The sequence below is a fragment of the Pseudoliparis swirei genome, chromosome 3, assembly GCF_029220125.1.
Source record: "Pseudoliparis swirei isolate HS2019 ecotype Mariana Trench chromosome 3, NWPU_hadal_v1, whole genome shotgun sequence".
Lineage (NCBI taxonomy): Eukaryota > Metazoa > Chordata > Actinopteri > Perciformes > Liparidae > Pseudoliparis > Pseudoliparis swirei.
Genome location: NC_079390.1, coordinates 20,832,403 through 20,976,581, shown reverse-complemented (window position 1 = coordinate 20,976,581; position 144,179 = coordinate 20,832,403). Strand labels below are relative to the sequence as shown.

General features: G+C 41.5%; 5 protein-coding genes across 12 annotated transcripts in view; 1 reads left to right on the top strand and 4 right to left on the bottom strand.

Annotated features, from left to right (window-relative positions):
• Window positions 1–30,980, bottom strand: part of dbn1 (drebrin 1) — a 96,486-nt gene extending 65,506 nt beyond the window's left edge. For 2 of the 4 annotated variants that reach the window (XM_056440175.1, XM_056440182.1), the window contains exon 1: window positions 30,867–30,980. In XM_056440175.1, the coding sequence (XP_056296150.1) occupies window positions 30,867–30,949 (83 nt within the window). In that variant the 5' untranslated portion in view covers window positions 30,950–30,980. The remainder of the gene's footprint in view (window positions 1–30,866) is intronic. The other 2 variants (XM_056440191.1, XM_056440200.1) reach the window with 2 other exon arrangements.
• A 7,082-nt stretch (window positions 30,981–38,062) lies between these two features.
• On the bottom strand, window positions 38,063–73,148 carry zgc:77151 (uncharacterized protein LOC337153 homolog). The gene is made up of 12 exons (XM_056440162.1): window positions 72,914–73,148; window positions 61,664–61,816; window positions 58,782–58,889; window positions 52,789–53,035; window positions 52,113–52,340; window positions 49,715–49,821; window positions 48,869–49,016; window positions 47,641–47,693; window positions 46,476–46,573; window positions 46,078–46,339; window positions 44,871–45,077; window positions 38,063–43,846 (listed from the first exon to the last, which is right to left on the bottom strand). Exons 1-12 carry the CDS (start codon window positions 72,932–72,934, stop codon window positions 42,647–42,649), a joined length of 2,832 nt encoding a protein of 943 aa, XP_056296137.1. The 5' UTR covers window positions 72,935–73,148; the 3' UTR covers window positions 38,063–42,646.
• A 6,990-nt stretch (window positions 73,149–80,138) lies between these two features.
• On the bottom strand, window positions 80,139–107,961 carry LOC130191876 (hexokinase-2-like). Its single transcript, XM_056411602.1, has 11 exons — window positions 107,894–107,961; window positions 104,684–104,800; window positions 94,996–95,158; window positions 94,657–94,805; window positions 93,531–93,650; window positions 93,293–93,388; window positions 92,224–92,323; window positions 90,630–90,813; window positions 82,526–82,681; window positions 82,071–82,304; window positions 80,139–81,537 (listed from the first exon to the last, which is right to left on the bottom strand). Exons 2-11 carry the CDS (start codon window positions 104,798–104,800, stop codon window positions 81,345–81,347), a joined length of 1,512 nt encoding a protein of 503 aa, XP_056267577.1. The 5' UTR covers window positions 107,894–107,961; the 3' UTR covers window positions 80,139–81,344.
• A 2,310-nt stretch (window positions 107,962–110,271) lies between these two features.
• On the bottom strand, window positions 110,272–127,280 carry uimc1 (ubiquitin interaction motif containing 1). Of its 4 annotated transcripts, none has more exons than XM_056411329.1 (24): window positions 127,210–127,280; window positions 126,765–126,882; window positions 126,255–126,325; window positions 126,000–126,121; window positions 125,569–125,650; window positions 125,235–125,353; window positions 124,614–124,794; window positions 124,263–124,429; window positions 122,652–123,356; window positions 121,921–121,969; window positions 121,679–121,785; window positions 120,912–121,021; window positions 120,501–120,690; window positions 119,337–119,441; window positions 118,027–118,082; window positions 117,090–117,271; window positions 116,929–116,993; window positions 116,096–116,195; window positions 115,212–115,520; window positions 114,602–114,683; window positions 114,389–114,491; window positions 114,141–114,198; window positions 113,519–113,552; window positions 110,272–112,975 (listed from the first exon to the last, which is right to left on the bottom strand). In XM_056411329.1, exons 4-24 carry the CDS (start codon window positions 126,099–126,101, stop codon window positions 112,783–112,785), a joined length of 3,099 nt encoding a protein of 1,032 aa, XP_056267304.1. In that variant the 5' UTR covers window positions 126,102–126,121; window positions 126,255–126,325; window positions 126,765–126,882; window positions 127,210–127,280; the 3' UTR covers window positions 110,272–112,782. The 4 variants fall into 4 exon arrangements, with proteins under 4 accessions (XP_056267304.1, XP_056267303.1, XP_056267306.1 ...); XM_056411328.1 differs by having other exon boundaries at window positions 126,803–126,882; XM_056411331.1 differs by having other exon boundaries at window positions 114,141–114,189; window positions 126,803–126,882.
• A 587-nt stretch (window positions 127,281–127,867) lies between these two features.
• znf346 (zinc finger protein 346) lies at window positions 127,868–135,432 on the top strand. Of its 2 annotated transcripts, none has more exons than XM_056411548.1 (7): window positions 127,868–128,041; window positions 129,551–129,654; window positions 130,370–130,465; window positions 130,818–130,968; window positions 131,122–131,385; window positions 131,487–131,586; window positions 132,069–135,432. In XM_056411548.1, exons 1-7 carry the CDS (start codon window positions 127,981–127,983, stop codon window positions 132,313–132,315), a joined length of 1,023 nt encoding a protein of 340 aa, XP_056267523.1. In that variant the 5' UTR covers window positions 127,868–127,980; the 3' UTR covers window positions 132,316–135,432. The 2 variants fall into 2 exon arrangements, with proteins under 2 accessions (XP_056267523.1, XP_056267522.1); XM_056411547.1 differs by having other exon boundaries at window positions 127,869–128,041; window positions 131,119–131,385.
• The last annotated feature ends 8,747 nt before the right edge of the window (window positions 135,433–144,179 follow it).

Below are 144,179 nucleotides of genomic sequence, written 5' to 3'. Positions count from 1 at the left end.
TAATATGAAGAAACATCAGAGATATCGGCGTTGAAAAGGCAGATGTAAGTCCTATAAAAGCCGCAAGGTCAGTGCGAATGTTAAGCACTCTCGCGTGGCGCTGCAGCACGGAGCATTTCCACTGACCTTGTCATGTGACCTCCATTTTCTCCCTTACAATTCTTCTCTCCAGTTGCACCGTGTCTCATAAGGTCATGAACTCAAATGTTAGATTAAGGGACTCAAACAGGACTTTGGTGACTCGAATGTTTAATAAAGGGACTCAAACAGGAAATCTCTAGTTGCTGCATTAAAATGTGCAAATTCTAGTTTTGAGATGACACCATCAAATACAGCCAACATGGCGGACACTGAACACTATCAGATATTCTCAGTGTGCAAGAAGAATAAAGAGGGTCAGAGACTGCTTGTATTTAGACAGAGTGGGAACACCTCAGAGGGAACTACCCACAATGCCCCTGTGGTCTCACGTAAACTGCCACTATCCCTCTTCTAAAGCACACACACACACACACAGCTCAATAAGGCAGAGTTCTTATATCAGCAAATTGGAGGCCAAGCTGCTATCACTCATGTTGCTCTCTTGTTTTTTCCAGTGTTTCCTGTCTCCATTTCTGCTCACGTAACTTTACCGTACAACAATCATAAGCATTACATTTGACATGGCTTGTTTTACTCGTATCACAAACTCTTGTCTGCTGATGTTTTTCTGAGTCATGTTTCAGAGACAGGTTGAATACATGCAAACAACGCTGTGCGTTCTGGGCTGTCCATCGCGAAGTCGTGTCAGGTTAAGCGAGGGCTTTCTGGGGATGGAGCAAACCCTCTTGCAGGCCATGTTTGTAGTCCTTTGGAACTACATGCAGACAGAGGTGGAAACCGAAATGACCAGAGTCGTGGTTCGAATGCGATAAATTTGTTAGATAAATGGACTCAAACAGGACTTTGGTGACTGGAATGTGAGATAAATGGACTCAAACGGGACTTTGGTGACTCCAATGTTTGATGAAGAGACTCAAACGGGACTTTGGTGACTGGAATATGAGATAAATGGACTCAAACGGGACTTTGGGAACTCAGACTTGACTTTCTAAGACTTGAATCTGGCGACTCTGACATGGCTTCGATAACCAAAACATGAGATCAGAAACTCAATTATGACGTTGGGAACCCAGAAATAATGATGAACTAAACGATAGATTATTGACCTATCTGACCTCCGCGTGACCCGAGGCAGTTCCCCTGGATTCATTGGGGAGTTCACACTCAACGCCCTGTGCTGACACGTATAACCTCAACATGGAAGCTAATGCTAAACACCTGGACTTTCTGTTTCTCCCGGGCCCGTTTGTTGGTCAGGTACCGGCGGTATCGTGTCGGGCGGTATTGTCTCGGCTGATGCAAGCGATAATGCTGCCGCCAGACCGAAAAGTTGATTTCAAAGAAGGTATGTAGTCGATTTATCCTATCAGAAAGATAAACTGTTCTCTGCTCCGCACGAATGAAAACCACATCGGAAAACAAAACAAGCTAACGGAAATAAGGAACAGTCTGGACGGGAAGAACATGGAGGGGGGTTTCATCGTTTACAGCACAAACTTGTGATGTGATGTCTGAATGTGCTGCTGAGATAAACACAAGGCAGTGGTGGTGATCTTGTCCTGCAGGACTGGAGGTGATCTTCTTTATTGAAAACAGACTCCGAGATATTCTGACACAAAACACGCAATTGCTGCATGATTTGAAGCGAGGTTGTCGAGTGAATGTTCCTCGGGCTGAAACTCAGAATTGAGAGAAAGCAATCCTTTGTTTCAGAAACATGCAGCTGCTAATGCGAAAGCCCGGGCGGACGGTCCAGTTCCGACTGCACTGAGACAGCAATGTGAGCGCCAAACCGGTTGAGAGTCTGCTTTGAATCTTTCTTTGCAAAAACAAACAACCTCCACGTGTTTTTCTGCCGCTACTTGACCGGAGCGAACGATTAAAATGCCCACGCGGTGCCAAACGGCTGCTTGATATAACTTCTGAGAACGAAGGTGACAGATGTTGTAAATTAGCGTTCTGCTGGCAACACTTAACCCGGTGCATCTGGTCTTTGTGCAATAAATGCTACAATTCCAGCGTTACTGCAATGTCCCTGCGTGAACTAAACACGGCCACTTCTGGCCGAGCTCCGTATCGTGGCTTGTTTTGTTTTTTCTAATAATCTGATACTCAATGAAAAACGAGGCCTTGTGTTGTGTTCTGGATTGTCAAACTTTCAATGTCGCTTATTGTATAATTTATTTGAAAAGATTGAATGATAAGTCATTGACAATTATAGCAGAAATATCATATTCAACATGAATTTTTTTTAATAGGCTTTCTTCTCAGTCCTCTTCAGGGACTCAGAGCCGAAGCTTCAACCCCCCCCCCCGCTGAGAGTGGGCATGACCAGCCAAATCTTGTGCTGCAGACACACTCCTGCCATCCCAAATCCCTGTTTAATAGCAGGACACGACAGGCTAATGGAGAGAGGTAAAAAGGCAGAATCTCCCCCCAACACACACACACACACACACACACACACACACACACACATACACTGAGCCTTTGGCAGGACACCTGAACAATCCCCTTAACATCAAAGGGGCTGCAGACAAAGCTACGAGGATCACAGCTGCATCACATCATCTTTGTGAGGACACCATGTGAGAACATTCCGTGTTAATATATTGTTACAGTAAAAGTCGTCGTAAAGCAGTCAGGCGATGTTTTACTGGACTTTCTGTGATGGATGGGCAGTTTGTAAAACCGTGGATATCCAGTGGGATCTCAGATTCTCAAATGTGAACTCTAAGTGTGCTTTTAAGCCTTATTATTAATAATAATAGAAAATAGTCATATTTAAACCGCTCCGGCACATTAGTTGGACTAAACCAGCAATTTATAAAGTCTCCCTTAGGACGCCAGATGCTTGGGAGGTTCTTCTCGTCTATACTTTTAGAAGTATAGTCTTGATCAGCTGCTCCACAACCCTCTCAGGAATCAGCAGCTGGAGCTAATGTACAGTAGACATGATGGACTACGTGTAATGTGGACCAAGTGTTATGATATTTTCCCAGCTTTTTAATGGAATTTTAAGCTCCTAACGAAGAAATAGTTTTTATTATCTGTTCAAAATATTTTTCTCTTGCGAACAGCCATGATATCCTTACACTCAAATCCCACTTAAACAAAAATCCAGATTTAGGCTGGACTTTTTGCAGATCTCTGTTGCTCAATAACAAATGTTTTTCATACAGTTAAACCATACTAATACATTTAAAATATATTTAGAACTATGGGAAATTGGTCATTTGGTGGTTCACAAAATTAAAATTAATTTTACAATGAAGCGCTGATGATCTTCTGCCTCACATGACAACTGTGATGATGTTAGGCGACCTGCTCAGTCAACTGAGAGGGAACGAGGAGAAGAGAGGAAGAGGGAACGAGGGGAAGAGAGGAAAAGGAGAAGAGAGGCAACGAGGAGAAGAGACCAAGAGAAGACGAGAGGAAGAGGCAACGACGAGAAGAGGGGAAGAGGGAATGAGGAGAAGAGAGGAAGAGGGAATGAGGAGAAGAGGAGAAGAGAGGAAGAGGGGAAGAGGGAATGAGGAGAAGAGGAGAAGAGAGGAAGAGGGAATGAGGAGAAGAGGAGAAGAGAGGAAGAGAGGAAGAGGAGAAGAGAGGAAGCGGGGAAGAAAGAACGAGGGGAAGAGAGGAAGATGAGAAGAGAGGAAGAGGAGAGGAGAGAGAGAGAGAGAAGAGAGGAAGAGGAAGATGAGAAGAGAGGAAGAGGGGAAGAGGAGAAGGGAGGAAGAGGAGAAGAGAGGAAGAGGGAACGAGGAGAAGAGGAAGAGGAGAAGAGAGGAAGAGGGAACGAGGGGAAGAGAGGAAAAGGAGAAGAGAGGAAGAGGCAACGAGGAGAAGAGACGAAGAGAAGAGGGAAGAAGAGGAAGAGGAAGAGAGGAAGAGAGAAGAGGAAGAGGAGAAGAGGAGAAGAGAGGAAGGAAGGAGAAGAGAGAAGAGGAAGAGAAGGGAAGAGAGAGAGAAGAGGAAGTGGAGAAGAGAGGAAGAGAGGAAGCGGGAACGAGGGGGACGAGAGGAAGAGGAAGGAGGAAAGAGGAGGAAGAGGAAGAGGAGAAGAGAGAGAGAGGAAGAGGGAGAGAGAAGAGGAAGAGAGAAGAGGAGGAGAAGAGAGGAAGAGGGAAGAGAGGAGAGAGAGGAAGAGAGGAAGGGAAGGAGGGAAGAGAGGAGAGAGGAAGAGGAGAGAAGGGAAGAAGGAAGAGGGAAGAAGAAGGAGGGAAGAGAGGAAGAGGAAGAGGAGAGAAGAGAAGAGGAGAGGGGAAGAGAGGAAGAAGGAAGGAGGGGAAGAGAGGAGAAGGGAAGGAGGGGAAGAGAGGAAGAGGGAAGGAGGGGAAGAGAGGAGAAGGAAGGAGGGGAAGAGAGGAAGAAGGAAGGAGGGGGCCTTCAAAGCCACAAAACAATCGAGACGACCATCAAACGCCGTCACAAAACCTCCCTCACGGCTGCATGAGCAATGAATCCAGGTGCATTTCAACTGGTGTGTGTGTGTGTGTGTGTGTGTGTGTGTGTGTGTGTGTTCAAACCAAACCACAGCATTACCATCTCTTCCCTCCTCCTGTGACTTTCTGTCCACCTGAGGCTTCAGGAAAACATTCTGTTCAGTCCACAGGGAGAGAAAATAATAACATAACAGGTCGCGTGGAGGAAAAAATACACATTTTCTTTCTTCCAGGCTTCCAGTCGCTGGAATCAAATTTCAACGTGCGAGGAATAATGTCATCGTTTTTTATTCAAGGGAAAATAACAACACGGTGTTCTCGATATGAGGAAGTCTCATCTCGTCAACACTGACACATCCTTCAGCTCATCTTTTTGTCTTTTCTTCTTTGCAGCACAGAGAGAGACCGACATGGCGACAGGCAGGGGATCAGCTGTCTGGGTTCACATGGAGGCAACAACAAATCAAGGCCATGTTTCCTCTCCGAGAGACAGCATAAACTAAATCATGCAGATTTAGTCTCGCCGAGGGCAGACTGGTCAAAATAAACTGAACACGCGCCCGTCTGTTTGTTTTGTCACAAACGCTCTGCAGAAAAATAAATCTCTGTCTGGACTGGCAACACGTTCTGTTGAGCTCGGATTGTTTACCGCATGTAAACTGTACCAGGAGAGGAAGGACTCTGAGCCCAGAGACCAGGTTCCCATCGCGAGTCCTGCTTGGAGCGCATTTAAGTTTTGATTCAATGTGTTTAAAGTTAACACGTTTTCAATATCATCACAACCCCCGTCTTTCTCAAACCCTTAACCGAGAGCTGTGAGCGCTCAGCACAACCATTATAAAAGTGTCTATACATGCTTTAGTTTCTGAGAACAGATATTATATTTAGAAATTAGATCAAATCTGCTTTTCTAAAGATATTTAGTGAGTAATTGAGGTCATTTTCGAGCATTATTTAGATCTGGATCGGTGAAAAACAAACACGATCGCGACCTTTGAGTGTGTTTTGTTTCCCTATGTGTTGTAAACGCTGCTCATCTGTAAGACTGCCACGGCCTCCAGTAAACTGCATACATGAGTTAAATATGTCTGTGCGAAAATCTGTGTGAAATCTGAAAAAAAAGGGATTCTGAATTCCGACACCCAGATTAGCAAAATATGACGCCAACGAAACCCGTCAGCGCACGTTTTATTACATTTTTTTTTATCTCTCCTTATTAGCAAAGAGTGATGTGCAAAACATTCAGGGAGCAGCTTCTCCTTTTTAAATGACCCTGACGTCACTTTTGCCTTAAAGTAACATTTTCTAACGCGACAATAAAGTTGTGAGTCACTCGATCGCCGGCCCAAACTGTGCGTTGCCAGGTCTGTGCGCTCTCCAATATGGATGAGGTCATCCCCTCCAAATGTTTAGGACATGAAAGTATGATCTAAGAAGAAAGGGGCTGTCTGATGTATTCGAGATAAAACGTTAAAGAATATCAGAATTCCACATGTACGTTCCTTTTTTCATCGAGATTTGGCTGAAAGTTCGTCAGCTTCCTGTTTAACTTAAAACACAACATGTATCGGGGGGGGGGGGGGGGGGGTCATGGCGTCTCTGCAAGAATGAGGAAGATGATGAGTCGGAGGATCAGCGCTCTCGCCGGCTACACAGAGGAGCGCTGACTCTTTCCGGACGGCGCTCCCAGTTTGATGGATCGAGCAGCAGGCCGGCCGGCTCGGGGCTGATGGGATTTTATGGAGAGAGACAGACGGAGGCAGAGGGAGAGTTTATGACACGGACATGTCCGTGGACTGTGAACACACTCGAGAAGATGCTTTCCCTCCCGAGTGCAGGAAAACGACGCGTCTCTCAAAAGAACCACAACAACAAAAAATAGATATATAAACCTCTGAAGCACTAATTAAGACGTGGCACGATGAAATGATCTTTTCCAAAAAATGTTGAAGCCTTTGACTGGAATCATAATATTGCCAGTAATCAAGTGGTGCACATTTTTCATAAATATGTGCTCGAGTAAAGTGTCTCATAATTCTGAATTGTCCATTTGCATCACCGGCTAACACAAGCAGACCGAAGTGGTTCTCAACCTGGGGATCGGGACCCTCCGTGAGGTCGCTAGAGAAATCTGAGAGGTCACAAAATGCTTAAAGGGAGACGAAAAAAACATTTATGGTATTTTTCGACTTCTGAGTAATTCTTGCCCGTTAAATATTGTATACTTTTACTCCTCCAGGTCTCTTGTTGGTCTCAAATTATAATCCCGGTTCAAAAAGATGTTACAAACCAAACATACAGGCAACCACAGCCGTACACTATTCTGGGTGATGGTACTCCAAGTTATTATTTAATAGCTGCATTCACGAAGGAGCTTCTCGAAATGCTGCATATTCTTTAATGTTATGAAAGACAATAACACTGATGCTGAGTTAACGGTGCCGCTCGGTCTCACTCTCCTGATCCGGGCTGTGCAGGAATGAATCATTAATCAGACATTTTAATAGTGTTATCGCATGTGCAGAGAGAGAGAGAGAGAGAGAGAGAGAAGGGGATGGAGGGGAGTGAGAGATGGATGAAGAAGTGGGAATATTAAAATATGCGTGAGAGAAATGGGAAAGAGAGACACTCAAGAATGGAGGGCAGCTAAGAGAGAACGAGTGCTGCCTCCGTCTTCTCGCTGTAACCTACAGAGCCAACCGCTGGGCCTCCCTAAATTGGCGCTACTGTACGCTGCCGCCGAGACGCTCCGGTCCACATGTCGGCGTGACGTAATCCTTGACTTCTGGCCCTGCGGCAGACGCTCGTTTATCTCACCGGAAAAAAAACGCTTGGATTCATATCTGAGAGAAATTCAAGGAGAATGGTTCGGTCAACAACGTGCCGACGGGTTGAGTCGGAGTACGTCGGTATCGGACGCCGAGGGGCGCCGGCGGTCGCTCTCTTCGCTCGCCAAGACAACGAGCGAGTCTCGTGAGATGTTTGTTTCCCGAGCGTCTCGATGACCGTCGGCATCGGTTCGCTTGTGGCGCTGATCGAGTGGTTTGCCGAAGCTTTTCACCGCGGCAGCACGGCAGATCAATAGGGCCAATGAGGACTTTTGTTACCTTCGCATTGAAAATGCGGAAGGTTATGTTTTGATCGCCGTGTATTTATTTATTTATTTGTATGCGTGTTACTCGCATAACTCAAAAAGTATTAAACTGAATCGCATGACATTTGGTGGGATGATTGGTAATTATCCGGGGACCATTTGATTAGATTTTGGGATCGATCGGGTCAAAGGTCAAGGTCAAGGCCATGAAAAGGTCAAAATCTTATTTTTACCATATTTTTATCCAATTGGCATGCAACTAATGCCAAAATGTTCATAATTCAATGCCCAATCTTGTGATATGCGAAGGTATGCGCTCTACCGAGTCACCGGGCCCGCCCTGTGCTCGCCGTGTGTGTCGGACATTACCATGGACTGGATGCTGCTCTGGGGTAACGACCCTCTGCCACCTCCTCCCACGAAAAACCCAAATCAGTGCCGCTCTGCTCCAGCAAATTCATTTAGAAATATGATGAAATGTGTATTCTGCTCAAAACAATGTGTCTTCACTGGAACCTTCTCAGTCTCTCCTCAAATTCCCTCACAATAGCGACCTGTTAAAGTCATTAAAAAGCCTTTTCTTTAGGAAATTCATATGCTACATGCGCCTCTGCAGAGACCATAAGCCGGGCGCAGCTCCATAAATTACTTGATATCTCCTGTAAATCCCTGAGCCTCAGCCGTCATCCAGCGAACCAACATATGATATAGGAGACGGAGAGAGACCTCAGCAGAAATGAGCATTTCAGTGTGTGTGCGTGTGGTGGGGGAGGGGGGGGGGGGAACGGGTTTATTTCAGATTATAGCACAGTTTTCCACCTGGAGATCGTTTATAGACATGTCGAGAGGAGGGAGGCTTCCTCTGCTCACACACCAGAGAAAAGAGCGAGACGGAAATGGAGCAAACCGAATTTAATTACGGCGAATACGAAGCCGGGGCGTGAGGAAGACGGCGGGGGGAAGAAACAGACGGGTAACGATAAAAGAGAGGAGGCAGAGAGAGAGAGAGAGAGGTGGATGGAAATCAAGAGAAGGAGCTCAGCTCCGGGCCGCTTTGTTCCCAGAGCGTCACCGAGAGGAAAACACTCAAACAACATGTCACCTGCAAAAGGCTTTGTTTGGAATCATCACCTTTGTTGCGACAGAAAGCCACGAGACAGCGCGAAGGACTTCAATCATACGATGACAATGTACACGCAGAGAAACCTCGCACACAGAGTTTAGTTGCATTACAAGACTGAAATGATTACATTAGTGTAACACTATTCTTTGGATGGGTGATGAAGAGCCCTCAGGCATCAAGCTCCTCCTCTTTTATGGAACCAGCTTCCACCTTCAGTCCTGGAGGCAGACACAGTCCCCTCATGTGGACTGAAGACTTTCCTCTTGATAGTCTTATAGTTCGGGCTGAGTCAGGTTCACCTGGTCCCGCCCCTAGAGATGCTGCTAGAGGCTGATAGGCTGCTGGGGGATGTTTAGGATACACTGAGCACCTCTCTCCTCTTCTCTCTCTCCTTATGGATGAATTTTCATCTCTCCATCGCACATTATTAACTCTGCTTCCTCCCCGGAGTCTTTGTGTACAGATTGTAAAACCCTCTGAGGCAAATTCTGAATTTGTGATATTGGGCTATATAAAATAAACTGAATTGATTTGAATCAACATGATCATTTTATTTTATTACATATTTTGTCTTTCAATAGAATTATCGTGATTAACTCATACATCAAGTTTTCGTGATACATCCTGAGTTTAATCGGAATTGATAATCTGCGCATACCAAATACAATTTCTCAGAAAGTCAGATTAATTTGCACTAAAGTTCTTAATTAAAGAACTTCAGTCAATTCACATAATAGTACACAGTATAAATGTATATTATTATTTTGTATAAAAGGTTTAAACCAAAACGTTAAAGAATCGCGTAGACAGGCGGGGAATATTTTTAGACTGCCCTGAAGACAGCTCGCATCAAAACGTCAACTTTCTAAATAAAACCCCGTTAGCTGCTTTCACGCCGCAGAGCGCGGCGGCGCCTGTTTTCAGCCGACCCGGAAACGCGGCAACACGTCACCGGGAGTGTTGAAACTGTTCCCGCATCGTGCAAGAAACGGATTTAAAATAGTTCTGTTATTTCACACCGCCGGCAGCTGTTGAGATGCCGAGCACCTCGTGGAACTCATTAATATTTGAAAGCTGCATTTCCTTGAAAACGGGGCGCTTTCAAGTCTTTTTTTAGCAGTTTTACACCTGCACCGCGGATAGAATGGGGAAGATACAGCAACAGCAGTTTAGACCTGCAGTACGTCGACGTGGCCACCAGGGCGTCGCCCGTTGGTTTGTGGACTTCGGTGCTGAAGCCCTGAGTTCTCTCGATACATTTTTTTAAATCTTCTGTCCAGTTCTTCTGCACCACCCAGCAGCTGCATCTCTCCACAGCTCCATATTGTGCAATAAAAACAGATTATGAGCTGCTGCCTCGTGGGGTGGAGTTAAAGTCACCCGGACACTGAGTTCAGCTTCTCGGCTTAAAGCCCGCCCCCCCGCACTGGAAATATGGCTTTGATGGACATGCAGAACCAGGAGATCGAACTCCCGGACCCGCGGGTTCTGTAGGACCAGCTGAGCCACGGGCGTGTTTGTGTCAGGCCTCTGAGTGGCAGGAGCACGTCTGATGAACACATACGGATGTATTGAGCCTATAATATAGTGAAAAGAATGGAAAGAAACAACCTATATATACAATGTTTTCAATTTCTCTTAAAGTAGTAACTTCTCCCTCCTCATGACAAAGTGTCCACATCTCAGGATGAGCTTTTAAACGTGACCCCGTGACCCCGTGAGGCCGGAGGCGGGTCTGGTTTTGATTTGCACACACACACACACACACACACGCACGCTGCTCTTCCAGGAAAGAGACCGGACAGACGATGATACAGCAGGTGTGAGTGTGAGAGAGACGGGTGAACTGCGCCCATGTACGGCCGTTGCTCCTCTTCCTCTCTGGTGAAACGCGCAGCAGCGATTTACTCTTCTTCATATCCAACACTGTGCAGCTGTTTCTGAGAAGAAACAACCATATCTTCACAAATATTCTTTTTTTAATGCGGATTTCTGTTTTTCTATTCATGATTCTTGATTCGTACTCGTTATTTATTTTGCTTTTCTCTTGTTATTTGCGTATACTGTAACCATTACGCGCTAAAACCTCTTTTCATTGATTACCTACGAAGCAATAAACCTGATTCTTATTCCAAATGCGGAAGGTTATGTTTTGATCGCCGTGTATTTATTTATTTATTTGTATGCGTATTACTCGCATAACTCAGAAAGTATTCAACCGAATCGCATGAAATTTGGTGGGATGATTGCTTATTATCCGAGGACCATTTGATTAGATTTTGGGATCGATCGGGTTAACGGTCAAGGTCAAGGTCATGAAAAGGTCAAAATCTTCTTTTTACCATAGCGCGGTCAAAATGTTCATAATTCAATGCCCAATCGAGTGATATGCGAAGGTATGCGCTCTACCGAGTGCCCGTTCTAGTTCATCATTCGCTGCAGTGGCTGCAGTGCACACAGGGCATCCTGATACGAGCAGATTCAACCGGTTTCAAAGTCCATCCATCCATTTGGATCATAAAAATACATGACGTCCTTGAACGTCTCACTGCAGAGGCCAGCGGATCAATGGACCAGTCCCACACATCCCCCAATGGAAGCTTAAGTTTATGATCAGTATGTATTTTGAGATCCTTTTTGAACCCTTCAGTGTTGTCTGGCCTTCAGTGTACAAAGTATTGTCTTCATTTAAAATGTCAAATTGAAAGTCAACCATCCCTCGAGTCTTTGGTGAGGCGTTCAGGGACCAGTGGATTTGGTTTAACGGTCGAATATCTCTGCCAGGCTCGCACCGAAAGTCTTCTAAAACATTTCACCCCTGGCTGTGAAGATAATGCCGGGGTTTTGAGTCCAGGCTGCATCGTGTTTCCCGAGAGACTCTCGAACTGAATTAATATTTGTACTCGTTTGACCGGAAGATCAAAAAAATAGAAGAGGAAAACGTTCAGTCGGCAGCTCTGGAAAGCCTGGAAGCTGCAGGACAGTTGAGGGGAATGCATTGTGTCTGTTCATCGGCAGTGTCTCTCTCACATGGAGCTGGAGGAGTTTAGAGTGAACTGGGTTAGCTCCGCCGGGGCTTCACAGTGAAGTCGGAGAGCTTCACAGTGAAGTCGGAGAGCTTCACAGTGAAGCCCCGTATCCGTGACGGTCGCTGTGTGTACGGCGCAGATCGACTTCGTTTAACCTGCAGCTTCTTCTTCTGCATCGAAAGCAGAAAGAATCCTCACACCTCTGCTTCGGATGGTTTTGGTCTATTAAGTCTTGTTTCTTGGACCCCATTGTACAGCTTTGGAGGTGTGTGTGTGTGTGTGTGTGTGTGTGTGTGTGTGTGTGTGTGTGTGTGTGTGTGTGTGTGTGAGTGTGTGACCTGCCCTGACCTTCAGAGTCGAGCTCACCCAGCTGCCGGCTGCTAAGCGGCCTCAGCGAGTGGTTGAAACTCTTAAATCAGAAGGTGGAAGTGGAGGAGCGAGTCATGCCCCGCCCCCTCCAGCCCGCAGACATTTATTTATTTCTCGTGTGTTTGGGGTTTTCGGAGGTGGAGATGATGAGTCTGCTCATCAGGTAATGTTAATAATGTTCCTGTCAGTGTGTGTGTGTGTGTGTGTGTGTGTGTGTGTGTGTGTCGGCAATCCTCCTCCATGAAATGCCTTCAAATTTATTTGTTCTCTGGCATTAATAACAATTTTAACATTATAAATTAAGCTATTGGTCAAATTAAGCTGGTCTCTTGCTTCAACCGAAGTGTTATCATAAACTCAGTTAAATTCATGTTGAAACTGACAAATGTATCTAATTCCGCTTTTTACAACATCAATTTGATGATTGTTTGTCCTTTTTATTACAAAAACAAAAATATTTTCTCTATTGAATTGGAATAAAAAAGGATAGAAACGTTTTTTTGTAATGTACATGACCCCAATAGGATGGAACGCAGACACGTCTGGCGCGGCCTCTTGTCAGTACCCCCCCCCCCCCTTCATTGACCTCTTTCGCTGCTAGTTTCAGTTTCTATCCCTCTTCAAATCCTCATCAGCTCCCTCTAAATCTCCCCTCACCCTCCTCCCCCTCCTCCCCCCTCCTCCCCCTCCTGCTGCTGTTCTGCTTTTGGTTCTTCCTCCTCTGATTCATCAACGCATTTAAAAGCCACTTCACGTTGAAGTAAAGCCATTGATGAGCTGGTTATGAACTGGACGTCTGAAAAGAAGTTCTCTAATTTGGTATTAAACAAGATGTGAGGGCGTAACGAGAGGTTATTATTTTTATTGATGACAATAATCAATCAAACAGGGCAGAGAAAGTTGAGTGTTGAAGTGAATTCTTGACTTTTGAAATTCCATCAGTCGTGATATTATGCTTCTGGATTAATAATCCTGCTGCATAAATGTTTAAAGTTGTGCTAACTTTAACTCTGTTTCATCCTGTTGGGTAGTAATGCAACATATTCTATAAAATCCTCCGATATGTTTTCATGAGCTCTAAAGAGCCATAATAAAGACGCTTGAAAGAAAACGTCATCCTTCAGTTCATCACAAACACTAAACATCATCACTTCTGGACATACAGGACGTGGTTTTCACTGGACAGGATGAAAAACTACAATGATTGACCCCTAAGATGTCGTGGAGTGGAAGTGGAGCGTGTTGCTGAAGAACGACCAGAGAACTGAAGGTCATGTTCTTTGTGACGTTCCAACTCTGAGGACGAGTTTTTACTTTCACCTGCAAACAGAAATATCACCGGCAGGAGAAACGTCATTGTTCTGTGACGCTCAGAGACTCTCTCTCTCTCTCCCCCTCTCTCTCTCTCCCTCTCCTCTCCCCCTCTCTCCCTCTCCCTTTCCCTCTCTCTCCCTTTCTCTCTCCCCCTCTCCCTTCCTCTCCCTCTCTCTCCCTCCCTATCTTCCTCTCCCTCTCTCTCTCCACCTATCTCTCCCCCTCCCTCCCTATCTTCCTTTCCCTCTCTCTCTCCACCTCTCTCTCACCCTCCCTCTCTCTCTCCAACCATTTCTCTCCCTCCCCCCACTTTCTCTCCCCTCCCCTCCTCTCCCTCTCCCCCTCTCCCTATCTTCCTTTCCCTCTCTCCCCCCCTCTCTCCCTCGCTCCCTCCCACCCTCCCCCTCTCTCTCCCCCCTCTCCCTCTCCCTTCCTCCCCTCTCTCTCCCTATCTTCCTCTCCTCTCTCCCCCCTCCTCCCTATCTTCCTTTCCCTCTCTCTCTCCACCTCTCTCTCACCCTCCCTCTCTCTCTCCAACCATTTCTCTCCCTCCCCTCCTCTCCCTCTCCCCCTCCCTATCTTCCTTTCCCTCTCTCCCCTTCCCTCTCTCCCTCCCTCTCTCTCTCCCTTTCTCTCTCCCCCTCTCTATCTTCCTCCCCTCTCTCTCCCTCCCTATCTTCCTCTCCCTCTCTCTCCACCTCTCTCTCAACCTCCCTTTCTCCCTCCAACCATTTCTCTCCCTCCCCCCACTTTCTCTCCCCTCCCTCCTCTCCCTCACTCCCTCTCTCTCACCCTCCCTCTCCTCCTCCTCCCTCTCTCTCCCTCCATTCCTCCCTCTCCCCCTCCCTCTCTCTCCCCCCCCCCCTCCTCTCCTCCTCCTCTCTCTCCTCCCCCTCTCTCCCTCTCTCTCCTCCCTTTCTCTCTCCCCCTCTCCCTCCCTCCCTATCTTCCTCCCCTCTCTCTCCCTCCCTATCTTCCTCTCCCTCTCTCTCTCCACCTTTCTCTCACCCTCCCTTTCTCGCTCCAACCATTTCTCTCCTCCCCTCTTTCTCTCCTCCTCCTCCCTCCTCCTCCTCCTCCTCTCTCTCACCCTCCCTCTCTCTCTCCAACCATCTCTCTCCCCTCCTCTCCCTCTCTCCCTCTCCCTCTCCCCCCCTCTCCCTCTCCCTCCCTCTTCCTCTCTTGCTCCCCCCTCCCTCCCAGCCAGTGTCAGAGTGACTCAGAGGTCCACAGAGGACACACACTGACCTCGGTCCCTCCGTCCGTTGTTTACAGAGATGAAGCGGGGGATGAAGTGTTCGTCTCGAACCGCTTCAACACCAGAAGGTTCAGTTTGAAGCTGCTGAGGCCTTTTTGTGTTCCCGTTGACAGGGATGGAGAGAGAGAGGGAGGAGTAACAAGAAAAGAAATAAAAGGGTTTCCAGAAATATAGAGACCAGGCAGCTCTCTGAAAAGGGCGAACTGAAGGAGGGAGATTTTAAAATGAAAGGTCTCGAGTGCTGATGACACCGGGAACAACAGGGGGGAAGAAACGGTGGGGGGGAGGAAATGATGAGGAGTGATGGAGAGGAGGTGGAGGAAGTGCAAGCTCTACGGAGACAGCCGGCTCTCACCAACAAGCACACGCGGAATATAACATGTTTTTGTTTTGCGCTCACACAAAATGAATGCGAACAAAATTAAGATTGATGATCAAACGGGAGATTACCGTCGTCAAAATACAGTTTCCTGCTCACGTCCACTTTGAACAAAAGGTTAACGGGTTTAAAAAGCCATTAGGTTCCCGTCCAGAGGCCAGATAAGAGGCAAAAGCAGCACCAGCGACATTGACTTCCAATCTGAATCCAGTCAGAGCTCCGACTGGCTTCAGCGCCGATGGGTTTTTATTCAATAGAACGACAGGCAGAGCGGCACAGAGTCTCGCTCCACCCAGGACGAGGCTACAGCTTCAGGGACGAGCCCACTTCTGGCAAACTGCACTGGGAACATGGGAAAACGGGAAGGAAGCCACAGGAATGTAAACAGCGTCAGATATACACGAGGGCAAAGGGCAAAAATGACCCAGAGAAATGTAATTTTGCCCCTGATATCACGAGGAAGGGCAAAAAATGCCCCCATAATTTCGACTTTAATCGCGTTTTATTTTTGTTCTTTGTTGTGTGTGTCCTATCTGTACTTCCTGTACTAGGTAGGTACACAAGCAAAATAAATAAATATAATCTTGAACTATTAAAAAAAACTAAGAACTAAGTTATAATTGTTAATCGTAGTTTAAAAAAATGTATAATGAATAACCACAAAGACATAAGAATAACATTGAATAGGATTTATGTTTAAAAAATCTAAGAAAACACTTTGAATCTGTAGATTACTGCTTAATAGTCTTATTAGTATCATTTGATTGACAATTGCTCATATACTGCAAACCTAAATAAGTATATTTATTATTTTTAACAACGGTTAAATGTTATTTCACAAGTTAAAAAAAATGCCCCAAATTAATTTCTAAATGCCCCTGGATTTCAGTCAGTGGGGGCAAAAATTGCCCCCTAAAAAATATGTAAATTTCCTACCCTGACTGTAAAGTTATTTTATAAATAAGCTGCTAAAACAACAGTTAAATGTTATTTCACAGATTAAAAAAGTGCCCCTAATTTATTTCTAAATGCCCCTGGATTTCAGTCAGTGGGGGCAAAAATTGCCCCCTAAAAAATATGTAAATTTCCTACCCTGACTGTAAAGTTATTTTCAAAATAAGATGCTAAAAAATATATTACTATCCATATATGATGTCACCAAAATGTTTTGGAATGTAAAACATGCATCTTCATGTTGTCTGAGCCTCAAAGTCTACTGAAGATAAAGACCAGAGACATCAAGGCATGTTCGCCCCCGATTCTGACTCAAGAGTCACAGATTTCCATCCAAGAAATGCACAAATTTAAATTAGGAGCGTTTCCAGGAGAGTATCTTCAGGAACATGTTTCAATTGTCCCATGGTGGTCGTATTTTAAGCCTTTCTAAAATACCTTTACAGATATCTGCATAGAAACACAGCTAAGGGAACCATTTCCTGCCCGGCAACTTGATCCAGTGTTTGCTGTAGCACTAACAGCTGAGTCAGCGTTACTGAATTATGTATGAAAATCTCAGGCTGAGCCACAGTTAAGAGTTTCTTTATCAGCGTTGTTATAAGATTCAGCGGGCGGCCGATACCCAACTCGAGTATCAAGAATAACCAAACTAAATCTACTATATCCGCTGTGTACTTTAAGGTTTTACAACATTTACAAGATTAAAAAGGTCTGAGCACTTCTTCCACCGCCGGCCACGAGGGGATTAAAGCGTCGACAAGGCTAAAACATGCTTCCTGCGATGATGTCATTGAGTATTCGATAGTGGTGTTTTTAATGGGCTCTGTCTGAGGGCTTTTGATCTCATTATAATTGCATTGTTGGTGTGTGTGTGTGTGTGTGTGTGTGAACACATAGCAGCCACGTTCAGTCCTTCAGAGACCGGAGGACACAGCCACCTCCATGTGGGCGCGACAAACACTTGTGTTTACTTTTCACCTGAGAAAACTGAAAAAGATCACACACACACACACACACGTTACTGTGCTCTACATGAACACACACACACACACACACACAGCTGCAGTCTTTTCCAGCTTGCTTCAGTGGTGTAATCACCGACGGACTCGAGTGTCGTCAAAACAGCGAGTCTTACAATCAGAGGGTGTCAAATGTCAAATCCTTCGGAATCTTTTCAAAACGAAAAGCTTTTCTTCACCTCGGAAAGTCATCCGGCAATTTTCTCTTTCCTCGCTGTGGACCGCCGGAGCCACGGACGAATCAGAGAATTATCGTTTTAAGGCTCAACGATACTTTGTGACTCCTGATGCTCAGACTTTGGAGAAATAAAATTAAAAGTGAAACAGCTGCAGAATCACATCTGGCTTAATCCTCTTTTTTTCTCCATATAATAAATGCTGAACCGGCATAATATCAGGTAAATACCAAAATATTTGCCAGTTGGTCGGCAGTGTGTACTGTGTATTCGTGTATTTGCACTACATTTGGCAGATGTCTCGATTTTTACTCTGTGAGAATCATCAAATTCATTTTTTCTGCGTTTTCTTAGCGTCGATGTGTTCATCACATGTAAAGGAATAAACTACGCAATCAGCCCGTCGCTGTGTAACATTTCCCCTTCACGTGAATATTGCGTCATGTTCAAATGGTCAAAGTACGCTGCATGTATTTGCATTATTCCAGCATAAGGCTCTTTTGATATCGCACATGTGCAGAGGAAGTCTTATGCTTTAAATTAATACACATAGAAAGATATGCTGCTATAGGCTTATAGCTGCCGTACCTATCTCTTTTTTCTCTCCTTAAGGATGAATTTTCATCTCTCAATCACTATCTGCCAATTCCTGTTGAGACATCTGCCTGATGGATCGTGGTCTCCATCGTGGAATATGCCTACTATGAACTATTCATACACTCTGTCATATTCATTGAATGTATTTTAACTCTAAATCTGTCCTTCTGTACATTAGGATCCTCCTGCAGGTTTCTTCCTTTTTCCCCTGAAGGGTTATTTGGGAGTTTTTGAGGTTTTGGGGCAGGGATGTCTATGATTGTAGACAAATTTGTAATTTGTAAACTGAATTGAATTGAATTGAATATTATAATAGGAAACATTAGGGAGAATATTGATATTGTTGTTAATGTGTTATGAAGCATAGGGGTACTGTTTACTCTATGCAAATGTAAATGGCAAGAATTTATGTATGTTGCATGAGAGTGAATGTTAGTTAGTATTTCAGATTGTCGAAGCCGGTTGAAGCCCGTGAAGTGACTTTAATGCGGACAATAACAGACGGGACTTTTATTGTGAAAATACTTGTTTAGTGATTTGACCGGAAGTGACGTTTTGACCCGGGATTCGTGATGTTTGACCCCTCCAATTTGATAGCGGACTTTAAGCCAACCGAAAGGTGTTAGAGGATGGACTAACCTTTGAAAAGTAGATGATTGGCTGATTTTGCGACTAATAATCTGTACTGGAGAAATATCGCTCTCTTTTCATGTGGACCCGGGTGCTTCAAGGAGCCCGGGTCACCACGGAACCCACGACCGTGAGCCTTGATTGTTTGTTTCCACTTCTTGCCATTAAATGTGCATCCGGAGCCTGATTTACATCATCTGCCAAGCGCCCAGTTTCAGTTACTCTTATAGCTCCGATCATGAGAGCTGACCTGTGCTCCAAGATGGCATCACATTCCTTCCTATCAAAGTCGAGGCTTTTCCTCCATATATTTGGGCACACGGGAGGCTCATCAGAGTGTGCGCGACCGACGGGAAAACGTTTTCAAATGTCCTCGGATTTAATTTAATTGGACCTCCAACGAAGACCCGCCTCTTTTCACATTTCACGGTCGTCTTGGCAGTTAAAAAAAAACCTTTTGTGTTACCTTGAGGAAAAGTGCGTTTCGAGCCTCTCGTTGTCCTCGGGGAGGCAGAAACCACCACAACACCGGCTGGAACCTCACATCGGGGTTTCCTCACGTTATACTTGAATGAAACAGTCGAAACACTCGTGCGGAACGCGTTGTCTGGCAGTTGGACCGCGTTGGGGCACAGAGCGGTTTGATTTGAGCCTTTATTTAGTTTCAGAGTGGAGAGGAGTGTCAACCACTCTGCATATTAAAATCAATAAAGCACTCACCATTGTTTCTGGGATGAATTCTGTGACTCCGGTTGTAAATTTAAATGCGTTCCTTGTACCTAAAAACTAAGAGCTAAAAGGCCAATTTAATCTCCCTCTCCTCCTCCTCCAGTGTTCACCACAATATTCAACCTCTCCCTGGCTGAGTCCGTGGTCCCCGCCTGCTTCAAGAGATCCACTATTGTCCCTGTGCCCAAGAATGCTTCTCCAGCATGTATGTGGTCATGAAATGCTGAGAGGCTGATAAAGGACTACATCTGCGCCTTCCTCCTTCCTCCATGGACCCGCTGCAGTTTGCTTATCAGATCCACAGATGATGCTGTCTCCCAGGTACTGCACACCACACTCCTGGACAGCCAGAGGGGTGTTCATTGATTATATTGAGCTGGGACTGAACCCCCCTGTGTGCTTGGATCCTGGACCCCGGTGGTCAGGGTGTCCTCACCCTGAACACAGGATCCCAAGCCCCTACTGTACTCCTGTACACATGACTGTGCGGATGACACAGTGGTGGTGGGCATCTCCGACAAGGCCTACCTGGAGGAAGTTGCTGATCTGTCACTCTGTGCGGGACAACAGCCTCATCATGAATGTCACCAAAGCTGATTGTGGACTTCAACAGAGGACGTACTCACCACTGGGGAGATCTGACATGGTCACACTCTGGTGAGAAAGGCAAGCAGCGCCTCTACCACCTCAGGCAGCTGAGAAATTTAGAGGATCCTTCAGTCCTTCTACTCTGGAGCTGTAGAGGCGTCCTGACAGGAAGCATCACTGCCTGGTTTGGCAACTGCTCCGCTCAGGACAGGAAGGCTCTGCAGAGTAGTGCGTTGAGCGACTCCCACCTGCAGGACTTGTACAGGAGGTGCAGAACCAGAGCCGCAGGATCATGAAGGATCCTCACCACCCCAACAACAGACTGTTTCAGCTGCTGCGGTCAGGCAGGCACGCTGCAAGAACAGAGACTGAGACGGAGTTTCTTTCCTCAGGCCATCAGGATTGTGGACCTCACCCACACACACACACACACACACACACACTATTGTGTTGTTTTTATTTGTAAATAGTGTGTACTTGTTGCCCTTGCACATTCCTGCTGAGCATTGCCACTTTCATTTCACTGCACACCCTGTGTGTGTATGTGACAAATAAAACATCTTGAATCTTGAATCCTCCGTCTCCTCTTCCTCCTGCTATGAAACTGTGAGGGCAGAGTGCAAATGATTCAGAGGGAAGCAAAATTATTCAGAGCTTCGGGGTTCCGAAGCCGTCGAGTTGAAAACCTTTGACATGGGCAGCAGAACGTCAGCCCGACTCTCTTCAGGGACTAAATGTGCTCTGACACACAAACCGTGGCTTTTGGCTTTTGGCTCCATCGGGGGTGACAGATTAATTAACACCTCCTGTCTTGAAATTTTTTTATTTTTTTTAAAGGTTATAGCTTCACCACCTCCCACAGTTTGGGACACCGTCCTTTGTTTTCCAGCAAAAGAAAAAAACGACATCATGGCTGCTTAGTCACAATTAACACTGAAATAATCGATTGGTCGTCCCAGTGACAAATACAATTATAATTTTATAATAACAGACTTTCAAATATATTAAACTCAAGTTTAAAATAAAGAATTCACAGATTGCAGATTCTCCAATCAGAGGATAATACATGAAAACTCTGGAAACTGAATCTCTTTTGGGTTTGGACTGTTTGGACAATTTAAACACATCGTGTTGAGCTATGGGGAACATTTGTAATTTTCTAGATGACTGAAATAAAAGGAAAGACCAAATGAATAATTGCGAATGAAACTAATCATCACACGTAGCACGAGACGCAGCGTTTCTGCCAGCGGCAGCGCGAGAGAGTCGACATCATGCAGCCGGTGAAGAAACAGAACCATGACGGATGGAAGCGAAGAGAAGGAAGGAGAGACACGGACATTGTTTTTCAAATATGTCGTTTCTTAAACGTTTAATGCGGAATAAATGCATGTTTCTAAGGCCTCGTGAATGGAGAGACCACATCAATGAGAAGGGAGGCACATTGGAAAATATGAAAAGAGCGCTTTCAGTCCGAGGAGAGCAGCCCGTCGGGGGGGGTACCGACACCGGCCTTCACTTTCAACGAAACAGAGCACATCACAATTTATGAATATTATCTTTATCCCCCCCGGAGGAACTCCAGCCCCCTAAATCAGAGCAGAGTTTAATCTGAGTGGAGACCCTCCCGGGCGACTCCCAGATGTCAAACTGATATCAGGGACTGAGTTAAAAATAAGTTAACAAGCTCTGGAGATACATTTTTTTTAAATCTTCTGTCCAGTTCTTCTGCACCACCCAGCAGCTGCATCTCTCCACAGCTCCATATTGTGCAATAAAAACAGATTATGAGCTGCTGCCTCGTGGGGTGGAGTTAAAGTCACCCGGACACTGAGTTCATCTTCTCGGTTTAAAGCCCGCCCCCCCGCACTGGAAATATGGCTTTGATGGACATGCAGAACCAGGAGGAGATCGAACTCCCGGACCCGCGGGTTCTGTAGGACCAGCTGAGCCACGGGCGTGTTTGTGTCAGGCATACGGATGTATTGAGCCTATAATATATTGAAAAGAATGGAAAAAAACATCCTATATATACAAGGTTTTCAATTTCTCTTAACCCTTGTGTTGCCTTAGGGTCATTTTGACCCGAATCAATATTACACCCTCCCCCCGCTTTAGGATTAATTTGACCCCATTCAATGTTTAATGTCGGTGATCTTTCGGTAGTCAACAAACAAACATAAAGTGCCTCACACTTAAACTTGGAAAACAATATTAATTCTAATAATTTTCTGGAGGTTTTAATTGCTGGCGTCAAATTGAACCCAAAGGGTAAAATATGTTAGTAAATATAAAGGTAACAGGAGGGTGAAACATTGAATCGGGTCAAAATGACCCAAAGGCGGGGGGAGGGTGTAATATTGATTCGGGTCAAAATGACCCTAAGGCAACACAAGGGTGAAAGTAGTAACTTCTCCCTCCTCATGACAAAGTGTCCACATCTCAGGATGAGCTTTTAAACGTGACCCCGTGACCCCGTGAGGCCGGAGGCGGGTCTGGTTTTGATTTGCTTCATCGTCTGGAGTGACGTCACCCTCCTCATTCCTCACCGGGGCGCCGACCTCGGCCCGACGCGCCCGCCCGTCCGTCAGTCCCCGTAATCTCACATTTCTCTGGGACCCGAAGGTCACGACCCCCATTATGGAGCCGCCGCGGCGAGCAGCCAGAAAAGAGAGCGAAGATGGAGGTAATGGACAAAGATAAGATGATAAGATAGTGGGGAGGGGGGGGGGGGGGACAAAAAGCCTGCAGCTCACAGCAGAGTTCATCTTCATGGAACGAGCAGTGCTAAAGGCGTGGTGCAGAAGTAGCTACTCGAAGGGTTAGCTGGTGAACATCTGGAGCCGGTGTGCCGACGCCTAACACGCCGGCCGCCTGGGAGCACACGCCGCCTGCCTGGGAACCTGCCAGCTGTCCGCTAGCAAGCTGTGGATTAAAAACCGGCCACAGAGACGCAGGAACAACCGACTGCTTCTACACTTAAATGTCAACCGCTAGGAGAGGGGAGGGAGGTAAAGAGAGACATAAAGAGAGGATGTGAAAAAAGACTGGTGAATGATTAAAAGTGGTGAAGAAATAAGATAGGAGGAGGAGGAGGAGGAGGAAGGGGAGCGAAGAAGAGCGGCCGATCAATAAAATGAGGAAGATCATTCCCTGAAAGACAAAAGATCTCCTTGATGTCTTATCTGTCTCTGCAAGCTATATAATATATATATATATTAAATATATATACATATATAATATATATATATATATTATACATATTTTTATATATATATAAATATATTATATATATATATATATATAAATATATTATATATTTATATATATATATATATTATACATATTTTTATATATATAATATAAATACGTAGCGTGGCCTCAGTGTCCCTTTCCTGTTGTTAAACAACTGCATCATCAATTCATTTATTATATGGATTGATTTTCGATCCCGTTTTACTTTTCAAAATCAATCAACATAAAATAAATAGGAACATTCTAATTTTAGAACGTTAGAAATCATTTCGATGTCAAAATAGCAACAAAAACAAAGGTTTGTTACGGCTTATACAAATGCGGTCATTTTCTGTTTTCCCAAATCGTCATCGTAAAGACATAGTTTGTCTTTTTGTGTGAGTACTGTAGCCTCTCACGTGAAATAGGAATAAATCTTCATGTATAAGACTGGACCGAGTAAATTATGAAACTCAAATATGTTTAGAGAGACTTAACAATTAATAAAACAGTCCATTAAGTGAAGGTACATGTCAGAGCAGCCACGATGAAGGTGAGCGCCTGCGCTGCATGTTGGACTACTAACCCCGTTCTATATTAATCTGAGCAGATTGCAGGCGCTGCAGAGAGAGCAGAACACACGACGGTTTCATAATTCATATCCGGCTTTAATCGCCGCTGAGAGCGGGAGAGTTAAAGTTCGTTAAGTGAGTCGGAAGTAAAGTTCTGGCTGATGTCCTCGACACGTACGAGAGGTCAGAAGGTCACATCTGGAGACGTCTGATCGATCGGGACACACCTCCCCGTTTGCTTCCTGACACACTCGGTCGTTAGAAATAAGAAGGAGATTGAAAGAAAGAAAAAAAGTCGAGGATCCATTAATAATACAGTCCGTCTCTCTCTGGCACCGACGAGTCGAAGAGCGAGACGAAATAATCAATACCAGGGGGCCGAGGGGTTTCCCTGAGAATCCGTCTGGGAACATTTTACGACACAACATTCACATCCCGTACCAGGCAGATTATTCTATCCTGTTTTTTAAATGCGTGTTTGATTTATGAGAACACCAAAACGCTACAAGCTCCATCCAGCCTCCTGCAGCCAATGAAAATACAGTATAGGATACTAGAGCTCGATCAGCACTTTTAAAAATAATCTTTAAAAAATCAGTTGAAAGCTGGACTCACTGAGCAAAATTATTATGGCTCATATTACTTACCTTTAACGTTTTTATTACTTAGTTTTAATGTTTTTTATTACTTACTTTTAATGGTTTGTATTACTTAATTTTAATGTGCTGAACTGCAGTTTCTCATTGTACTGTGTGTTATTCTTACCACATATACTGTGGTAGTGTGTTGTACTGTTTGTTATTGTTTTATGTTTATTATGGTCTGTCAAGGGACGACAGATGAAGATTATCTGGAGCTGCAATCTGGTTCAGAGCATCTAATGGTGACATTCATGTTTAAACTTGTACATGGTCCCTTTGAAATAAAGATAATGATGATAATGTGACTGGTGTTGGGTCCCATGTGCATCTGCATCATTTGATACCGGCGCTGTTATGATGGTCAACAATGTGTGTGAGCTCACACACACACATACACACACACACACGCCACGCACACACATCATGTTTCAATACTCTTTGTGCACTGTTTTGTCATCCTCTAGGTGTTATGTCTATTTAAATAAATAAATTTTAAAATGTTTTTAAAAAATTTAAATAGATAAAAATAAGTAAAAATAAATATAAATAAATATAAATAAATATAAATAAATATAAATAAATATAAATAAATATAAAAATATATAAATAAATAAAAATAAATAAATAAAAATGATGGTCAACAATGAACTAATTGATGATGTTCCCCAGTCCTAATTCTCAAAAGGAAAGACCTTGAGGCTCTATAATATGAATATTAGTTTGCTTTTGTACTGTTGGTCCAATAACATACGCTTATGACATCCAATTTTCATCCGTCAACTTCCCCCGTTCACCTGAGCCCAGCCAACCATCGAGAGGAAGCTCATTTCAGCGCGTGTATCCGCGATCTCGTTCTCTTTTCCCACCACGACCCAGAGCTCATGGCCACGGGCGAGGGAGGGAACGTGCGGACGCTTGTAAATCGAGAGCTTTGCCTTTTCGGGGGCTCGGCTTTCTCTTCACAATGTCCGCATTTCCTTCCATTTGCTCCCCGTCTCAGTAAATCCAGCAGCAAAGAACACCCTGAGCCCAGAGTGCCACGGTACCTTTGTTTTTCATTTGCCCCCCCGCAGCTCTTTGGTGCCACGTTGAATGACCAACCTTGAAATCGGCCGCCAGTGTGAATAGAAATACATAAAACACATGTATTAATGATTAACCACGTTTAGAAATGTGAGCGAGGAGAAAAAAAGGTGAATAAGACAAACATCTGCGTCAGCCCCGCCGGGTCTCTGTCTGAGAGATTCAATCCATGAAACGTGACTCAGAGTCCGCCGACCCTCCAGCTCGGCTCCTCTTACCACCATTTTCTTCTTTTGTCAGGCTGCCAGAGGTGACTCGTCAGGCAACGGCCTCCTCCAGCAGCTGGAGGGGGGTCAAAGGGTCACGTGACAGCCGCCTCGGGGGCCAATCGGCAGCCGCAGAGCGCTCGGCATTCCTGAACGTCTGCGGATTGTTTGATATTGGATAACCCTGAATCTGGGTCTGACGTTTGTGGCGGGAGAGCCCCGCGGTCTCTCCTCCGTCCTTCAGGCACCAGGTGAAATAACGAGGCCGTCTTGTCGCAGCTCTTAGATCTCAGATTTCTTTCAAAGCAAGAGCCGTGTCACTCAAATCAACAAAAATCAGCCTCATGGTGGCGCTAGAGGAAAGGTCAGAGGTCCAGGAACCATGAACGTCTGGACAGAAAGGTCATGATAATCCATCCCATAAGTGGGCCTCCAATCAGGGGGTTGGCGGTTCAAGCCCCGCCCGAGTCGATGTGTCCTTGAGCAAGACACGTAACCCTGAATTGCTCCCTGGAGCTGCGTCTACTGTGTATTAATGTAACATGTAAACTGTCTTTGAGTACCTTAAAAACCGCTATATGAATTAAATGTATTATTATTGTTATAAGAAGTTACGGCATGGTTGTGTGCACTCCGATGAAAAGTATTCTCTTTTCTCATTTAACCCTCCTGTTATCTTTCGGGTCAATTTGACCCCATTCAATGTTTAACGTCGGTGTTCTTTGGGGTCAATTTGACCCCAGGCTGTTTTTCAGTGTCAAACATATAAGAAATATCAACTTTTTTATATATTTAAAGGGCTATTTAGGTAGTCAACAAACAAACATAAAGTACCTCACACTTAAACTTGGGAAACAATATTAATTCTAATAATTTTCTGGAGGTTTTAATTGCTGGGGTCAAATTGACCCCGAGGGTAAAATATGTTAGTAAATGTGAAGGTGACAGGAGGGTTAATAAAGAACTTTAGGGATTATTTTCGCTCTAAAGAAACTTGGGTTCGTAGCTTGTTATGAACAAGACGATGAGATCGTGTTCCCGGCATCCCGATGCAGGAGTTCATGATTTCCTCGCGATGGGGTTTGATTGAAAGGCGCTACATGTCCACACGGGGTTGTCTCCCAGCCCGGAGAACGAGCCTGGTTTTAACAGAGCCCTTCTCCGGATGGCACGCGCTGCTGGGCGGCGGCGCTGTGAGCGAGGCGGAGATAAGGCCCGTTCACAGGGACACACGCAGCATTATGCCAGCATGCAATGAATGAATAAAGCTCTCCGGCTTTCATGTTGCAGCTTCCTGGTTGACTCCACAACGAGAGCAGGAGACACCGATCGAACCGTTACAAGATAAAGACGACGGAGCAGGAAATGAAGATGAAGAGGACATGAACATGAGGAAGATGAGGAAAAACACTAAACTACAACGAGCTCAAAGGAATGTACACTAGCCACTGAAAGGCCACTCGAGTTATACGTTCTATCTGAGGCTCTGTTTTTAACTCAAGATTCTCTTCATCAGTCACGTTCACTTCAATTTACCAAAGTGCATGCTTTATCAACCAATCATCCGAAAGCCCATAAAGATTATAGATACATTTGGATTTTGCCGACAAACATTTTAATGCATAAATTATGACATATTTGCCTTTTTTTTTTTTTTTTACAACTCATTATTTCAGTAACTACTGAAGTAAACTGCCTGTAGCCAAATCATCTTTTCTCTATTAATTGTTCGGCTTATAAAATAATGAACAATATTTTGTTAAACGTGTTTCACGAAGATCGTGGATGTTTTTGTTGCTGCATATTAACTTTATATTCTTCATAAAACGAGCGAAGCAAGAAGATAATTCTCGACGCTACCTTAAAAAGGATCTGATTGGTGGACGAGACCTCTTTAGAGGCCATGGAGCCAGACTACTGCTGCCCTTATTCAGCTTTAAAAGGATCTTGGATGGACAGAGGGGTGTATCATTATGAGGACAGAGGGGGGTGGAGGGGGGTCCCGTGTTGTTTGGGGTCAGCGGCGTTTGGAAGTCTCCGCCTTTGTTCAAATCTCATCGAGCGTCTCTCTGCTGCAGCAGATCATCCGACAGAATAAGCAAACATTGGGGAGAGGAACAACATGAACCTCTGGGTTGGTTGTCGGCAGCTGTCACTCACATTAACGGGACGCAGTGACACACAAACATCACGACGCCGGGGCTTAAAGGAGGGGGGCGGAGCTTAGTGCCAGACTGTTGTGAGACAAACATGCTCAGAAAGAGGAAAGAGACTTTACCACTAGACGTCTGACGAGCATCTCACATGTTTGACTGGAGTCAACAAAGAACCCCAAAAGAGTCCCGAGTGAAGCGTCGACGTCTGCCTCCTTTTGTTCAGATTTAGCCGTTTCGTTAAATACAATGTTCACATTCCTCAATATGGAGGTATCAAATGATTATTGTTGCCAGCTGTACATTGTACAGTATCCGAAGCGTTCACAGCCTGATGAGCCTCCAATTCTGCACTAATTTGGTATAGTGACCCTAAATGTGTTGGAGCAGCTTTCAAAGGTATTTTTTCAATTCCCCGTTAGCATGATGCTATATTAGACTCTCAAATCTCAGACTATAGGGTGCATGCAAAATATTTGAAATGTCAAAAGTGTTGGGTATTCTTTTAATTGTTGGGTAGCAGTAGAAGAATATTTTCATTATGGAAACCGTGTCCACACCAGGAACACAACGTGGAAACAAAACCTCCCCAAAAAAAATCTTCGACCTGAAAGCAGAACCAGTGCGTGTGTTTTCAAGTCAATCTGACCTCATTTAGACTAATGGCCGGCAACAGATGGCACAGGTTCGCATTTCGCGGTTAAGACGGTGCCTCCTCCCAACAACTCAAAACAGGATCTGTAATCTGAGCTCAAACACGGCACCACCTGCAGAGATTTGTGAAATGAGTGGTGGTTACTATTGTGAATTCAACAGCAGCGCTTAAATAAAATTTAAAATAAAGAGAGATGACAATGTGAAGTCGCCGGGTGTGTAAAAAGGAACCTAAAAGATAACAGGCAGCTGGATCTGGAGCTCCACTCGGCTCCACGGAGCTCAGGCTGGGCTCATCCAGCACTTATAGCTTCATCTACGAGAACAAAAAGTAGATAATCAAGCAGATAATGATGAACGAGGAAGTCTGAAGGCAGCACAAGCCCATGCTGGGCGGGAGGAGGGGAGGGGGAGGGGTCCACCTATTTTCATAAACATAACTAAGTTGTTTCCGAAGAAGAGGGAAGTATATATATATACACTACCGTTCAAAAGTTTGGGGTCACTTAGAAATGTCTTTATTTTTCAAAGAAAAGCACTGTTTTTTCAATAAAGATAACATTAATCAGAAATACACAAGATACATTGTTAATGTGGTAAATGACTATTCTAGGTGGAAGTGTCTGGTTTCTAATGAAATATCTCCATAGGTGTATAGAGGCCCATTTCCATCAACTATCACTCCAGTGTTCTAATGGTACATTGTGTTTGCTAATCGCCTTAGAAGACTAATATCTGATGAGAAAAGCCTTGTCCAATTATGCTAGCACAGCTGAAAACAGTTATGCTGGTGTAATAAGCGATACAACTGGCCTTCCTTTGAGCTTGAAGTTTGTAGAACAAAATTAATACTTCAAATAAAAATCATTATTTCTAACCTTGTCAATGTCTTGACTACATTTTATATTCATTTGATAAATAAAAGTGTGATTTTTCATGGAAGACACAAAATTGTCTGGTTGACCCCAAACTTTTGAACGGAAGTGTATATTTCTTTTTTTTCTCTTCTTTTTTTAAGGCTGTATGCATGTAACGAGCGGAAATTTACGCAAATGTGTTGAGCTTTCCGCTAGCTATGCTAGCCTTCAGCAGCTTAGGATGCAGGTTTGTCTCTCAGGAGTCGGTGGAGATCAACAACAGAGAATATTTCACTTCACCAGGAGGCCATAAAACACAAATTCAGTTCCACGCCTGTTTGCTCTGAAGCTGCTGGACGTGGAAACAACTTTAAAAAGGTCACGATGTGTCACCGCTGTGGTCACGACTCGTTTCTGCTGCCACCAAGTGGCCAAAAACAATGAGTGTGACTTTGGCATCGCTCCAGCGGGGACTCGCTGGCTTATCGTGACCAAGGGCAACAAGTTACAGTTTAACTCTGAGGCTCAAAGTCAAATATGACCTCCTCTTGAGGCGCTTAACTGTTTCATGACCTCCGAAAAGTGCGAGAGCGTCGTGCCTCCCTGGTTGGCTGCTGACCAGCGCTGCATCCAGGTGGTCGACACACTAAACCCGGTGGTTCAGAATGTACTCATCCACTAAGTGTGAATATTACTGAGAATGGTTTATTCCACACAAAAAACACGTAAGTACGCAATTTTCTTTTGCGAGTTCGTCCTCCAGCCACAGTTGCCTTCCCCCACGTAGAGCAGAGTCCTGCCTCGTGAGAACGTGAAGCCTCATAGGATGTGGTTGGAGGGCAGCGATTTCACTTCCACCTTCTAGATGTCAGCGTGCTTTTTGCTCGCCACCTCCTGCACTATTTCCAAGTGAGGAAAAGGCCACAAAGAGTGATGATGGACCCCCCCCCCCCCCAACCCCTCCCTCTCTCCTCCCTCCCCCCTCCCGGCCTCGCCCCTCTACGGCCCTCGATTTGGGATGCAGGGACTCATCAGTATATCTGAAGCTGAAGCGTCTCTCTCTCTCTCTCTCTCTCTCTCTCTAACACACGCGCGTGCGCGCCGCTGCTGCTGCATCACGTTGCATAAAAAGCCTGAGATTGCTTCCAGCTGTCTGGTCCCGACTGAGAGGACAAACTGAGGGGAAACAAAGCGGTCCGCTTGCACAATTATGTGTCCAGTGCGCACACTCCGCACATTGCCCCGACTCTGCAGTGCAGACACGAAAACCTGCTGCTCTCCTGATTGGCGTACGACTCCCACCAACAACAGAAAACTCTCACTTTCACTGCTTTAAAAAAGCTTCCCCCGGCTCGCAAGCTGCGTAATGCGCGTAATTACGCAAAGCTGCAGAGATAAAAAACAATTAAATAAAACTGACTTGACAGCGCGTGGAGCAGTGGGGAATCTGCACCACCACGGCTATGATGATGATGATGATGATGGTGGTGGTGGTGGTGGTGGTGGTGATGCTGCACTGTGTGCCCTGCGCATCCTCAGCGTGCACCAAAACCCGGATAACAAAACCCCGAGGGACCCCAAGAGCGCAGCAACGGGAAAGAAGAGATGGAGAGCGAAAGAGAGAGAGAGAGAAGAGTGGGGGCGCAGGACTCACCAGTCGGTGTCCGAGGTCTCGTCGATGACGTCCTGGTAGGCGGTCAGCAGCTCCAGTCTGTTCTTGCCGAGATTCACAGCCATGTTTCTGTCCCTGCAAGCATCCACAGCGCTGCTGATGGAGAGAGACACGGAGTGAGACTAGAGAGACTACAAGAGAGGAGGAGGAGGAGGAGGAGGAGGAGGCTCTGACTGGTGGAGACAAAGAGACGATCACGGTGTCCGAGGGGTCCTAGCGCCGGATGAATTGTCTGATGGGTCCTAGTGCCGCCGGGTCAACTTTTAATAACTGTACAAAAACATCAGTACACATATCGATGGTGTTTAGAATCGACTCATCGTCTCTATAATGTCCAAAAAGGAGAAGAAATGTGAGGCCTGAAAATCATTTTGTCGGAACTTAAAGTCTAAAACATATTTAGTTTGCAATCACAACAGAGAGAGAAGAGAAAACAAAATTTTTGTTTTTTGGATTTGAATGAAAAATGATGTCATAATGTTGTTAATCTAACGTTTTTAACGACGATTTAGCGAATTGTGTGACAGAACATGTGGGACAATGAAGCCGATGCTGTTCAACAAAGTTAAGGCAAACTGAAATGTTTATGGCTAATATTTTACAACAGCCATAAAATATGGAAAGGACCGTTCATGTTTATCTTTTACTGTTTTTTACTGAGCCTACTTTGTTTCTAGCTCTGCTAGATTACATAACTCAATGTTTTTTGGACCGTTAACCTCTGTCGTCTCATTTCGACCCTTTTATTTTGATTTTTTCGTAAAAGCTTGGGATTGGGCCTTTGACTTCGAGGCGAGGGAACTGGAAGTGTTTTTGCACTCATGTTTTTGCACTCATATTTCTGCAGCACTCCAAACGCATTTCGTGAGGTGCAAAATCATCCAATGTGGATGTCAGTCTTTGAGATACTGGGATCGCACGACTGATTGATAAAAACACAAGTGAACAGTGAAGTGATGGAGGGGAATAATAAAGACGTGCGAGCTCGTTGCCAATAGAAGTAACAGAGATTAACAAGGAAGGGAGAGTAAAGAAAGATACGGATGAGGGTTCAGGTGGCTGGGAGGCAAAGGCGGAGATGGGCTGGTATAAATACTGTGTGTGTGTGTGTGTGTGTGTGTGTGTTGGGGGGGTTTGGGGGACAGTCTGAGGGCATCTGGTGGATGGATGGAGAGATCCTTGGCGGTGCATGGGGCCTGCTGGGGGAAGTGGACAGAGAAACAGAGGAAATCCTCTAAACAGGAACACAATGCCTGAATGAAGTGAAACAAAGCGATGACGTCACAACACCAGACTTTACGTTTCTTTGACACAAATTATAAATCCTTCTCCTGCACTCACACCTGAATGCAGACATGTTGACCCGTGAGCGTCTCTTTGTTTCCCTGCGGCCTCCCAGACAGCCGAGGAGCAGCCCAGCATTTGGACGTGTTGATATCCGGCCGCAGCTTCTTGTTCCTGCCGGACGGACCTTTAATATTTATTAATTAATAACAAAAGGCTTTTAATTAGGAAGGAGTTCCTGCAGGATGATGTCCAGACAGCTGCTGCATCAGCACTAATGAGCAACCCACATTCACAGGTATAATGTGTACACTGTGTGTGTGTGTGTGTGTGTGTTTTATATGAATCTGCAGGGATCATCACAAAGAACCAACAAAGCGTCTTTTACTTTTTTTTTTATAATCCTTACTTTGCAAAAAGGTTGTAAAATGTGTCCCGAGGGCGGAGCCAGAGGAAAGGTGGTGTCACTTAAATAAAAATGATGTTGTTCTTAGCGCCGGGTGGTTAGAAGAAGATATTATCATCTGTATTTTAGGACATTTAAGGATAAGTTGTTCAGCCTCAGTTGAACTTGTGCACTGAAGCATCATTTTAAAGGTGCTTTTACTTTAATAGTTATGCTTCTTTATACTTTAACTCCACCTCAGAGAAAAATATCATATTTAGTATTGAATACATTATGTGATCACAGTTACTTTGCAGATTCAGCTTAATAATACAGCATATATTCAACAGTATTGTTAATATGAATTATGATACACGTTATAGATCTCTTGGAGGAATGCACCAGCTGCCCAGCAGCATGTGAAGTCATCTAGATGAGCTCCACCTTATAGCTGCAGCTTCTACGCCCCACATGCACCAATAACTACAATCAAAATATACAATACCAATCTGCATCATCTATTTCGGTGGTTACTTTTGTACTTTTTGCCCAAGGACTTGCACTGCTAAACATGTAGAACAATGTGAGCTTGATTTGATTGACATTTGTAGTTTTTAATTTAAAAGTGTCATCGTGATAAAAGTTAAAACAATTAAGGAACAAAATGGCAGTGACCTGGTGGTCCAAGAATTCCTCTCCAAGCTCCTTTGTTGTGTTTCAAGAAGAAAAGTCCTCATGGATGATGGAGTGAAAATGAGCTTCTTTTCTTCTCGTTTCCTGGACTAGTTGACATTTCGGAGCCCCCATCCCCCCTGACTCGTGGTGGCGGTGGTCGGTTGCCGGGGTAACCTGCCTTGCCTCAGAGAGTTGAACCCCTCAGTGCTTCTCTCCCAGGCTCTGCTGGCACCGAGCCCACATACCTTCCTTCCCCTCCGCTCTCGGAGCTCCAACTCTGAGGCCGGAGGAGGATAATGGAGGAGAGCCCGAGGTGAACCTGCTGGAACATCCTTTATCGGAGCGCGTCCGTCAGTTTTATTTATTTACCTGTTTACTTTTACAAAACATCCTTTCGGTTGTTGTCTTCTGATGAACACAAAGAGATGAGGAACATAATGTAACTAAATTGCTGTACTTGTACATTTCTTTGTTACTTCGTTTGAGTATTTAAATTGTTTTATATTTTCTGCAGTGAGACATATTGTGCGTTATTAGTTAAGTTTGGCATTAAAATGTTGTTTACAACAAATTTATCAACAATAACATCCCAATAATATGACTATATAACACTCACAAGGCATATACTTTAACTTTTTATGAATTCATATTTATACTCTACCGTTAATTGAAGTAAGAGATCATCATGAAATATCTTCCACCACTGCAGAAATCAGACATATTCCATGTGAGTTATGTATTTCTTTAGATAATTGGCAATGTTACACTGAAACATTACGCGTGATTACGCACGCGCACACACAAGCGCGCGCACACACGCACACGCTCGTACACACACGGTCAGTATTAATTAATTATCTTCCAGCTGCAGGTCCTTGTTTCCTGCGGATGCTGTTTGGTTTGCTTGTTAGCGTGAGCGCGCGCGTGTGTGTGTGCGTGCGCGCGCGTGTATATACGGTGGCCTGCAGTTACCATAACGGTTTCCCGGCACTGATTGTTCTCCTGTAAAGTTTCTCAGAAGCGGTATTAATAATCAAGAAAATGTGAAGCGAGTGGAGATTATCTTTCCTCAGAAGAAGGAAGCAGTTTTCGTGGATGAGACTTCTCCCAGAATGCCTCATGTTCACCGACCGGTTCTGTTCGACACGACTCACTTTTTGGTAAAAGGTCCTTTTTATTCTCCATTTGAAATAGTGGGGAGTATATATATTTTCCGTTTTAGTCTGTAATTTTAGTATGTCATACATTTATATGAAGCGTAAATGTTCAAAAAAAGTAAGTAAGGTTAAATTACTAGTTTAAGTTAACCTTATAACAGTTCTTTCATTAAACATGTTTTATTTTTTATCATCCTAACCTTCTGTGGGATCTCTAAATAGCGCCCCCTGCAGGCAGGGCGGGATTCTCAGTTTATCCCCACCGTAGCGTGGACCAATCAGCGCCAGGCATACTGTCCACACACGTTTGTGAAGGGAAACCAGAAAAGAGCCGAGCGGAGCCGAGCGGAAACGAGCGGAGCCGAGTCCAGCCGGTCGGACACGTGCAGAGCGGCTTCCTTAATGAGCCTCCTCCTCATGGAGCCTCTAGGCTGCCGGGCTGAACGCCGGAGATTACAGCGACTCTGCTCTCAGCTCCAGGGAGGAATAAATACACTGAGAGGAGGGCCGGCTGTTAATCCACCGAACGGCCACGAAGAGCAACCGGAAGTCCTTCAGAAGTAGGTCAGAGAATCGCTTTTAATTTGAGGCTTTCGAAACTAAATCTATGGGGGACATTAGTTATAATAAGATCGATCAAAGAAGATTTTTCAGGACATTTAAGATTCGGTCTAGTGGGCATGTCAACAATCTGGAAAAGATTTAGTGAATCACATTGTGCCCTAAAATGATCAGACACTGGTTTTAACCAGTTCCAATTGAAGTCACCAATCAAAACAATTTCATTAAAATGTAATCCTGATATGAGTTGCATTAAAGAGGGAAGAGCTTCACTGACTGCTGATGGTGTCCTATAGCAACCAACCACTGTAATATGAAGCCTTTTAGATACCTCCAGATCAAGAGCCAACATTTCAAATTGTTTGCTCACTGATTTAGAGAGTAGCACCTTTACATAAAACTTACTTTTTATAAAAATAGCAATTCCACCTCCCCTATTAGGTCGATCAGTTCTATAAACAGTATACCCATCAATATTGACATCCTTGTCCATAACAGATTTACTCAACCAAGATTCAGATATAACAATAACATCTGCATCAGTTGAGCTTGCCCAAATGCGGATAATATCAAGTTTGGCAATTAAGCTGCGTACATTCAAATGAATAAAACCTAGACCAGCCCTTGCTTTAAAATCAGCAGGAGTGTTAAAACATGAAGCTTCCTTCCTATTACATTGTGTAATATCAACAGGGCCAGGATTAGGCTGGACATTTCCTGAAATCAATAATAACAGAACAATCAAGAATCTCTGCTTTGTCAAATTGCCAGGCACCTCCTCACTTGATTTTTTCAAGTTAACAAAATCAATGAAAAGCGTCCTATCTTGTCAAAACACGACGCCTACATTACCCACAATGCAACTCACACCTCCAGATTCCGCTTGTCAAACTATTAATAACTTGAACCTTTTAATAATTATAATAAAGAGACGTTCTACGAGGTTTCTCTTCGTGTTCTCTATCCTGTCTTCACCCCTGTGCTGATCAGATAAAACACTTTTATAGCTTGAGGTTTGTTGTTGTTGGTTTCTAAGCCGGGAAGCAGACTTTAAACTGGTTTCACTGCCTCTTACCACTCGCCCTTTGTTCTACATTCATTCTGCTCCTCCTTGGCAGAAGGGTATTTATTGATTGTTTTTATTGATCAGCTTCTATCCTGGGATGTTTCTCAGCCAGGAGGCCGACAGCTGGACAGATGGACAACAAACAAAAGGAAAAAAGAAAAGGCTCATTTCCCGTCTTATAGCAATCACAGTCTCCTTTTAGAGGAGAGGAACCGGGTATAACAACTCTGTGGGGGGGGGGGGGGGGGCAAACGTTGCTTTAAATCAATAAGTGGTGCAGCAACAGAGCGGATCTGGTTTGGGTTTCTGAAGGTCTCGGTGACATTAACAAACCGGTGGCTGCTTTTAGATCCTCGATATAATAGAATAATGATATTAATCTGTTGAGACAAACGGGATAAAAAACCAGCATCAATGAAATGGAAAACAAGCTTTTCAGCCACGTGAAGCTGTAAATTATTCGAGGTCGGTCTATATATATGGATTTTATTATTCATTTCCCAAGAGTGTCTTTCATCACACTCCGGAACATGTTTACTTTATGGATTTTCATCTGTTTTAAAGATATTTTGGGTCGACCCAGAGAGAAAGTCAACGCACTAAAGTCAATTATAACACATCACACCTCCATGATCGATTTTGCAGCAGAACCAAAGTTGTGAAGACATTTGCATATTTTCAACAGAGCCATCGGGAGTCTTTGTGTCCATCACGCTCTCTTTTAGCTCCGAGTTGGGTCTCCACCCCCTCCTGAGGGACGCGTCTGTCTCCTGTCCCCCAGCTGCTCTCTGACTGTCCGGCAGGTTCTCCTCTGACGACGCTGCGATGACAGACAAACGACACTCGCAATAAAGCTGCAGCTTGAGCTGCTCGTTCTCTAGAGGCGCAGACGACCAACATATCGTCCTCTCTTGTGTTTTATACATCGCCATCTTTGTATATTTTATTTGACTCCTTTTTAAAACATCTTTTGTATCTGGTCTTAATGCGTTGCTGTCTTATGTAAAGCACTTTTAAATGGACTTGTTGATGAAAGGTGGAAATAAACTTGATCCAGTTCTGCTGATTTTGGCCACACACACACAAACAAACACACAAACACAATGTGTTCCTGCTGCTGACTGAGGAATGTGTTAATTTCCTTTTTGGTGTGAATGTTTACACTAGACATTTTTTTTCTTCTTCTTTCTCAAACACTGAGAAGGAATGCTTTGTGTGTGTGTGTGTGTAAACATACAAGCTAGATGCAGAAAATATTATTCTTTAAAGCGCCATTTAATTACTTAGAAAACCAGCACCCCATAAATGTATTTCAATTAATACATGTTGGAGACTAGTGTCTGTTTTGATTGTTTGTAGAATAAATTGCAGATTTAAACATAGACAAGAAAACTAAATGTTTCTCTCTCAACTCAATTTCTTTTAAAATCACAACTTTCATTATCTTAATATTTGCTGCTGGGATAACTCAAAAGCTCAAAGCTGAACACGCAGCCACACATCCTCATTTTGAACAGACCTCTGGCGCCATCTTGTGGTCATTCTCCAGAATCACAGCTTTAGTCCAACCGAGAATATTTCAGTTATTTTATCCTCATAACACCAGATCTCATCTTAACTATCTAATAATGAACTATGACTTGTAGTACAACTTAGTTATTACATTTCTCATATAATTGTGCACATTTTTTACTTTTCTAATATCATTTGTTGACAATTTGTATAGTATGGCTCTATAATTTACCATATATAATTGGATTTCCAAATTACTAATTTAACCTTATAACAGTTCTTACATTAAACCATTTTTTTCTAGTAACATTTAAAAAAAATTCTAAACATTTATTTATCTAAACATTGTTTCCGCCATAAAAACTCTTGAAAGTGACTTTAAAAAAAGACTTTTCTCATAATTTAACATGTTTTACATCATTTCAAATGCTCTACGTGCTTCTCAAAATCTGTTGCGAGAACACGGCATGAAACTGTTCACGTGGGAGAAGAAATGAACCCAATATTGTTCAGAAAAATCTCAACACTAAAACCCACCCAGGTTTTAATAACGGATTAATTTTATTATAAATATACAGTGTTAAAATGGAAAGGTACCCGACACTGCCGGCTGTTCACCGCTTTCAGAAACTAAAATATGGAACTGGACTTTTGTGCTGCAGATCTGCAATCATCCAATCACACGAATGCAACAGATCACGTGACCGAGGACACCAGCGAGTGGCCGTTCTCTTCAAAAAGTTCAACACACTCCGCGAGAAAAAACTAAACAAGAGACCGACTTATTAAAGTTCATCTTTTGTTTTCGAGGTGGAAAAGAAATAAAATGAGGAAATTGAGTCGAGCGATAACACAGATCACGAGAAGCGACTGAAACATTCATTGGTGCTGAACATCCAACAGTTTATGGGAAAAAAAGGTGCAACATGCGTCATTTATAACGTCTCACTTTTACAGGTTGGAAAAAAGTTCACACATTTTCCATGAAACCTTTCTACATTTTACTTTTCACTCGACTTGTTGGCCGGACAGAATAAGACCATTTTATTTGTGTGATGGACATTTTCCATATTTACTCACTTTCTATCGTTAAAAGAAGAAATTGATTTGAATAAATTCAATAATAGGTAATTTCTTTAACGCAAAAAATGTCAAATTCCCTGGTTTTGGAGTGTAGAAATCTGTCCGGGTTACGACGTTACTCTTCATCAATTCACAGATGTTAAAATGTCGCATAGAGCACCTTTACTTTGATCATTTATCTTCGGGGAACGCTGCTCGCCCGATGAAACCGCATCGCCGAGCTCTCCGCCGGCCTCGAGGCGTCGAGTCCTGAAGGTCCAGGTCAGCGTGGCGCTTCAAAACAAAAAGGGGTCAAGAAAACATCGCAGGCCACCGGGAGCCGTGGAGCGTGGCGTGAAGGCGAGACAATGTTCACTTTCAAATATCAGGCACTTCATTTAAATAAATAAAAAAAGTACTTTACATAAATGAGTGGTGGCGTTCAAGAGCGATGCTGAAGTAGTGTGCAAAACACTGGATAGAACAAATCAGTTTGAACATGCATAACAAAATGTAAACAGTTAAATCTTTAACTTTATCAAAAGAAAGAAATCATACCTAAAGAAACAGTTACAAACGTAAGATAAAATAACCAAAAGAAGAAAAACTATTCGACTCTCATACTGCTTTTAGTCTAGAAGATCTGTAGTTATCAACATAAAGAAATGAACATGCAGGGGGGGGGGGGGGGGGGGTAAACCAAGTTAGGCAACATGATGTTGAGGGGCGTCGGACTGGGACATCAAACTGGTCCTCGTGGAGCTGTGGTTGGACTGGGAAGCTCCCAGCGGAGGAGAGCGTTCGACATGAAATCGACTCGTTTGCACAGTGTCGTCTAAAAGAAAAAGAGTAAAAGCCTCGAAGGGCGAGAGGCAACGAGTCGTTGAAATGTGGAGAACGGAGAGCACTTTCAGACAGCTATATATATATTATAATATATCTATATTATTATATAGATATATTATAATATAATATATATATGGAGACAATTCATTTCACGAAGGAGCTTGAAAGACACGTTTGAGCCAGTTTCTTGGGAAAGTCCCAACCGCCCTGTAGCCGTAATGAGAGCTAGCCGGCACATTGTCCCAGTGGACACTCGTGGTACTGCGATGGAGATCAAAGAAATTAACCAGAAGCTCAAAAAACATTCAAAAAAAGAATTATCTTAAACATTTTTGACAGGACTTACGGTTTTATATTTGTGCAACTGGGCCCGGGGAAAAGTCGTCCCGATGTAAAGACTTAAAGATTATATATTTTAAAAAGGCATCCGGCACTTTACAACTGAGGAAAAAACCTAAAGTGTGGGCCGTCCTCCGTATTTTAACCAACAAGACAGATAAAACATACAAACAAATTAAAAAACATGCCGTTCTTCTTCGCTGGTGCTGCATTTCCGCCCCCGAGTGTCCGCCCGCCCAGCGGTCGAGCGTGGACGCTGGGAGCGGATTACAAACCCTTTGATCTTCAGCCGCAGACGTACAGGTCAGACTGAGCGCGCTCAGAAACGCACGTGGTCGCCTCCCCCGACGACGAGTCCAGCTGCGAGACGACCGGGCGTATTGTGAGAGGCGTCAACGTTTGACCGCATGGATGAAACAACATCACAGATGAGAAGTATTTAATCTTCTTCTTGTTAAAAAAAGAATGACAATAAGATCCTGAAGTATGAATGACAACTCGCCCTTCAGCATAATGAGAACGTTATAAAAACAGGTGGTGGAGTTACATGTGCTTTGGTGTGATCTACAGAGGATACATTTCTCTTCTCATGCATTCAAAACCACAAAACAATTCACATCCGTCTCACACGAAGCCAACAAGGCGGAATAAAAACAGCAAATATTTTCACTACAAGTCTCGTCGTCGTTAAAATGTTAGTTCTCTAAAATATTTTCTCTGGACTAAATAAATCTGCCGTGAGAATTAAAAAAAAAAAAAAACTGGTTTCAAACGCAGGGGGAAGAAAATAAGTTTGAGACGGAAGTCGACATCCAATGACTTGCTGGGATAAAACATTATTTGCAGCTTTAACCATTAAAAACAACAACAACAACATGGTTACATAACTAAGAATAAACAGCACCAGGTAATTCCGGTGTCGCGGTTGATACCGCTACTAAATGAAAAACAAACAAAAACATGGCAGAAAGATGAAATAAAAACATGGCAAACATAAATATGGAGGCGAATAAACCCAAATGAAGACGCGTGTACAGTAGGTGTGCAAATGTGAAACCAACCGAGACGAGTGGAAGGCGGAGGTCAAAGGTCAAAGGGATACCTTGACATGCGGAGACGTTCCTCCTGCAGCTCCACGGGGTTCGCTTTGTCACGAGATGCGTTTTCTTTTTTGCGTTGGCACTTGAGATGAATGAAGACGAGGAGGAAGGAGCACTAGGTCGGTTTAAAGTGGGGGGGGAGAGCGGCAACTCGTTCTTTGGTGAATGCTTTACGGTTTCATTTTTATCATTTTGTCACCGGGCGTTTACGTACGACCTGCGTCTGGATGTACGAGGAAAGATCCGATCTCTTAAAGCAACGCAGCCTTTTCACTTTCCTGCCTGGATTTGGAGAAGATTGATGCCCCTCATGATCGCACGCTAAATATAAAATGAGCCTAGCTTAGCCTAGCCTAGCCTAGCGTAGCACACAGACTGGCTCCAGGAGGCCGCTGTGGTACGTAACCTCCTAAAATGGCCACGACGTACTCACTTCAAGTTATAAAGTAACAAACTATTCACAGAACAAAATGAAATAACAATCTCCACCTTTTCGTGATATCAATAAGTCGAATGCTAATTGCAGATCTCGTCACGGGGGGGGGAGGGGAGCGCTCGGCGACGTCGGGACGTCTCCAGATTGCATTTTGATATTTTACGTTATCGAAAAATTCAAGGAAAAGACACTTTGAATTCTTTGAGAGAAAAAAAAAATCGGAGGTCGTCTGAATGTTTGGGCTACGCGTTTGATCTCCACACATTCCTCCCACCGGTGCCGACCCGACATCGGTCGAACACGCGGTCGTGACGAAGGCGAGACGACGACGCCTCGCGCGTTAGTGCCGTGTGCAACGCGTCGGCGGCACCGCGTCAGAGCTCGACACTTCTGGACTTGACCCGGTTTCATTCAGACAAGTACGGCCGCTAAACATTGAAGACGACGCTCGACGTTTGACGACTTTGGCTTCTTGCGTGGAAAAGTAACAGAACCTCGGGCGTCGTATCCGCATCCGTTCCAAAGACCCCCCCCCCCCGAGGAGCGGCGGGTCCAACATCAAGGGATCTCTTTAACGCCGTGTGTTTAAGGCACATATGTGTACGTTGATATAATCTCATCTAACGAGCAGGACGACAGAGAGGCTTCACCTAACGGGCTATAATGTGAAGACTTGAGGAGCTCCGGATAACATCGAGACACTTTATCAGAAAATAACTATATATATATATATCTATATGTATATATATATATCTCGACGGAAGTAGAGTACAATTTTAAAAATTAAACTAAGAAACTACAGTATACTCTCGATGCTAACTTATGAAGTCTTGATGCATAGCATCACGCATAGATATTTAGTATTTTTAAGTCACATGGATCTTATTCAATGTTCCACCGAAGCGTTGAATAGGGGAGTTAGTGTTCTGGAGGTCGTGGCGGTGTTTGTGTCGGAGTCACCGGCTCACCTCTCCGGTTCTTTTCCTTTTTACCTTTAAAAGAGAGACGGAAATCAACAGACGGAAAGAGAAGCCGATGTGTGATTGTCGTGATTCTCAGCGTCGTCGTTTCTCTGCAAAGTTCGATCGACGACGTGAGCTTAAAGAAAAATATTTTAAAGGTGAGGAAAAAAAACAACAACATGGAGACAAAAAAAAGTGTTCAATTGTTCTCAAATGTGAAGCGGAGAGGAACTTCCCTGCTCCACATGTTCAGGTTAACCTGAGCCGGCACCGAGACCCACGCTGGATACGAGTTCCACATCCCAAATCCGTCGAATCCCCAGTTCATCGGACAGTTTTCTGATGGTAAAATGTTAATATCAACAGGGGGAGCGACGCTAAAAACAGTGTGTGTCCGTGTTGGGGTGTCCGGCTCTCTGCAGCTCTGCTGGACCGGAGAGGTGGGCGGCCTCTTGCTCCTCCTTCTCGAACTTCTGGAGTTTGTTGCTCATCTCAGTTTCGCGTCGCTCCATTCCAACCACCTCCTCCTTGCCGTCTTTCTTTAATGCCGCTCCTCCCTCTCCGGTCGCGGTCCTCTGGGTTTCCGCCATGGATACCGGCGGGAGAAATCTCCCGAACCTCGTCCCGTTCAGATCGTCCTCGAATTTCACCTGGAAGGGCGGCAGCCCGAGCAGGAAGGCCCTGATCCTGCTCGGAGAGCTCAGGTCCGCGGGTTCTTCCTGGTTCTCCATCTCGACATCCTGCTCTCCTCCCCCGGAGCTCGAGCGGCCCCCCGGGCCGAAGCCCTCGACCGGCTCCGTGGAGCCGGGTCTGGGTCTTTTGGACGGCGGTTGATCCGCGCCCCCGTTGAGCGCCGCCAGACTGGGCTCCGGTCCCTCTGCGCCGGGTCTCTTAGCCGTGAGGCGTTTGCTGAGGTTGAGAGGCAGCGCCTGCTCGGGGGGAGGGGTGATGGGGGAGCACGGGGGCTTGGCGCTCAGGTCCTGGGACAGAGCCTCGGACAGCCGGCGGGTGAAGGTCTGGAACTGAGACGAGCCCAGGCGAGTCCTCATCAGCTGGCACACCTGGACGCTGCAGTCCAGGTTCAGAGGCAGGACCCGGAGGGGGGGCAGAGGGGGCCGGCTCCTGGCGTCCCGAATGCCTCCTCTCTGGGCCGCCTCGTCCCCGTTGCACCCCGAGCAGTGGTTGTGCTGCGGGTGGGGCTGAGGCTGCAGCTGGTCCCCGCTAGGATGAGGCGTATTCGGGCTCCCGCTTTTGGGCTGGAGTGTGTAGATGGTCGGGTGGTGCTGGGTGGGGTCCTGAGGCGTCAGGGCGGGGCTCTCCGGCCCCCTCTGGAGGCCGATGCTGCTCCGGAAGACGTCCAGAGGACAGACGCCTTTGATGGGGCTGAAGCCGCCGATGGACGCCCCCACGAAGTGACGGGGCAGAGTGGAGAGGAGCGCTCCCGGAGCGGCCGCCGCGCGCTCCCCCCGGTCCGGCTTCAGCTCCTTTGGTTTCGCCAGGAAGGGGAGGAAGGGGGCGGACATGGGGGAGAGGTCGGGGGTGAGGGGCATGTTGACAGGGAGCATCGGGAGGATGGGCTGCAGGGAGGGAGGAGAGAAGAAGAGCAAGAGAGTCATGGATGGTGTTTATTAACATGTATGAATCTGCTTTTAAAAAGGCTTCAACGTGCAAATAATCATGATGATGCGATGCTGATACTAACACATCTACAGGAAACAGCTTGACGGCGTTTGTTGCTCTTCGCATTTGATCACAGGAGATAAATATCATCATCACTGTGTGTGTATTAGATGTAAAAGTAGGCTGGTCCCTACTAGCAACAAGCCGTGCATCCTATAACTTTAACTCATAAAAGTCTTTAAACCAACAGGACCGACTGGATCCACCGCGCATCGCTCTGAACGCTCTGCTGCCTCGATACGTTTCACTAAACCAGATGAAAATACACTACCGTTCAAAAGTTTGGAGTCACTTAGAAATGTCTTTATTTTTCAAAGAAAAGCACTGTTTTTTCAATAAAGATAACATAAATCAAAAATACACTCTATACATTGTTAATGTGGTAAATGACTATTCTAGGTGGAAACGTCTGGTTTCTAATGAAATATCTCCATAGGTGTATAGAGGCCCATTTCCATCAACTATCACTCCAGTGTTCTAATGGTACATTGTGTTTGCTAATCGCCTTAGAAGACTAATGTCTGATTAGAAAACCCTTGTGCAATTATGTTAGCACAGCTGAAAACAGTTATGCTGGTGATATAATCTATAACTGTCCTTCCTTTGAGCTTGAAGTTTGAAGAACAAAATTAATACTTCAAATATTAATCATTATTTCTAACCTTGTCAATGTCTTGACTATATTTTCTCTTCAATTTTCAATTCATTTGATAAATAAAAGTGAGTAATCATGGAAGACACCAAATTGTCTGGATGACCCCAAACTTTTGATCGGTAGTGTATATGAATCACAATCGCACTATTATCATATTTCCGGTGTAGTTCACATCGTGCTGACCGGTGGCGATAATTTCAAAACGGTAGAATGTGGAATGGATGAAATATCATTTGACGGAGTGTAAATGGGGTTTGAGGCGTTACCCTGTGCGTGCTGCTGGGGGTCGGTCCACCGGGCTCCCGTCGGACAGGGAGCAGAGGACCCGGCTGCTGACACTCGGCCGTCGCCTTGGCTTTGGCGTGCTGCTGCGCCACCAGCTTGGCCTGAGCGAGCAGCGTGGCCTTGTTGCGCGTGCCCGGCGGCCGGCCTCGGCCCCTCTTCGTCGCCACGGCGACGGTCGGGTTCACGATCTACTCGGAGAGACGGAGGTCAGAGCTCGTGCGTCGTGCCTTTCGGCCTTCGCTGGATTTGTTTACGTCTTTAAGGATGTCGTTGTCGTTTGTGTGTGTGTTTTCTGTCTTTCGCCGTCGTTGCGCTGTTGTATTTTGTGTATTCTGTAAATGTTGCTGCCGTGTTCAGATGAAGTTTATTGAGTTTACCAACAGTGCCGCAGGCCGTTTCAATGCGTCGCCCTTGTTTTCTATATTGGGGACGTATTCACAAAGGATCTCGGCTAAATTCCTAAGAACCAGCATCCTCTTAAAACGTTCTCACGAAGCTGCTGAGAGCACGTTTGATTGAAAAGACACAAGAAAATACTCACTTGTTAAGTTGAGCTTTAAAGTGTGTGATGCTTTTCACAGTTGCCCTAAAAAGATGCTCAAACTTTAACCGGGTCGTCCTTCATGAACCACAGCAGACACTTTACCTGGAAATCCAGCGATGGCCAAGAAACCATTTTTTAAAATTTAATTAAACCTGTGTTGTTGTTTACTTCATATCCTGCCAAACTAATCGGGGTCTGAGGAGCATTCTGGACAGCTGAGGACTTATGAGGTAATCAGCGATGATTATATTTCCAGAGGCGCGGTGTTGTGCTCGCCACCATCCATCCATAAAGTCATTATTCCATAATTATTCCAAAACATTGCATAACTGCTTCTTAGGAGCTACTTTTATTCAGGATGTTTTGTGAATATGACCCCTGACCTGTTTTAAAAAGGTACGTTGCGATATCGTTTGGAAACTCATTTAGAGTCCTGGCGTCACGGTGTTTCTTTAAGACCCGAGTTAAAGAGCCCAAGATGGTAAAAACACATTTCTGGATGAAAATGTGTGCGGTGCAAAATGGCAGCAAGGGAAAAAAGAACCGGAGGAAAATTTAGTTTGAGTTTGAATGTGTAGCAACGTCTTTACATGACACATAAAAAGCATATTAAAAAGAACTATTGTGTCCTGTCTGCCACTTACAGCACGAGAAGCAGGAGCAGGAGGAGGAGGAGGAGGAGCAGGAGGAGGAGGAGCAGCAGGAGGAGGCGTCGTCATCATCGTTGTTGTTGTTGTTGTCGGCGGCGGCGTCATCTTCTTGTCGTTGGATTTGGGTCCTGGCTTTCTGCCTCTCTGAAATGGTTTCCTTCCTCTTATCCCTCTGGGTTTCAGAGGCATGGGGGATTCTGGGACTTTGAATTCTGTTCCTCCGGCTCTGAGGTGCTCTTCATAAGAAAGCATCAGCCTGAGACAAACACACACACAGTTACAGGATGCCAAGTGTACATGTACTTTTACATTTTGACCCTTTTGTTTTAGCCTGAAGGATTCGTTCATATTTTCGTGATGTTGTAGAAGGTTTAATGTTGAATGTTTCTGACCTCTCGTAGTGTCTCCTGGTGCAGGTAGCAGCGCTGGTGCTGCCGGCACATCCTCCCAGCTCGTTATAGACGATTTTCCAGAGACGGTCCAATGTCACCTGTGACACACACACACACCCCCCCCCCCCACACACACACACACACACACACAGAGACAGACAGACAGACACACACACGATCAGCTTTGAAATTCTGAAATCCTGCAGAAAAGGTAAACTTTTTTTTATTAGAAAATAGAATTACAAATCTAAAAAAGATATTAAAAATGATATTCCACATGTAATCATCATTAAAACGAGTTGAATCAAGTGCGAGTGCAGCTGGGACATATTGTTGGATTAGTCGAATGCAAATTAATTTGAATGACAAACGTGTTGTTTGGAAATTATTTTGAACTTTCTTTCTTTCGGTAAGTGGGTCGAGTGTGTTGACACACTTCCATACATCACAGAGTGTCATTAGGGCTGTGACACTGTGCTGTATGATGCAGTATTGTTCAGTACAAGGCTCAGCTCAGTACAGAGGAAGACATGAACCACTGAACAAGCCTTTTGTTGTGAACACTGAACACCGAGCAGAAACTTTACCGCCAGTTTCCGTCCCGTCTGCCCGGTCACATCGATTGTGAAGCTGGTTTGTTGGGTTTATTTAATGTAAACCGCTGAGAAATTACCAATTGTCACTGAATGTTTCAGGCAGAACTCCACTATTTCATCGTGCAGGGACAAATATTAAGTTGAAAGATAGTTAATAAAATAAAAAAAGGTACTCCAAGACATGGATTTCATGAATTTCTTCTTGGGAGGTATGGTAGTTACGACAGGCCCCAGTAGGTTATATAGTTTATGTAACATAAGTCTATAATTTTGCTGAAGAAATAATTAAAACCACAATTAAGATGAGTTTTTCTTTTAAACATATGGCATCATTTTAATACAAATGTTTTTATTTTTATTTTTTAAACACGTATTTCTAAGGTGTAAATCTGTCTTTATGCTAAGCTAACTAGCTGCTGATGGTAGTTCAATATGTAGCATTCAGACATAAGAGTGGTTTAAATATTCTAATGCAACTCTCCACAAGAAAACAATTCGGAAGATCAAACTATTCCCCTAAGTAAATGTTAACTGGGCTACATTAAAGGAAATAACTTGAAGGGACTCACTCGTTTGTAGCCTCCGAGCCGCTTGACCACAGAGTACATGAGGAAGAGGTCAACTAAGGAGAGAGAAGGCGGACATGTTTGAACTTGGAAGCAAGTGGAAACAGATGATGCATGCAAATATGAAAACTGAGCAGATACAAATTGCAACTGAAATAGAAAACCCTCAATTTGACTAAACAAATGTGATCTGATAAAACCTGCCCGAGTACTTAAAAAAGGAGCATAAAGGTATTCGCTCCTGCTTTTAAAGACCCGGATGAAACAAACCCTGCAGTGTTGATAGTATTAGGGTTCGACCGTGACATTAATACGATGAAACAGATCAGAACTGATTAAATGGTACTGAACCTCAGGGGGAAACGCAGCAGAAGCACCGCTTCACATCAGGATTCCAGCTGCCACATATTGACATCATCAAACACACAAAAGCTTCCGGCAGCTCCACGAGTAAAAACTTTTGTTTTCAGTTTATCTAAATTCAAATTATAGTTAAGAAACCAAATTTACCTAGATATTAAATATAGTATTTTATCAGAATTAATATTTAATTGAAATTGATAATATATATATATATATATACACATATCAAGTTCAGTTAAATATTCATTCTGATCAAATACTATATTTAATATCTAGGTCGTTGTCAATATTTATTTGAACTTGATATTATATATCTATACATATACACACATACATATATATATATCAAGTTCAGTTAAATATTCATTCTGATAAAATACTATATTTAATATCTAGGTCGTTGGCAATATTTTGCATAATGTATATTTAGATTGTTATATTTTGGCACTCAACATAATAGATGGTGACGGTGTAAAAAAAAAAGGCATATTTATAGGCTTCTTGAAACATATTTGTTATCTCAACGGGGCCATTCTGGTTAAATGAAAAGGTGGAAAATAAATGTCTTCTGACAGATTTAGCTATAAGCATAATAAGGATGAACTGAACCCGTCAACTTTAATTTATCAAATGTCAAGAGCACCTTTTCAAAGAGAGAAAGAAAAAAATACATTAGGAAAGAAAAGACAGATATTAAAAGGAAGGCTAAAAGAGAAAAAGTACAAAAGAATTAAAGACAGAAATATACAGAGGAAATAAGACAGAAAGGAAAAAAGAAAATGAATAAATAAATGAGAAACGGAAAGAAAAGAAAAAAGACAAAGAGAAAAGAGAAAGAATAAAGAACAGAAAGACGAGTGAGACTCACTCTTCTTGAAGCCGAGGTTGGGGACTTTGTGGATGGGCGAGCCGAGGCGCTCCATGAAGGCGAAGAGCTGATCCAGGAACAGCTGCTCTTCAGGGTCGGGGAGCCAGCTGCCCTCACAGCCGACCTCCACGCTGCCCATCACGTTCTCCTGAGAGGAGACGAGCGTTACAAGGAAAGACGCTGGATGGTTTGAACTAAACCAGGTAACAGATCCACACGTATAAGGGTTTGGATCAACTCAGAGGTCGATGTGAGGCTGTCGTCGAGTTGGTTTAAGTAAAAACCTCCAGCGAAGTGTTTTAGACAAACTGACCAATGCTCCTCTTTGGTAACGGTCATTATCAGTTTCCTTCATCATCTGAAATACACCTCCACTTACACCTGTCCTTTGAGCTAAATGCTAACATGAGCTCAATGACAACGCAAACATGCTGCGTTCAGCAGGCACCGTGTTAACCATCGTTTAGATTTGACTAATCAGCACTAAACAAAGTACTGAGGCTGACTTTATTGTGTATTGTGCATTTCTTTGCTTCTGACTGAAAGGTGCTTTCTTCACCTTTCTTGGTATGCAACATGTTGCAATTTGTTTTACTTTACAACACTGGCTCAAGGACATTTAATTAATTTTAGGGCGGTTGTTATATCTGGTTTGTTTTCCCCCTCACATTAAGGCTTGGCCTCCGAGAAGATATTCTACGCAGACGCTGGGAAAAACCTGGTTGCTGTAGCATTTAACTTCTTCTTCCTAAAAATCTGTTTCTCAAATAAATACTGAATATAAAAGTGTAAAAAAAAAAAAAAAAAGCCACACAGATGTGGAACATTACAAAAATAAAAACAAACCTTCATCCTCTCAATCCAGGACTCTGATTGGCTGGAGTTCGAGGACTCTTTGTCGTCTCGGGTTTTCCTCTTGCGAGGTCGCCCTCGAAGACTGAAGGACGGACATCCTGCAGAAGAAGAATGAACACAAAAAAAGGCTCTTAGTTCAGAGTGCTTTCCAATTATTTCTGAGCACTAGAGACGTCTAATGTTCCACGTGATCAACAGCGTCTAAAGTTTTAATATTTTTTAAATGTAAGACAATCAAATGATTAAATATAGTCCCAATACTCACACACACTACATGAAAAAGGTATTAACATGTTGGATTGAAAATAAATGCGAGGTTCACATTGACCACATGTGTATATATTATAACGCGTGTTATGACTCATATTATACAATAATTATCAAACACTGAAAAACAAAATGTAGAAATGACAAATTAAGATAGTTATAAATTAGTGCTGTGAAAAATAACGCGTTAACTCAGTTAATTAAATTACAGGTTTAACTTCGTTATTTTTTTTAACGCATTTAACGCATGCGCAGAATGAGCTTCCAATCCGTCTGTTGTTGGTCGTCTCGAACCAGCAGCATGTCATTCTGTCTCTACGTGTCACGTTAACACGACTCCGATCCCCGTCTCGCCGGATGCCGGCGTGTGTGCACATCGACGAAAAAAAGTCACTTGCACCAATGTTTTAATGCAGGGGTGCTCAATATGTCGATCGCGGTCGCCGCAGAGTTCAGATGCCGGTCTTCGCCCATGAAAAGTCACTAGCACCCCAAGTTTCAAGTTTCAAGTTTCAAGTTTTTATTGTCACATCCCCTTTTATACAAGTATAATCGGTTCGTGAAATTCTTATGTGCAAAACACCCGACAGCAGTAGCAGACTAAAAAAAGAATAAGAATGAGAATAAACTATACAATATCCACACACAAAAAAGAAGAAAGTATTAACAATATATATATAAAACAATGTAATAGAATATACATCATGGCAATATATATATATAAAACAATGTAATAAAATATACACTTTTTTTGAGACTATATATATATATATACATACAATATATATATACAATATATATATATATAAACAATGTAATAAAATATACACCATGGCCATAGATATTCACAGAATATGTTCTGGTGTGTAGTGTTAATGACTGTTACTCATAAAATGTAGTCAAACAAAAACGGAGCAAATCACCGTGTTCATGGCCCGGGCAAAGACAGCGCGGTCTCCTGGCTTCAACACGTTACTGTCAGGGAAGCCACAGCGCACCCAAAAAAAAGTTTTTTTGTAAAACTTTTTACCTTTTCTGATTCCGCTAGCTCTTTGCTAACTTCCGCTAGTACTTCCGCTAATACATCTTCTTAGAAAGTGTATTCTGTACGTTTTCTCCGTCGAAATGTTGCAAGACCCGACTTGCTGCATTGATCGCGACTTTAGACATTGTGTGTTAGGGCTCCTCTTGTGAAAAATTATTACGAAATAAAAGAAAATGTATATGTTCTTTGCAAAGATGAGGACGTGTTGAATGCTGGGATACCAAACATGCCCATGTTTATTGACGTGGTCTGAGTGAGCAAGCCGTTTAAAGGGAAGGGGAGGGGCTTAAGGACGCCGGCATCCTCAGTGGAGTGGAAGAGGTTAACCTCCTGTTACCTTTACATTTACTAACATATTTTACCCTCGGGGTCAATTTGACCCCAGCAATTAAAACCTACAGAAAATTATTAGAATTAATATTGCTTCCCAAGTTTAAGTGTGAGGTACTTTATGTTTGTTTGTTGACTACCTAAATAGCCCTTTAAATATATAAAAAAGTTGATATTTCTTATAAGTTTGACACAGTGAAAAACAGCCTGGGGTCAAATTGACCCCAAAGAACACCGACATTAAACATTGAATGGGGTCAAATTGACCCGAAAGGTAACAGGAGGGTTAAACATTCTGTTTAGGATGAAGATGTATTAATGTTCCATATGGAAGAAAACTGCTAAATAACTGCTGAGTTGCAGCACCATTGTATAGAAGAATGTATAAATGTATATATCCGTCTTTTGTCATAAATCTCTATGTTCTCACAAAATATACCGAGAATATCGGTAATATGTGATTAATCATGATTAATCCACAGAAATCTGTGATTAACCCGATTACAAATTTTAATCGTTTCACAGCCCTATTATAAATATATCAGCGTGTGAATACAAATTGTCCGTTTTGGGAAAAGGTGGAACGATTATATATTTGTGAGGTCCAAAATATTCAATGCGTTTTGTTTTAGGTGCTAAAGAAGCCTAAAACTTTTCAGACCTTGGAAACCGAAGTCTCGATGCCTTCAGTGCGGCTCATGCTCCGGTCTCACCGCTCAGAGGACCGGCTTCACTCAAAACACTCACTGAACTGGCAGGAGAAGCCGGCGCTCTCCAGCGTCGGGTGGTTGAAGGTGTCCCTGCAGAACAGCAGCCGGGTGTTGGGCCGCGCCTTCACGCCTCCCAGGGCCAGCAGGTGGAGGTCCTGCAGCACCGGGCCCCTCGCGCCGGCCTGGATGCGTCTCTGCAGGGAGCGAAAGCGGCAGTACTGCGGGTAGCTGAGCACTTTGATGCCCTGGCGCTCCACCAGGTCGCCTGAGAGGAGAAGATACGAGACGCTTGAACCGGACCTCTGCGGTCGGCGTGACGTCCGTCTCCAACGCACTGAATCCATCAGAACGGCACTCACCACTCCGCTGCTCAGAGTTCAGCTTCTTTTACTCTTTGTCAGCATTTAACTCGTTTCTGTTCTTTAATCGTATGTTAAGCTATTGTTAAATCTATTCCTGCAGAGATCTTTCACAATAAAAGCCATTTAAAAAGACATAATCCCTCCCCCTTTTCTGGTAGACTGTTGATGTGGAACAAGACCAGAGAGTGGTTTCTTTGCCGGTAGCATAACAAATGATCAGGAAACTAAAAACTGTTCAAATAAATAGACTGAACAATATGTCTGTATAACTTTAGGTTATTGGCAAGCTGCTCCCACACATATTAGCCAATAACTGTAGGGCCTCAGGGCACGTTTCAGTAATGTTCTTACTCTGAGTTTTGTCTTTGAGCGGGTCGCTGCTGTTGTTGTTGTTGCTGCTATCGTTGTTACCGTCGCTGCTGTTGTTGTTACCGCCGCTGCCGTTTCCGACGCTGCTCTGTAGAGGCTTGTGGAGGCCGTTGGTCCCGCAGGGCGGCGGCTTCAGGCTGCTGCGCCAACCTGCCGACTCCGCACACGCCCATTCCACCAGGTCCTCCACCCGCACAACCATCTTCCTGGACACTGCCAGAACCTCATCCTAACAAACAAAGAGGAGGAAGAGTTAGAGGAGGAGGAGGAGGTTAATTCCATACTTGGATTCCTCTTCTGGATGAGCTGTTGTGGGGTTTTTTTTTTTTAGATGTGGGGGGGGGGAAAAAGCTCTTCACCAACACATCGAAAATATTAAAAAAATATGATGCATCAAATTCTAACAATAGTAAAAATTAGGGCTGTCAGCATTAATGCGTTAATCTATGCGATTAATTTGGCGGCGTTAACGCACTAAAATATTTTAACGCAATTTTGTTTACTTCCGGTGTTCGTTGAAGTTTTTTCACTCCTCTGAGTGTCAAACCGCGGCAGTACGGTTTAACACTGTTTCCGTTTTTAAAACAATTATTTCTCCGCGAAAATAAGGAGCAGAAATCAGTTTAAACTCGTGGACGAATCAGTCGGGTTTCCTCCTGCTCCTCCTTCCTCCCGTCTCCCCCTCTGATACACAGAGGAACGGAGGGGCGACGTGTCGGGTGACGCGGCGCGGAAAGAACTCGTCACACGAAACCTTCACCGTGATTGGTCAATCCGTTTGTCTGTCAACATCTTGGGGAAAAAACAACCAATGAACACTCAGTAAATCACAAAGGACCTCCCACCACAGGTGAGGCTCATTAGCAGCCTGTCAGTCAGAGAACCAGAGAACACTGCGCGCGGACAATGAGCCTCATTGTATAGAGCTAAGATTGTTCTGGAATGTTTGATGTATAACACGTGGGTATGTGTCATATGAAAACGCCTTTAAAAGGTGAATTTACATTTTTGTGTAAAATGGAGAACATGCCCCCAGCCTCCAGAGGGTTAACGTATTTGAATGTCAGTCAGTTACCAAGGCCACTGGTTCTGCTGCTGTCCAATGTTAAAGATGACAGGACCAATGGGGTCTCATATATACTTCTTTTTTTTTACTAATCTGGATGTTTCACTGAAGAAACAATTTATCATTCACAATATTAAATACCTCGCTGGCACTGTATATGTAGGAGCCTCTTTGAAACACAGCTCTGTGTGAAGTTTTGTCTTTAAAAAGAGAAAAAAACTTTTAAGCGCGATTAATGAATTTCAAAATGTGCGATTAATTAGTTAATTTTTTTCAATCGATTGACAGCCCTAGTAAAAATACTAAATAATGTGGCCATCTAAATGAATACATGCATTAATAATGAAATGCTTCACCACCTACTTGACAATTGAAATCACATGTGGACGCTGTGGGAAGCAGCCATCTTTGGTAACCAGTATGAGTTTAGCCAACATCACCAGATTGATAATACGGAAAGTGTAAACTTTAATGGCTGCTTACGCATGAACTTAAGCTTCTTCATTCTGGTGTCGCCACAAATTACTTTCTTTTTTCCTCCGGCATGCTAAATCTATTGTTGGTACCAACACAACAACTCCTGAGGGCGTTACAGAGGTAGATATTTACACAACCGCAGGTAAAGACAAAGCCATCATTTGCACGGGCGGTGGTGGGACAGGTCCTGCTCACTTTTCCACTTTCAGGTGGATTTTTTTTTGTTCTGCGTAAGCGCTGTGATTTACAGAAAGGGGCGGCTGACTCACAGCGGCAATCTACTGAACCAAAATAGTTTTCATGTCTCCTCCATGGGAAGAAATCGGTGTTTATTTGAATTTATTCATTGACTTTATTTCACTGTAGCGAGTGGGGGGGAATCTACCTGTAGCGGAACAGGCGAGTCAGACTGGCTGCCTTAACCCTCAATTTGACCCGATTCAATGTTTAACCCTCCTGTTACCTTTATATTTACTGACATATTTTACCCTTGGGATCAATTTGACCCCAGCAATTAAAACCTCCAGAAAATTATTAGAATTAATATTGTTTTCCAAGTTTAAGTGTGAGGTACTTTATGTTTGTTTGTTGACTACCGAAAGAACACCGACATTAAACATTGAATCGGGTCAAATTGACCCGAAGGCATCAGGAGGGTTAAATCAATAGTTGCAGTTAATAGTTTCAGAATCCAGATTTTAATTCATGCTTCCTCTCTGAGAAACGACACATGATTCAAGTGGCGAGTGCTTTCACAATACAGATGTTCACCTAGTTTACCCCATTTATATGTATGCATGCATTTCACTTGGCAAAGCTGATCTTAAGTTGAGATTTGGATCACAGCACGCCACGCCGAGGACACGGATTGAAGCGCCGCGTGGATCGTTTTCGCAACTCTCGACAAAGCATGAGGAAGGAGAACAATGAGGACGGACAACAATGGATTCACTTTTAACTTGAGCAGGAAAAGAAAAAACAGGTTTTTGGCTTGTTGGCAAATAGAAGAAAAATACCCTTCATACGTACGTGAAGGGGTCAGATGTTGGGCCGATGCATTTGACAGTTAAACTAAGTTTAATAAGAGATTCTTAGCCGAGGAAATACTTTGTCACTCCTCCTGCTCGGTCATATTCAGTCATGTGAAGGAGAACCGTCAGAGCTGAACATGTGCCAACCCTCGAGAAAAGAAACAGTCTTGACATTTATGAGTGCGCGAGAGAGAGAGAGAAAGAAAGGAGAGAGAGAGAGAGAGAGAGCTGCCCAAATAAGGATTTTATATCAAAAGTAAACAGCAGTGTGGCTGAAAAGAGAAAATGAGCTTTGACTAAACCCTCCATGTTTTCCACTTAGACTTTGAGACATCTGACGACAGATATTTAAACATTAGAGCACTTTTTATAAAGGGGAAATGGTAACTTTAGCATTTGGTTGCTTAGTAATTGTCTCCAAGTATGATTATATACTATCTTACTTATTAACTGGATGGAAACCACCTGGCGAAATGGCTCTCCGCCTTTCTACGCAACATGAATGTTATGTTCCTGCCTCGTGATTCTCATATTTTTTAATCATTAAACATTTGTACTTATATATTCCTACTCCTGCAGTACGAGATCAAATTAGCTCCAATAAATATTGCTTGTATGTTGAAACGCACCAATAACAAATGGTCAAATAATATAACACTTTTAGTACATTTAGATTCCAATATTTCTGAACATGACTCACAATTTGAACACAGGACTTGTATTGGACCATTTCTATTTTTATATCGTGTTGTATTGCTACTTATACGTCAATAAATGATGCGAGTCCTTGTTCCACTACTGCATGTGATGCAGCCTTTAAAAATAAAAAAGAGGAAGTTTACGAGACAGGAATGCTTGTTGCACTCGTCACTATTTATTCATCGGTCAATAATTAGTCTCCTCTCTTCTTACCTCCTTTCTGTCTGCATTTACTCTTTGTTTTTGTTTGTGTCAAATGAAATCCGATCTCAAGTATAACCCAAACAAGCCGGTGAGGGACATTTACTAAGGAACAGTCTTCATCCTCATTTACTGAAGAACCACACAGACAACTTGGGTAATAAAAGATTCCCGGATTATACGCATTGATGCATCTCGTTGGTGTCGCAGCTGGCAACGGCGGTGCGCATTTTTATTACTTTATACAGTGCTGGGTAGATTCATCTATAATAATAATAATGTATTAGTTGATTATATTTTGTATTAATGATTTCGTGAAGTATACGGTATATGTTTCCCTTTGAGAAGTACTGGTGTTGTAGTATAAGGCAGCGTAATATGGAAAAACTTAAGTAAAGGACAAGTATATAAAAATGGTACTGAAGTGCAGTACTTGAGTAAATGTACTTTGTTATATTCCACAATTGATGGAGTAGATACAATGGCCTTTGTTTTTGTTTTTTACTTCTAACACTTCGGATGCAGGATTTTTACTTTCAGAATATTTCGACACTGTGGTATTGCTCTCTTTTTCCCGATAGATTTTTTTTTTTTTTAAAGCCCTGAATACTTCTTCCACTCTATGCAGGTTTGTCGAGTGATTTTATCTGGTTTAAGGAGTTGAAAAGTGTTACGTGTGGTTTCACATAACTCATTCCATCTTCTTCTTTTTGTTCAGCTCACAATGTTGGCCTGTTTAGATAATATTGGCACAAACCAAATAAGTGCGGCTCATTTACATCTGCGGTCTGTAGTGGAGCTGCGGCAACTGACGTCTCCTCCCAGATCCCCCAGAGGGCCGCCGCCATCCCCCCCAAACAAAGCCTCAACCTCCTTTGTGCCAGATGTGAGCTCACAACGTTTCTACATGACGTGGCTCTGCAGGAGTCATGAATACACTCTTTTTTTTTAAAAGCCTAAATATTCCAAACGTAAGACTACAGCCACACTACTACGTTGTTGTTGTTGTCGTTTTGAAATGCAGATATTTTGCTACATTTGCGCCCAAAGTCCACACTACTAGTTTAAGAAGCCCAAACAGTTTGAAGACTCTCACGCCGCGTTAGTTTGAGACGTCCGGGTTTGCGTCGTAGTGTGAAGTTAATGTAGAAGTGACAAGAGCTCTTATTTAGAAGTCAGTTAGCTTAGCATAACGACTGGAAACGGAGGGAAACGGCTAGCCGAGCTCACTCCAACCATAAAAGCCACATATCTGAAGAGGTTTTCAGATATACATTATATTACAGATCGGAGGTGTCGTTCCACTTTTAAATGTTGAAATGGTGCCAAAAAGTGTGTCAACACTAATTGATCACAATTCACCTTTCAAGATTATATCATAATTGATAGCACAAATAAAAAGATAAAAGGGTCTTCATATACTGGGAAATGATTCCTGTTGAAAAACAACTTTCAGAAGGCTCAATTTCCCACCAGGAAAATTAAGAAAATGCATGAAAGAGAAGTCAATCGTGGAAATATCCACGTTCGAAATGTAGAACATTTGGTTTCCCACATGCCATTATCAAAGATTTTCATTTGGGAAATACATTAGTCTCATTCCCAAAGGGGGATTGTCATGTGACGGCTGAGCTGGTAATCAAAAACACACAGCAGCAGAAGCACCCACATCTGAAACGTATTACTCTACGTCGGGTTTAAAGTCATTCCACTGGGTTTTGGTGTAGTTTATAGAAAGCCGGTCATTAAATAATATCGGAACACAGAGAGCTGAGATGTAGACTAATGTTTGTTCTTTAGTGCTCATTGATGATCTGTGCATGAGGACAAAGGAAAAGATTTAGATTAACAAGAAAGCTTTGACTGAACCCGTTTAGTTGCTTCGGAAAAGACGTTCAGATAAAAATGAATTTAAAAAAGGGAGTTCCGTTGACAACATTATTAATAGATGTTCTTAAAGCATTCCCCCAGATTAGACATTCACTCCCATTAAGAGAACACAGGAATTGCAGAATGACATCACTCTTATATTCCATGCTTCATATTGTATAAACGCTTGAGGTTACTTATGAACTAATCCTTTTTTTGTGTGGTGGACAGTACATTTACTAAAGATGTATTGTTATTGTAAGTTAAGATATGCCTTTGATCCTCAAGGGGAATTTCACAAGCTAACAAGAGATGTGCTTTTCTTATTTAGTTCACCCTCATTGATATAAATGGAATGGATGAAATAAGTCTTCCAGGAACTTTTATTTGGCCTCCAGTACGGCGTATCCTGTGGAGGATATGGCCTGATATAGAAGTTTGAATATGTGTGTGGTTTATTTTTGGTGTAGTTGAAGGGAAATAAAATCCAGACTGTAAGAAAAATATATAAACAGTGCACTATAGAATTATTTATATTTTAAAAAGATATGGAAGAATAAACATGTGCCTGAAATAGCCTTCCATGGAGGGATGAGCACTTGGAGCAAGGAGCCCCGTGACCTTTGACCCACCTCTCCGTGCTCCCTGGTCCGCCCCTTCGGCGTGTCCTCAGGCAGGAAGTAGAGTCTGGCACTGGCCAGCAGGTGGTGCCGTGTCTGGTCCTCCCACAGTAAGGTCACCTGAAGAAGAAGGAGGAGAAAAGAAGAAGGAGGAGGAGAAGAGAATAAGGAGAAGGAGGAGAAGAGAAGAAGAAGAAGGAAGAGGAGAAGAGAAGAAGAAGGAGGAGGAGAAGAGAAGAAGGAGGAGAAGAAGAAGGAGGAGAAGAGAAGAAGAAGAAGGAGGAGGAGAAGAGAAGAAGAAGAAGGAGGAGGAGAAGAGAAGAAGGAGGAGAAGAGAAGAAGAAAAGAAGAAGAAGAAGGAGGAGGAAGAGAAGAGAAGAAGAAGGAGGAGGAGAAAAGAAGAAGAAGGAGGAGAAGAGAAGGAGAAGAGAAGAAGAAGATTCGGGATTTAAAAAATGCATTTCCCTGAAAACAAACTGTATAATTATTAGTTTTAAAAAGTTCTTCTGAGGACGGAGAACATCCTGAAAGCTTCAAGCTGATGAAACACATCTGAGCTCAAAGAAGTCAAACTGAAAACCAGAAGGTTATGCAGACAACAACTTTTGCCAGAAGATAAAAGATAAGCGCTTCGCAGGAACATATCGATATCCGTGTTCAGGAGAGGTACACCTGGGAGAGACGCGTGTACTCGACAACTTGTAATACAGGAGATCTCCTCAGGCAATATTATACGTATTATATTATTGTGTTGCATTCTAACATCTTGTAACCTTGAACGAGATGTCATGGGGCGATGCTGCCGAGGTCAGGGAGGCAGATATGCAGCGTTTGACATACACTGCTTTAAGAATGACAGATAAAAAGCAGACTGAGAGTCTGAGACTCAGTGGTGCCTTGAGCTTGAATAAATATATTGTTGTGGTTTTAGTGTCGACCTAGATCCAGAGATGAGGAAACAGGGAGGGGGGGGGGGGGGGCACGAGAGTTTCTGACAGAAAGATGAATATTCAGCCTACAAAACTACTTCAGTAGCCGGATTTGGTCTGAACCGGCTCACGGGTCGGCATTGAAGAAGTCTCTATGTGAACTGATCTGGCCCGGATTGCGCAATTCATGGCGTAATCTCAAGGAGACGTTTTTGTTTGGTTTCATTCATTCATTCAATTTAACTTAAATATAATAATAGTTAGAAACATTATTTGAGTCCAAATTATATTATTATTTCCCATTAAAGTATTCAGTCGTTATATTAACATTAATATTAGGCCAGTTTAAATTTGCCACATCATAGCTTCTTCGTGGCATTTCCAGCAAATAACCGAAGTTAACAGCTTGTGCCATTGATTGACATTATGATGCGTTCAGGCTCTACTCAGTAAAAATGAATCTTGGGTGAGGGTGAATTCCAACATTATCACAATGTAATTAAACTTGAATAAAATAGTTGTTTTTACAGCAATATAAAGAGTACATTTTGAACTTTTTAACCAATAGGAAAACGGTAAAAGTGTATATTTAAGAGATTCAATGGGAGATGGGATTCATTTTCTAATTTCAAATTGGTACTAAGAATCTCCCTCGCGGGTTCTACCACCACAGATATGAGCGTGCTGCGTGGGAACCGCTGTACCTCGTGCCCATGCTGCAGTCTGGATGTCATTCAGTGTTGACCGTGTTCCAGGCCGGACTTGACAAGACGTTGACGTCAGAGTGACCGTGGTGTTTATTCAGACTCGGGACCGGCATGTTGAAGTCAACGGGCCGCGCGTCCTGTAAATTGATTCCTACTGATTTTTTTTTTTGATTTTGCATAGACGACAAACTTGTTAGTCGAGTTTCGTTGACTCAATTAAACTGTTTGTTTTAACCCTTTGTTTGTCAGTGGAACAAATGCGTTAACCCAAAGACAAGAAAAGTCCGTCAACGGCGTCATTTACCGCCGATGCAAAACTATCCGCCTAAATACAATCTCATTAACGCCTCTTCAGCTCGCGACCCGGATTGACTAAATGTATCCTCGCCATGGGATAGACTCAATAAAACATGTTATTACTCTCCTACAGCCCATGTGAGCAGGCGGGAGTGCAGCAGCGTGACCCATTTACGGCCCGATTTGGACATTCAGTTTGGGTTCACAGTTAAAAGGGCACTAAAAAAAATAAAGTTGAATAATGTCTTCCGTGGCTCTGCAGGAGCTTCATAAAAATCAGACCTGCTGATCATCAGTGGATGGTCTAACGAATGGTTTCAAGTTGCATTATAGGAACGGTAGTGTCCAACAAAATGTACGCAGCAGAAGCAGAGATTCTCAGTTTTAGTCCCTACAGCTCCATAAACACTTATGGAGCTGTAGGGACTAAAACTGAGAATATCTCTGCTTTTGCTGCGTCAATTTTATTGTTTTAATGCAATACTTTTTCAGTTATGATGCAATATGTAAAAGATCCCTGGAGCACCTTGTAGGAGTCATAATAAACAAATTGGAAGCAAAACATCATAAATATTATCACCCTGTAAAGTTGTATTGCTAATGCAGAACAATAATTCCCTATTGTTCCCAACCAGCATGCGGGGGGGGGGTTCGTGTCCACCTGCTGTATGCAAGTCCAACGCTCACTCTTTCTTTAGCTCTGATTTTGTTCTCCACCAGCTCCCGAGGGAACCATCCGTCTCTTTAGCTGCTAACAGCTCCCCCTGGTCCCCGCCCGTTCGCTGCCGAGCAGGTAGTGCGATCCGAGAGATCGGGAGTGGAACTGCGGAGTCAGCTCGCAATTCTCCGCGGCTTCATTACCAAGAGCGACCTCGTTAAACATTAGAGGCGTGTGCGCCGCCATTATGAGAAAACAGATTATTGCAGCTTTAAAATCGAACACGCGAGCGGGTGATCTCACCTCTGCGATGCATACGGGATCCCGGGGTCCACAGCGGATGAAGTAAAACTCGCCGAGCTTCCACACCTGGACCGGCCCGCCGGGTTGAGCTCGGCTGCTCACCGACTTATAGAAGGCGTAGCTCCCCCGCTGGCAGGACGGGGCACCCAACCACTGGCAGAGAGACGAGACGGGACGGATGAGGAAGATTTCATGGGCTCAACTGGCCGTTTCACGATTTGAGTTAGGCATGAAACGGAGTGTCAGACACAGACATACAATCAATAGTCGAGTGAGACCTCAGCACAGCTTCCTGCTGGAGAACATTAGACTGGCAAATGGAAACAAGTTGGAGATGAGGTTTATATTTGTTAAACTCAGAGCTGTAGGAATAACAAAATATCATCAAAAAGTTAAAGAGTTGTGACACAAAATATTCAGTTACATCTCTCAATGATTATTTTTTCCCACGAAACACCAGAAGATAATGAGAAATGAAAGTTCTAAAAGCCCGAGATGACGTCCGAAGGATATTAAATTTATAACGATACAAGAGGTTGGTATTTTTGCTTAATAAATTATTCAAACAACTAAAAACAGTGTCTAAATTATTGGTTTATTGTTTCAGCACTAGTCAGAAGTTGGCGTACTTTAAATGGTAATAAATCAAACGGCGATCGTGCAGAAATGTCCGACAGACGGAAAACTACATCAGAAATTAACATCATTGCCGTTATGTAGGAACCAATTTTAAGGGTTTATACTCTCGTGTTCTTCTATTTTAAATTGTTGTTTTTGCCTTTATTTGATAGTGATCGTCAGGAAAGGAGGGGGGGGGGGGGGGGGGAGAGAGACAAAGAGACAGAAAGACAGAGAGACAGGCAGAGAGAGAGAGAGAGAGAGAGAGAGAGAGAGAGAGAGAGAGAGAGAACCTGCAGCGAAGGGCTCCGGGTCGATTTTCACAATTTTTATTCTCAACGTAATAGAATTCTGTCTTTTCTCCAGCGCCAGAGATAAATTATATGCAATTGAAGTTGAAACGACTGTGACTGCTACACAGAGCCCACAGTGTCTTCCCTACGTTTTCTAGGGTTTGTTCGAGCCATAAATGATGCAGAGACCAACTCTGGCATCAACACCACTGATGATAAAGTTGCACCATCTTGCAGTGAGGGAGTATATTAAGATTTAAAAACAGCAACTGAGAGCAGGATATTTATAAGACACTCAGAGAGGACATGCTAAAAATTAACTCCTCCAACTGTGGCAGAGACAGATCTGTAACACCTGATAGTGACTAAAATGATGTTCAGGTATCGCTGGAGTGACGCCTGCTCTTATAAAATGACTCCCAGTCTTACTTCCAACAATCCAAAATATGATAGAAAAAAGAAAAAAAATCATAAGATTAAGACGAGTATAAACTTGTTGGATCTCTTATGTCGCAACTTCTTCACATGGAAATCTAATAGAAAACCAAACGCATCCAACTTCCTGTAATCAGTCGTTGCACTACAACGTGTGAAACTGATCTGAAACACCTATGCACCCTTGTGTTTTGGATTAATAATCATAAAAAATAAAAAAAACTGTTAAATTAATAAAATGTTAGCTTACACTTTCCCCCAGACGCAGAGCAGGAAGGCCACACGATAACCAGCCAGCAGTCAATCATCCGCTGTAGTGTTCTAGTAGCTGTAATAATTCAGTATCTGTAAACTATTGTAGAGAATTCAACTAAAGTACATTTGTGGTTTTCCTGCCTCCTTTTATCAAAACCCAACTCTCACAGGCCGGACACCTTTCACACGTCGGAATTTGGAGTGATTATGCATTTCTGTACTCTCTTCTGATTAAAATTGGAAGGGTATGCCTTAATAAGGTCAAATATGAAATTTCTGAAGTAAGGTCATCGTAAAGTCATTCTCCCCCCCCCCCCCCCCCCAGGATAAATTAAGTTACTATTCTCGTCCCTGCTCTCCTTTGACGCGTCATCATTCTTCATTACTGGAAAATGCTACGCTCCTCCTCATCACTGTAGCCTTTGTATTTAAACGTGTAGAAGAATATAAACTGGATATCAAACTCCCCGCTCCCTGTTTTTTAAACTATTAAAAAGTTATGTCAGTGCAGTCTTATTTTAGAAAATGCCAAGAACAAAAGATTACCACAAAGCTACGTATGAATATTTTAACTGTCATTTATTTAGCATATTTTAATTCCGTACGTCAAATAAAGTGTGCTTGTCCCTGTATAAAAAGTTTTTTTTAAAGTACTCCTCCAAATGAGCTGTTTCAGCTATTGTCCACTCGACACATAACTACTTCCTGCAAGTACTTCAAAGTAAAAGCCATAAGCCTCTCCTCGTTGAAAGAAGGCTTTTGTTTTGAAACACCAACAGGAAGTGTTGAGTTTGCACCAACTTTGCAACAACTGTTGTCTGCTTGGTGTCATGATGATGATTTGGGCTCAGCTGTAGGCAGCTAAACATGATTTGGGTATTTTCTGTACAGTGAGGATATGTATGCTTAACTTATGATATTGATGATTATTGATTATTTTCAGAATTTTTTCTGTGAAACACCAGAAGATACTGAGGAATAAAAGTCCTACAAGCCCAAGATGTCGTACGAAGGATATTCAATGTATCACAAAACAAAAGTTTGGTGTTATTTCTTAAGAAATTATTCAAACAACTGAATACATCAGGATTCTTACACATTTTGACCAATGGATTTCCAGGACTTTAAACCAAATTTCCATGCCCAAACTGAAATCTCGGTATAAACCTAACAAATTTAGAAAATTTAGCGTATTGAGAGCGTATGTTTTGAGCGTCTTTCTTTAAAAAAACATTAATTATTTCAAACTCCATGAACTCAAACGAACATGTGATTATAACAAATTTCCATGACTTTTCCAAAACTTTTATGATTTACGTTTTTTCCATGACTTTTCCAGGCCTGAAAATTACCATTTTAAAATGCCATGCCTTTTCCAGGTTTTCCATGACCGTACGAACCCCGATACATCATCTAAATTACTGGTTTATTGTTTCAGCATTAGTCCAGAAGTTGGTGTACTTTCCTCTCTTCTTCCTAGATACCTCTTTCTCAAATGACATTAAGTGAAAGCCTCCATTCTTATAACACCTTCATTTCATGTGGCTCAAAAACTGATGTTTGGACGCTGTGTGTCATGTTCTCCTGCAACGGGTTATTTTATTATTCAGGGCAAACAAAAGGGAAATATCCCAGCTGAAAATTGTAAGACTTCAGGTTCATGCCAGTTAATAATGCTTTCTTTAACGAGCACTAAATTAAAGTTACATCACACGTCACTTCAGAAGAGGCTCAGAGTTAATCTGGGCACTGGGAACATGATTCATCTCACAGCTTCCCTCAGGGAAACTAAAGGAAAGGTCACATTATGCATTTGTAGAGACAAATATATTAATCAAGAGCTGAAAACAATTCCTTGATTGACAGAATGTTAAATGTCAATAATTGAAACGCCAAAAATATTCAGTTTCCTGATAAACAAAAACAAGTTTCGAAATCACATAATCTGCAGCGGTTTTGTTTCGCTCTATTAGTTTTAAAAAAAAATGTTCTCTGGTCCGAGCTTCTTTTCTCCGTTTCATATCGTTGTAAACGGAGTACGTGAAAACGATTTGATAAAGGCCGTGTTGAACCGACATCACAGGTTTTCCATGACCGTACGAACCCTGTAATATTGAAAACAAGTTTATAGAGTATTGATAAACTGTTAATAACCTATAATTAGTTTCCCTGCAACGCAGCGTTCCCCTTTGTGTCCCCAGAAAATGGCAGATGTTCTTTTTGGCTCAAATTAATCTCATGTGGAGTTTTGCCTTTGTTTAAAATCCACAGCTCATTTTACGTGGCGCTTCCTGCACGTTTACACGCCGTCGGCGGCGAGGAGCGCTCGATGCGTCTCGCCTCACGAGCGGAGAGCGCTCCACCGTCCGCGGGTCTTCACGCGGCTCGAACCACCGAATCGAGCGCACCTCCGGTGGGTTCGCGCGGCTGAAAGCCAACACTGCCTCCGCTGCTGCCGGCCGAATAAACCTGCAGTTTGGATTTCACTGTTTTGTAAGAGAAGTGTGAGGAGCCCCGGGGCCCGTGACACCCAGAGTAGAGTGTGGATTTTAAAAAAAAGAGTGAAAACATGAAACCAAAACACACCTTTATAAAAAGGTGTGTTTTGGTTTCATGTTTTCATGTTTTGAAGCTTTAAAAAAAAAAGTCTGACGTTGTGTCGTTAAACTGGTTGCCTTGGTTTCGCTCATGCGTACCGGGCCGTTCAACAGAACATCCTCTCATCAATGATAATCTCTGGATCCGTCAGGGAGGACATGTAGCTGCCATTTTGGATCCTGGGGAAGAGTCAGTCAGCAGTGTTTTTATTATTATTTATTTATGTCTTTTTTTTTACTCTCCAGATAAACATCACATCTGAAGAAAGTTTCATTTCTGTTTTTTGGTAACATTAAGTCAAGGCTAGAGTGGGATTTAGAGGAAAAAAACATGGCATTTGTTTTTGTATAAACAAGGACAGAAAAGTACCAACTATCTTTCAGAATATAAAATCTCCCTTCTTGATGAATCAAGTTGTCGGTTTGATCATCTTGAGATGAGATCATCGAGGACTGGAGGGCGTGTGGTGCAGTCAGTTTAGTAAACACACAAGATAAGACTTAGCCGAGTCAGTTATGCAGGAATCCTAAAAATGATTTCCAAATGTACTTACATTTTTCAAAAAGGTTCAAAAAAATGTAAGAAATACTCACATGCATTTGTTGGGGACTATTTTTGTCTGCGGATTCACACACAGGCATTTGGTGCTAGTGAGTGTTTCGGGGAGCGGGACGCTGTATGTGTAAATAATAAATAAAGTTTTAAACAGTTTGTTTGTGTGAGGAAGGACAATGTCACCCAGTACAAGAATGCGGTTAATTTTTATACTTTGTGGACAACTCCGACGCTCTAGGCGCAGCGGAAGACGATGCAATAACGTAAGTGGATTGATTCTGTGTTTTATTTGGTGAGAGTGAGAAAAGATTGAGACAATAACCCGACTTATCCTGTAATGCCACGTGACGAATATCGCATACGATCGTGCCTCCTTCACGAAGATATCAAAATGGATTCAACACGAGCAAACAATCCGTTTCACGCACAATGCAGCAGATGTTGTTTTGTTTTTTTAAAGACGACATCGCTGCTGTTCTTAAAGTGATCCGTCCTGCAGCCTCTGCGCCTCTAATCCCGTGTTTGGAGTTGGAGGTGAGAAAAGACTGAATTACGGCAGCTTTACGTGAAACGTAATATGCAGCCCCGCAGCTGCACATGACCCACACATATCAAACACATATTTCTCAGTGACCTGCTGAGGCGAGGCAGTTGTTATCATTTATCTCGTTTTAGGCTGCAAACATCGATTATTTTCACTATTTAATGATCTGCCTTATTATTTGTTTGACTTTTAAATTTCCCAGAAGCCATGGATATGTGTTCTTAGTCCACCGAGCGGGCAAAATTCCCAAAACTATTCCGATGATTAATCAGCTAATCTTCACGTTTAAAAAAGAGAATATTTAGCATTTCTGAATTTAATTTCCTTTTAATCATGAACGGATTATCCAAACACTATGGATCTAATCAATAAGTCGACTAATTGCTTAAGCTCTCGTCTAAATGTTACACCAAATTTATAGCATTTCCAGTTCGCTTAACGAACAAAAGAAATGTTTGACGAATGTTTGCGTTAACCGTTTAGTTCGGCAACTAAAGCTTATTTTCAGTATCAATTAAATCACTTAGTCTTGACATATTTCTACAAAATGTGCATCTGAAGTCCCAAAGTGACGCCTTCAAATGTCTTTTTGTGTCCAAACGACGTCGACAACACGAAGAGCTCCAGCTCACTGGGATGGAAGACAGAGACGCAGCAAATTCTCACATTTGAGAAGCTTTAACCGGAGAATATTTTGCATTTTGGCTACAAAAATGACTGAATACATTTTTTTATCTCAACAGTTGAAGGTTTCCCGCACACACAAAAATTAATTAATTAATCGCAGCTCTAATGTGTAAATGCAGCGCGTATGAAGACGTTTACACGTGCGACACAGATCTGTCACAGGAAGTGACTTAAACTCAAAGTGGACAGAGATCACATTCACCAGAACTACGTGATGCAATAAGCCGAGCGCACCGTCTCAGGCCGAGTCCGGCTGAGCAGCTGCTCTTCATCTACTTCAATAGATGAGACGTGAAGATTCACAAAATAATAAAATTTTAATAAAAAAGGCACGAATGCATTTCCTCCTGGATCGGTTTCAAAACCGGCCGGTCATCGCGCCGCCGCCCCGCCTGCTGCCTGAATGCAGAATCTCCTAAAACTCACTCCTGTGTTGATCATCCACAATCCCCACCCCGCCCGGCACACCCTCCCCCACCCAACGCTCATACCCCACCACAGGCGGAACCTCCCCCACCCGCTGGAGCTCTGCAGACCAGCTGCAGCAGGCCCGGGATCAATTTTTAGAAAGATACTGAATAAATGTCAAAGCAGAAAATATACATAAGCCACACACACACACACACAGGGATATTAATACCCCTGCAATACCTATATATTTAAATGCCGCCACATGCAGTCATGTTTGATTACATCACTGCAGAGGAGAGCACACACACCGTTTCCCTTTGGGAATACTGCATGATACTGAAAAGAAAAAAAACGACGTCGAACGAGACGCGATATTCGGTATTTAAATGAATATTGCGGCGGTGCACCTGAAGAGAGATGACGACTGCCACGGACAAGGTCGCCGTCGAATGTCAAACTTACTCGATATCCTGCTGCATGAAGTGAAACCGAAAGAACCGCAGCAGGATGAAGTAAAACAGGTTTGTTGTTGACTGTTGTGATGATACCACGAGGGCATTTTAGAGACAATACAAAGCCCATATAGCGAGATCATAAACAGACTGAGATTAACGTGCCTATAGGAAGATCATTAGGACACGATAGATTCAATAATTGTTAAATATTCACTGTAAATCCAGCGCCGAGTCCCACGTGTACATTTTAAATCCATATAAAAGATATTAACGATGTGCGACTTTGATGATACAGAAGTGATTCAATCAAATTAACGTCAGCGCAACACGGACACAATATCAGGCTCAAAAAATTCTATATAGATTAAAATCGATATAGATTAAATTCGATATAAATATATAAATTCGATATAGAGCCGATATAGATTAAATTCGATATAGAGCCGATATAGATTAAATTCGATATAAATATATAAATCCGATATAGAGCCATTTCTATTTAATGGAAATAGAAATGGCTTTTGTTATGTACAAATTATGAACATTAAATTTGATAGAAATCCCATCGACAAAACTATGTAGGGATTATAATCCGGGATGGTTCTCGCAGGTATGCGACTGCAGTAAACTCACTGCTGATGCATCGAGGGGACGCACACTGTTTTTGTATGTTTTTTAAACACATTTACATGAACGTAACCATAATTCATCAATTCAACATCAAATACGAGGAACAATGTCAAAAAACACAAATTTAATGGGGGACCCATTCAAATGACCACCTGTGGGTCCACTGTGATGACATGGAGAGAGAACACGATAACGGCATTATGATCAATAACGGTTCCGTTTGACGAGAAATATTAGAATAAAAGTGAGATAAAATCTGAAGCGAGCTCTATAGACTCAACATGTGTTCAAAGAATATTATCGCAACGCGAGCATTGTTATGATGCACGGACAGATGCCATCGACAGCATTAGCCTCCTGACGAGTATTACAGGATTATTTTCAGGCATTTAAGGGACCAGAAGGAGCCGGAATAACATTAAGGGAAGTAAAACCACCATTTAGCTCCGCAGGTAGAATAGTAGCCCTTATGAGTACTTCAGAGATGGTTTAAGTTATATTATAGTGATAGGCGAACGTGAATCAGACACCATTAATCCACATGAGGTGTCCACTGACTCCTGTGAGATAGGCGTATTCTTGAGCCATGACATTTGATACAATACGAGGAGAAATATAATGGAGTGATAATTAGACGGACGTGGTATTACACATTAGAGGAAGAAACACAAAAAAGGAACATGAAACCATCTTCTTGGACAAAAGAGGGAACAAGTGTAATCCAATGTTATGAAGTCACTCCTGAGCTCTACAGACAGTATAAACCATGAGAGGGAACCAATATTATAGATCCATATATCAAGATCCTTTAGGGAGCACGACCAATAACATAAAGACAGATAACGCCTGCAAACACAATAATACTCCATGGATGAATAATATAAATGCATTTCAAGCCACTCATCAACAGACTACTCTAAAGCCATGAAAGGATTATTTTTACTCAATATGATGCGTACAAAAAGTATAATTATATGAGACTGGGACAATATTGAGTACTATTGGAGAAATATTAGAGGAAAAGTAAAACAGGAACTTAGAATAAAATTCAATAAAATCTCTAGTGAGCTACAGTATCAGCAACTGTCATATATATATATATATATACACACACACATATATATAGATACACATATATATCTATATATACACACATATATATATATATATATACAAATATATATATACACACACACATGTATATATATATGTGTATTTATATTATGGTGGTAACTTAGAACATTTTATATAAAAAGGCAGATAAAGTCTCTGTGGATAAGTAAGTAATTTTATACTTGATATAGGATGGGAATTGGAAAATTAAGAAGGATAAGAGACCATCAAGTACTACAGACAGGACAAAGAATAGATTCAGTAAGATAAAAATCACTATTGAGACACAATATTGGCAACTAATGTCAGAATAAGGATAAAGAATATATTTAAATAATATTGAAGTATTACTTGGCTTAGCAGTTATTTAATACAGCTGAAACTTTCTTATTTTAGCAGGTGGTAATATTCTTGACGAGGCTAATAATACCATTGATAAAATCTTAAATTGAAACACTGAAATATTCAATTTATTATCATAGGGGACTGAGATAACGAGCAAATATCCGTATTTGATAAACTGGAACCAGATAATTTTGGGGACTTTTGCTGAACAAATAATTAATAGAATGTCTAAACACCGTCGTATTCACTGTCAATGAACTGATTAATCGATATAGTTTGATGTCTAGTTATTACGTAAAGGTATATGAATGGGACACACAAAGAAAGGGACAACAATCAACACAAATTAGCTCATATTAGCTCAGCTGGTAACAGATTTTTGAAATTTTTGCTTTAAAAAAATGATTAATGGATCAAATTGTTGCAGGTAAATGCTTTATGCTTTAATATAGTACTGTTACTATAAATACCCCATGAATAGATACAAAAGCAGGAAGAGACGGTGAACATACTAAGTGAGATCAAAGACGAGCCATCAAAGATTAGCTTTGCAGACAGTTTTAGCCCCAGAATGAATATTAAACATGCATTTAACTTAAATTATAGTAAGACGATAGAATAAGTACTACCATCAAGTGAGCATACCGTATCATAAACATACCATTACGTACTATAGGAGTGTTATATGAATGTCTTTTTTTCTTTTTCTGTAGCCCTGGGGGAGGGCCAGTTGACACAGCCTAGCGGTGGAAACGAGGCAGGGCTGAGCAGGCAGGAAAATAAAAGCCACATAATATAATCTGAGCACTGAGAGGCAGCCCTCTGCCTGAAATGTGAATACACACTCTCTCTCACACACACACACACACACACACACACACACACACACACACACACACAAGAATTTAAGATGGAAACCCTTAATCTGCGCCCTGCATACTCAGTTCTCGTGATATTTGTGAAATAATGCAGTGAGATTTTTTTTTACAGTTTTTAGAACGGGAAGGAAGAGAGAAGGGGAGGAGGGGACAAACCTCCGACGAATATTAATAATAAAATGTCTCCTGCTTTAGATAGTAATTATATAAATAAAATCTAAACAGTCTACACAGCACTGACCTTGGGTATATCCTGTTATTCAAAAAGCTCACAAGTTCACCACAAGGAAAAACAAAACTCTCAATACTGCAATTAATTAATATTTAAAACAGAGATATTATTATTATAATGATATATTTAAAAAATATACACAACAAATACTGGAATATCAATAACACCCCCACGACACACATGAAGGATTCCTCTTCAAATAAATGACTTTAGTTCGTTGTTATTTCGACTAAAAACACCACATTGCTCAAGCTGTGTCCTCTGAATGTTTCCTTGTTTTTTAGGGAGCACTAATCTTCGCTATTTCAAGTACAACAACTCCACATGTTCCCTCTTCACTGACACACAATATTAACATTCCTCCTTAAACTGTGGTAATTACACTGGAGACAAAATGTCGGGGGGGGATTTGATAATAATATCAATATGCTTCCTATTATAACCAACATTGCTGCTGCTCCACCTCGTTTCTGTCGACTAAAAAAAAAAAAAAAAAATCTTTAATATCAACGTCGGTGAGGAAATATTTTTAAGGACTCAACGTTCAAAAATGTTTAAAAAAAAAAAAAATGTCGATGCAACGACTCGCTGTTAGCTGGGTTTCTTTTTTTGTTGGAAAAAAAAAAAGAAAAAAAAAGAAAGAAGGTGGACTAGCTTAAAAGTTTCCTGATATTTTCAGGCAGGCAAACGGCCAGAAAATTAAAATATTATTTCGCTAATGTGTCGTTATTGTGAGTGGGGGTTGGTAAGCAGAGGAGAAGCGGAGACTGTCGACACGACACACAAAGAAATTAATCATTAACGCGGAGAAAATATCAGAAATATTACACCGGAATTTAACGGCTGGCTCTCTGATATGAAACGAGGCGACAGCTCGGTGTCACAGACGGTTGTTTCCCCGTAAAAACACACATATCCGCGGTTCTTTTTCTACATCTGGAGGAGAGGGAAAAAAAAGTTGAGCCCTGGTTGAATAAAGTTGTAATTGCAGTCAGACCAACTCTCGGTGCTTTCGGGGTTTGGTTGATATGGGAAAACAATCAATACGACATAGTCAAACTAAATGAAATAAAAACACCACATTGGACCTGAATTCAAAGCGACACACGGTGGAAATATTCCCCGAGTCGTCGGGTCGGAAAACCCGCCGGTTGTATGTGACAAAAAATCGACATTTATATGGAAATGATATCGGCTTTACCTGTATTGCATTGTGCTCCATTGCAGTCCTGCATTCCCTCTCTGAGGCCCCTCTCCGGTTACACCGCCGGGACTCGCCGTCACACAAACAAACGCACCAAAAAGAAGAAGAAGAAGAAGAAAAAGAAGAGAAAAAAAAAGAAGCCTGTTTTTTTGTGTTATTTTTTGGGTGGAAATGGGACAGGATCTAGGTGTGGCCAAAGTTTGCCACAGAGTACATTACAACTTAATGTTAAAGTCACAGAGGAACGGCAGTTGAAGCATCTTTAGCAGCGTGACGTGTTTCCGCGTGACGCGGCACGTGTGGGCTGGGTTTAGATGCGAGAAGGGGTTGATATCAAATCCGACAAAATATCATTAAATTGCGAAAAAATAAACCGTCACTTGGCGCGTGGACTGCAATATTAAACCATGGAGAGACATTTAGCTGTTTTTCCATTTTTGAGAATTATTTTTGGAATAACGTTCATGTTTTTATCAACAACCACATGGCATTAAAATATTATTCCTGACTAAGATGCAGTGGAGAGGTAGAATAGTGGCATGCAAATAAAAGACTCAAGTATAAATGTGTACTTGAGTTCATTATGTTTCCTGATCAGATGTCGTCTGCGCCACTGTTTATTGGCTAAATGTATTATTCATAACTGCACATTTACAGGGAAAAACTAAATGCTAAGGGCAAACAATATAGGCACTATACGCTTTAAAAATATATCAAATGTAATACTGAGTTAACCAGCAAAGAAACATGATTGAGAAGCTGGAACCAGAATATGTTTTATTTCATTTTTCCTTGAAACAATTATCAAATAATTGTTCAAATCTACTAATATATTACATTTTTAGATCTCAAATAAAAGGCAGTTTCCACTGAGAAGAAGCCAGAGGTGCGAGTCTTACACACACTTCCGTGTTGCTGAAATCACCTGAACTTTAACCCCAAATTAAACGTGTTCTGATTTATGCTGCAGATTTAAAAATAAAAAGTCCCAACAGGCTCATCTTCCGCCTGCTGTTAGCTCCGCCCATCCCAGAGTTTTAAGATCACTGATTGGATGTTTCTTGCCAAATTGGACCTTGGGAGTTGTAGTTAACTAACTGTTACATCCACATACTTCAAGGTTTCGTGCTGATCCGAGTCGGAGAAGAGCTCCAAGTGTATCTCAGGACAAATTAATCAACCTTTTACATCCGAAACCGGGGGGCCACAGACCATTTATTTAATTGTACACCTCTTTAGTAACTCCAAACACATACTTCCATTCTCAAGTAACACACACTGATATATTGCTTTGCTGCTTACTAAAGCAACTAAAGGTAAAGTCATATTTTATAGAATGGGCAATGTAAGCAAGGGCCCAAAACCACATTTCATAAGATACATTTGATACATGTTATAGATGTATTATTAATATTATTATAGATGTAAAATACTGTATAGAGAAAGACATTAGCCTGTAATGACAGCATCCAACCACTGGGTCGAAACATATAGTCTCTTTTAAAGCTGTTCTTAAGATTCTTATCCAGTTATTGTTAAACACCAATGAAATAATATATCTCCATAACTGTATGACTGGGATTAGGTAAAAGTCCCGGTGGTAATATAACACTTGATTATTCATTAACATTATAATCAGATCTATAACCATGACAACAAAGGGCTTAAATGCAATAAAAGGCCAGGCTGTTAAATGTTTGCTATTTGCAGGGGAGGGAGAAGTATTTAGATCTTTTACTCAAGTAAAAGTACAAATACTCTACAAAGTAAAAAAAAAAAAAAATGTATTGTATAATCCTACCTCTCTGGGCCTCAAACAGTTATTTAAATATAACCACGTAAGAAGTTTCTTTAGAGGAACAACTCAGTTATCTGAAATCAGTAAATAAAGAAGTATTAAAGTACAGTATTACAGTTAAGTAACCACTGAACATGAACCAAAACAAACATTTCTAAATATGAAAAGTAAATATAGTTTGACATTATCAGGCCTCTCCTAAAGTTAATCTGATGGTTTGGACTGCTCAGATGTTTATAATGTCAGATGTGTGTCCAAAACTCAAACTCATGAGCAAATCCCTCAAAAAGTAATGGAACAAACAAGAAATCAAAAATATGGGATTCAGCGCATTTATATCGCAGCAAACAGCTCTGTAGAGGGGGAGTAATGTGTCGTCATCCGAGCTTCACCGTTCTTTGTTTGCTCAATCGGAACCGGCTGCCCATGTTTTATTAGTGCACGTTCGTGCACATGAGCGCGCTCCACCGGCTAGCTGACGGGACGCCGCTCTATCGCCCACAAGTCGGTTACTGATGATGACGCCGTCCCGACAAACGTCACCGTCACAGAAGCGTATGGCGTCCATCCTCCTGGTCCCCTCTCAGGTGAACACAGTGAACTCAGTCAACAGTTCCAGGGCGCTTTGTTGGCTTCGAGCTGCAAGCTCAGCCGTGGCCATGTTGAGAGCCATCAGGAGGCAATGCACCATTAACGCAGACGTATTTTAATGTGGAGGCGGAGCTCTTTTACATGTTATGTCTCCTGAATGGCTTGAGACTAAAATATCAGGATTCTGCTCCCTCAGAAGGAAATTATATATATATCTATATATACAGGACTGTCTCAGAAAATTAGAATATTGTGATAAAGTTCTTTATTTTCTGTAATGCAATTTAAAAAACAAAAATGTCATGCATTCTGGATTCATTACAAATCAACTGAAATATTGCAAGCCTTTTATTCTTTTAATATTGCTGATTATGGCTTACAGCTTAAGAAAACTCAAATATCCTATCTCTAAATATTAGAATATCATGAAAAAGTATACTAGTAGGGTATTAAACAAATCACTTGAATCGTCTAATTAACTCGAAACACCTGGAAACACATTTTCAAATGTTTGATTTTGTTTTGCTGTTATAAATCTTTTTTTTTACTTGGTCTGAGGAAATATTCAAATTTTATGAGATAGGATTTTAGAGTTTTCTTAAGCTGTAAGCCATAATCAGCAATATTAAAAGAATAAAAGGCTTGCAATATTTCAGTTGATTTGTAATGAATCCAGAATGCATGACATTTTTGTTTTTTTAATTGCATTACAGAAAATAAAGAACTTTATCACAATATTCTAATTTTCTGAGACAGTCCTGTATATATATATATATATATATACACATATATATACATATTTATATATATGTATACATATATATATACAAATATATATACATATATATATATATATATACATATATCTATAAATATACATATATATATATATATGTATATATACATTTTCATATATATAAATATGTATATATAGATATGTATATATATATATATATAAATATATACATATATAAATATATGTATACATATATATAAATATATACACATATATATATACATATATAAATATATATGTATATACATATATATATACATACATATGTTTGTGTGTGTGTATATATATATACATATATGTTTCATTTTATATACATATATATACTTCATTTTATATTTTACTTGTATACATCTATATCTTTCATCCCTGTTTTTTATATTTTATATTTATATTTTATTCTCGTGTGTTTAGTTTATTGGTGCTGCTACTGTGACGACAAATTTCCCCTTGGGGATTAATAAAGTATATATCTATCTATCTATATACATATATATATATATATATACATATATGAAATGTGAGGGCAGCCCCTTTAGCTCAGTAATTTTGTGGAGAAACGTGATCACACTCCCAGGACTCATGCAGGCCTATCCTGGTGTGAGCATTTTTAACCTGCAGTTGCTGGTTGTTTCCAGCAGGGGGAGGAAGCACGTGTCTGTTTTTAAATCCCCACCCTACCCCCTTCCTCCCTCCTCCCTCCTCCCTCCATGAGGCTGCAGCGTGACATTCATGTAGAAACAGGCCTCTAATAAAAAAACGCTCACGTCAGGCTTTGTGCTCAAGGAAACGAGCTATAATTATTCCAATATCATGTTCAAGCCGCTCTACTTTGCTCTACGGATTACATTTGTTTATGATTGTGTTTAATCTGAAGGTCAGAATCCACAGAGGATCCTGGGAAACGAAACAAAAAAGGAACCAGCCGTAATTAAATATGTCTGTGTTTCACAATTACATATGATGTTTCTGGATTAATAATTGATATTTTCATTGATATACTGCTTTAATCTACAGTGCTTGTAACGTCGTGAGAAGCACGGAAGAAAAACAGCCCTGTTTTTAGCTTTGTGACGATGCATTTTATAGTTTATTTAGCTGAAGGAGGAGGAGGAGGAGGAGGAGGAGGAGGAGGAGGAGTTCCTCAACACTTAAAGGAACACTTCCTCCTTCAGTGTATCAACACATCTGGAGATACGTGGTTTTCACTGCACAGGAAGATGATGAAAACATATATATGAAAAGAAACTTAAGCCACAGACAAATGAAATAAACATTTTTTTTTAAAGTGTAATATATACCCCTGAGATGAAGTAGAAGTAGAAAGTATCAAATGGATAACTGCTAGTAACCGCACACTTGTACAAGGCACACTTATAAATGTATATATACATTTATGCACTAATTTGCAAACTTGTTCCACGCTGCAGGACGTGGTTTGAGTGCATGAGTAGATTCTGTGCCGCAGCTCTGACCACAGTGCTGCAGTACCCAGACGAGCAGATGGAGCGACCCTTTTGCTTTCATCCTCGTAACACCGCCCGTGTGGCAGCAACACTTTGTCCTCTGCATGTCAGCCAGAATGCAGCAGCACAGTTGTGGAGCGTTCACTGACGATTACATATAGTCATTCTGCAGCGACGCACACTGATGACATGTTTTCACCCACGAATAAAATAGCCTATATATGTAAAGGCCGGGCAGCACCGTGAAACAGATCTCATGTTACACAAACGTCTGATAAATGTGTGTCTTTTACAGTTTAATGTTAGATAAATATGAATGGACATGCTTCTCGTTCCTTTACGTATATTACCGAGATTTAATGATGCAAGCCGAGTTATTTAATCATGCTTCTTGGTATTTAATAATGTAGTTGCTGGTGGGACAGACCATAGCAAAGTTAGAAATCTGGGAAGTCTTACTGGACTAATTGGACTTTATAATTACATTATATGCTTAACGTCAGGCAGTGGAATTCACGATTATTATTGCTTTGATTTCTCAAAATGTACAGTGATTTGCACACTTTGTATGCATTTAGCTTTTGTGTTAGAACGTGTTTTTGCATCATTGTATGTGTGGTTTATTTATTGTTTGTTGCTGTGAGACACGCGGATATCCCCCAGGGTTAAAAGTAATGATCAAATCAATATGATGTAACTTTAGTATAGAATATGACGTATAGAATATGACGTATAGAATATGACGTATAGAATATGACGTATAGAATATGACGTTGTAAAAAGTAATAGAGAATTCACCGTGTATGTTAAAAAAAAGTCATGAAAACACTATAATGAAGTATGTTGAAAGAAATTATATTATAGTATGTTGAAAAGTCTTGGTGGGAAAATTCTTAGTGTATAGTATGTCCAATATGTTTTAGTTTTTTAAAACATACTATTACAAACTCTTTTTTGCTGATTTTCTTTAGTTGACATACATGTATCCATCGGCTTATCCAGCGCACATCATGAGGGGTTTTGTACACCACACTTTGTTTCAGTGAATTTCACCTTTTTTAAAATATGAATCTTAATCTACTTAATTTAACAAATAGAGTAATAACAGCGGTTAAAGTGTTAAAGGCACAGTTCAGTTTTGGTCTTTTATTATCTGGTCGTGACGTTGATCTGACACTACTTTAAAAAATAATACTGCTGCATATTTTGCTCAACTGAGAGAACAACATGCAATGAAATGTACGGAAAATTACATCTCTGCTGTATTCAGTTTCTAGTTTTTCTCTTAACAGCAAATTAAACATGATTCTACTAATACCCAGATACAATTTTAAAAAGCAGAATATTTATTGGCTAAAAACAAGGATGTAAACACGTTAACTCATCACATACGCTGTAGTTTGCACTGTTAGCGTTGTTATCCTCCGTTAGCTACGAGCTGCCGCCATGTTGAGAGTCGTTGAGAAGCAATTGAAAAGCTCCTCAGATCTTATACCTTTAAAACCATGCATCAGTATCACGACAGAAAAACAAGTCTAACTGCTTCATGTTAGAAAGATTTCCCTTTATTTCACCTTTGAAACAAAAACAGCAGTGAGATTTATTAGCAGCTTAAGAAAACGACTATATATATATATTTATATATATGTATATTTACATATATATAGTATACATGCACATATATATATACACACATAAACAGACATATACACTACCGTTCAAAAGTTTGGGGTCACTTAGAAATGTCTTTATTTTTCAAAGAAAAGCACTGTTTTTTCAATAAAGATAACATTCATCAAAACTACACTCTCTACATTGTTAATGTGGTAAATGACTATTCTAGGTGGAAACGTCTGGTTTCTAATGAAATATCTCCATAGGTGTATAGAGGCCCATTTCATCAACGATCACTCCAGTGTTCTAATGGTACATTGTGTTTGCTAATCGCCTTAGAAGACTAATATCAGATTAGAAAACCCTTGTGCAATTATGTTAGCACAGCTGAAAACAGTTATGCTGGTGATATAAGCTATACAACTGGCCTTCCTTTGAGCTTGAAGTTTGAAGAACAAAATTAATACTTCAAATATTAATCATTATTTCTAACCTTGTCAATGTCTTGACTATATTTTCTATTCAATTTTCAATTCATTTGATAAATAAAAGTGAGTTTTCATGGAAGACACAAAATTGTCTGGATGACCCCAAACTTTTGAACGGTAGTGTATACATATACATATTTATTATATAAATATATATATATAATTATAATGCATATAATATACGTATGTATACATAAACTACAAGATTATTTCTATAGATATACTATATATATAATTATATATATATATGTGTATTATAGATAATATATATATATATCCATATATTATATATACACACACATACTGTATATATCTGCATATATATATGGTATATATATACCATATATAGGTTATATATACCCTATATATACTATATATAATATATACCATATATAGGGTATATTTACCCTATATATAATATTATATATATATACTGTATATAAGTAGGTTTCAAGTAATACACATTCATCATCACACCGACCCTTCCTCCATTTCTGCTCTTTTTAAGGCTCCAGTTGCAACGAACTGTAACACCTGCTGTAAATCTAACGACATCAAAACGTTGCCCTGTGAATCAACGCGGCAGGAAGCTGGACGCAGCTCCTTAACTTCCACGAGCAGAAGAACAGAGTAGCAACGGAAAGTAACAGACTTAAAGCCCAGCGGCCACATGACGGCCACCAAGAGGCTCGTTTCGTTCTTCTCAGAACACAAAACAACGGAATGGACCCAGAAGCAGTAAAACGCTTTGCATTGTGCGGCTTCCTCTTTTCTGAAAATACAAGATCTTTGATTGGACCGCTGCTCTCATATAAAAATATATCAACGCTTTGATTGGCCCATTCTTTCTCTCTTTCTTTAAAAAAAGGTGCTTATTTATTAAAGAGTGCAAATCCGCAAAAAACAATAATATATTTCCACTCACCCTAAAATCCATTATTATGTGCTTATATATATTTTCTATATTTAATATCTCTGTATCTCAGCTGCTTATGAAACTGGAACACTGATTGTGAATCTGCCTTCCAGAAATATGTAAGCTGATGTATTTCTATTTCAGTTAACAACTAAAATATTATTTTGTTATCAAGAGAAATAAAACTGGAGTTAATTCAAGTAAACAGGGGAAAACATTCCAACTGAAAACAGGGATTTGAATTGAATGACAGGTAATTTAAAAATAATGAGGTTTAGCCACCCCCAGTGGTAAATGGTGAATATGAATAATTAAATCACTGATAAATAATACATATATGATAATAAAAAATATATTTCCTGAAAAATCGCATTAACATTTCAATTCATCTCATTATCTGACGATTCATAACTTTTTTTGAATCATATTATTTGTGGTTCTTTTGGCTCTGATATAAGCATTTACTCTGATATAAGCATTTATAAAAATATGAATTTTCTACATTTACACTCCATCACTGTGGAGCTTTCTTGGAAACAAACAATAGTCACATTTGAAATGTTCTTTACATCCTGCATTGTTTACATCCATGTTTACTAGTTTTCTTTTTCTCCATCTTAGCTGGCTCCATAGAGATAGAAGAGTAGTACAACGAACATTCCCATCAACAAAATAGAAAAACAAAAGAAAAACAAAAGCTTGACTCACAGAAACAAAACATACTTATGTCAATCGAGTTGGATGACAATACTGGAAAAAAAACTAGATATCTTCCTCCTCTTCATCGTCGATCTCACCGTCACTCTCCTCCAACAAGCGGGACTGGTGAGCCAGCCGCTGCGCCACCGCCGTTACCATGGCAGCGCCCTTCCCGCTGCCATCCTCCGAGACGAGGAAGGTGATGTCACACTCGGGGGCGAGGAGGCGCACCGTCGCCTGGAGCTCCTCGCTGAAACTACGAGGAGAGGAGAGGAGAGGAGAGGAGGAAGTAAGAGGAGGATTGAAAGGGAAGATAAGATAAAATATTCAGTGCAAAAGGCAAGGAGAGAAAAACTAAATATACTTAACAAGTAGAATATATTCCACACTGTCATGACAAAGTGTCTTCTGGAGAAATATTATTTTTTAATAACACTGGCGCAAAGGTGAAAGTGGGACTTTTAATGATGCGTGTCATTTTCCCAACATGCAGTTTGCTTCGAAGCACGAAGCTCCGCCTCCCGTCTGTTCACACGCACATAAATATGATTTAATATCTCCATAAAACTGATCGTCTTCCTGGTTCATTTGCTTGGTGGATGTTTTCCTCTCATCACCAACTCAATGATAATTTGACTTTTTAGAAATACCCAAAAAACTATCAAAATTCATTTAAAACATAAACATAATTCGTGAATTTTTTTTACCTTACTTTTTAAAGAACAACATCTTTCTTGACAACATTTTAGGTCATGATGTCCGTATTTCTTTTCTCATCGTGCTCCTTACTTGGGGTGTTTTTTGTAGACCGTCCCGTCCACCCCCACGGTGGTCTTTAGATGCTCCAGGCGGCGGTTGATCCGGATCCGGTTGGCGAGCGTCGCCAGGGCGGCGCCGCACAGGCGAGCGGAGCGCGAGGAGACGGCGTTGCAAACCAGACGCACGATGCGCGAGTCCACCGCGTCCCATTGCAATCCCAACTCGGTCAGAATCTTCTTCGTGTTCTCCAGACCGCCGTCCCGCCTGAACCGGACACGCAGACGGGGAAGAGAAGAGCCAGAGGTCAGAGGTCAAGTCTTTGTGTCAACTGTTGTTCAATTGATCTCAAGTAAAAGGTCTGAGGGGAAGAAAATTCAAGAATGATTAAAAGTCAAAATATATTAAACAGGTTTTAAAAGGATTCTGACAGCAGCAGGAAAAACAAAAGACAAGATGGATGGTTGATCTTCAGAGGATTTACTCACTCCTCAATCTCAGACATGAACTTAGTCTCGAAAGCGTCCGGGGTCAGCAGCGCCTCCGACGTCCGGCCCCCGAACAGCAGCTGGTTCTCGGTCAGCCTCACCAGCAGAAGCCGAACGATTTCTCCCAAATACATGCCGCTGATCATCTTCTCGAAGCTTCAGGAGGAAACCGAGCACAGAAAGAGGCAGAAACATATCTGTGAGTCATCAGGAAACTTCAAAGTCAAAATAAGTAAATCGTTTCTTTTTTTACTGGAAACACTTTCTGAGCTATTAATATTCAGCATAAAGGGTCTTCAGCAAAATATCTCCACAACTTCCTTGAAAATTTCCAGAAATGTGTTTCATTAAATATTACATATTTTAATGTATCAAAATGTGAGTTTATTACAAAAATGACTGCATTTAATGACCAAATGCCTGCAAAAAATGAATGAATGTTACCAATGAGCAAATGTTACCGTGATGTTAAACGTATGGGGTGAACATAGTAAACATGAGCATGCAGATGTTAGCATGTAGCTCAAAGCTATGCCGTGTCTATAAGTTCAGCCTGACATGGCGCTACGTGTAGTTTTAGTTATGCTTAAAAGAAGAAGTTCGCCATCTGTAAAAACTGAAATAAATAAACCATGTAAAATCATCTTTTTAAGTCAATGTATCTTTAACAACCACTAACATGTGTATTTGTTTGTGTAAACACTTTAACTAATACAACTTTTAAAAAAAAATTTTTAATGATGTGACTGATGATTCGCTGCTTTTGTCTCTAAACTCTAAATGTTGGGGTTTTTACAAAAGCAAAGAAAATCTTATAGACTAAAGAATATAAGATGGTTATAGAAAATTATGTTTTTACAAAAGAAAAGAAAACATCTTAGAGAATAAAGTATATAAGATGGTTATAGAAAATTATGTTTTACAAAAGAAAATAAAACATCTTAGAGACTAAAGTATATAAGATGGTTATAGAAAATTATGTTTTTACAAAAGAAAAGAAAACATCTTAGAGAATAAAGTATATAAGATGGTTATAGAAAATTATGCTTTTACAAAAGAAAAGAAATAATCTTAGAGACTAAAGTATATAAAATGGTTATAGAAAATTATGTTTTTACAAAAGAAAAGAAAACATCTTAAAGACTAAAGTATATAAGATGGTATAGAAAATTATGCTTTTACAAAAGAAAAGAAATAATCTTAGAGACTAAAGTATATAAGATGGTTATAGAAAATTATGCTTTTACAAAAGAAAAGAAAACATCTTAGAGACTAAAGTATATAAGATGGTTATAGAAAATTATGTTTTTACAAAAGAAAAGAAAACATCTTAAAGACTAAAGTATATAAGATGGTTATAGAAAATTATGCTTTTACAAAAGAAAATAAATAATCTTTGAGACTAAAGTATACAAGATGGTTTTAGAAAATTATGCTTTTACAAAAGAAAAGAAATAATCTTAGAGACTAAAGTATATCAAATGGTTATAGAAAATTATGTTTTTACAAAAGAAAAGAAAACATCTTAGAGACTAAAGTATATAACATGGTTATAGAAAATTATGTTTTTACAAAAGAAAAGAAAACATCTTAGAGACTAAAGTATATAAGATGGTTATAGAAAATTATGCTTTTACAAAAGAAAAGAAATAATCTTAGAGACTAAAGTATATAAGATGGTTATAGAAAATTATGTTTTTACAAAAGAAAAGAAAACATCTTAAAGACTAAAGTATATAAGATGGTATAGAAAATTATGCTTTTACAAAAGAAAAGAAATAATCTTAGAGACTAAAGTATATAAGATGGTTATAGAAAATTATGCTTTTACAAAAGAAAAGAAAACATCTTAGAGACTAAAGTATATAAGATGGTTATAGAAAATTATGCTTTTACAAAAGAAAAGAAATAATCTTAGAGACTAAAGTATATAAGATGGTTATAGAAAATTATGCTTTTACAAAAGAAAAGAAAACATCTTAGAGACTAAAGTATATAAGATGGTTATAGAAAATTATGTTTTTACAAAAGAAAAGAAAACATCTTAAAGACTAAAGTATATAAGATGGTTATAGAAAATTATGCTTTTACAAAAGAAAAGAAATAATCTGTTACGATCTCAGACCCTTAGGAAGTAGGACCCAATTGCACGACCCGGGAGACAGAGATAAAGTATTTGTAAGTACTTTATTTTTCGGTTCTGCAGTGAACAAAATGAAAGCGCTCACGTAGTGAGGGATCAAAAACTTTTCAAGAGCACAACATAACCCGACCTGATCATGGCAAAAGACCAGACGAACTGACAAGGAACACTGGGAGACAGGGGAATTTAAGCACATGGTAACAAGACACAGGTGGGACCAATCAGGGCGGGCTGACACTGATGAGCATAGGAGACAGGTGTGATGACAGGTGAAAACAATCAGGAAGCCTGGAATGAGAGAAAGCGAACATAAATGACCTGAACCTCTCTAGCATATCTGTCGGTGCACAACAGTACCCCCCCCTCTAGGGCCAACTCCTGATGGCCCAGGCTGATTGTAAAAGTCGTGGATAAGAGTCTTGTCTACGATAAATGAAGCAGCTATCCAGCTTCTAGCCTCAGGACCGTAACCCTTCCAGTCTACCAGGAATTGCTTGCCCCCTCCCCTATTACGGACCTCCAGTAGCTTACGGACCTTGTAAACGTCACCCCCTTCAAAGAACTGGGGCGGTGGAGGGGGCGGGAACAAGTGTGCTCTCACACACCGGCTTGATTCTACTAACGTGAAACGTTGGGTGCACTCTCAAGGTCCTGGGAGTTGCAAGCGACCGACGCCGGGTTGATGACTCTGGACACTGGAAACGGACCCACAAATCTCGGAGCCAGTTTCTTTGAGGCGACATGGAGTGGTAAGTCTTTGGTAGAGAGCCAAACCTTTTGGCCTGGACTGTAGGAGGGAGCGACCCTGCGATGAACGTCCGCAACAGCCTTCATCCGAGCTGAACTATGGAGAAGAGACTGGCGAGCACCAGCCCAAACTCTGCGACAACGTCTGATCATGGCATGTGCCGATGGAACCATCACCTCTTCCTCGTTGTTAGGGAAAAGTGGAGGCTGGAAACCATTGACACAATGGAATGGAGAGAGACCTGTGGCCGCCGTAGGAAGGGTATTGTGGGCAACCTCGACCCATGTGAGGTGGTCACTCCAGGTGGTCTGGTTCCGGGAGTCGAGACAACGTGCGTAGTCTCTAGTTCTTGGTTCAGACGCTCCGACTGTCCATTTGACTGAGGGTGATATCCTGATGACAGGCTGACGGTGGCACCTATGAGTCGACAAAACTCTTTCCAGAAGGCGGAAATGAATTGTGGACCCCTGTCGGAAACAATGTCATTAGGGAATCCATGGATCCTGAATACGTGATTCATCATGACCTCTGCGGTGACTTTGGCAGAGGGAAGCTTGGTCAATGGGATGAAGTGAGCCATTTTGAAAATCGATCAACCACTGTTAGAACCGTAGTCTTGCCTCTGGATGAGGGAAATCCTGTCACAAAATCCATCGAAATGTGTGACCAAGGACGATGGGGAATCGGCAGCGGCTGGAGCAAGCCCATCTTAACTTGAGATGAGGTCTTATTACACGCACACACCGGACAAGCCGCTACATACTCGGCCACATTTTTCTTCATGGATGGCCACCAGAAACGTTGTTGAATCCTGAACATTGTTCTTGCTACTCCCGGATGGCACGAAAGCACAGATGAGTGAGCCCAGTGGATGACCTTGGAGTGAAGAGCCTCAGGAACAAACAGCAGATTGTTGGGACACTCGCTAGGCGCTGGATTCATGACATTTGCCTCTTTAACGTCTGACTCCACTTGCCAGGAAAAGGCTCCGATCACCCGGTTAAGTGGAAGGATGGTCTTGGGCTCTACCGCAAGTGGTTCGGGATCGTAAAGACGAGACAAAGCATCGGGTTTTGATTCTGAGACCCGGGACGAAAAGAGAGTGTGAAGTTGAATCTACTAAAGAAAAGTGTCCACCTGGCCTGACGGGAGTTGAGACGCTTAGCCTTTCTTATATATTCTAGATTCTTGTGATCTGTCCAGACTAAGGACGGTTGCTCTGCACCCTCCAGCCAGTGTCTCCATTCCTCGAGGGCAGCTTTTACAGCTAACAATTCCTTGTTTCCCACGTCATAATTCCGCTCTGCCGTTGTCAACTTCCGCGACAGGTAAGCACATGGATGCATCTTGTTGTCTTCTGCAGAACGTTGAGACAGTACTCCTCCAATTCCCTCATTGGAAGCATCCACCTCGACCATAAACTGGCGCTGGGGATCTGGAATGGTGAGTATGGGAGCTGATGTGAATCTATCTCTGAGAAGTTTGAAAGCAAGATCCGCCTGGGGGTCCACTTGAAGGAACCTTAGGAGAAGTCAGAACATGCAGAGGAGCAGCAACAGAACTGAAATTCCTAATAAACTTCCTATAGAAGTTAGCAAATCCTAGGAACTGCTGAACCTTTTCCTGGAGTCTGGTGTGGGCCACTGGGATACTGCACTGACTTTCGCAGGATCCATTTGGATATGATTAGGTGAGACTATGTATCCTAAGAAAGACACCTCTTCTGTGTGGAACTCGCACTTCTCTGCCTTGACATATAGCTGATTATCCAGTAGTTTCTGCAAAACTTGGCGGACATGGTTAACATGAGATTTAGCGTCTGGGGAGAAAATCAGTATGTCATCCAGATACACAAACACTGAAATATTCAAGAATTCCGCAAAACCTCATTCACAAAGGCTAGAAAGACAGCCAGTGCATTGCACAGTCCAAAAGGCATTACCAAGTACTCATAGTGACCATTCTGAGTGTTGAATCCAGTCTTCCACTCATCCGCTTGTTTTATTCTAACCAAGTGATATGCATTTCTTAAATCCAACTTGGTGAATATCTTGGCCGTTGAAGCAGTTCAAAAGCAGATGACATGAGTGGCAGAGGATAGCGGTTCTTCACCGTAATGTCATTTAGTGGACTGTAGTCTATGCAAGGTCTCAGAGACCCGTCTTTCTTTCCCACAAAGAATCCGCTCCGGCTGGAGACGATGAAGGACGGATAATCCCTGATTTGAGTGAAGAGGAGATGTATTCATCCATTGCTGTTCTCTCAGGTCTCGAAATCGAGTAAAGTCTCCCTTGGGAATGGGGGCTCCTGTAAGAGATCAATGGGACAGTCAAAATCTCGGTGAGGAGGTAGCGACAAGGCTTTAGACTTGTTAAACGCTTCTTTAAATCATGGTAACAGGAAGGTACCTTGTGTAGATCAGGATAGTCAGGGTGATCTATAATGATCCTACTAGAGTCTGTTGGTGCATTAACAGGTTGCGAAAGTTTACACCTGCCCTTACAATCCTCTCCCCATTCCTTAACTTTCCTGAAGGCCAGTCTATGTGAGGATTGTGGATCTTCAACCAAGGAAACCCCAAAATAATCGGGTGCTGAGTCGACTCAAAAATATGAAATTGCATGCTCTCGGTATGGTCCTTATTTATAGTAATCTGTATGGGCTCAGTGCAATGGGTAACTGTGAACAACAAGCGGCCGTCTAAGGCACTGGCACTAACAGGATGAGATAGCGGGACAGTTTTTATTTTTAGCTGTTTGACTAGGCCCCAGTCTATAAGGCTTTCGTCAGCCCCTGAGTCTATTAACACACCCTGGTCAATGGTCTGATTGTTAATACAAATGTCTACCTGAGTAACAGGTCGAGGAGGGAAGTCTGCGGAAACTTGCTCACCAGCGCCCTCCTTTGACTGGTGAGCACGATCTTTCCCGGCATGAAGCGAGTTGATGACCCGGCTGGCCGCAGTAGAAACAGCAACCCTCCGTGACGGCGCTGCCTCTCCTCCAGAGAAAGCCTGGTTCTTCCAAGCTGCATGGGTTCACCGGAGTCATTCGGAAGTGTAGTCCTCAGATGGTCCGGTAACATGAGCTGAAATCCTCCGCTGGCGGCGCGACCCTCCGAGGCGAATTCTGGAAGCTGGGAATAACATCTCGGTTGCGTCGACGCTCCCTCTCTCTTTCGAAGACGGTTATCGATCCGGATGGCCACAGCGATGAGGATTCCAGATCCCGGGGTGTCTCCAGTGGAGCCAGCTGGTCCTTTATCGGTTCCGAAAGTCCTGTCATGAAGGCGTCACGAAGAGCCGGAACATTCCATCCGCTGTCCGCTGCTGCTGTACGAAACTCGATGGCATAATCAACCACCTGACGGTTGAGCTGACGTATTTGAAACAGTCTTCTGCTGGCCTCCGTAGCAGGCGATGAGTGGTCAAAAATGCGCCTCATAGTCTCTATGAAATCGGCCAATGAGTAACATAGTTCGGTGTTTCTAGACCATTCTGCAGTAGCCCAGGCTGCAGCTCTTCCGGTTAAATGAGACACAATAAACGCCACTTTACCATGCTCAGATAAAAAGCTGCTGGGTTGTGTTGAAAATGCAGATCACACTGTACCAGAAAGGCTCTGCAATTCGAAGAGTCTCCGGAAAATCTCTCCGGAAGAGCCAGCCGTAACGGGAGGAAACAGCCTGACCTGGGTCGTCAGCTGGAGTATTGACAGGCAAATTCTCAGCTGTGGATGACGTCACCGGAGGAGCAGTCTGTTGATGAGTGAAAAATTATTCATTTGGGCAACCAGTTGTTGCATCTGTGTAGATAATTCTTCCTGAACCCGCCTGGCGTCCTCTCAGCTCTTGTATTTCCGGCTGACTTTGTCCAGTTTTTCCTCGTGATGATAAATCGTCACGCCCTGTACCGACAGAGCGGCGTGAAGCGTTCTTGGGTCGGCTGGGTCCATAATGTGGTCAGTTCGTTCTGTTACGATCTCAGACCCTTAGGAAGTAGGACCCAATTGCACGACCCGGGAGACAGAGATAAAGTATTTGTAAGTACTTTATTTTTCGGTTCTGCAGTGAACAAAATGAAAGCGCTCACGTAGTGAGGATCAAAACTTTTCAAGAGCACAACATAACCCGACCTGATCATGGCAAAAGACCAGACGAACTGTCAAGGAACACTGGGAGACAGGGGAATTTAAGCACATGGTAACAAGACACAGGTGGGACCAATCAGGGGCGGGGCTGACACTGATGAGCATAGGAGACAGGTGTGATGACAGGTGAAAACAATCAGGAAGCCTGGAATGAGAGAAAGCGAACATAAATGACCTGAACCTCTCTAGCATATCTGTCGGTGCACAACATAATCTTTGAGACTAAAGTATACAAGATGGTTTTAGAAAATTATGCTTTTACAAAAGAAAAGAAATAATCTTAGAGACTAAAGTATATCAAATGGTTATAGAAAATTATGTTTTTACAAAAGAAAAGAAAACATCTTAGAGACTAAAGTATATAACATGGTTATAGAAAATTATGTTTTTACAAAAGAAAAGAAAACATCTTAGAGACTAAAGTATATAAGATGGTTATAGAAAATTATGCTTTTACAAAAGAAAAGAAATAATCTTAGAGACTAAAGTATATAAGATGGTTATAGAAAATTATGTTTTTACAAAAGAAAAGAAAACATCTTAGAGAATAAAGTATATAAGATGGTTATAGAAAATTATGCTCTTACAAAAGAAAAGAAATAATCTTAGAGACTAAAGTATATAAGATGGTTATAGAAAATTATGTTTTTACAAAAGAGAAGAAAACATCTTTGAGACTAAAGTATATAAGATGGTTATAGAAAATTATGTTTTTACAAAAGAAAAGAAAACATCTTAGAGAATAAAGTATATAAGATGGTTATAGAAAATTATGCTTTTACAAAAGAAAAGAAATAATCTTAGAGACTAAAGTATATAAGATGGTTATAGAAAATTATGCTTTTAAAAAAGAAAAGAAAACACCTGAAAGACTAAAGTCTAGATGTTTCTTTTCTTTTGTAAAAACAGAAGTTCAAAACCTAAAAAATGGGTTTAGAGACAAAAGCAGCGACACATCACTCGTGAGACAAATTTTTAAATGTGCTGTAAAAGTTTCCGTCGTTCGACTAAATAGTTCCAGGACGTAAAAAAAACCTGTCTTCCGAGCGATGCGTCGGCGCTCACGTGTGGACGCCGGGGTTGATGGACGTCTCGTCCACCGCGACATCAAACTCCGTCTGGACGTCCTTCAGGCCGCCGTCGTCCCCGAAGCCGCCCCACTCCGTGTTGATGCACATGCGGCCGTCCTCGCCCTCCACGCGCCTCACGTTCTTGATCTCCTCCATGTAGCAGGCGTTGGTTCCCGTTCCTAAAAAAAGGAAGAGAGGCACGATGGGGACCGTGAAAAAAACACACGCTAAAAGCACACACACACACACACACACAGCCAGCATACATTAACACACAAATAATCGGAGCATGTGGCAAAGTGCTGATATTTCTGCCGGTGATTTTAAAATAACAACACGGGAATTCTGCGAAGTGTTAATGATTTAGTGTTGTCTTGTAATTTTCTGAACAGATGAAACAATTTCCCTCCATGCTTCAGGATCTGCTGCACCGATTAGGATGTAGCATTTAAGAGGATTTTAATGGCTGCATTAACATTAATTTACAGTAATTAACTGCATTTAATATTCACAACTGTGTTCTCATAGGTGAACCACTGTGGGTCCCGAACAAACACTTGCTTTTCGGGTTTTTTCCGTCACCTGAAGGCCACTTTGTTTGTCTGGAACGACGAGTTTATAGACGCATTGTATGTATAAGATGTGAATGTGAGATGTATAACCCATTGTAACATTAAAATCCCATTGGAATGTGGTGTGAATGGGAGCACCACCTAAAAAAGGAGGAAATCCAAAAGGTTGTTTCTAGGGCCGAGGAAAGTTCGGTCAATATTTGTGAACACGAGCTTCTAATTCTCAGAGCCAGATACCAGAGAAGTAAGTATCATCCATGTGATGTTATAAAGTCTGGAGCTGCTCCACGAGGCACGACCGTCTGGACCTCTTTTTACATATTCAAATGAGCTTTATTCTATTGTGGCGTTCTCGTTTGTGAAACAGGAAATGCTCAAATATAATCACAACATTCCTCTGGGTGTCATCAATATCATCTCCTCCCACTCCTTGTCCGTGGAGCAGAAATTTGAGGGTTTTGTTTATATTTACTTATCTTTTTGGTCTTAGACCTGAGGAGTTATTCTCCTTTAAGTTGACTTTTCTCGATGTGTTTTTAAAAACAGAGGGGAGGAAACGACACTGCTGCGTATTATCTATAGAATTATCATATGAAGAATGACAATATGTTTCTTATCAGGCTCAGTAGATCTTTGATATTGACTATATATATATATATATATATGTATATATACACACACATATTTATATTTATATATATATATATACACACACTGGACTGTACTTGCTTTCATGTAATGTTACTTTTTACTACTTCACTATATTAGGGAGGCAAATATTGTGGTTGTTACTTATATTCTTTTAAAATTAGGTAAAATAAATATAAATCAACTAATACGTAAATATATTAAAATAAGCATTTAGCTAGATACACATTGTATATATATATATATATATATCCATCCATCCATCCTTGAAACATATAGTATTCCTACAATGTAGTATTGCTACTTTTACTAAAGTCCGGTTTATCTTTAACGTGCTGAAGTTGTTTACTTATTAAAATAAATGTCTACCGATGATCATGCCGATCTCACAGCTCTGGTCTCTGTAGCCGCAGCTCATCATCGTGCCCACTGTGTCGTTCACCATGGCAACTGAGCCTATCTCAAAGTCCTGCAAAGAGAGAGAGAGAGAGAGACAGACAGGTGTTTAAGTCCTTCCTATTTATAATCTGGATACCAAGTGACCTGCCTACACACACTGCTCAGAGAGAGACTGCAGAACGTCACGTTGCTTCTAATCGGATTCTGAGCAAAGAAACAAGACAAAAACATCTCAAGAGATAAACGACCACATGGAGCTGCTTCACAGCACCGATTAAAGATTTAGAGGTGCATTCTGGGAAACAAAAGCAGGTTGGGCAGCATGACACTTCAGCTCGCCACGAGCCCAACGAGTTTTGAAATAGCTTCTTTTTTATCTTTTACACCAAAACCCAATGTTTGCAGCAGTGGTGGAAGTATTAAGTCTTATCTCTTAATAGACTACAACTAATTATTATATCTATTATGTATTAATCTGATGAATATTTTCTTTTGATTATTTTCATTTTATATGTTGCTGTGTGAAGAAGCACTTTGGGCTGCATGACTGTATAAAAGGTACTTTATAAATAGTGTCACCCAGAGCCTCAACATTACTACTAATGTATTACAAGTAGTAACATTATTTAAAGGAAAAGAAGAAAATATAAAAAAATGTAGCGCTGCAACCATGAAATGTTTTTTGCATGAAAATATAAGAGCATGATATTCTACAAGCTCTTCATAGGTTTTAAAAAGTGAAACTTAAAATTGTAAAATAACTTTGTTAAGTTATCAGATAGATGTAAAAACTTATTTAGATTCGATATTTAGATTTTATATATATATATGTATATATATATACATATATATATATAGACATATATATACATATATACATATATATATATGTATATAAATTAGATTCCACCACTGATGTCAATCAGAGAAAAGCATCAAATCCTCACATTTAACTTGAAACCTTATGATTTTTATAAATCATAAAAAATAATTGCCAATTAATTTTCCTTAACGTTGCTTCATATGTTTTTAGACTGACCCCTCTCCGGTGAATGGCCTCCTTCAGGAGCTTCACCACATCTTGGCCCTCCACTCCGGAGCAGTTGAAGCCTTTGGTCCAGCGGATCAGGATGCTCTGTGTCCAGAGAACATGAAATATGAAACACCGCTGTGAGGCTTGGGTAACCCCATACACCTAGTGTGTGTGTGTGTATGTGTGTGTGTGTGTGTGTGTGTGTGTGTGTGTGTGTGTGTGTGTGTGTGTGTGTGTGTGTGACCTTGTCGATTTCTTTCTGTTCGCAGGGGAAGGAGAAGGTGAAGCCCAGAGGAAGAGTTTGACCCTTCAGATTCTGAGACACCAGGAAGTCGTTGAGACAGGCGGCGATGTGGTCGAACAACTGGCCGGGAAGAGAAACGAATATTTATCAGCTTCAAATATACACACAGTAAATACAGATATAATGTCCAATCGCATACTTATAATCAGCTACATGACAGAGCTTCTCATTGCACTCAAGCTACAAGATGGGAAACTTATCCTAGATTTACCCTAAAAACAACTGAGTGCTAAAGATGTTCAGCATACATATATTTCCATTTTACGCGTATACTATATACTTGTTATCCGGTTCCTCTCGGGGGTAAATAATTTTACTTTTTACTTCAATATGTTTGTCCGACAGCTGTAGTTTTGTTTTTTTAATCCCTGAAAACCACGTATCTCCAGACGTGTTGATGCTGAATGTTTGTGACAAACAGAAAATATGAAGTGTTCCTTTATGTGTTGAGAACATTCTCCAGCGACTTAAGCTGAATTATTATTAAATGACTTTAAAAGCCTCTTGGATCAGCTGCAGGGTCACTAGGCTGGAAACTGACTTTTCAGAGATACGTGGTTTTCACTGGACGCTACAAACATATGATTATAGAATATGATGCATTGCCCAAGATTAAACTACCCGACAGTATAGGAAGGAGTTTAATAAGCAATACTCAAAAAGTAAAAACATATTCATTATGCTGAATATTTGTTGTACATCCCTTTAATATTGTCCAATATTAACTACTTATATGCTGGTTGGTAGCTTATGAAATTCCCCCTTAATCAATATCAATTTACTGATTATAATTTGAATTATTAATTTGAATCTGTAAAGCAACTAATGTTATTAAATACCTCTGAGATGTAGTGGAGTAGAAGTGTAAGGAGCCACAAATAGAAATACTCAAAGACAGTACAAGTACCTCAAAACTGTCAGTAAAGTACTGAGTTACATTTAGTTTTAATACTCTACGTGTGTGTGATGGATGAATAAAAAGCTGCTCTCGTGAATCTATTTGTGAAATTTAAAGTGTACAATGTTCTCATCTTAACGTAGTGTGTGTTGTAATGCTGCGTCTCACCTGTTCTCCAGGTCCCAGCATCATTTCTTTGGGAATGGCACAGATCTGACTGTCCATCTTCAGCACCTTCTGCTCCTCCTCCACCACACGGACGTGAAGCACCCGGAAGTTGGTCCCACCCAGATCCAGCGCCAGATAGTCGCCTTTCTCTGCCGGGAGGAAGGGCGCGCGTCGGTTGATCAGCGTTACGTTAATGGAGCGCAAGAATCGGAAAAATATTTTTTGAAAGGATTGAGAATGTGCAGAAATGATCACAGTGTGAGCAAAGTGAGAAAAGGTTTATGACCACACAAAACATACACAGTAATATATATATATATATTTTTTTTTTAAAGGTACCGGTCCCGTCTGGCGTGGCCCTGACGAAGGTGGGCAGCATCTTGACGGGCGCCTTGTGGTGAGTGTGTTTCCCCAAACCTCGAACCAGATCCTTCCTCAGCCGAGCAGAAACCTCCCGCAGCTTCTCCAGAGACACGTGGAACGGCTCCAGGTACTCCTGCACCTGTAGAGGCAGAGCGGCGGGAACATGTGACACAAAATACACTTTTAGGACTTTTATGAATGATGCGCCGCCCCCCGGCCCCCTTTTCTGTCTTCTGTAAACGAGGTTTGTTTTCCTGTATGTTTTGGTTACACATTAATATATTTAGATTTCATGGTGCCAACAATCTAAATGAAAAAGAGACTCTCCGTTTGGAACAGACTTATTGTTTTATTATTTGTATTTTTGCTTCGTTTGTCTGTTTGTTTATTTATTCACAATATGAAACAACAACATATATGAGAAAAAGCCAAATGGTGAATAATATACTTTAATTAAAATCCAAATTTAAAAGAGTGAATGCAGAACATAGAACACAATATATCCACTAGATGGCAGTGTTTCCTCAAATTATACACTATCAAACCTGAGCCACCACGACTATAAAATGGTATTTAAAATGTAAAAAAAGACTGTCGTTGCTATGCAGTTTTTTTGGTTACTAAGCAGCAAAATCCATTTCCAAACTATTTTAGAAATATATATATATATATATATATATATAAGTATATATATTTACATATGTATAAATATATATACTAATACATATACAAATATATATATACATATACAAATTGATATACATATATATATATATAAATACATATACATATATAGGTATGTTTAAATATATAAATACATATATATATACAAATATATATAAATACATATATATATATAAATACATATATATACATATAAATATATATATACATATATATATGTGTTTATATATGGCACACAAAAGCTGACGAGGATCTTATCTAACAAATCTCTCTAACAAATCTCTAAGAAAAAGTCCTAAAAACGAAGAGAACTGCTGAGCTCAGAGAAGAGGCGGGGCTTGACCCTGTTGCTGTGGATGACATCATGTTTCATGAATGAACTTCCTCACTATGCCTACAGCGATTGGTTGACAGGTGGCAGGTCTGCGTTGATGAACGTGTAAGACATGTAATAAATAAAAACCAGTTAATGTGCACTTGTGGAACTGTCAAAACATGCCAACACAAACATGTCGGCCTTCATCTGACGCCAGAGAATATCAGCTTCAGGTGAGTTTCGTAACTCTCCTTTGAGCCCAGTTTGGTAAGCTTATATTTAAATTTTTACGAATTGGCAAACGTTTCTCTTTCCAGAGTACGCACGGACGTCACTGGGTCACTTTGATGCCGAGGAAAACTTAAAAAAACATGTGGATTCTCGGGCAAGTTCTGAAGCCTCTATCATGTGATTTCTGGATTATTTTAATATCCATTTATTCTTGATAGATATCAGAGACAAAGTTCTCCTCGGGAAGTATGAGTCACAATGAATAAAGTTATTTTTAGAGGTGTAGAGAGTGAAATAAAGGAGGGAGATCATCTCGACCTGTGAGTAATTTGGCTCGTTGGTGAAGGAACTTCAGAGTCTCCGTACAATGAGGAGCCGTCTCCACCGCGAGATGAGACGAGCACAGGTAAGGAACAGGTCGGGAAGAGTTTCAGTTACATAATGTTGCTTTGTTGTTTTAGCATCTCCACATGAGTAAAAGTGTCACAGCACAGGATCCAGGTTTTTAATTTATACCCAATCGGAACTACAGCGACCTCCGGGTTTTCATTATTGGCCAACCAGGAGAAGCGTTGCATGAGAGTAAAAAAAAGAAGAAAAGAATAAAGGAGACCACACCCATACAGTGTATTTGTCCGCAGAGTGAACTTGAAGGATAAAACACTTTGTAGTCACGAAAGAATGTTGCTCTTCTGCGTCTCAACGTTTGGTTCCTCCGAATCTATTGGTTGTTATTCAATTAAAGTTTAAGAAAAGAACGACAAACACTGACGTCGCCTGGTTGACAAACTTCTCCTCATTCTGGAATTACGCCAAAATAAGGAGCTTCAATGATTCAGTTTCAAGTTCATCCGGTTGTTTGGTGAAGGTGCCGATCCCTCAAATTCTAGCGTAGTATGACCTACGTTACATTTCACTGCGGTCGGTGTTCAATAGAAATTGAAAAAGAACAAAGCGGAATAAAGACACGTGCGCGTGTCGAGTGTTTGTGCTCCAACATTTCTGGAAACAAAATTTTTTCAGAGCTACATTCTGCAGGAAGACGTGTTACGATCCTCGGGAGATGGCGGCAATAATTCGCACTCCTCGTCCTGTTTTACGGCTGCCGAAACATTGTGAAGATTTCAGGAGCTGTTTAGAGCAATTTAGAGACTAAAAACTGGTCCCTACAAAGTCAGAGATTAAGTCAGAGGTGTATGACATACAGCAGATGTACGGGTGAATTGGCCCAGTTCATGCGGAAAACACCGCGCGCCAATTCTGAAAGCAGTATTGTAGTTATTGATGGGAAATATCACCCAGAGAACGATGTGCAGCTTCCTGTCGTGTCTCTACTGTCTTTGTCGTCTGTCGGCCCCTCCCGCCAAACAAATGAACTTCCTTCTTGGATAATAAAGGCAACCTTCAACTTGAGCACGAGAGCAGCGCCCTTATTTAAAAAGGCGTTTTGAAAAGAAATGCTTTCAAAGAAACCTTTTTGAATAAGTCCACAGAGAGGGGGATTCTGGGTAATAATTTTTAAAAAACACCCACGGAGGCTTTCAGAGGACATTTTCTGTGACGCCGGTCGGCTTACAAAACATATTCCAGGAGGGCCTCGCTTACTGTGAACAGGCTGGGACTCTTTTTTTTTTACGCTTGTGATTTATGGATTTATTATTGCCAATAGTTTCCATTTATCAAATGTGACATGTGGCGCTTGGGGGCTCCATAAATTCAAAATACAAAAAATCACCGGGAGAAGGAAAACTCCCAAATAACCCTAGAAAAGAAGGAGGACAGCAACAACCTGACATAGGCAATATGGGAAGAAACCGGAAAAGACAGAAAATGGAGGAGGAGGACAGAGGGAGAAGGGAAATAAGGACAAATAATATGCAAGAGTGTATGAAGATTGATAGGAATAGGCAATAGTAGACGATCCATCAGGCAGATGGGGCCACGGACATGTCATGGGGAGGAGGTAGGTAGAGAGAGTGTGGGAGGGAGGAAGGTCACAGTGGCGAGATCAGGTGGAGAGACGATCCATCAGGCAGAGAGAGTTGATACTTCCCAGGAAGGGAGAGAATGGTACTCAAGAGGTCCTCAAGCAGCCATCCGGGAGAAAGCAGAGTTAGTAACGTGGAGATTGAGAGATGAGGGCAAATCCTGAGAGAGAGAATTCAGCCTAGAGGTGTAAAGAAGAGGAGATAAATCAAGTGCGCATCCTAAAACGTCCCCGTGCCTGAGAAGCCTCATAGGCTAAAAAGCCGGGATAATTCAGGGCAAACCTGATTCAGCCAAGGAAGAGCTAGCTCCTCTAAACGAGAGGAAGTTCTTATCCAACCTAAAACTAGTCTGGAGTGTGAGCTCTAAAAGTGGGCTTTGAACTCCAAAACACGAAGAGCTTGATAACCAAAGAGAACATTCAGCCTACTAAGTAGGCTTTATTTAAAGTTTAGATTTTAAGGGACTTGACTCAAGCTAGGACAGTGCAGAGCATCTAGTGCTGGAGCATGTTTTGGTATGCATCAGCAGGCAAGTGGAGCAGGTTTGATTAAGAGTTTTCTGGTTTTTAGTGAGTCTTTTGGATTGATGAGTGATTCTAGATTTTGCTGCAGGAGTAGTGATTTGCTGGAGCACAAGGATGATCAAGAAGAGGCAGCTAAGAGAGACATTGCAGGACTCCAATATTTTATAGATAGAGAGAGAGAATAAGGCAATGCAAGAACTTTTGGGGTTTTTTAGCATCTTTTGAGAAAAGATAACGTAGATGAAAGAGTGGTGGTTAATGATTTTTAAGAAAGTTAGATGATGCCAGAGCAATTAGTAGAAGATTTTCAGATAGAGAGAGAGGACTTTGCAGTTCTTGATATCAAAATGAACTTTTCCATTCCAAGTTGCAGTGATAGAGTGTTTTTGAGGTTTGCACAGAATCCTATAATTTAACAGAGTTATTACTCGATCTCATTTTTTATCTTTATTGTTTAGGTTTTTTTTATATATGCTCAGTTTTTTTCTGTTTAACATGCTTTGTTTGAAAATTTGTTGGTTTTTCCTCATGTTTATTCATCTGGCATACATAGAAAGTTTTGCTGTCCTGGTTTTATCGATAAAGGATGTTGAGTGATATCTTTAAATAAAGGAATATTTATGGAGGTATAAAATCTGTAACCATAAACAGAATCCAGAAACCCAGGCAAACCAAATTAGTGAACCTTGCCAGAGATCGATCTGATAAATGGATGTCAAAAATAATATCTGAGATAAATCAAATAAACGATACCAGGATAAAGGAGTTAAAAAACAGTTGCCGTCTGTAAATGTCTCCAGTCTCACTAACAGGCTGTTATGTATTTATGTTCAATGGTGCGACAGTCACAGACAATTTTCTAACAAGACCAGGACAGATTGTAATTGTTTTAGCTGCCAATAGAAGGTAATTTGCTTTCCTGTTTTCTAAACTCGATGAAAAAAATCTTGAACATATTGATTGTGAAATTCAAGATAAACGATGCGATGGCCACTTTCTCAAGGATCTGTAGTCAGCCCACTTTCTCAGGGATCTGAGAGCTTCTTCAGGAGAGGGATATCTGGCCTGTTAGCAGAGACACATTGATAATATCTAATAGAGGACAGGCAGTGCTAATAACATAGCCTTAAACATTAATGATATCTAATGTCGAAGAGAGACAGAGGCGAAAATGTCTAATAACCGTGGAAAATAAATGGTCCAAGAGACAGGTAAGGATGAAACCGGCGAGAATAGGTTGAAAAATAAAAATTTTCCAAATAGGAGAAAATCCTCCATAATACAAATATACCAGAGGGGCAGCGTTTCATTACAATCAGGCAATTTTTTTAGATATTATTATTTAAATCTTTTCATAAGATTATTAATAGTGTCATTTATTTATTAATCTTAAGATTAATAGTTAAAGCTCATTACCACATACTAAAGGTTTTAGCTCTGCATTATGGGGCTTTAGTGACTGCTGCTTATTGGTGAGAGGGCCTTGCTTATTATTTTTTTCTATTATTTTTATTTTTTATTGTAATAGGCTTTAATAGGTGGCCTTCATATATGTTTATACTCTTTTCAGACGTAAGCGCCAGTTGCGGGGGATTGAGTTGAGCCAGTTGCTTCAGTCTGCGAGATTGTTTGACTGCCATTCAGGTCGGGGTCTGATACTTCTTTCAGGAGCAAACCTCCCCAGTCATTCTTCTTCTTTCCAGAGGGCTTCTAGTTCAGAGTTCAGAGAAGAATGGCACTGTCAACAAGATGAAGAATCTCTGTGACTAAAGGATAGAGACCATCCTTCTCTTATATTGGAATAATCGCATCGAATCAATAACACAAAAATTCTTTAAATTTAGCTACAGCACTATTTTTGACTTTCACTAAGTTCAAAAGTTAACTTTGACGTACGAGTTGAGTGTAGTATAAATTCAAAAATTAAGAATTATGAGGAGACAGAAGAAAATTCTTGTGGTCAAAGATCAAAAAAGTAAGTCAAGCAATCAAGTAAGAACAAGATCAGTATGCCGTGCCAGCTGTTTCTGAACAAAAGCCAGTCAGCAACAAAGATGATCAAGGCAGATGAATGCAATGTACATTATCAATATCCACATTAAATACAATGGATATTAAAATCTAATAATAATATTTACCAAACTTGATTAAAATAAAATCTGAGAATCTGAATAAACTCTGAATATAATCTGGAATAATGGGTACAGAATCATCAATCGAATCTGCTGGTTTGGCTGGAATGATGTTTGTGAAAGACTAAGAAAAGGCTAAATGAGGTTGAGTGTGTTTTGGTTGAGGAATTTGATTATTTGGTTGAGGAGGTTAATAGAGGCTCCTACTCCACCTCTCGACCCCGACTGGAGGAATAATATGACTTACTATGACTTTCATTCAGGCAGACATATTTCATTCATTCTTCACATATCAGCCAGGTTTCAGTTAGCAATCATAAATCAATTATGATGATCTTATATTAAAATATAGTAACACAGCTTTAGATGACAGAGAGATCGAGAATAGGAGAATTTACAGACCACATTTAATTTTTTGTTGCACTTGAAAAAATGTTGTGTTTGTGTAAGGTTTATATTGTTGTGACTCCTCTTCTGCTACTTTTTTTTTTTTAATATTTATGGCGTGTGACAGGACAGACCTCTACTCTCTCAAAAGGTGGGGGTGCTCGAATCGAAGAATGGAAGAGCAGAGAAGAAGAAACACAACTCTGCTCGGTTCTCCTGATGAACCCTGGGTTGTCATAGTTGTCAAAGAGGTGACATGAGTTATGGGGGGGGGGGGGGGGGGTTCGTGTGCTCCTAGGGGGGGTGAGAGTGTGCTCACCTGTGTGCGCGGATGTGTCGGCGTGTACGTGCTGATCTGGAGTCAGTTTGGTAGGATTTGGGTATAAATAAATTATTTCATTTAAGATATGGATTTTTATTTAAAGATATTCATGTAATTTGCATGCAAAATAGGTCTACCCGAACCAGCGGACAAGAAATTCAACCCGCGGCAACACTTCAAAAGTAGCCCAATTCCGCGGGAAAACCGCGGACCTGGCAACACTGATTCACACCTCCTGAATCCAGACACACCAGAGAAAAACACGCCCTAAAAACCTACGTGGGTGAATTTGTGAAATGTGTCTGGGCAGGATATGTATTTGTGTGTGTGTGTGTGTGTGTGAATTCAGGTTTCAACACAGAGGCTTGGGTTGCTTCACCAGTCTCACCTCTAGCCGACCTGCGGTGCGACGGCATCATGAGACTCTTTGTTGTTTCTTCGATGTTCTTTACTGTAAGTGTCTGAAATAGCTCAGGCAAGTTCCAACAGTCCTGCTATCCACTCATGAAATCACGGAGGAACACTCCATGATGCATTATGGGTAATAAATACCTAAATGCCCTGAAATGAGTAAACTGTAAACCCAGAGAATGATGTAGTGAGTTACTTATGTGATCTCTGGTCTTGGATTTATCATTAAAGGTAATAATTAAAGTTACATCAAACATATTAATACATAACAAATTCATTCCTGACACCTTTGCTCCTGTAAAAAAATTAATTTAAAAAAAGACACTAGCTCCTAACTCTTTATGTCAAAGGTATTTTAAGTAGCTTCCACACAAATATATTTAATAATATCGTTTATATCATGTTTTGGAGGAGCGCTTTAGCTGCCAGTTGGGTCTCTTAAAGACATCTAAGAACTGTAAAGTCAGCATAGATGTAAGAATTTTACATTAATAAAACTATTTATTTGTACTACATTCATCATTTTTGTTCCGATTTTAAAATATGTTTAAAATATCTTGTATGTGATGTCACTTGTCCTTTTTGATGTTTCTACTTTCTGCAGCCATCTTTTTCTGTGTATGTTCCACTGACAATAAATCACATTACATTGCATCTGTTTGTATGAAATGGGCTGAATAAATAAAGTTGTATTATTGTTAATACTTGCATAGTATTTGAGTTAAACCGGATCAGGTCTGGATCCCGTCTCTGCAGACACTGTAAACTCTTCTGTGTCATAACCTACAGTAGTTTTCCTCGAGGCGTGTTTGTTCAGGCCTTGTTTTGTTTGCCTTTCTCTCTCATAACTAACTCTTCTTCATCCCCTCATGCCTCTGCATGCTTGCTGCTGTGTTTTTCCTGAACGAAGGCGTCACTCACTCCATTCCTTAATGATGATTAGGAATATGTGAGGACATACTTTGTGTTGGCTCCCGGCCTGCGATGTGCTACGCAGTACACCGCCGTGCACACATGCACGGTAGCAACGAACCAGTGGGGAAAGAACTAGCATATCAAATGTAAAAACATTATTTACCACGGTGCATGAAATAATATGAAGTAAAAGTCTTGGATACAAGTTGTATTGAAATATACAAAAGTATTATTAACATCAAAATGTAGTCATTTATTTAATTATTTGTTATGCAATCTATTCATTATTATCCTTATTTCCCCTTTTCCTCTTGGATTGAGCACCATTTGATGTGTGTTGTTCTTTGTGTGTTGTACACTGTATACCTGAATATCATGTGTACCAAGACATACAACTTAAAGATTGACAAAGAAAGGGACTGTATGAAAATACATATTGTTATGTTGTTGAAAACTACATTTAAAAAAGTGAGTTAAAAACAATATTTGTTGTCATTGGCAGAATAATATTAGTGTTTTAATTATTATTGCATTGGGTATAATTTAGAGTATATACCTACATTCATAAAGTATATACCTACATTCATAGAGTATATACCTACATTCATAGAGTATATACCTACATTCTGAAGAAATGTAGGTATATACTCTGTATAATTCATACTGCTGTACATTTCTACCTGGGGAGCAATAAAGTTTTATTAACATACTAATACTCTAATTTATTTTTCAAATATATTTTGTATTATTATTTGGAAAGTAATTACAGTTCTCAAATTAATTTAATTTAATTAAAAAATATAAAATATCTGCCTCTAACTTGTAGTAAAATAGAAGTATACAGTTGCACAACATGGAAATAAATAAGTAAAGTCCAAGCAAACAAAATAGTATACAGTAAGTAAGTAAATGTCCTCCTGAGGTTTTTCAAAATAAACCTCCTGAACTTTTGATCATAAAGCTGAAAAATGGAAGTCTTCTTTTGCGATATTAAACTAATAAAGTTATATTATTACTATTCATCCTACACAGAATGATCATATGACTTATAATGATCCTATGACTTAAAATAAACTCTTTGATTTCCTCATCTAAGAATCCTCCCAGCAACAGCCGTGACTTCACTGAACATTCAGTTTCTTTCCACTGTGAGAAACAAATCACACGAGCATAAAGTTATGAATGACACTAAAATAAATGTTTTAACAAAACCCACACTGAAGGGGTCACTTTGACAGATTCATGTACATCTGAGACCTAAAGGTCCTCATATGTTGTTGAGTATGAGCACTGAATACCAACAGCTCTACTGTTTGCATTCTAAATATGATCTGTTATTAACCTTTGGTCAGTGTTAAAAAATATTCAGATATTTGAGTTACACCTCAGGGTAAAAGTACTCCACGACAAGATCAAGATCTAGAAAAAGTTAAAGTGTAATAAAAATGTACTATTTTGGCAGAATGACCCACGTAAGTGGGACTTTATGTACAATCTGTACAGCAATTAATCCACAATACATTATATATATTATATAAAATGTGTATATATTATTACATGTAAAACCGTGATATTCAAAGTAGCTATCTGCCAGATAATTTATGCACAAGCGGTTTCTTTTTTCATACGCAGCCTGAATGTTTTGATGTTCTGTTTTTTTTTAAAAGGACTTTGCATCTTTGTTGCAGAATTGGAAAAAAACGTGCATACATAAGGGAAGATTTCCTGCCATAAATTCCTCCGGTGTCCCGTACCTTACTGAGCGCGTCCGGAGGGATGCCGTCTGAGTGCAGCGCCGAGCCGTCTCCGCTCATTTTGGCCTTCTTGCCGATGGCGGCGCTGCGCTGGTCTTTTCCCTCTGCGCTGCTCATCTGGACAGAAGAGTTCAAAAAGGGTCAAGTTCACGCAAATTATTAACAATATACAGATATTGTCAAATACATGTCAGATATTGTCTGTTTTTAAATGGACTCAGAAGTTCATCAAGTGAGCGACTCAGGATGCCTCGGTGTTCTAGCAGCATTCTGATTATTTAATGGACACCTTCAGCTTTTCTTTAGATTCATCATCTTTCTGATGGTCATGTTTTATGGGGCATCTTCTGCTTTTGTGTGTTTCTTGTCTGTTGTCCTCTGTGTCTATTGTTGTCTGTATGAATTTTTGGTGGCAAATGAATTTCCCCACTGGGGATTAATAAAGTTTTCTCATCATAATCTAAACTAAAATCCCTGTTGGCATAAAAACCATGCAGATAGTCTCAGATCTCCAGATTTCCTCCGCTTCTGCACCCACGTTAACGTATCTGAGGCGAAGTGTTTGGAGGTTAAAACGATCTTTAAGAGTGTCGATGGGTAAAGATGAAAAGTCAGAGGATTGTATCATATGTGGGGACCATGAAATATCAATAAACGACCACTAAACATCAGGGCGATCCATCCCATAGGTCTTGAGATACTTCTGTGTGGAGCGAAGTGGATCGACAGACTGAGCAGCCACACACATGATGTGTTTGTGGACTCACCTTGAACCAATATTAGTGTTGAAGCCGGAAGCCAATCAGATTTCTAGAGCTTTTCAACGTGTGCTGAAAAATTAAACCTGAACCTGGTTCCTGGCTCGTTCGATTTTTAGTTATTTTCTGGAATATCTTTCGAAAATATTGGCGGGATTGCCGGGAAATGTTGGTAGAGATGTTTTCTTTTGTTCCCAGAGGATGAATCCCACTGGTGTGGTGATCCGCCGACATTCCCTCTCGCACCACCAGCTAGAAATGTTGGTCCGGACATTCACAGTCCTGACTGGGATGAATTATAATGTTTTAATTACGCAATAATAATCGCCTCATCAGTTTATTGTCACGGTTAAGGTTTCAGAGATTAAAATTCTTACTCTGAAGCCATATTTAAGTAAATACTGTTCAAAAATGTAAATAAAAATCCCCCAGAATCCTTTTTTTTCCACCTCCAAGATCATGTGGCTTTAGAGCATTTAGTTCACACACATGAAGGTCAGGTGACACACAGAAGGGGAACAAGTCCTATTTTCACTTCCACCGTCAGCCGCAGTAAGGGTCTGCATGCATGAGGCCCTGAACACCTCAGGGATCATTGATCTGGTGATGTGGTTTCTGTAGACGGCATTGCCCTGGCATCCAACACCACTGTAAAGAATCTCGGCGTTATCTTTGATCGGGACTTGTCCTTTAACTCCCACGTGAAGCAAATCTCAAGGACTGCATTTTTTCATCTACGTAATATTTTTTTTAAATCAGGCACATCTTGTCTCAAAAAGATGCAGAAAAGATGGTTCACGCGTTTGTAACTTCTAGATTACTGCAACTCCTTATTATCAGGCTGCTCTAATAAGTCTCTTAGGTCAACTCCTTTTTATCAGGCTGCGCCAATACGTCTCTTAGGTCAACTCCTTATTATCAGGCTGCTCTAATAAGTCTCTTAGGTCAACTCCTTATTATCAGGCTGCTCTAATAAGTCTCTGAAGTCAACTCCTTATTATCAGGCTGCTCTAATAAGTCTCTTAGGTCAACTCCTTATTATCAGGCTGCTCTAATAAGTCTCTTAGGTCAACTCCTTATTATCAGGCTGCTCTAATAAGTCTCTTAGGTCAACTCCTTATTATCAGGCTGCTCTAATAAGTCTCTTAAGTCAACTCCTTATTATCAGGCTGCTCTAATAAGTCTCTTAGGTCCCTCCAGTTGATCCAGAATGCTGCAGCTCGTATTCTCACTAAAACTAAGAAAAGAGATCACATGACTCCTGCACTAGCCGCTCTGCACTGGCTCCCTGCAAAATCAAGAATCACATTTAAAATTCTTCTCTTCACCTACAAAGCCTTGATTGGTGACGCTCCATCATATCTTAAGGAGCTTGTAGTACCATATTGCCCCACTAGAGAGCCACCTCACTAAATGCTGGGCTGCTTATAAACTGCTGGGGGACATTTTAGGACACACTGAGCACCTATCTAATCTTCTCTCTCTACTTATGGACACATTTTCATCTCTCCATCACACAGTATTAACTCTGCTTTCTCCCCGGAGTCCTTGTGACTTCACGTCTCGTAGGGTCCATCGGACCTGCTGGGTCTGATGCCATGGCCCTGCTGATGCCCCGCCCACTCCTCCTCTCTACCTCCATCTGCCTGATGGATCATGGAGGTCTGGATCGTGGTCCATGCCGACTACCAGCTATTCATACTTATTGAATGTGTCTTAACTCTGTAATGATTCCTTCTGGTCACATGACATCTATTCTTCTGTCCATCCTGGAGAGGGATCCTCCTCTGTTGCTCTCCTGAAGGTGTCTTCACTTTGTTATCTGTGAAAGGCTTTTTTTCTATTTCTTGGGAGTTTTTCCTGATCTGATGTGAGGTCAAAGGTCAGGGATGTCGTATGTGTACAGATTGTAAAGCCCTCTGAGGGGAATTTGTAATTTGTGATATTGGGCTATACAAAATAAACTGAATTGAATTAACCACACAATGGAAACACAGCGGTGCTGCTGAGGTTGAAGTCACCCAGTCAGAGGAGTTCCGTTTATATCGTTCACACGACTGTAACCGTCCCCGTTAGCATGAATGAAAACCTGGAACACTTCTTTCGACACTTGAATGCAATTATTTTCTGAAGGTTTTGTTACGCCACGCCCGCTCACCTGAGCAGCAGAGCAACAGAGAACATGAGATTTTTTTTTTTTTTTTGCTTGCTCAGCTCTGGTATTGGTATGTTTTTGGTCATCCGAACACAGTATTCATTTCATCTTTAAAATAATAACTTGAACTGACAGGAATATCACACTTACGTTAAGGTATCGGGTTTTTAAAAGCATGTCAGGTCATGAGCAGATACAAACTAAAAAGAAACCAACGTTTACTGCTAAAGTCACAAACATCCAGGAGGAAAACATGTTTATCTCGACACAAGAAAAAAGGCAAAGTAAAGAACTCACCTGGTGCGTTCTGCGCCGCGCGGACAGAAGTCGACTTCCTCGATGAATAAGAAGAAAAGAGTGCGCGAGCTCAGTCGGTGTTTACACCCACTTCTTCTTCTTCTTCTTCTTCTTCTGCCGCGTCAATGTCGCAACAGAAGAGGCGCGCCGATGGATCCAAAGGAAACCGGCTTCACGCGCGTCACGGAGGACGCGCACGTCTCCCCGCGCGTAAAGACGCACGAGGAGCGCAGAGTCGGGCATCTGCTCTCCGAAATACCTCCACGTTAAAATGAAGCGTCATCAACGATGCTTTGACATTTAACTTAGAGCTCGAGTTATCGACTTAAACAAACTAAAACACGAGAGGAAATGGAAGTGGTGGAGTTACAACTGCTCTCGTGAAGTCCTTGAGTACTCGAGTATTTAAAAAAGTAAATAAATGGTGTACATTTTACTCCACTCCCTTTATTTGATCACTTACGTTATTTGTTCTAACTTTAGATTACTAACGCAATATATAATCAACACATACATCATTTATTCTTCTTCTTCCAGCTGAAGATCAAACTTTATTGGGTATCAAAAGCTCCGGCATATAAAGCCATTTAAAAATAAACATCAATGTGTCGATAAACATCTTAAATTCTGAGATGGGACATTCTGCAAGAGTATTTCTACAGGTGAATACTTTGACTGAAGTAACACTGCTGATTATACGACACACGATGCACACCTTTGTCATTGTAAACGTGGTATAGGCCTTGAGGAGTGGGGACAAGGGCTCGTATACAGTCACAATACGAGGCGCTGAGAGAAGCTCAACGACTCTGAGAAGCTGCATCGGCCCTCAGCAAGTGACTCTGCTTCCGTCTGGAGAGGCCTCAGACAACTACAATTCAAGCCGCCAGAGACAACGACGGTGCCCTTCTACGCCGCCGTCATCGAGTCCGTCCTCTGCTCCTCCATCACTGTCCGGTGCGCCGCAGACAAGCACAAGGGCGGGCTGCAGCCTCTCGTCCGCTGATTGGCTGCAATCTGCCGTCCCTTCAGGCCTTGTTCGCTTTAAGGACCCTGAAGCGAACAACGAAGGTTGCAGCTGACCGCTCTCACCCTGGACACACAGTGTTCGAGTCCCTCCCCTCTGGCCGGAGGCTGAGGTCCATCAGGACCGAGGCCTCCCACCACAGACAGCTTCTTCCCGTCGGCAGTCGGGCTCACGAACAGAACCCGGTCCCCCACTGACTGACTCCGTCATCTCCAGGACATTTCCATCCGGTCACTCCTCTGCACATCACTTAATTCTTCATTTAAATACACTTAAATACACATAATTGTTCACCTTAAATACTTAACTTGTTAGATTTCTGAAACCTGCCCGTCTGTGCACTTTACCTCATACTTGTATTTTTATTATCGTACTGTTTATTGTTGTTAATGTCATTGTCTATTATCGCACCACCCGCCATGACACATTCCTTGTTTATGTAAATATACACTACCGTTCAAAAGTTTGGGGTCATCCAGACAATTTCATGTCTTCCATGAAAACTCACTTTTATTTATCAAATGAATTGAAAATTGAATAGAAAATATAGTCAAGACATTGACAAGGTTAGGAATAATGATTCATATTTGAAGTATTCATTTTGTTCTTCAAACTTGAAGCTCAAAGGAAGGACAGTTGTATAGCTTATATCACCAGCATAACTGTTTTCAGCTGTGCTAACATAATTGCAGGAATTAGAACGATGTTATGAGACATCGGCCACAAACATTCACATCGTATAAGACGACACTCGTTACTAGTTTATTTCCTAGCCAAATGAAAAAAAGAGAGATGTTTCTTTGTTGTTTTCCACATCACAAACATTATCTTATTCTCAACGTTGAGGAGAAATATATATATATATAGTTTACGATCAAGTGCTCAAAACTGAACACCAACTCATCTTCTGAGGATGATGGTTTCAAGTATTCAACTAACTATTTTAAATATTTCTTTGGACTTGCCCGACAAACAGTTCTAGGTTTCAGAACTCGACATCATTTCAGTTCAGGTGAACGTGATTCTTAAAGCTATCAGCCGAGTTTACGTCCCAATCATATTTAGTTTGAAGCAAATTCCTTAAAAATTGTTTTAAAAAACGAGCACAAAGTAAAGCGCCACTCTCGTGTTGATTGATGGAGACAGACATCTGTGGAGCCACTCTGCATCTAAAAGATCACGAGTTAATATAAAATGATTTCCACCTCAACGAACTACAACAGAGAAATACAGATTTTACGAGTAATAAAAATCTAATGATTATGATGTATGATCCTATATGACTTCGGGTATCTAGAGAAGCGCTATATAAGATGAATGATTATTATTATTATTATATATCCGTCACAAATAAAAGTACATATTTTATACTGTACATACTTTTACTGAGGTTACATTGTCAATGCAGGACTTCAACAGTGTGATATTAGTACTTTTACTTGAATTTAAGGATCTCAAAACTTCTCCACCACTGCTCTTAACATGTTGACAGAATTACATGTTGCACAATCACATACTGGTGTGTGTGTGTGTGTGTGTGTGTGTGTACTTTGGTCCTGAAGTCTAGACAGACAATATGTGTTTTAACTTCACCCTCAAACAGCTTTTCATCTTTCATTTGAACTCCACTTCGTAACAATGAGACCTCCTGAGCCTCCACCCCGAGGTGGTGCACCCGAACATTGTGACAGAGACTTGTGCAACCAAACAGTCCAAACAGTCGCCCCGCCGCCGGGTTGCAACAGAACTCAAGTGAAATGTAACGACGGCCGCCCGTTGCACACAAAAGGATGAGACAAACTGTTTTTGTGATTAGTTTTTTTCTTTTCTTCTCAAGGGACATAAAGGAGAAAAAAAAAAGCAAATAGTTTCACCCACTGAAAAACATCCCGGAGCGTCCCCCGGTGTGTCTCCTCCTCCAGTGACCCGACACGCGTTACCGTGGGTTACAGTGGGCGGACTTCTACTAATGCCACTCTAAAGTGCTGATACAGTATTCAAGGTATAAAAAAAAAGAAAAGAAAGAACAACAAGCAACGTGGATCTCCATCAAGTTCATATTTCGGGGTGATAAAGATGGTGCAGGGAGAAGAGGAAGCAGACTAAATAAACTACTCGGAGCAGAGAGAGAAATGATTTCACAGGACGACGAGTTTGAGCTGCTTGATCGATTGATTTCCCCCCAAAAAACAACAACAAAAATGTTACGGTGACGTTTGCTTCCATCACCGAGAAGTTTCTGATTTAAACTGAGAACTTATGTGTTTTCAGGCTTCAACTTAATTGGACTTCCGTCCAGTTCCCTCTGGTTAACAGATGCGCTCTGACAGGAAGTGGCTTTAAATCCCATTTCATGGGGTAACAAATGTCAACAGACAAACTGATTGCATCAAATCTGGTATTTTTAGGTACTTTAAAAACATACATGGAACAAACTGATTTCCTTTTCTCTCGGTCGTTCCTCTTCTGTTTGATCTCAAGTGCTCAGTAGCAGACTAGAAACAAAAAAAACTGTGAAGTGGAGGGACAACTTTGTAATTATTAGCTCTAAATAAAAGTAAAAAGTGTTTGTCCTGAGGGCGGCGCCAGAAAAAAAGGCCATGTCGCAATCTTCATAACCAACGCTCATCATCTCTGCGGTGGCAGACGTCAGTGTGCAGGATGTTGACTGGAGGAATAACTTCTCTAAATTGCCTCTCATACACACACATATGATGAGTGGACTCATCAACTGATCAAATCGATCCTCTCAGGACACTTTCCCAGGTTCCATCTCCTGAAATGAGGATGAATGAATTCTCTGCTCGCTCTTCTTCATCCAAAAATATTTGGGTTTTGGACCTTTTGGTTGGATTCGAAGATGTCATTTAGAGCTCGAAATGACGACTCGTTATATTTCCTACCATTTTTTTTCTCTCCAGACAAACCAAATAATTGATTAATAAAAAAGATAATCTGCGGATGAATCCATAATGAAAATAAATGCGAGTAATCGGCTATAATTCAACAATTGTTGCCATTTTTCTTCTGGCTGCGGCGGAGGAAGATGACATCAGCCGACACAGTTCTGATTGGCTGGTTGTTTGTCCACCAATCAGATGTCTTTCAGAGGCGACACTTAGCTTATAATATCGGCATTAGCTCAACATTAGCGTAACAAAAGCCAGCATGTGAACACGTGTACAGTTAGCGCGGTGCATTTAACATTTTACATTACCATGACGATGATTTAACACATTTACATGCGGACATTGGCAATATTTGGCATGGTGCGGCATTTCCTTTTCTAAACTTAAGAGTGCTGACCTGCCGGGGGCCCGAGGTGAAACATCAGAGCATCGAGTAGGATTCATCTTGTGGAGAACATGAATATCTTTACAAAGTTTCATGGCAATCCATCCAATACGAGTGGAGATATTTGAGAGCTAAGTGGCTGCTTCTGATTGGCGGGACTCCAAACGATAACTTCTCATATGTCAGGGTGAAGGCCGGTAACACGCCGTTAGTAGGAATTGGATTTGACACGGGACTGAAGTAACATGAAGGAAATGTTTCAAGACATAAAGAGGTCGTCTGAAACCCCTTTAAACACATACAAACATGTCGTGGCACAAAGAGAGTTGGAATAAGGCTCCTTTGAATAAATCGTCAGATTTTGACCATTCAAGTGGTCAATTTGTTGTTGTTTACCTGCATAAATATGTGACATTGGAAAGGTGTTGAGTTTAAAAAGAGTCTCTTTTTGTAACGGCAGTGTCACGTCCAACCTGTTGGGGTCTTTAGTTAAGGCTCTGGTTTCCGGGACTGTCCGTCATCATCACCATCATCATCATCACCACTAGCGGTCTGCAGGAGGCCGTCCTCATCTTCGTCTTTGACGCAGCGTCTTGGCTTGCTGCTGTTTTTTGAAGTCGACGAGGCAGCCGGTGGCCTCGGAGATGGGAGTGAAGGCTCTGATGGGAGAGCTGTTGTTCCTGAGTGATGAAACGCCGCCCCCCGCCTCCTCCTCCTCCTCCTCATCATCATCGTCGTCATCCCGCAGATCGATGACGTCTCTAAAGGCGAACGAAGAACACAAGAAATCCAGGCTCGTTAAAGCAGAACGGAACAAATGTGTCCAAACTGGAACGTTTCACCTGTAAAGAAGAAAAGAATTGGCCTGGAAGTCACCATTTAAATATTTAATAAACGTAAATGTGCCCTGCTGTTTGTGTTGAAATCGACCGGGTACGTATTATATATTAATTAAATAGTTGTCTTTTGCTCTGTTCATTTGCAGCGATATCATAACGTCTGATCTCTTCTAACTTTGATCTGATCGTCACGCAAAAAAGGTCAAAAGTATTCAATTATAAAATTACATAAAACTTCTTTTCGCCAGTTTAAAATGTTGAGAATTTTGTTCCCACGTAGTTTAAACTACTCTTATATACTTATTAAAAGTCTTTGTAACCTGATTCACAAGACACGGTTCAATGCACACTGTCCTCCCGATGCTGACTGAGGTCACGGAGAGATTCTGGATCAGAATGTCCACAAAGATAAATGAATATTGTAACTCAGATCATAAAGTCACAGCGTTTCTCAGACGTCTTTACCCCGCGTGGAGTTTGGATCCAGACGGCCCGGCCTCTGCGAACACAGAACAACAAATCAGTCAAAATGTGAATATTTACTGCTGATCATTTAGTTTGAGGCTGCAAAACAAATATATTTACACATTTATTGTTAATTAATAAAATAATTATGCATTTATTCATCATTGTGTCTATAAAATTGCAAAAAAACAATGAAAAATGCCAGTTGAACCCCAATGTCTTCCTATTGCTTGTTTTCCTTAATCGACCTTTAAAAACTTCAACTTTGAATAACATATATTAAAGAAAAGCGGTACTATTATATTATTATGTAATAGTATAATAATAATAAGAATATTATAATAAGAATAAGAATAGTATATAATATATTAGTACTACTATTTTAGAGGATCAAAAAAGAGAATCTTCATTACCCAAGATAGTTGATTTTGATTGATAATTATTTTTCTGTTGATTGAATAATTGGCAAATAGTTTCAGCTCTGGCAGATAAACTTGTGATACAAGGAGGAGAACATCAGGGCTCCACCAGAACATCAGCTCAGCGTCGGGTCTGAGCTCCATCTAAACTGTGGAGGTGAGTCCAGATGTTCCCACCGGCGTCTTTCCGGTTTCAGACTCACCCGAATCTCTGCCCTCCGTTTGCTCCAGAGCCGAGAGCAGATTTCCCTTCTGGAAGGTCAGAAATGTAAATATATAAAAATGCATTATGTTTCGTCATCAACAGATCAAATCCAACACATACAAAAATGAATGTGGAACGGGTCTAGTCACCCTTTTTTCAGTTTCAATTCTACTCATCTTCAACCTTGTGCGAGAAGATGTTAACGTTGTGTGTTTTACGATGGGTGTGTCGGTGTGTGAGGCTTACTGCTGCCGTCTTTGACGCCTGCCGCTGGATGCAGAGCTCTGTGTGTCGGCTGTAGTCCCTCAGGGGAACGGATTTCTGACAGATGTAACATTTCTCTTGATTCCTGCGGAACATTGAACTGGATTTAAAATACTAAAAAACAAAAACAAAAAAAGAGCGTGTGTGAAAACCCGGAGCTGTTCCGTGAACCCCTGACGGGTCAGACCGACTCACTTGCCCGTGTTGGGGGGTTCATACGCCTCCTCAGCGGTCGCCTCCGCTCTCCTCGTTCTCTTCCTCCGAGGCTTCAATGACACTATACAGTGAACAGGTGGAAGTATTTTAAACCAGCAACACAATAATCAAACAGAGTTTAACAAAGATGACAGTTTCAGGCATGACAATGTATTTAAATTACATTAATTATTACTAAGAGGTTTTTTGCATTTCTCTGTAAGTATTCAGTTGAGTTCTATAGGAGTACACATGGATGTTTTTTTTTCTCTATTCTTTGGGAGTTTTTCCTGATCCGATGTGAGGTCAAAGGTCAAGGATGTCGTATGTGTACAGGTTGTAAAGCCCTCTGAGGCAAATTCATGATTTGGGATATTGGGCGATATAAAATAAACTGAATTGAATTGAATTAAAATAAATAATGTTCCTTTTCGTTGACCACCCCAAAAAAATCCTAAGACATCAAGTCAGGCGTGGTTAAGAGAGGAGCAAGTAGTTGTTAAACAGATATCGCTATGAATGTTTCTTTGTTTTGGATATTTTGCTATTCTTTAAGACGACAATAAGAAAAGACCACATCAAACCTGGCAGCATCAAGTGTTTCGGTCACCTTGGAAGCAGACTTTCTCGGGTCTCCTCTCCTCCACCACGGCCACCTCTCCGTCGCAGTACGCGGCGTGCCTCTCGATCTCCATCGCCGGGTAGGAGCCCTGACACATGGGACAGTCCACTTTGCTCTCGCGGCGATGAAGGAGGGCCGCCGGCTGCCGTTCGGGAGACGTCAGCCGTTGAAGCCCTGGATCCTTGATCTCCTCCACATCTGGATCGGCCTCGTCTTCCTCGATCCTCTCTTCTCGCACGTGTTCTCTTCCAACATCCCGGCTGCCGACTGGGACGCTCCCCTCCGTCTTTCTGTTCACTGCGGCGGAAAAAAACGTGACGCAGGCGCAGATACATTATTTAAAACTGATTTCCATCTCTGTAAAGTGAAATGTGAGCAAACAGCTCCGGCCCTTTGGTTGTTTGGAGCATCTGGACTGACCTCACACACACACACACACACACATCGAGCTAATCACTCGACACAATCCAGACTGTCTGCCGTCCTGGCTCCTCATTGGTGGAACGAGCTTCCCACTGACATCAGGAAGTCTCTACGTCTTCCCCCGGAAAATAACAACACATCTTTTTCGACTATATCTTAAATAAAAACAGACTAGGACTTCAGTGGCAATTGAATGGCACTTACTCGTGGTACTACTTGTGGTATTACTCGTAGTACTACTCGTGGTACTACTTGTGGTACTACTCCTGGTATTACTCGTGTTATTACTTATGTTGCAAAAGCAAAGAAAATATGACCCTGTCTTCTTCTTTTTGCGTGAAAGTACTGGCGACCAAAACCACAGTTTGAAAACACATTATGGAGTTCAAATTAATCACACGACAAAAATGTCCACCTGGTGTATGCAGGCCTTCAGCGTGCAGCCTTACCATCCACCTCCATCTCTTCCTCCTCCTCGGCCCCGGCTGGAGAATCGACTTGCAGGATCATCTCCACCTCCGGCGGCTCTGGACTCTTTTTACTGGCAAACTGAAAGAGGAGGAAGTGGTCAAACAGCTGGTGTTCCACGTGGTCTTCTACGGTGTTGTAGTGACACGTGTTCCTGGACGTCTGATCCTTGAAAGACATGCCGTAGAAAGCGAAGCCGTCTGCCGGTCTGCTGTCGTTCATGTGAAGCATGATTCCACTTTTTGAGGTTTCTGAATGTCTCATTTTTGTTTTTATTACCATCGATCTAAAGTAAAGTTAAAGACACTATAAAGTACACACTCAAGCAGAATCAGTAACTTCGTTTAGATCACTTCTTAAAACCCATTTTTATAGATCAGCTTTTAAGTAATGTCGTCCTTTATTTAGTTTGTCTGTTTTTTATTTTTATTTAATAAATTATTTTAAGTATATATATGTATTTAACCATTCTATTTGTTTTGCCTTGATTCTCTGTAGAGCACTTGGTAAACTTTCTTTTTAAAGGTGCTATATAAATAAAGTTATTATTATTATTAGTGTTATTATTATCATCACTATTATTATTATTATTGTTATTATTATCATTATTATTATTGTTATTATTATTATAAAGGACAGTTGAGTGTATTCTTTACGACGTCTTTTACGGATCTGACCAGTTTCTTCATGTTTAAACGCCGCCGGTCTGCAGGCGTCGTGTCTTTGTAACATTCCGCCCAAACTGTGACGCTTCAAACTGAATTTAACATCCTCATAAACTTCATAATCTACAGAGTCGAGTATTTAAACTCACCTCTGCTCCTGCGTCAGGCGCCATCAGCAGATCTTGCGTCCTGTCGTCGTCGCTCAGTTGAGTTTCTGTTGTGACAAATTTACAAAACAGAACTCTTTGCTTTAAAAGGCCCGTTGACACATTACATAACATAAATACATTTCACCACAACAATCCAGTACCTGGGCAAACCACACAGTCATCAGTATCCGCCTGTCCTTCTTCTTCTCCATCCTTCTTCTCTTCTCCTTTGCCCTTTCTTTCCTCCTCTTCATCCTTCTGGTCTTCTTCATCCTCCTCTGCCTCGACCGAAAGTGTATCCGTTGCCTCGGACACATTTTTGCTTCTCAGTCTGATGCCACGCCTGAAAACGTGTTGAAATAAATAAATAAATAAAACAGCCGTGTCAGGTTAGTAGTTCAGTCCTATTTACTAAAAGTATAATAATGATTAACTAGTGACACGTGGTGGAAGACAGACATTACTGTTACTGCAGACAAAGTATGTGTACACTGTTAACGCTATCAGGAGGACTCAAAATGACTTCATGCCAAATATAACCACGACATTCATCAGTTGTGTTTAGATGATCAGTATTTACCCAGAATGCAGCAGCAGAAAAACTGGTTGAGCTGCTCACAGCTGATATAAAAAAGTGATTTATTTCATTGAGTATTTATCTTTTTAATTCATTGTCTGACCCTTTTTTTTTTTATTGGGAATTTATTTGAAGTGTGTATGTGTAACATTTAATCTTACTTGTCCTCCTGATTTGTGAAATGGGCAAAACATTGTTTTAAAGTTTATAAGTTGTTGAAAATCCATCAGCACAGATCCTGCATAAGTTTATTTGTTTTCACAAAACAGAAAGTACATTGATTCAATGTACACCCACAATCAAAATAGCGCATAAGGACACACATAATTACATCATTAGGACACCGTGTTTCTATTCCTGACTTCACTGCAGATCTATTTCTTCTTTGAGGACTAACTTTGTGGTTTGAGACTGAAGAGCCACCTCGCTGCCTTACCGTTTGCCCCTGTGTGACCGTGAGGGCTAACAGGATGCGAACGCGACAGAATGCCGTGGTAGCAATAGCCAGTAAAGTGCGTTACCTTCGAAGAACAAGCTGTGGAGGGGACTCAGCAGGCGACTCCGGTGAAGGGGACTTCTAGGGAGAACACATGAAGCTTGTGAATGACTCATGATGAACTGGTTCAACCATCAGACACAACAGCTTTGTTGTTGTCAATGTTACGCTCATTAGTGTCTTCAGATCACAGCAGGAAGGAAAAACATAGACAAAGACAAGAGAAGTGAGATTTCAATAGTGTTCATAACATATATATCATATCAATATTGACTTCTTATGCAATCTTGTATTTTTTGGAACCAAACGTGACGCGAGAGGGCGGAGCTCAGCACAACCAAGCTCTAAAAAGGCATTTTTACCAAATGTTACAATTATATTTCGAGGAAATTCATAAAGGGTTCGAGTCAAAGCCGCGGAGAACTCTCAGACTGGACATTAGCGCGGTGGCATCCTGTCAATCACTAAAGCCCCTGAATGCATACCCTGCTTTACGCTCTATTGGACTCTAAACTGACCATCATTTATGAAATGACATCATGCTGTATTAAAAAAGACTTGAAACTAGAGAGAGACCATAAACTCATGTTTACAATGTTTTCCGAGGGAGAGGTGGGGTCACTTTGTCATAGGCTTCTATACAATCGGATTTCCTGTTGCAACCGGAGACGCTGCCTCCTGCTGGCCATTAGAAAGAAAGGTCTCCCTTTCCCACTTCTCCTGCTTGTGCCTCAACACATGGGAACTTTCTGATTTATTCATCAATTTACGTCAATCTCTTTGATTTTTTAAATTTCCATTCCTCTTATTGCTTTCTCCCCTGGTTGTGGGAGGCTGTTGAGTGGGGCTGCTGTTGTATGTAATGTCTTGTCACTATAAATACAAATATATATTTCTACATCATTCAGAGCATTAATATAGCAGACAACTTTTTATAGTGTGAAAATATAATTGAGCCGATTATGAAGTCACTTGTGTGTGTGTGTCAGCTAAACATTGATGCATCCGTATGAACAATCTAATAATGTCCTATAAAATGTATCGGTCACAGTAAAAACAAGTACTTTTTCTCTGATACTTTAAGTACATTTAGCTGATAATACTTTGATATTTTTACTTAAATAATATTTTGATATGAATACTCCAGGCCACGACAGGCCTGAGCAGTTAGCTCTGGTCCATTAACCTCTAGATATGTACATTAACTCTAATTAGACATCAGCCTATCATATGAAGATCAATCCACTTCCTGTAGAGGCGTCATTGGAAAATAAAAAATGTGTGCAATGTCCATAAATATTCGTTGGAGACCTAATTGTGAAATCATCATTGTACCTCCGGCTGTGGCAGGACGGCCTCCCCCCACTCGGCCTTCCTGAGCAGACCCCTCTGAGCCTGCTTCAGACTCTTCTCGTACAACTCCATGTGACCCAGGATCACCTGACGCGATGGATGGGAAGAGCGTCGCAAGAGAAAAGGAAGAATTAGATGGCAAATGTATACAATTTGATTGCATGTGTGATGTGTGTCATATTGAGTGAATAACATGCTTGATAAAAGATAAATCTGCAAATTAAAATGTGAATCGATGTGCGTTTTCCATCCACTGCGGTCGTATGCAGTACAGATAGTTAAACAGCTGGTGGAGCCGCCTCTCAGATGAGGTCATTAAAGAGCTGTGGTCAGAGCTCAACCGGTGGGAAGCATGATGGACAGATGACATTTGTAATCGTTTCATGTGCGAAGGCTTCATTCTCGTCAACGCACACCGATCTGATGTTTTCAGCTCTTCAGTTTAAGTCACATGCTTCATTTGGATTAACTCGCCAAGCCGCTTTTCACCGTTGCATTTTACTTCTTCACATCAGCCAAGTGCAAAAGCGACGCTCTTGCAATATCTCTAGATGTTTGAGAATTTTCTGCATTTTGTATTAATATTTCGAGCTAATTTAAATTTACCAAAGACGGCTATTGCAAATTTTTCACTTTCAATTAATCTATCAATGACCATTTTGAGCTATCCAACTATTTAATCCACAAAATAAACTGAAATGTATTAAGTTGAAATAATAAATTAAGGTACACAACCATTTTTATTGTGCACTACTTGTTAAACGCACACACAGATCCATCACATGTATTTGAACCATTCTTCGTAACTTGTATCTTTCCAACCTGCCACATTCCCCCCCCCCCCCCCCCCGCTTTGATTTAAACATTTTGAGTCGCTCCAGATCTTTGGCGCCGTTACAAAAGACACCAGCGCCACCATGACAGACGGGATCGGGGGGGATTATTTGCAGCCTCTTACCTCTCGTACCATCAAATAACTCAATGTGGATGTCTACAGGTGACCTCAGAGGACGTGTCTTGACCATCAATCCTCGCATTTGAGAAGATGCAATGTGATCAACCGGACGCCTTTACTTGATAAATAACGGCAATCATTAAAACTGTTCGCTCAATGTTCTAATCACTGAAGATGACACTGATCTTCACCTGTGTGTATTCGTCCGGGTCCACCCCTCGAGGACAGAAGGGAACCCCCCAGTAGTAGTGCACCGTGGGCCCGCCTGCAAGCCCCCCAGGCGGGGCGGACGCCCTGCTGACCGATCCCTGACTGCTGGTTGGCCCTCGCTCTGCGGTGGAAGGCAGCTGTCCGCTGGTGGACGTGGAAGAGGTAGACGGCCTCGTTGTGGAAACGCACAGAGAGTTACAGTGAGCAAAGATGTGTCCTTCACTCTTTGATAAGACAAGCACACAGCTGTTGAATGTAACTCAGTACATTTACTTAAGTACTTAAACTTTACTGGAGTTTTTCTACGATGATTAACTCAGGACAACGTCACTGTCGGAGCCTGTTAATGTGATGCAGAGCCTCTGATCTCATGGTGTTGGTGTTTTCTCTACCTGCAGTTCGTCCCGGGAGAAGCTGCAGCGCGGCTCAGGGATGCATCCTCACCGTCTCCCCGATGAACGGGTGCCTCCTGCGGGAAGACCGGGCTGGGCGAGCCCACCGGCTGCAACAGACAGGGGGAGGAATCGTTAAGACCGGCAGCGCCTTCGGTTTTCCCTGATAAAAAAACAGCACTTTTATCACACTTCTAATAATGGCGTGTAGCTGATGACACACATTGCCAATATAGGATAATACTGATAATACGTGGAATCAAAGATTTACTTTTTTACAAGAAAGTGTATATATTTCAATTATTTGAACTGTTGATTGTATGGATAAATAAATCAAATCACTTTGTAGTTTTTAAGCCAATGCTTCTTAGGGAACAAGATCAATAGTGAGTCGCGTTTGTTACACATCAACCCTTTACAAAGAATCATTTTTAATTTTCCGATGGTTCAAATCCTCAGACTGGAACCAACAACGTGTTAGTCCGGCTTTCAATACTTTCAAAATGAAGCTCTCAGTTCCAAGCCCATTGGTTCCTTTAAAAATAATCAATACAAATAAGTCAGAAACAGAACGCAAGGGTGTGGCTCATCAATAATATTCCGATAACAATGGAGCTCTATGGCAAAGATCTTTTTATGGGATTTGTGGCTGAGAATATAGAATATCATAGTATTGATCCTTAAAATAGTTACAGAATAAATGTTAAGCAGTCCAGATGCAGGACTGATTCATTGACTGGCCCTCGACAGTGAGGACGCCTCCGTACCGTGACGTTGTCGTCGTTGTCAGACAAGAGTAGCGTCACATCGCTGGTCAGCTCCGCTTTGGCTGAGGAGTCTTTGGATACGTGATCGAGCTCCTCGTCTGCGTCATCTAGGAGCCGAAAACATCCGGAGACACACTGACCATCAGGTTCTGATCACATCATCCCCGAGTGAAGATTAAGACGGAAAAGACACACCCAGAGAGCAGTGTGTGTGTGTGTGTGTGTGCGTTTGTTTCACTGACCTGACTTTGATGACTTATGACCATCATTATTGTTAACAGTCTTGCCGTCCTAATTTTAAAAGCGGGAAGAAGATAAAAATGATCAGAAAAATACTGAAACATTTCTGAAAGCAACGAATTCCCCTTCAATGTCTGACAATCACATTGAATGTTTGAGAAAGATTGACTATAAAATAAAAAAAAACTCAACCAGAAATTGAAAATGAATAATAATAAGACTCCATAAAGTTACATTGAGAATAATATTTTTAAAGAACACCAAAAAAAACAGAATAACAATTTAAACAGAATAATAACAAAAAGGCGTTGATGAAATGTCACCGCAGCGTCAGACTGCTGTCTACTGCCATCATGCTGAAAATGAGGTAAACAGACTTTTCATCCTTGAATTCATTACAATATAATAAATATGTTGCAGAGCAGCGTGATGCTTTCTCGATAAGACCAGAGCTCCGCCCGTGAATCCATGAAAGCATGATGGGAAATATTGGCATCGGCAAAAATGTCGGCCGATATCAAACTGAGAAATTGCAGTCAATATATCATTTAATTTTATAACGTAAAATGTCTCACTCAGTATACATCTTGGGCCAAATCTCTTGAAAAATATATTTAAATCCGACTTTTTTGATTAAAAAAAGTACACATATTATTTTCAAATTCAAAGATTTCGGCCTTTCTAAGACGCTCCTGCCTACGAGATGAGCACTTTGTTTGACGCCTGAACTCACCTGCCTCAGACCCTGAGACGGAGACCCGGTGGTGGATAAATTCCCGTCACTGTCTGAACGCCTGAGCTCGGCGTCTCGGTGAAACCTTCGCAGTCTTCCAATCCTGCCGAACACCGGGCTCGCACAACGTCCGCCGCTCCGTCCCCCGACAGTCTCGGAGAACACGGGGCTTTTGCAGGTTGGGGACTTTTCCGGGGTCGGGAGGTTCTTCGGAAGGCCGGGGCTTTCTGGAAATACTGGACTCTTAGGCCGAGAGGACGTGGACCTCACAGAGGAGGTTAGACTCTCATCGGAACAGAAAATGAACCCGAGGTTACAGTCGCCGTCTTGGGGTTCGCTGGAACCTGAAGACATCTCGTGCTGAGCATTCCTGCCAAATACGGGACTCTTGAAATACTCGGGACTCCGGTCTGTCTCTGTGTCATCTCCCTGATCGGCCTCTATGAAGACGAGACTCTTGGACAAAGGGAGGTTATGGGAGCGTTTGGGGCTTTTGGGAAATATGGGACTCTTGGCTGGAGTGGTCTGAGACTTTCGAGTGGAGGTCAAACTGTCCTGAGAGCAGACCACAAACCCAGAGGTCCTGCAGGCCTCCAGGAGGTCTTGGCACAGCCGGGGGACGTGAACCGTGGCTTTGCAGTCAGTGGAGGGGAAGACGGGGGATTTACGGAGCCGACAGTCGTCGATCTGGGTCGAGTCAGAGCTCTGATTCGTTGTTGGGAGAAGACAAGTACATACGTTATCAATTATTAGTTGCGTCTGTGCTCACCTAAAGAATGTTAGTCCAATATTTGCTCTGTTTTTGGTCTCTACCAACTCTTGAGGAAAACATTGGTAAAAGTATCAAAATAATGTGTGTGTATACAGTATATATAATATATTATATATATACATATATATTATTTTTAAATGATATACATATATATATATATATGTGTATATCATATATATTATTATTAAATTTTTTATATCGAATTAATCATCTGATTTATTCATAAGAATTAATAAAAATATAAATAATATGAATCATTAATTATTATTTTTTCCCCAATGCTTATCAGAGTATGTTCACTTTTCCCTTTATGAACTTTTATCACAGCAGATAAAATGCCATTGCTGTAACGATTATTCAAAAGCCACAATTTTGATAGTTGATGAATTCTTTAATTAATTTATCAAACAAAGAAACTAACAAATGTTAGGATTTGCTGCCTTAAAATGTTTGTTATTTCAAATGAAATAAAGGGCTGAAAAATCTTGGAATCACTTACAGAAAATTCATCAAAATATGTTGATAAGTCAAGCACATTCATGACAAAGGCAAAACATTTGCTGAATGTCTTTGGTTGAGCAAAAAGAAGAAGAAACAAATCACATTGGGCTTTGGAAAACTGACAGACGACATATTGAGTCAACCTGAAGTTGATAATGAAAATACTAACACTAGTTGATCTTTGGGTTCGGGATTTGAAGACATCTGCTTGGGCTTTTAGGAACCAGCAGCATTTTCCGACACTTTGTCGACTAAATATTGAATTGAATAACAAAATGACGGAAAACAAACCAGACCAATGAAGGGGAAAGATAAGACAGAAATCACTTGGGACGAACCTGCGGTGAGTCCGGAGGCACCGGGAGACACTCGGACCTGCAGGCCGAAGCCTGAGAGGAGATTTTCTGAGCCTGCGACAAGCCGGGCACCTCCAGCAGAGCACTTCCTTCCTTCCTCTTCCTCTTTTTCAGCCTGTTGTTGCTTTCTTCTCCTGTTGCTTTTGCTCCTGCGAAGACAATACAACAGGTTTTCAAATGCATCGACATTTCAGCGGTTTGATTTTATGAGCAGCTGCTGGTCTGATTGAATGCGTCCATTATATTTGTTTTTAATGTGTTTTTCGTTGTCAGACTTGGTGCCGAACGACACAAGAGACTGTAGGATAATAAACAACAACACCACTGGCTCACCTCGGTTCAGGTCCGTCTCTGGTGTGCAGACGTCCTCCGCTGCTTCCCGAATGATGGCGGACGTCGTCTTCCCATTTGCATACAGGAGTTTCCGTCGGGAGAAGATGCTGAGTGAAGCTTCGGAACCGGCGAGCAGCTGCCGACTTTGGGACGCCGGGCACGGTTCCGTCTGGCTGCCCATCTACGAGAGAAAAACCCACAAAGGGCTTCGGTGTTCACTAATCTCCATGGCAACAATATACACAAAAGCATGATGGGAACTGTAATTAAAAACCGTCGAACATATTTATCCAAAATAGAAGTAGGTCAAGCAACAGATGTGACAACATAGTATATTTTGCACAATCGGCTTACAGTATAAATATATATACGTATATATATATATACATACATATACATACATATATACACACACACATATATATACATATATATATATATACATATAAATAAATATATATACATACATATATATATACTGTACATATATATATACATATATACATATACATATACATACATATATATATATCATTACTGAGGCTCACAATATCCCATCTACACAGTTGTTTATTACAACCCTCCTGAAAGGATGATTAAAAAAAGACAAGCTTTACTCACGCTCTCCTGGATGGCCTTCATCATGGCCTCTTCCTCTTGCTGGACTCGGAGCGCGTTGACGCTGGCTTCCTGTTCACTCAGACGCAGCGCCAGGTCCATCATCTCCTCCTCGCTCATCTCTGAGAACAACAGTGACATGTTACCAAGTCAATAAGTTGAAAAGATAGGGTTGTGTATATAACTGACATCGGCGTCAGATGTGACTAATGCAGTGACTTAATTTGTCTGGATTAAGCTTTGGATAGCTTTCCTTTTTATCAAGCTTTAAACTCTGCTTCAGTCAAATATAAAAAACATGATGTGGTATTTTACTTATTGAGAAGCGGTTATGTACCTTTGGATTTTGATTTGTTTTCCGTCTCTCTTTTCCGCTTTTCTCTTGATGCCGGCGACAGAAGTGCCGACGAGAGCTCGTCCTGGAAGAACAAACGACCAGCGTGAGTCGTCGTGCTCTCGTTTCCTCCAGTGCATGGGAGTCTTGTATTTAAAAAAATCTGTGTTTACTGGGAAGCGACTTTGTGTTCAATTCAAAGTAAACAAACTATGTTAAAATTATTACCACAGCTGAATCGTCAAATTTACTCTTAAATACACGACACATGCAAGTGGCAATTTAATTATGCAACAGTTTGGGAATAACTGGTTGGAAACTAAATGACTCGTCTCTTGAGCTCCAACAAGGCGCTGCTTCAGTGAGCCGTTACTTCTGGAGCTACACAGATCAACCTGTGTTTATCTTGGCTGATTCTAGCTAATGTTCTTTACATCGTCGTCTCGGTCATCGAGAGCTTCGTCCTCCTGCGTGTTTTTCTCAACCAGTTGGCTTCCAGAGGGAATATCGCTCGCGTCATTGAGCCTCAAAGCCATCCTGGTCTGCTCCTGAGAAACTGTGACACAAAAAAAGCTTAGAGAGTTACCACATAATCCAGCCTCTTAAAATAGAACTCAACACTACAACGTCCTGCTGGTTTCCCTTGTGGCCGAGAGTGTAGCGGGCTGAAGCATTCACACGTAGCTCACCCGGTCTACTTTCGGCAAACGCTGGATTTGAGGCGCATCGGCCAATTTCATGGCTGTTGTAAAACCAGCCTCTTCGGTTTGAAAAAGAAGAAAAACAAATCTCTCATGACCCGTTTCAATTGGTTCACACATGTACAGATTCAACCAGTATCTTGAACCAACCACTCATGTATTCAGTGCACTAAATTACAGTCTGAAACATCTGCTATCTGGCCTTAATTCAACTCAGTCTGTCGAACAGTGGGGAGGAGATAAGCGAGTGAAAATATGTTGTGTTTATATTGTAAAAACATTTCTAACATTGTACGTAATGTTAAATAACAAGGAGTTAGATGCATACATACATTGGCAGTTTCCAAGCCCAAGCTAAGATAAACCTGATGCCATCACTGTGACTAGAGAATAGATCTTAAAGTGTGAAATCAGTTGAATTCAAGTTTGGAAATCTGATAAACCAGTTAGTGTGCAGCAGATTAAATTCGGATTTCAATGACACGGTTTCAGACTAACCAATGACAACAGAGCGCCCTCTCAGCAGCAGTATTTACCCGATGATGAAGAGGGTCCTCCTCTACCTCTCATCTGTCCGATGTGACGGCACGAGCGTTAACCCCAAACTTACTCGAGTCTGTGTGTTACAGTTGAAACGAAAGAGCTGAGCGAGGAGCCGGAAACGACTGAAAACAGATTCATTCATACGCTGACCGGGACAGCACATCTTTAGGGGGAAACATCGCCAGTTAAAGTTAGCTTACATAGCGCGAGTACATCGGTTGACAAGAAAACAAACTGACAACACGAGATCCTAAAAATAGCAAGGAAAATTCATATTTTAGATATTCTGTTTAATCAACCGTAAAGTTAAATCAAATTCCCTGTTTGTGTGTGTTGTTTGGGCTCCTTGGCTACTTGTAATAACGATGAAATAAACATTTGTCAGTGTAGAAAGACTCACATCAGAGTTTTCCCCACTTTCGCGGCGCCATGTTTGTTTCTTTTCACGGATTCACGTGACCACTACGTAAGGCGCGACCTTCATGCTGCCTGTAGCCAGAGCCGTAAACAGTCGCGTTAACGGAAGTTCTCAATGCTTGATTTTCACGTGGCGGGCAGAAACATGTACAAACCGAGACAGAATTGCGATTTTTGCAAATTAGTAGTAACGAAATTAATCAATTTCGAATATTCATATTGATCAACAAGGTGCATATTTCGATTATATCAATATATGTTGTGTTTTGCTAATATTTGAGGATTAGTAAGTAACATCTCGAGTTACCTGTCTTGTTGATATAACGCTAGACCAAAGGTCTCTTTGAGATCGTGGCGTTATCTATTGGTGAGGTTACAGATTGCCACCAAAACACAACTTAACACAATTAAATGTCTCTTATATTAACACATTCAACTTAAAAAAATATATATATATATATATCTTAATACGTTTGTCGTTGCTCTATAATAATAAAGAAAATTAATTCAATATTGACCGCTAATTTATTTATTTTTATTCGAAATTCTGTCTCCGATTTGTACCAGGATCTCCACGCGCAAACTACCAACCAAGTACTTCCTGGAAGTATCTGACATCCGGGAATCACGTGATAATCGAGCATGTTTGAACTTTCCTTGACGCGACTCTTATCATTATACGGCTCTGCATCTTCCCACTTGGGTGCCTGAAAGCGCCGCATGCGCACTAGGACGCCGCTTGCTTTGAGTTGAAATGATGGCCGTCCCGATGCAGACAGACGATTTTCCTTATTTACCTTCGGGCCCTGCGGAAGGTATGAAACGTCTCCTCACTATTTCAACGCGTGTGTAAAATACAATGTGCACGTCCGTGCATCCGGTCACAGTCGCGGGGGGAACGACCGTAAAACGCCAGTGTTGCCGGTGGCTTCCTGCGAGCTAACCGATAACCGTGCGGCAATGCACGCTGAGCTAATCTAAGCTAAGCTAAGCTAACCGTGATTCTGCTCCAAGGTCGATTAGAGCATGTCTTGCATGCGATGTGGCTCCACGCGGCTCATGAAGTATTTCCTCTGCACATGCACCGAGGGACGCATCCTGAAATTTGAGTCAATAGCGGTCGTTTTTTTGTCTTCGTTTTTTTTCTTCGTTAGGCCATATGCGGTTCTCTGTAATCCTCAAGTCTTCTTTGTGTACTTTGGGTTTTAAAAACAAAGACAAGAGTAAAAATATCAAGTAACAGGCAAAGAAAATTGCTGTTAGATTATTGATATAATTGGTAATGATAGATATAAACAGAAAAATGTGGTGAAAAACCTGCGTCCATGCAGAAGTTTGTCACGTGTGTTTTTTTTATTACCATTTTTATTTCTCTCTTTTAAGCATGCTTTATTAACGGAGCGCATTTTAAAATCCGGTTTGCGGAAAAATAAAAAATGCATTTAATTTAAGCGGTATGATAAAAAAAGGAAGTGCGTCACTGATGTCTTGAAACCAGAACTTTTCCCCCTCTCGCTCTGACGTAACATGAGCGTCGTTGTACATCGACTTCCCCCTGAACTGCCTACTGTGCATATTGATTCTGTACATACTGCTCATCCTGTATTTCGGCGCACATCCCCTTACTGTGTACTTGTTCTATATTTTTCATCTGCACCACAATCCGAACCTTTTATTGCCAAGTATGTTTTAACATGCAAGTAATTTACTGAAACGACAATCAACAACAATCAACACAGTGAAATAATTAAGTATATGAAATAAAGTGCACAGACGGGCAGGCAACAGTACTTTAGACGGTGTAAGTAAGTGTAGGTTTAAAGTGACATGTGTATTTAAAGTGAAGAATTAAGTAATGTGCAGGGGGAACTGCTTTTCGTGGCCTCGGTACTCTGTGCAATGACAATTGATTTAAATATAATCCAATGAACGGACATCTTTTATGTCTGAATGACTTAAAGCGTTAACGTTATTCGGCATCTCGACCCAACTCGGAGGGTAAAACTCTTCATAAAATGACGTGCTCCTTCCATGTCGCATCCAACCAAATTGTAATCCCCTGATTAAATACTTAATAATACGTAATAATCACATCAGTCTAGTATATCATCAGTTTTTTGTCTCGTGTCTTTTTATTTTTTAAGAGCAAAGACTAAAACTCAGAATTGGGCCCACAATGTGGGTCTGTGGACATCACTGAGCGGTCTCGATCAATAACGTAATTGTTGTTTGAACTTTTGCCTCCAATGTGTAGTTTTTTATATTTCATTATATCCCCGGAGATGTGACCTGATTTTAAAACCTCCTGTTTCTCTCTCCCCCAGTAAATAAGATGATACTGGAGCACGGCGACATGTTTTCTGACTCCCAGTGTAAAGTCTGCAGCGCTGTCCTCATTTCAGAGTCTCAGAAGTTGACTCATTACCAGGTCAGTGAGCCCACAGTCCGCTGCGTCGGTTTCAGGGGACTTCACTTATTTTTAACGGCTGCTCCTAATATTGGGGGACCGCTGGATAATTATTTGCGGGGAGGTACGACCATCCGGTGCCATTTACATCCATTGATTGATTTTCTTACTAAGAATATTATCTAAGATATCTACGAGACGGGATCTGGTCTTTGCTCTGTTCTCAAGACGATCCGAAACAGAAAAATACGTCAATTAAATCTGCATTATTGGGATTTTTTTAAAGCGTGATCCCAGAAAGCTTTGGGGGCAGAACGGACGCGTAACCAGCTGAGACTGCCGACCTAGAAAGTCAGTTTGTTAGTTGTTAAGAAAAGATGCAATGCCGTGTGGACAGAGGTCTTTACAAATATCACCTGGTAACTCTTAGTGCTAATAAAAAGGTGGGTTTAAAATAATTCTTAGTTTAAATACAAAGGCCGGGAATCATTTTTCTTTTTTTATTCGGGCTGATAAGACGCCCGTTTCAGTGTCGGAACTTTTAACTAGCTTGTCTTTTCCTGTGAGATTAGCTAAATGCATATTTATGAGCTAATCCATCCCTCATGGATGGATTAGCTCCAGAATGCAGAATGTTCATCCCAATTTCTCAAAGTAAAGCATGACGTCTTTTTTTAAATGTCGTCTTTTCTTTGGTCCGTGTTGTGATGAAACGTTTGTGCTCGTGTCTTTTCAGAGCAAGAAGCATGGCAACAAGGTGCGGCGTTATCTCTCCATCAAGAACGAGAAGGAGCCGGCGGTGAAGAAGTTCAAGTCTTCATCGTCCGAGAGCGTGAGTTTAAAAAGTGCCCCGTGTCGCGGCTCAAACGACACGTGACCTTTTGTTATCCCGAAACTTTTCCATGTCGTTTTTATTAGAATATATTATTAAATATGAATCGATGTAGTGGGAACCTACCCAAGGCTTTGTGGTGTGTATTAAATGTGGTTTTAATGTTAAATACACATTAGTGTGAAGATAAACTGCTGCATCTGTTGACTATCGCTCACAATTGATGTGAAAGCTTCGAGGGGAAAAACAACTTAATCCCCCCAGAGAGAGAGGGATTCTTTTTGTTTTTCTCCACCAGGACAAATGATGCCTCTTGTATCATGAATGATTTATGTTGCCGTGTGTTTGAAAGGAGGACTGTAACAACGGAGACACCGACCGGTCGAAGGCGTGTCGCATCTGTAACATGACCTTCTCCTCTCCCGTGGTGGCCGAGTCGCACTACCAGGGCAAAGTCCACGCCAAGAACCTGAGGCTGAAAGCCGTTGGCGCCCAAACTCCAGGTGTGCACGTTGAAAACCCGTGTTGCTCTTCTCACCTCCCACTTTCTGTTTCCCTTCAATTCTGCGGTTTTAGTTCTTTGCATTGTGAACATTGAACCGGTTGTATTCTGGAAGACGCTTATTGTTTCCACCGCGCCCCCCCCCCCGCAGCAGTAGCCTCCCAGACACCGGCGGCGGCGGCCCCGTCAAAGAAGAAGCCCGTGGACGATTCGAGCGCCGTGGCGGCGGCGGTGGCCGCGGCCGCGGCGGCGGGCGGAGCGGGCGAGAACAACGACAACCCGGACCGCTTCTGCGGCATCTGCCAGGCCTCCTTCAACAACCCGCTCATGGCCCAGCAGCACTACGTGGGCAAGAAGCACCGGAAACAGACGACCAAGCAGAAACTGATGGAGACGTACGGCCCGTCCACCGCACCAGGTCAGACCTCCCCGCCGCCTGCGGGCCAATCATCCATCACGTCCCTCTGGTCGCCGCGCGGACAATGACGCTCAGCTCTCGCCCCTCTCCTGTGTCCACAGCCTCCACACTAAAGGGATACCCGTGCACCGTCTGCAGCATCGAGCTGAACTCGGTGGAGCAGTACCAGTCTCACATCAGTGGCGCCAAACATAAGAACCAGTAAGTACACACTTATTTATTTTCTTCAACCTCGTAATCGCATTTCTTTCCTATTCTTTCAGTTCTCCACCTGTACACCAGCATTATTTATTTCTATTTATTTTATCTGGCCATATCTATGCATTTTTGGCCTCTGGTCTTCAAGTAAATTGTGTTTTTTTTTCTTTTCCATCAATGAAAAAATACTTTTTGTGCTGGCGCCAACATTTTCTTGACATGTTTACATATAAAGTTTGCCCCACTGCTGCATAATAAATACAACACTGACTCCATTACAGCCGTGTAGCCCCTCTGGTTTTAGCTTTTTTCTTTTCTTTAGACTTCTGATTAGTCAACATTGGTTTTTTCATGAGCTTCAATTGTGCGCTGGCATTTCTATCAGATTTATGTTTATAATCCGTCTGCATGCGGACACGGTTCAGCCTGACGGGGAGGGTTGTTTTTTTTGTCACAAAACGATCTTAAACTGTGTCTTTTGACAGCGTGAAGAAATCCAGCCAGAACACCACCGAGAACCCAGACCCCGTAGAAGAATCGTTCCAGGCTGACGTCCAGTACGCCGCCGGCGATAACCAGTACGCCGCCGAGGATAAGCAGTACGCCGCCGAAGATAACCAGTACGGCGCCGAGGATAACCAGTACGCCGCCGAGGATAACCAGTACGCCGCCGAGGATAACCAGTACGCTCCAGAGAACACGGAGTACTCAGAGGAGAACCAGTTCACTTGAGGTGTTGCCGGTAGAGACGGCAGAGGATTCGGTCCGGACTTGGAATGACACAAAACAACCAGCCCCCTTTAACACATTAACATCAACCTCCTGCCAGAGTCTCTTCCCAGTAGGCCCCGCCCCCTCCTCCTCCTCTCTTCCCCACCCCCAAACGGTCACATGGACCCTGAAATGCCCCAACGTGGTATTTTATCATTTAGTTCCCAACTAAAACGGTTCAAGTTTCCTAAAGGCCCAAACGCACTGAACGCGTCTCATCCGACACAGATTAGAAGCAGCGGTATTTTTAGGAAACGCTTTATATCCAGGCAGCCCTTTTTTTGTTCATAACGGATACCCTTTAACGCCGCGTCTTTTTATATTATTGATATATATGAATCAAAGCTAAAAGTAGATGACGGGAAATTGGCTTCACGCCATCTGCTCCCTTAGAAAATGTATCACTCGCTGTGGTGTCAGAGTGAGGCCTCGCTCCCCTCTTAAACCATCTTTGGTCCGCAAACCCCACAGCGTTTTATTTTGGCCTGCCATAGAGTTACAAATGGAATTTATGTTAGTGACAGCTGATACGACGCGTGTCATTTCATATAGTGGCGTTATTAATATTATTATTATTAATGGATTAAAAAAATTTGATGAAACGTCCTCAGGGGAGTTAATAATCTGTTCCTTTATTAGGAAAAAACTTTCGTCACTGGCTCCACAATCAAAACTAAAAGAGAGAAGGCACGTCAAACTGCTTTTGGTGCTTGTTGTGGCCTCTTTTTTTTCTTTTTTTAGCAAAAGGTGTGTCGGATGCTTTCAGTGCGTTTTGGCCTCAGTGAAACCGATGTGGTAAAAAGATGGTCAAACGTCTTCTGTCAGAGACCTGCGTACGGACTGGAAACCACTCTCTCCCTGGCGGTGTACATTAGGGCTGGGTATCATCAAGTCTGTCGACACTTGTTTTCCTGCAAATCCAACATTTTGTCTCAACAAGGACTTTGTCAAAATTAAACGGTAAAAAAAAGCGCAACATTCTTGTATTTTTAAGTGAAGAAAACGACAAATCTGCCGGCTCTCTACACTCTGTGTGCTACTGAGGATCAACCCAGCCTTAGTGTACATTCTAGGTGTCCCATTGACTTTCTTTGGCCCTGAAGTCCATCCTAGTACTTGTATTTACCTAAATATTGATTCGATAACTATAATCTGGCACATTTAAAGTACCTGCTCTAGACTTCTACATGTTATTGTTCACAAGTCACTTGATCCAAATACGTATTAAGGCCCTGGTTAAAAGCAATAAACCTAAATTATCCATTTAATTTGGAGGAGAATCTGCTTGAATTTGATTAGGCTTGACGCTAACAATTGAATCGTTTTAACGAGAAGATATCTCACTCTGTTGGAGTTCTGTGTGCAGAACCTCAGAGTACTGATGAAAAGGATTAGATTGTTATTGGCCGTTATTTAGCCAATACCGATCCATTAGATTATAGATTCTTAGGATCCACTCGGGACATCTGTATTATATACATGGAGGAAATAACAGGAGAATAGTTTAAAGTTTGGAGACAGCAGGGTATTGTAATCATTTAGCCCCCCCAGCTAATGTCTAACTAATACTAACACCTAGTACCAGATCAAAGCAGAGCTGCTTCCCGCTTCCCGTTTCTCGGTCTCCTCCTCACCTGAATCTAGTTGGTTTGCATCTCCAGTGAATGTATTTATTGAAACGTCTCCTCTTCCTCTGCTTCCTGCAAGTTTGAGCATCTCTGAACCTGGCGTTGGAGGCGTTGGCGGCGATGGCAAAGCGGCGAAATCGAACTTTGTGCGGCCGGGCGAGACGGGATATGGTTTGTAAAAAAAAACTGATTAGTTGAATTTGATGATAGTTGTTTTCTTTTTATCCGTTTTTATAAAAAATATATTATTTCTCTTGTTGTTAAATTCCAAAAAGGCTGACTGACTATCTCCAGAGCCTTTCCGTGGAAATGGTACTTGTTCTGCGTAAACGATTCAGTACCAGATTGTGATTTCCTTTTTTAAAGTTCAGTCTGGACAGAGCTGATATTTAAATAATTCGTTATTGACTTATTCTTGTTTGCAGATTTACTGCAAAACAAACCAATTTGATTAAGATGAATTTCATCACGCATTCCCGTGAGACATCACATTTGCATATCTGTAGGTTGCATGAGTGAGTACATGGTTTTATCGGAGACTCGTCGTTAATGCAGCTAAACGGGTTGTCGTGATCTCGGAGAGCCTCAACTGAAAAACGTACCAGAATTTGTCAACAACAACAAGACTTTTGTAAAGGTTGATGTCATTTTATAAAAGAGTCTGGAGGGTGTTGGAGAGATGGAAGGGATTATAATGAAAAACATATTGTCCTCAAGTGCAGTGGATCTGTAACAGCTGTGAGCTTAAAGCATAAGCTTCTTTTTTTTTTTGTACCGTTGAGTTTTGGTTTACTGAGATTTTTAAATACTTTCCTTCTGAGTTCCGGGCTTCGTAAACTCTAGAAGAGGCCGATAGATGCTTTCTGAGCTCTGTAATAATTACTGTCAATAGCAGAGATTTTCAACAGTGATGTCAAATTAGAAAGTGATGTCAATATTAGAATGTTTGTTTCATTTATTTCTTGTTCATTTGTTCTCATATAAAACAGTCGGTTGAATATTTCAGTATTGAATGTCTTCAACCATGTTGTTGTTGTTTTTTTCAAAGAGGGCTCCTACATACTGTATCGTTCATGGTGTATAGAAGACAAATGGCCTTTTTGTTTTGTTTTGTTTTCACCCTCAGCCTTTGTGTGTTTTGTGATTTAAGAATTATTTTCAATACATGTTGTGTATAACTGAGGGAGACAAAAAATGCATCAAAAGATGTGCATAAAGTGCAGACATGTTTTAAGAGAGTTGTTTCTTTGTTTGCCTTTTAATAATGCACACAGCTCTGCTTTTTATTCCAGTTTGTACAATCCTCAATTCCTTTCCTTGCCTCCTCTCGCGTTTTAGTCCCACTTAATTAAGAGGTTGGGCGGAGGAGGACGGGCAGCTAACAAAATGAGACCTCCTTGCTTTGGAGCAGTCGCTTTAAAGCAATGTTAATTAAATATGACGTATAGCACGGCTGTATTGTGTCTTTTATGACCACCATCATATTAGCGTGACAATTCTTATATATATACATGCATACATCCTCGCTCATATCTCCGCATTTCGGGAATTGTGACGTCCTTCCAGATGACGCCTTGAGAGATCGACTTCTGGGTCTCGGCAGGAGGACGAAGGCCCAGATGGGAAGACCTGGCGTGTTATCTGCTGACTTGCTGCAGTTTTTTTTCATTGGGGAAAAGCTGCTCCTGCAGATTTATTGGCATTACAGATGTACACAGTAATCATTTCCAGCTTGATTGGATCCAGTCAGATGTCTGAGAGGACTGCTTTTTATTTCAGAATAAATTTGCTGATTTTAAGATTAAGAAAGTCGTCTTTACTAATGGATGTAGTAACGCTGTACAACTGTTCAACCAGACCGTCGATCGAAAGGGTAGAAAGAGACAAAGTTCAGTAAAAATAGAAGAAATCACCAGTCGGTCATTCAAAATAAACTGGAAGCTGAATATCAACGTGTTCAGATTTAAATAGGAATGAGTTTTTATTTCAGTGTCAAGAGCAAACCAATGTCTAAAACAAGGTGGCATTAACAGGAAGTGTGTTGCTTTAGCAAAGCTCTATTTCTAACTTCTCAATGGATGTAGATTATTAGTTTAGGGTTGGAACATCTGGAATATCAGCTGAAGATATGGACACAAATCCCAGTTTAAACCTCAATGTAACCAGCGAGTAGACCGAGCCCAACGGTCCCATTGCGGTTCGTTCACGATCGAGAGTCACGCATGCTGTTCTGGACTGGAGAACAGAATCCGAGTTCCTACGACAACGAGGGGACATGAAGTATCGTGGAAGTGTCTTGAGGTCCTTTGCTCGTGAAGACGGAAACAAAGAGGAAGAAACCTCGAACAAGGGGAAACCAAACGAAGCTCGAGCGCCACCACATGGTGGTGCACTCACTCTGTGACGGGGCTGAATCATCTCGAGCTGGTGCAGACCTGTGAACAGTGAGCAAAACATGTTACATTATTATGCTAATGGTGATACTAACAGTACTATCTAACAGTACTATCAAACACATCTTCCTCTGTTGTTCTGTTGAGGCATTTAGATTCTTCTCCCAAGCAGCCTAATAGATAACATACTCGATTATAAGTGAAAAGTAATGAGTTTAAATGTTACATAGGTCAAATAACACAAATATTATCAGCATATTGTACTTAAATATCTTTCATTATGCAAAGTGGCTACTTTCACAGTGTTATTTTAGGCTAGAACATTATATTGTTCTGTGTTATCACTAACACATACATACAAGATAATAATAATAATAATGTAGCCAATTCTAGATATATTGTATATTACTCGATATTAGTACTTTAAATGTATTATGGATCAGATCATATAACCATTATGTGTTTGTTTATCTAAAAAGTAACTTCAAAAGTAAAATATATGAAGTATAATCAAAGTACAAAAAGTAGCATTAAGTTCAAATAAGTTGAGACTTTTCTGAAGTATCACATTTAAAATGATTCTCCTCACCTACAAAGCCTTGATTGGTGACGCTCCATCATATCTTAAGGAGCCTGTAGTACCATATTGCCCCACTAGAGGGCTGCCTCACTAAATGCGGGGCTACTTGTGGTTCCTAGAGTCTTAAAAAGTAGGATGGGAGCCAGAGCCTTCAGGTATCAAGCTCCTCTTTTATGGAACAGCTTCCACCTTCAGTCCTGGAGGCAGACACAGTCACCTCATGTGGACTGAAGACTTTCCTCCTGATAGTCTTATAGTTCGGGCTGAGTCAGATTCACCTGGTCCCGCCCCTAGAGATGCTGCTATAGGCTTAGAGCACAGGTGTCAAACACAAGGCCCGCGGGCCGAATGCTGCCCATCGCGTCATTTTATGGCCCCTCGCGGCTTGAAAGACATATGATCGCCTTTATATCCCGTGCTTTTAATTTGAAGGTTACAAACAAAATGGATGTTGTGTTATAATATTAGAGAAATGTTCTTGTGTACAATATTTCTACTCTCGAATAAACAATAATCAAATGCAAAGAGAGTTATTTCACAATATGTTCGGGAGTAGTTTATACACTGCTTCAGTTACACCGGCCCTTTAAGAGGCTGCCATGACGCTGATGTGGCCCACCGTGAAGATGAGTTTGACACCCCTGGCTTAGGATACACTGAGCCCCTCTCTCCTCTTCTCTCTCTCCTTATGGATGCATTTTCATCTCTCCATCACACATTACTAACTCTGCTTCCTTCCCGGAGTCTTTGTGTACAGATTGTAAAGTCCACTGAGGCAAATTCTGAATTTGTGATATTGGGCTAAATAAAATAAACTGAATTTAATTGAATTGGGTCATTTCAATTGACTCTCAACACTGTGGTGATGGAGCTGAGAGGACTTGTCCAGAGGCTGATTGAGAAGGGGGGTGGGGGGGAGGCTCAGTATGTGGAGGTGGAGACTTTAGAACAAGCACTTCTTTTAAACTACACTGAGGCCTTTTAACTGCGTTTCTCTCCCTGCAGTCGATAGTTGACAATGTCGGCGAGCGAATACAAACATGAATGCTCGTGAAGACACACACAGGCTGTTCTGAACTCAGCTCGGCAAAGAGTCCGTCGCCATGAATTTCCTGGCTGTGGTTTCACTGCCGATGGCCCCCCACCCCAATGCCTTAAATCTTACAGGTTAACCCATTGATGCTCTGGGGTACAGTTTCATCACACACACACACAAACACACACACACAAACTTTTGCGTGTGTAATATGCAGAAAGTAATTTGTCAGCTACAAAGACGGCTTGTTCCCCTCTTTATCTCTTTAGGGAATGCCAGTGAGCCCGGTCCGACATAAATAGACGTGTGTGTGTGTGTGTGTGTGTGTGTGTGTGTGTGTGTGTGTGTGTGTGTGTGTGCAGGTATTTTTCCTTTCGTGAAAGAAACGTGTGTTAAGAAAGAAGTAGCTTCAACACTGATGATATACATTTGTTCCACTCATAAAGTGAGGGCACTGGAATTGCGGGATATTTGGGGTCAACTACATTTCAAGTATTCATTTAAAAATGAACTCACTGAAAAATAGATTTTCACACCTTTGTAGCAGAGGTGTAAAATAATTACGTAAAGAAACTCGTATAGAGAGCCGTATGACTTTCCACCAGGGGATGAATGAGGGAATGTCTTTCTTAAAGAATTCATTCAGAAACTTCATATTACGTTGCAGCCATATGTTATATTTCCTCATCGATCGAGACTCAATTCATGCATGGCAACAAGGCAGAAATAGGATTTTTAGAAAGGTTTGGTTTAATTATTAGAAATATATATCGACAAAAGCATTCAACAAGGTAAATGAAACACTTAAGAACTTTCAGTCAGTTTAAAAAAAAAACTTCTTCTACTGGATAATTGAGGGGACCTGTAGCCTTGTACACGCCTCTGTTGCTGAGCTCCGCAGGAAGCTTCTCAAACCTCCTGTGCTCAATTCTTGTCAGCTGTGAGGCCTTATATGGGCATCCTGTCCAATCAGTTCAATTGACAACAGGTGGACTCCAATCAAGGTTTAGCTCCGTCTCAGAGATAATCAAGACAAACAAGAGACACCTGAGCGTGTGATGGCACAGCGCCTGAATCATTTAAAAAGCTGAAATAAATAATAATGTGATATTTAGCCTTTTGTTTTAGATGATACAGGGAAAAGGGAGGATTTAAGAGGAGTTAGCATGAAGCAAAGTATGCACTGTATACATGTACAAAAAAAAGAAAGATGAATACATTCCATTATCAGAATAGTGACAGTAGTGGGAGAATGATTAGGGTCGTTTACTTCCATAAAAGCAGAATTACTACATTGTAGAAATCATCCAGAAGTAAAAGTCCTCCAGATTTACTTATACAACTATGAGAATGAGCACAATATACAATATAAAACCTCCATAAAGTACCAAAGGTCTGCTGATACCACTGTTCTGCAGTCTGCGGCTCACATTGCCGATGTTTCACGAGCGTGTCGTGGAACTACGGTGGCCTGCAGGGAACGTGAAAAACATAGAGCCAGTGTTTGGTGGGTCCATTCTGGGCTGCTGGTGGCGCAACATGGCAGACTCTGTGTAGCATTGACTGGAAGTATTCAAGTAAAACTCAAGTGTATTTAAATACAGCACTTCTGTATCAGTCACTTTCCACCACTGATTAAAATGGTCTTTTACAAAAGGAACAGGACGTTTCCTCCCTGCCACCCACATGGCTAGAATAACCCTGTTGCTTTAATAAAGTTTAGCAGTGCAGCTGTGTATGTGTATATGTGTGTCCAGTGTGAATGTATACAGTGTTCCAAGCACGCCCGGTGACATCAGGATACTCTGTGAGAGCAGCCAGACAACACAATTCGTCTTGGTCCTCTGCAGGCTGAATGGCCTCCAACTGTTATTGTGATTCAATTAAAAGAGAAATGTCAGTATCAAAATGTTTCCACTAACGGACGAGCCTGAATAAATTGTTCAATGTCAGTTATTATCGCCAGGAGGAAAAAAAATGCTGTGGTTGTCACTGTGTGTTTGTGAGACACTTAAACCGTTGTGGATTTTCTTCTTCTTTTTCTTCTCATTGTCTGTATGCTGATTTGTAATGATATGCATTTTAAATGCAGATGTTATATCCAGGTGTTCTTTTCTGTGATCAACAGCTGGTAAAGGCGTCAGTATGCTATAAAAGAAGTGTCGAACTTAACCGTGTCCTGCCTGAAATGGAGCTGGCGACCCCAAGGCCTCACCTAATTGTTGCTTTAATGAGGAACGGTTTCGCCGTTCAGTGGTACAGTATGTACACGACAACGACACTGACACAAGTGCACACTCAGGCGCACATTTGGGGTACTTCATTTGAGTCTTTTCACCTCTACAACACAACATTTATCAGAAAGATGTCGTTACTTTACAATATATGTGCATGTTAACATGTGATGAGCTTCTTATTTGATATAAATGAAACCAGAACTTTTCTGATTTTTAATTTTTTTCTCCTAATGGGACCATCATTTAGAAAATAAACACCATGCTGTATTGAAGAAGAGTTGAAACTAGCGATCAAGACCGGAAACTCATGTTTACAATGCTTCCTGATGTAATAAAAACAAAGAGACACGGGCATGGCCCTTCTTGGCCAGATGCATGGTTAATTTTTACTTTATTTTAATTTTTTTATTATGCATTCTTACTTTTGAAGGTTGTATTTCTGTGAAAATACAGGAAAAAAAATATTTTAAAAGAGACAGTAATTTTTTCATAGACCTCTATACAATCTGGTCGCCCCCTGCTGGCCATTAGAAATAATTGAAGGCATTTTCGCATTTGCTTACATTTTAGGAGTCAGAGTTTGCCACCTGCCAGGACCTCTGAACAGTTTTCTTACTTTGTCCTTTCTTGACATAACATGTAAAAGTGCAACCACGAAACATGGTACAGTACATGGCTTTTCTTTCCTCTGGTGTCTTGTTCCATTTCCTCGGCCGTGTAGCTCATGTGATCAAAGGATCTAAAGAAAAATCAAATCCTACGAAGTGGCTGACGGTTTTATGGCGTCTGATCTTCGCCTCGTCTGTCTGCGGGAAAAGAGTTCACGTCTCAAAATCCAAAAGAAAACATCACAGCGTCCGACTCCGCTTTATTTAACACGGGGAAAGTTATACACCTCCAGTGTAACTGAAGATGCTTGAAACAACAGTTGAAGTTGGAAAATTAAAATGCGAGGCCCCGGAGAGCTGCTCGCTGTGGAGTCGTTAAGCAAATCTCTTCCAGAGATCATTTGGTTTAATGATGTTATCTCATTTCCACCCAGAGCTCATTCAACTTCCATTTAATCAGCCAGTTTTAGTCTTGTTACATCCAACCCATCCAACACAGATCTAATTAGAAAACAGTACATCACTTTATCACACTTTTGTCATCAGTTAATCCTCTTCTTTTTCTCCAGATGATTTCAGCTTTAAATACTCACAAATAGTTTTTCTGTGATTATTTCAGCGTGTGTTAAATAACTGCTAACGTTGCAGATTTAGGTTCCTTGAATCCACAACAGAAAGAAGAGGGACACAAAAACAAAAACAACAGGGTGAGCAGAAAGGGAGAGCGCCGTGTCTTCTTGTCTGTGACAGCTCTCGGAGAGATCACTCTCTGGAAATGGAGACATCCGGAGGCCCAGGCATCAACCTCCTCCCTCCTCCTCCTCCTCCTCCTCTTCCTTCCTCCTCCTCTTCCTCCCCCCTTCACCTTCCACTTCTCTCACCCCCTTCTCACACAGAGGCACAGGTGGCTGAGCTGCACACTGCAAAAAGTATCTCTACTTGAAGGAAACTGTGCAGAGGAACGAAAACACACAAGTGAAGGGTGAACTTTGCACGAACGGTTTGCTGGATGTGTGGAAGCGGATGTTTAAAGACAGATTAAAGCTGCACCGATAAATGTGGGTCTAATATTATTTTGTTTTAATCTGAAAGGTGTCGATTGTATATTGATTAAATTATGCATTTCATTTCTAAGCAAATTTTTGGAGGTTTTAATCATTTCATCAGCTCAGCTGACGGGATGAAAAACAGAGACGTCAAGGATTTCGACCAATGAGGTGAGAGGTTGGAGGTGGAGCCATCTTCATAACGCGTCTTCTGTGTGCGGCTACGTGAAACCTGACTGGGACCCACGTGCCATGACAGTTGGGCATGAATAAACTCACCTTTAAAGCCCGAGTACATAGGCTACCATTTAAAAACTTCATATAACTTTAGAGTAATACTACACAATGCTCTATGAGCTTTTACAACCACGTTGACCTATTGCAAAATCTGTGTTTTTCGGGGCGTAAGGAGTCCGAACACGGCGGAGTGCAGGTGAAGAAACAGCCAATCAAAGCGGGCGGGCAGGTCAGGCTGTCATCAGCTCGTTCCCCCAGCATGCACCAGGTCCATTTCACATCAGCCATCAGTCATCGAGCCACTCTGTTACTGACCAGGTGGGAAACACCAACATCTGCCTCCTGTGCAACCTGAACGTGTGTGTGTGCGTGTGCGTGTGCGTGTGTGTGTGTGTGTGTGTGTGTGTGTAGCTCTGTTGACATATAGTCTCATCACTTTGTCTCATCAGTCATGTCTAAGTGTGAGTGTGTGTGTGTGTGTGTGTGCGCCTGTGTGCGTTTTCTGGAATCTTTTATGGTTTTGATAGTTAAACTGTTATTTGTAAAGATCAAATTAATAATGAGGTCACTGCAGTAACGCTGAGTAAAAATAGCTTCGGGGTTTTTTTCTCTTCACAGGCCGTGTGATTTGTTTAGGCGACAGAACAGGAATGTGAGGAATGTGATTGGTTTTCCCACCATTTACAACAATAAATTCTTGCTTTTACATGAATGCATGTCATATTCATGACATCATACATAAGAGTATGACATATTCATATACGTATATGTTCATACTTAATACTTTAAGTTCAATTTCAGGATTATACTCGCATACTTTTCATGCAGGACTTTTACGTTTAATGTCAGTAAGCGCACAATAATGCAGCCAATAAGAAGATGGAATTAACCGACTCAATACAAAGAGAATATTAGTTTAAGGTTAGTCTGAAACATCAGCTGAACAATATAGACTTACAAATCACAGTTTAAACCTCTTTAATCTAACCAGTGACTGGACTGCAGAGGGCAAAATAAATATAAAAATCAAGTCCCAACAGTATCCAGTGAAACACATTTCAGTGGCGTTCCATAGATATCTCTCTATTATATGATATATATCAGATCTATTGCATCTCTCCTGAAGGTTTCTTCCCTTTATTTTCCCCATGAAAGGTTTTTTCTATTTATTGGGAGTTTTTCCTGATACGATGTGAGGTCAAAGGTCAGGGATGTCGTATGTGTACAGACTGTTAAGCCATTTAAGGCAAATTTGTAATTTGTGATATTGGGCTGTATAAAATGAACTGAATTGAATTGAACAATCGATTGCATTGGACGTAAGAAAAGTTATATTCTTCTTAAAATTAAATATTGAAATGGAAAGAATGCATTTTTTTTGAAATTCTCTGTTAAAAAAAGAAGGGATCCACAAACAGAGCAGCTGATTGCTCATGTTCTGACCTCGGTGTGAGTCTTTTCCCAGGAGCGGTTCATCCACCCGCTGTACATTCTGTTCAGAGACAGTCAACAACACGCAGAGAGAGAAAGTGCGTGCTCTCTTTTTCTTCGGGTTTCTCAGCCGTCTGCTGCAGGTGGCCGGGCGGTCGGGTTACAACCCCATGTGAAAGTGTACAAACACAGACACACACGCACAGACACACACGCACACGCACACGCGCACATACAGACACACACACGCACCTCTCCTTCCATGACATCTAAAAATTCCTATGGATTACTTGTAATTCTTGTGACAGATGGACATGGTGGTGGTATTGTTGTGTGTGTGTGTGTGTGTGTGTGTGAGAGTGAGAGAGAGAGAGAGAAAGAGAGAGCAGCTGGGAGCATGAGGTAAAACCTGTAGCAGACCAACCAACAGGCTTCTGGGACAGTCAGACACCTGTTTGAACCCCCCCCCCCTCCTCCTCCTCCTCCTCCTTCTTCAACTCCTCCTCCCTCCTCTTCTCCTCCGGACACTTGATATGTGGGAGAGGAAGAGAGAGAGAGGGGGGGGGGGGGGGGGTACAGACACAGATAGAATAGGAAGGGGAGAAAGGGAGAAAACAGCTGGATCAACT

Coding starts and splice junctions, on each gene's coding strand:
- zgc:77151 (XM_056440162.1), bottom strand. CDS start 72,934: ATGGAGCACAATGCAATACAG. Junction 52,341..52,788: donor GCTCAAAGACAAAACTCAGA/GTAAGAACATTA, acceptor TTCTCCTCTCAG/GCGACCTGGTGGAGCGCCAG. Junction 46,340..46,475: donor ACCAGGAGACACTACGAGAG/GTCAGAAACATT, acceptor TGTTTGTCTCAG/GCTGATGCTTTCTTATGAAG.
- LOC130191876 (XM_056411602.1), bottom strand. CDS start 104,800: ATGAGCAGCGCAGAGGGAAAAGACCAGCGCAGCGCCGCCATCGGCAAG. Junction 94,806..94,995: donor GGCCACGCCAGACGGGACCG/GTACCTTTAAAA, acceptor TCCTCCCGGCAG/AGAAAGGCGACTATCTGGCG. Junction 90,814..92,223: donor TGAGATCGGCATGATCATCG/GTAGACATTTAT, acceptor TCCTTTTTTTAG/GAACGGGAACCAACGCCTGC.
- uimc1 (XM_056411329.1), bottom strand. CDS start 126,101: ATGGCTTTGAGGCTCAATGACGCGAGCGATATTCCCTCTGGAAGCCAA. Junction 121,022..121,678: donor ACAACGACGACAACGTCACG/GTACGGAGGCGT, acceptor TGTCTGTTGCAG/CCGGTGGGCTCGCCCAGCCC. Junction 114,684..115,211: donor CGAGAAAGTCTGCTTCCAAG/GTGACCGAAACA, acceptor TTCACTGTATAG/TGTCATTGAAGCCTCGGAGG.
- znf346 (XM_056411547.1), top strand. CDS start 127,981: ATGATGGCCGTCCCGATGCAGACAGACGATTTTCCTTATTTACCTTCG. Junction 129,655..130,369: donor AGAAGTTGACTCATTACCAG/GTCAGTGAGCCC, acceptor GTGTCTTTTCAG/AGCAAGAAGCATGGCAACAA. Junction 130,969..131,118: donor CGTTGGCGCCCAAACTCCAG/GTGTGCACGTTG, acceptor CCCCCCCCGCAG/CAGTAGCCTCCCAGACACCG.